Source organism: Heloderma suspectum, chromosome 3 (genome assembly GCF_057233095.1).
Source record: "Heloderma suspectum isolate Gila_16-S chromosome 3, 16-S_ref, whole genome shotgun sequence".
NCBI lineage: Eukaryota > Metazoa > Chordata > Lepidosauria > Squamata > Helodermatidae > Heloderma > Heloderma suspectum.
Window position 1 is genome coordinate 105,042,986 of NC_139460.1, and position 144,179 is coordinate 105,187,164.

Sequence of the window (144,179 nt, forward strand, 5' to 3'; positions counted from 1 at the left end):
GAGATTACAAGGTGAATGGAATTATTTCTGACCCCCCCCCCCCCGGAAAACTTCCCCTTGTGTTCTTGTGACAGAAAGTGCGTGTGGCAAGTCTTTAGGTATGGAGCGGCATCACAAATTCAGCCAAAGTGAATTAAAGATAGAGCTAGCTCTGTGATGTGTGAAATACTTGCCTCCTTAATATTGAAAGGCTATGAAACATGATGTGACTAGGCTCACAAGAGCTATTCCACTGCCTCAGAGGTTGGTTTTGTGAGATATTTAAAGGCCCTATTATTATTGTCATTATACTCTGCTCTCACTTCATGTCCATTGGAAGCTCTTTGCCTTGTAGAGTTCAATAACAAGCATTACTTTTCAAGAAATGCCTCCAAAATAGCTGTTTAAAGCAATTGTAGGTGGTTCACTTTCTGTCACAAGAACATGCGGGGAGGCTTTCCTGTATATTTATCTTCTGGAGACAAATCCAAGCTGCTTCGAGTAATAACAAATTAACAACATCACCACATATGCTGCATTTTCATTATTAGTAATGTCACAGCCTATGTGGTAATAGGCATCTGTGAATGAGAGGAAGGTCTGATTAAAACCATCCATGGTGTTTTCATCTCATGCCTATGGGGGCACTTGTTTGTATTTCAGATCTTACTCAGCTCTTTCTGTCAGAAATAAATCACAGTGAGGTTAGCCAGACCATCACTAGTGCTGGTCACCAAGAACTGGTGCTGTTCACCTTCTTAGATGAGAGAGGAAATGTTGACATTTGGGGGTATTTACTTTAGCAGGACTTTTTAGTGGGGTAGAAAGAGGAAAGGGGACAATGTACATCTGTGGCTCTTAAATCTCAAGGGGGAAAAACTAACCAGAACAATCACCATTTGTTTTTTGATGTACTTTATAAATGTGATATGTCCAGCAGCAAAGCCTTATTATATGTACATAATGTCTTCCATTGGAAGATAGGCAGAAGTTTTTGTTGCCACAGCTCAAACTTTGATAAGCAATTTTCAGCAACGACAAGAGTATGTTCAGCCATACAGGAAGTATTTTTAAACTTTTTTGGGGGGGGGCATGATTGGCTTCTTTTTTTAAATGAGTATTGACTGAATGCCAGACTATTTATGTGCCCAAGCTCCATGCAGAAGTAAATGAAGTACAATGGGAAATTCACTTACTTTACTCTCTTTATTTTATTGTTGCTTTAGCAAATCTTTGCATCACACACCCAACTGCAAGAATTGGGCTAAGATGTTTTTTAATAGTGCCAAGCTTTCCTTTGAGTATCCAGCAAATTTAAAATGGATAGAGGTAGCTGCGAAGTGGTTAAAATGAGATCAGGCCATTTGGTGCTTGGTGACCTATAACTTCACCTGATTTCACTTAGAGATGGGAACGGAGATGCTAACGGTATTAGACAAGAGATGTGAGTGGTGTATTGCCAATTATTTGGAAAAGGCACTCAAGTCTACTTATCTAGCAAGCCTTCCCATGCCTTTTTCCTCCCTAATTCCTAAGAGATGTGATATTTGGGTGAATTTTTCTGAATTGGCACAAGCCTGATCCATTGCATTCTCTCTTTCCAATGGGGCTTTTTTATTTTTTAGTGGGATTTTGGAAAAGAAGTTTAAACCTCCCCTACCTGTGCATGGTGGTCCCAATCTGGATCAGGGCTCCATATTCTTCCTTTAGAGTAAGATAGGGATAGCCCACTGTATGCTACTTATGTAACATGTTGTATAGTTTGATCCTAAAGATTCCTTTCTCCTTCCTGGACTGGCAAAGCAGTTCAGGCAGAGAAGGTGGAAAGATGTACTCACTTCCTAGCAGACATGTATAATTATTATTATGAATTATTAGTATCATTATGCTTCCCACTGCAAAAAGGAGTCTTGAACTCTCTCTCTCACACACATGCACGCACGCACACGCACACACACGCACACACACATCTATAATTAAAATAACAGAAAACCTCAAATCGCAACGATACAAATAAAAATAAACAATCTATAAACAAGACAATACAAAAAGTGTTCATCCGCAATGCACAAATCTCTCCCCCACCAGCCTAGAATGAACACAACAAAAGAACACCAAACAAATTGTAAATTGCCTTGGGGGAATTTTTCAGACTGAAAGGAGATTCATACCTTTATAAATACAACACACAAACAAACAAACAAACAAACAGCTGCCCACAACAAACCAGGCCATCACTAATGCCCAATTGCCTGGGAAAATAACTAAGTCTTTACCTGGCCCGGAAAGGTGACAGTGTAGATGCCAGGCAAGCTACCGACCACACCCCTCCACCGAATTTCTCTCAGAGCAGGTGGAGGCCCACAGAGAAGGGCCTCTGAAGCCAATCTCAGAGACCAGGCAGATTCAGATCCTGAGACTGTCTAACTCATAAATTGGTATCTTAAACCTGGAAAACTGTTAAGCATGCACCGAGTCCAACCTAAAGTGCATGGAATTCACGATACCCTATTTGGAACTGATGCATTTCAAATATAAACCCCAACTCAGCCCCTATACTCATTTTCAGGAAATATGTATAACAGGTAGCTAGGACAAAAGTCGGGTTCATTGGCCCCAGCAGTTATGAAGTTATCAGATGACTAAAGTCATCTGATATAAAGAACATCCTCCTCCTTTGGTTTGTGCCCACTTCTGGCAGAAATCAGCTGGCTTCGTTCCTCCCTCCTATTTTCATAAGAAATATGCCAGGACAGCAATGGCCAGGCTATCTCTACAGTAAAAATAAGCACTGTGAGAAAGAAGGGGAGAGAAATACTTGGAAGGCTCCCCAGGTTCTGAGGATAGCATCTATAGCTCGGAATAAACACAATAAAAAGCAGCACTGACTAAGTATTAAATACTACCCTGGACTGAAACTGCCAACTTTGGGGAAAGCTCTGATTTTGGTGACTTTTGAGGGTGAATGGAATTTCAGAAGTACTGGTAACCAGGATTGCTGAGAAAGTCTTTTTGTAAGGCCTTTGGTTTAAACTTATTATTCTGCTGTTTTGTCAGTTTTTTTGGTAACTGAGTAACTCCATTGAATACTGAGGCATCAGAATTATTTATTAGCAATATTTATATACCATTTCTCATTTGGAATGAAATTTGGAGCACGCATTCAGAGGCATCATTTTAGTTTCAGATTCAGGACTAGCTTGGCCCTCACACCTATTTTCAAGGGGACCAGAAAAGATGTAACCCACAATGCAGTAGCTCTGTTGGACACAGAGACATTGGAATGAACATTGGTGAGCACATTCAAGGATGCCACTCTGTGTTTCAACAGCAAACCCCCAATGTAGCCTCCACACCTATTTTCAAAGGGTGGATAAAAATGCAACATAGTGCACTCCTGCCCTTGAAGCTTGAAAAGTCAGAATGAAAGTTGGTGTACACATTGAGGATTACATGATGCTTTTCAAACAGTGGTGTAGTGGCCCCAGGACTCACAGGGATACAGTGCCACCACTTCTTTATTGGCAGGGACGCTGCTATCTTCTCTCCGCCCTTCCCCTGCATGCCCCATTCAGACTTCCCTCTTCCCTCTGAGGGTAGCTGCCATTCTCACAGGAGCTGGGGGGATAATTTTCCCAGTAACAATATATTGTTCCCTTTTGTAACGCAGATTACTTTGGGGTGGCTTGGTCTTGAATGGATAATTAAGATCCATTAATTTTCACAAAAAGACGTGCTCCTGGTGGAGATGAAAATGGATACAATTGGTTTGTTGATGTGGATCAACACAACTGCCTGCATGTTTGGACTCTCCTTGGGGCGTGGCTAGGAGGGCTGGCATGATGAGCACCTGTACTTCAAAATTTATCACTACACCACTGATTTCAAACCCGAAACCTCTTTTGAAGGGGGACAGAAGATGTAAAACCTGAGACATTGTGATGTTTCCTTGGAAGACTGGGGCATGCCAATATAAAGTAGCATGCAGATTCATGTATGTCAGGATTGAACCCTGGCTTGATTCCAATATCCCTTTTCAGAGAGGTCAGGAAACATGAAACACACAACGTAATGCAAAATTTCCTTTGGAAGCTAGTGTGCACATTCAGAACACCTGTCAGCATTTCAGGTATGAATCCCTGCTTGACCCCTGCACTCATTTTCAAATGAAACATTTAAGCAACATTGCAATGCAATATCTGAATTAAGACCTCTGAAACAGTGTGCTTTGCTCATGCGGAATGTTTTTTTTTTAGCACACATAAGGAATAATTGAGGAAGGTACTTGTAGCATACCTAAGAAATTGCAATGCAACATAGGAGGAGAAGAACAAGAAACTCAGCAGAACAATGTTCTTGCAAACATGGAGAAAAAGCATTTCATCTTTGTAGTTGTGTCTTAATATAGTCCATACAGTTTCCCAATCTGGGATACCTGAAACAGATGCAGTGGAAAGTCTTCTCAAAGAAGTCTTCACTTTTTGTGTTGTGACTGAACACGTCAGTGATGAAATTACCAGAACAGGTGTTTCTGCTATATGAAAATATATAAAAAAACAAGGTCTGGAAATATTTACCCAGCTCTTTTAATTTCTATTAGCAATGTTGTTTCTAAACACATGAAGAGAGGACTTTTTGCTTCTTAGATTAACCATAAGAAATACTGAGTCAAAATAGGGTCATTTCATCCTTCAACAAAGGTTTATCCTGGAATCATCACCTCCTTTGAATTGCAGTCCATAACATTCTCTTCAGCCAGGGAGCTTCCAGCAGGATGGAAGGGTTTGACTCCACTGTTAGCTCATTTCACAAGGCCACCAATAACAGTCTATCACAGACAATATCTCCTACACCATACCGTTTCCAGTTCAGTAATGGGCTGTGGGGCCTGAACTGTAACAGATTTTTAAAATAGTTTGTCACAGAGTGAGTTGGAAATAGACTTCAAAACAAAAGTTACCATTTCAAAGTGTTTCCCTGAGTTGACAGATTAGTGAAATAAAGTGTATTTTCATACAACTTTTTTTATGCTTTCCCAAGATTTATAAAAATTGGCATCACCATGGTGCTATAGTGCTGAGAGACTACCCTCCGATCAACTGGTGGCTTCCTAATAGTCAAGGATGGTCTGTTGATGTTCCATCAATAGGAGTTACTAACAGGAGGTATTCTTCTGATAGCTGGAAATCTCTCTCCAGCTTTTGGAATGTGAAACTCATCAAAGCCTGGGCACCCTTATAGCTAGGGGGAGGAGGAGGCAGAGAAACAATGTGAAGCCAGTTTGCATTTCAAATTTGAAGAGAAGCAGACAGAGGAGAGGGCTGGGAATTCTAGCTACGGTTAGTTGAAATGGGTGCAGGAATTCTTTGGGAACCTGATGCAGGATAGCAAGTGCACTGTCAGCTTATAGGAGTGTATTCGCCCCCACTACATTCTGCTTGCGTATCTATAAACAAAGTAACTTTTACAAAGGCACCCTGTCTCCAGTGGCTCTCTAGTGAAACAAAACCCTGTAGCTTTGCCCCTAGAACTTCCCTATGCTTGGGAAAATACTGCAGTACATTTTATTTCAGATAAATCATGTTACTTTTATCTGAAATAAAATGCACTAAAAACCCGACCACCTAGAACAAAAAAGCGGAAATAAAATGCTGTAAGAACCCGACCACCTAGAACAAAAAATATATAGAATATATAGAATTAAAAACATCAAAAAGCCTTATAAAAGGGAGCAGGAAAGTGATTATTATGCTACAATCCCCTTCCCCGACTTCTGCATGAACATCAGTATTCATAGTTCTCTGTTGTCCTTTTTCCCCTCAGTAACTGTGCAACTCTTCTGTTACCCCAGGAAAAGAAAAGGTGGGAAGATATCTTCAGTACCTCAAGGGAAGGTGGGAAAATAGCTTCAGTACCTCTAGAACCCGCCACAAGCGCTGACAGTTACGCTAAGCATGGTGCCACAGCCTCAGCAATTCCTTTCGCTTGTTGGGGATAATCATTCTTGGTTCCTTTGGTGCAGCTGAGCTGTGTTAGTCCCAAATCACTTCTGCTTGAGATCACGGATTCCTTGCCCCCTTTGGGGCTAACTGGCCTGCTTCTTCCTGTCATCAGTGACTTGTATGGCTTAATCACCCTACAAGGGTGAATACAATATGGAACACTTCATCTTGAATAGCTTCAGAAATACAATTTTTTTTGGCCCAGGGCCAAGCTATACATTATGTGGGAGATCTGTGTTCAGATCTCCTGTCTTAAAAAAAACACACACACCAAAACAGTTTTTAAAGTAGTTGCATGGCAGACATAAAGCCCCCCCCCCCATCATTTTCCCAATTTAAACCATACCCACCCAAAGCCAGTCAGGGAATGGGGGATACAATTACATCAAAAGCAGCCTCTTCGAGCTGAAGTAAAAACAAAAATATTAGAATATCCAATAATGGATCTTCCCCATAAAATACTTTGGCTTACAGGTGCTGAATGATTTTGACAAAGATCCTTCCTCCATTATCCCACGTGAGAGAACAGTGCTGGCGATGGCATCCCTGTAGACTGTATCCAGCATCTTCCATGAACATCTCTGCTCTTATTTCTCAGAGAGGTTCTTACTCGGACTGCACTCTGGGAAAGAAGTGTACCGGCCCTGGAGTCAACTTGTTAGATACTGAGATGTTTAGCGTTTCCCTTTGCATATTTTAAAAAAGTTAATATACATGTGTTTGGCTCTTGGAACAAATCATTTCTGGCTAAAGTACACTTCATTTCACTTCATTTTATTATTTGTTTTAGAGCAGTAATAATGTTGTGGTACAATCCCCCCTTCCAAATGTCCTAATGCCATTTCAATATTATAGATGACGTTGCGTATTTCTGTGGTCAACTGTCAGCAGAGGTCATATCTCACAGAATTTGTAAAAGAAAAAGGGAGCTGAACAGACACGTCAGTAGTGGGAACAATCCACTGAAGGTACCTACATTACAATGGTGCCTGCAGGATCTTGTGTTATGACAAAAGCCAGGTCATCTTAATGTAAGCTGTGTTCTCTTTTATCCTTCCCATGCTATCTACTATTTATTAAGTTCCCTTCCAGATCATTTGAACTGCAGCCTACCTGTAGGAGACTACCAGATTTTAGCCTGAATAATGAAAAGTAATTTTAGTCCAAAAACAGGCTGGGACTGGGACAGTCTGCCCGCCTATTTTCAAGTATTTCTGCAGTTTGTGTGTTTTCTGGGCGCAAGACTAGGAAGCCCCCCAGAATCATGAATAAAACAGTATATAGCCCAACTCTTGGAGAAAATCACTGTCTACCCTAGACTTGGAGAATGGTTTAACAAAACTTTGTGATTATAGCAATACCTTATTTATTATTTCATATATTTTAAGTTCACCAGATATACAACTTCCTACAGAGGTCTAGAAAATACTAGGGAGGAATAATTCAGTATTTTGTGATCTATGCCAACATCATTTATCCCCATGCTATCCCGTTCGTAACATTTGCACCACACCCTTTCTCCAAGGCCAGATCTACATGGAAACAGAATGAGAAGTGCTTTTCTGTTACATCCATATTTTAATGAAATTGCTGTGGTCCATCAGGGCCACACAAAGCAAGAAAAGTGGCGCACACCTACCGAAAAACCCACTTTCACAGCACTTGAAACCCCCATACTTCAGGATTGGGTGGGCAGAGTAGAACTGAACATCATCAACCTGGTTGGTGCTGCTCAGCAAATGAAGGAGGCTTGTTCCCTGCCCCTGTCCACGCCTCCCTGCTCAGGGGACGTTTACTGGAAGCACTGAGTTAAGACCTTGTAGTTTACCCCACAGCTCTCCCCTTTTATCCACCACTGTGATATTGTGGAAGATTAAAGATTAAAACTGGGCTTATATGAATGGGGGGAAAGGCTGCATTCTGTGAATCAGTAAAGCTGCTACTGCAGTATTCTGATTGACTGGAACAGCAAAACTGCGCTTTCAGGAATGGGGAAAACAGGGTGCATCTGTGAATGAGTAACACCACTACTGTGGTATTCTGACCAACTGGAACAGCGAAACTATGCTTTTTACTACATGCACTTATGAATGCTTTTGAATGGGAAGTAGTTCTGAGTGGGAAGAAGCCTGTGCCCAAAAGGCTACTGTGAATGTAAAGAAGCTGCTTCGCTATTCCGAATGATTGAAACAGCACTACTGCGATACTGTGAATGGGGAAAAGAGGCTATTCTGAATGACTGAAGCTGCCAAGAGGCGTTACTGTCCTTCACAGCTTCGTAAGAGCGGAGCTTTGAAGCAACAGGCTTGCCCACCCCTTATGCTTTTGAAGATCTCTCAACAATGACGGGAGGAAACTGCCAAAAGGCAAGGAGGCGAGGGGGGGGAGGGGAGGGTGTGTGGCATCCCCCCCCCCCCGCTGCCCAGCTGACTGCGGGGAATTATGAGCCACCTGTTGGGGACGAGGGTGGAAGGGGAGAGAACACAAGTCTTCCAATCCCCACCCTCTGGCCAGTGGTGTAAATGCTGGAAACAAACACCGGCAGGAGGTCTAAATGCTCCTAGGAGAGTCCTGGCTGTGCTCTTCCAAAGCAGCTGCTTCTGTGGCAGAGAACTGGGCAGCTGAAGAGAGGTGGAGGCGGCGGAAGACTTCTGTGCACATTTGCTGATCTGGAAATGTACATTTTCCCCACCCCCCTCTGCTCCTGTACTGAGCAAACTGCATTTGAAGGCAATGAGTTACTTCAGAGTAACCATAGCCTCGGGCCCACCCTTTCAAGATGTGAATGGGGAAAAACCTGTGTCCCAGAAGTGCGCTACTGCCAATGCCGGAAAATAAGGAAATGGGGGGGGCAGCTCCTCCCCTTGACCAAAGGTCACAGCCAGGCACAGACACACCTAGTCACACCCAGTATGCAGGATTTAATGTGGGTGAATGGGGCACACTGCAGCTGAAGCGCGCAGGAGCCTCATTTAAGGGAAAATATGCACTAAAACAACTTTCGCTAAGTGCACATTTTCAAGGAGGAAGCTGTGGGGTGGCGACATCATGTGTCGCAAATGACCCTGAAGTCCTCTCCCTCTGCACTAAATCACATGTGTGGATGACCCCCAAGAAACTCAGAGCAATGTCTCAGAACAACCCTGCCGGACTGACAGGCAATGAATCATGCAGTTGTTCAGTAAGCTTCATAGCAGAAGCTCACTGTGGATGATTTTGGCTGTTGTACATCCAACCCTAATAAATTAACCCACTCCATCTCACTGTCTTTGTTTTTTAAATATGAAAACAGTATTCCAAAGAGAATAGAAAGACAGCCAGATATGTCACAAACTGCTGTACAGCAAATTATAGAAAAACTTTTATCAGTTCTGTATGAGTCTCTAAATCATGTTCCCCAAATGCTTTCATTAAAAAGTCAATGTAACAAATTAAATGTGAGCGATAAAAGCTATCATCCACTTATGAAAAGTGGATTCATTACCATTTGCTTCCTACCACTGAAAAGCTGATGGTTTGAAACGCTACCAAGATAATTTAATTTAACAACCTATACTGTGTCCTATACATACTGCATTTGTCTGAGGCGTTTTCCAAATTACACAATATGTAAGACGAAAAAGGACTGCATATCTTGTTATTGGCATTCTATGATTTTAAGAATGTTTGCTGTCCTCAAATTTACAAGTCAAGGAGTTTTACAGACATTTCAGCAACTGAAGCACCGCAATTTACGACTAAGTAAGTCAAGTGTCAACAAAATCCTATTTATGCAAATAGACAACCAATATGATATGATACTTATTTTAAGATGTAAAGCTATTCATCATTACTTAGGTGATTTATGCTGAGTTGACTTTTCTGATTTGGCTGTCTGAAGGGCCTCAGGTGTGCATAATATTATTGGGAATAGAACCAACAAGGAGAGTATTTTTTTAATATTCATACTGTACATGCAGATAAAGAGCAGCAAAAAATATTTTCTTGCATAACGATGATAATTAGCCTAATCAGGCTCTTTGTAAGTCAAACGGATGCAAATCACAGTACAAATTTTGCCCAAAGTAGTTAATGCGCAGAAATAGTCGCAAGAATTCAAAAGGAACCACATTCGAGTAGGAAAGATTACAGGACAAAGCAAAATATGTAGATCATTTCATTGGTGTCATTTAACTGCTGTCCATAACTACCTGAACCAAGAACAGGTTATCTCAAAAGCAAACAGTAAATGTATTTCTAGTGATTTGCTCAGATTGTTGCCTGTCTTAATTGTCTAACACTATTACAGTGTTAGGCAATTGTCTAATGCTACTACAGGAATCAGGGGCTGCGGTGGCTTAGTGGTTAAGATGCTGAACTGAAGACTGGAAGGTCGACAGGACAGCAGTTCAAGACCTGAGTGCCGCGTGACCGAGTGAGCTCCCGTCTTCAGTCCCAGCTCCTGCCAACCTAGCAGTTCGAAAGCAAGAAATTGCAAGTAGGTAAATAGGTACCGCTTCGGCGGGAAAGGTGACAGCGTTCCGTGCACCTTGGTGTTCAGTCATGCCGGCCACATGACCACGGAAGCGTCTTCGGACAGCGCTGGCTCTTCGGCTTAGAAATGGAGATGAGCACCACACCCTAGAGTCGGACACGACTGGTTGGGGACACCTTTACCTTTTTTAATACAGGAATAGTATTAAAATGGATATTAGCCATTCTAATACTATTCCTTGAGAAGGCAATATATACAATGCTTGAATTATAAGGAAATGGTCATGAATGCAGCTGGGCTGTTCAATTTTAGAACAATTCTTCAGATGCAGAAATCAATAGCATATCTTTTAATATGTTATTAGAATCACAAAATCATAAATAGGGATGGAAGGGGCCTACAAGACCATCGAGACCAACCCCCTGCTCAGTGCAGGAATCCAAGTCAGAGCATCCTTGACAGATGGCTAACCAGCCTGATCTTGAATGCCTTCAGTGTGGGAGAGCCCACCACCTCCCAAGTAATTGGTTCCATTGTCGTATTGCTCTAACAGTCAGGAAGTTTCTCCTGATGTTCAGCTGGAATCTGGCTTCCTGTAACTTGAGCCCATTATTCTGTGTCCTGCATTCTGGGATGATCGAGAAGAGATCCTGGCCTTCCTCTCTGTGACAACCTTTCCAGTACTTGAAAAGCACTATCGTATCTCCCCTCAGTCTTCTCAAGGCTAAACATGCCCAGTTCTTTCAGTCTCTCCTCATAGGGCTTTGTTTCCAGTCCTCTGATCATCTTTGTTGCCCTCCTCTGAACCCTCTCCAGTTTGTCTGCATCCTTCTTAAAGTGTGGTGCCCAGAACTGGACACAGTACTCCAGATGAGGCCTAACCAGTGCTGAGTAGGAGGGAACTAGTACTTCCCGGGATTTGGAAGCTATGCTTCTATTAATGCAGCCCAAAAGAGCATTTGCATTTTTTGCAACCACATCACATTGTGGGCTCATATTCAGCTTGAGATCTACAACAATTTCAAGATCCTTCTCGCTTGTCGTGTTGTTGAGCCATGTATCCCCCATCTTGTGACCGTGCACTTGGTTTCTCTTTCCTATGTGCAGAACTTGGCATGTATCCCTATTAAATGCCATTCTGTTGTTTTCTGCCCAGCGCTCCAGTCTATCAAAATCACTTTGAATTTTGTTTTTGTCTTCCTGAGTATTGGCTATCCTGCCCAATTTTGTGTCATCTGCAAATCTGACAAGCATTCCCTGCACCACCTCCTCCAAGTCATTAATAAAAATGTTGCAGAGCACTCGCACAGGACTGAGCCCTGTGGTACCGTTCGTTACCTCTCCCCAGTTTGAGAAGGTCTCATTGATAAGCACTCTTTGAGTCCGATTCTGTAGCCAACTGTGGATCCACCAGATCGTTGTTTCATCTAGCCCACTTTGAGCTAGTTTGCTCATCAGAAGATCATGGGGCATTGTTGAAAGCTTTGCTGAAGTCGAGGTATATTATGTCCACAGCATTCCCACAGTCCACAAGGGAGGTTACTTGATCAAAAAATGAGATCAGATTCATCTGGCAGGATTCGTTCTTGACAAATCCATGTTGGCTTTGAGTAATCACTGCATTGTTTTCAAGGTGCTTACAGATGGCTTGCTTTATCATCTGCTCCAGAATTTTCCCAGGGATTGAAGTCAGACTGACTGGTCTGTAGTTCCCAGGTTCCTCCTTTTCACCCTTTTTGAAGATAGGGACAACATTAGCCCTTCTCCAGTCATCTGGCACTTCACCCATCCTCCATGATTGCTCAAAGAGAATAGACAGTGGTTCTGAGAGTTCTTCTGCCAGTTCCTTTGCTACTCTAGGATACAGTTCATCTGGCCCTGGAGATTTGAACTCATTCAAAGTAATGAGGTGTTCCTTGACCATATGCCTATCAATCTCAAGCTGCAATCCTGCCCCTTCAGCCTGTACTTCGCTTTTGTCAGGGGGCTCACAGACCCTCTTTTGGGAGAAGACTGAGCCAAAGTAGGAATTGAACACTTCTGCCTTTTCTTTGTTATCATTTGGTACACTGACTGAAATGAATTCAAGCATCGAGCCAGTGTGATAAAGTCCCCAACATGGCATGGGGTAGGTGTTTGTGTCCATTGCTTATCATGCCTAGTGATGTCACAAGCATCATGTAACCTCATGCAACCTCATTTCTCACAGCAGCAACAGATATACTTGCTTGGGTGAAGGAAAAAAGTGACCAAACTTTGCTATTTGAGTGACAGCAGGAAAATAAGATATCACTGGCAATGGAAGTGCTAACCCGGAGAAAAAGCTGTCCTGGCTTACGGGAACAAATGGGCATCTATTTTCATTTACTATGTAAGAATAATCTGGAATGATCCCACATTCTAATGCCTCTGAATCCATAGGACTGATATAGCTATAAACTGCCCCCGCACACTTTTTATTTATGGTTTAAGTTACATTGGCATTCAAGTTTTTAAAATAATCATAGGCTATCCTTAAAAGGACAATCAACCAGAAACAATTAGACCATTAATAATTTTAAAAATAATTCAGACCATATATCAATTTCACATGCTTTACAGCTCCCCCTCCGAATAAAAAATAACACACTTCAGGAAAACAAAAATGCTTCTCCATTCAAATCCAATCAAAACAAAAATAATTTAGACGTAAAAAAAACCCCACTAAACACTCATAGCAATTAACCTTCCTGAGGTTGAATTTATCATCCTTATTATTTCTTAACAGAAGTGCTTAATAAACATCCCATCAGAATATATTACCTTCTGTGTAGTTACATTTTAGCCTGATTTACAGTATCTGACAAAAGTCTAGCTATGTCTAATTAAGCTTGATTAATCTCATGGAAAATGAATTGTGCAGGAAAAGCGTTTTCAGATTTAGTTTTGCGTCCACAGACCTTTCAAAATTATTAGCCATAAACATTTTCTAAAAGTGAGCTTAATTTCCTTAACTAATCCTGTACAGTTTTAATTTTAAAAAACACAAACCTAAGATGTATTTATGACACATGCAGATAGTTAAATCACACTTTTAATGGTAGTTTCCAACACAAGAGAAGCGCACTTTTACAGGTGTGATTTCGACCATACACACGGTGTTATTTTTTTGACTACAGCTTTAACAGTCTTTAAAACTGTGGGTGATGCTGTATTTCAGCCTTCCCCAATCTGGTGTCTTCCAGTTGTTTTGGACAACTCCCAGCATTCCTGACCATTGGCCATGCCTGACTTGAGGAAGATGACATCTAAAACATCTGGAGGGAACAAGATTGGGGAAGGCTACTCTTTGGGGCACAGAGAGCCTTTGGGTTGAAAACTTATTAAAGTTTCCGAAGTCTGCATCAGTGCTCTCAGTTCCTGGCACAGAAGACTACTTCCTAGAACATCCCCCAGAGCATCCCAGGAAGCAGGCAGGAACCTTCAGGCACTGTTTCCTAGGACATTCTAGGAACAAGACTTCCATGATAGGAACCATAGAGCTTGTTCCTAGTGCATTAAAAAATTCTTGCAGCAGGAACAAAGACAGGACTTTGGGACCTCTGACTTACTGACCTTTTGCACCCCTGACTTACTGCATTCTGAGGATAATGAACTTACTTCAGGGCTGCTTCTGACAAGATGTTTGTACTGAAGTAGATACCCGAGTACAAAACACATCAGTCAAGAAGGGCGAATGCATATTTAAGTTGCAGTCCTTCTCTTTAATTTTTCAAGAGTCTACAGGAAAAGGAATAGACCCCCACTTGTACTTGAAAGGAAAAAGGCAGAATTTATACACCCATGCACCTTTCTTAACTGATGTCACATTCTTTGTACTTCAGTATTTGTATGCAGCTCTAAGATTTCTAGCAGCAGCTCTCATTTTATATAAGCATCATATATTTGTCCTAAAAACCCAAAGAGAAACATTGGATACCCTGGGGAAAATCATCCAATATTCTGAATTTAACACGCAGCTATCCAGTTGTCAGTAGAAGGATCAACCGCTCTGATCCTAAATGTTACCTTGGAAGTCCTGCTCTCAGTTGGATTTGCTTCAAGGCAAATATGCTTATTACTGTAGCCAAAAAAGTTCTACATAGGTGACAAATGATATCATTTTCATTTTTTTATTGCACAGGGAAGAGGGAAACCAGGGAAGCAGTGTTTACAATGAAAGAACATATGGTAAATCTGAAATTCTACCACAAGTTACAGGAAGATATTAAGAACCCATCTGTTTGGAACCCCTTGAAAAGCCAATTCTCTTCTTTCATACTCTGGCCACACAATCCGGTTCATATGAACTCCCCTTAGACACAGTCAGAACATGGTCCATTTAGCCCAGTACTATCTGTTCTGTCTGGAAGTGGTTTTCCAAGATCTTGAGCAGAAATCCCACCTGTGATCCCGGGCCCTACTACATGCGGTGCCTATGTGATGAGCCATGCTCGCTCTCTCTCTCTCTCTCTCTCTCTCTCTCAAGTTAAACCATTGCTAACAGCTTCTCAGGCTATTCTGTCTGAATAAATATGCAGCAAATTGTTTTTCTTCTCTAAATCCAATTCTAATTAAATTAAAACACCATTACATATTATGGAAATTTAAACGGATACGGTATGCAACAATCCTCAACTGAGTTTACTAGAAGGAAATGGTATTAAAGCCAACTGTCCCTTGGATGAAGTCCTACTCCAGAGTTAAGTGGTTTAAAAATAGAAGCCACAGCCCAATTTCTGTGGAATAAATAACCTACAAATCAAGGATGAGACCAGTTTCAGCTGAGAAGGCAGCGATGGAATGACATTTGAGATACCTTTAAGTCCTCGGTTCTGAAATGAGGGTGGGGGTAAAGAACACTGAGTGAGGCATGATGTTCTCAGAGAGAAAGTATGTGTGCCCAAGACCAGGTAAAAACCCTCCCTCCTCCACCAGCGAAGGTTTAGCACTGTAATAGTTGCTGTCTAGAATAAACAAAACAACTCAAGTAAGTCCTGCAGTTGAGGCTGTGTTGCAGCTACTGCCATCTCTGTTTTGGAGAGGTTTCCTTTCCTATGTGGAAAAGCTTTGTCTGTCCCAGACATGCTTCCAGGTGTAATATCTTTGCTCCTAGCGCCCACTGTGTATCCCTCCTCAGGTAACAACCTCCTCCCGAGTTCGTCCTATATGCCTGAGTTCAGGCAAAGGAGCTGCATGGTGTATCCACAGGCACCAGAAAAAACAACACAGTGGAGGGAAAGAAGTAGAACAAGCAGAAATTATGGGTGCATATTTTTGAGAGCTGGACCTGGATGACCCTGGATTAGTGGAGTGTTACTGCAGCTCAATTGTCTCATCATTGAGACAAAGGTAGTGTGCAGCTATTGTTATTTCTTCCTTAACTGATTTTCCACAGCAAAGACAGAAGAAGCTGTAGGAAAACATGGGAGGGTCACAAGTGGAAGATCAGTGTCTGGACTGCCTGTAAAATTCCATGAATGAGGTAAGAGCACTCTATATGTCCCAGTGACAGGGTCTTTTACACATCTGTGGCAACACCCAGTTTTGAAGTTGCTATCAAATTATTCTTAAATATTTGTCAAATAGTTCAGGAAAGAATAATATGCACAGGTGTGTGTCTAAATCCAGAGGTAATAGCTTCTTCTTTCCCAGAAAAGAGACAAATCCTCTCTATAAAGTCTCTTTATAGTCAATATATTCCAATACACTCCATAGTGAAGGTTAAGTCAGGGAAGACTGGAGTAGATTTTAGTACTTAAAAAGTGCTAATGAAATCATCAGTAATTCTGTGGCTTCTAGGAGGAGCATAAATGACAGTCAAGGGATACATTTCCTTCTTCAAAAACTTTAGGATTAGTGTCTTACACTGGCTTTCTCTAAAGAGACTTGTAAATTGTAAATTAGAAAACTGAAAATACCAAAGAGTGTTATTATTTGATCTTCAAAGGGTTTGCACTATTAGTAAGTAATCCCTTTGAGTTTAATGTGGTTTGATCCATGGCAACTCCTCCCCCCCTCAATGTTTTCTGAATATATTTACTAGTGACATCATGAAATTTGGCTCTCTTCTAATCTAGGTGTTGGTTTGTCATACGAGTCAATGGGACTTAATGGCCCAATATTATTCACTCACTCAATATTATTCATCAGCTCACTACAGCATAGAACTACATGCTAGCCTTTGGGGGCGGGAGGGGAGATCCAGTGTCTCACAGCTCTCCTGGGCCAAGAAGGGCTCCGGGCGTCATTTGGATGCATTATTTTGCTAATTTGTGTGCAACACTGGGAGGAAGGAGCTGATCCCATTACATGGGATCCAGAGGTCTTTAGATCCTGTAAGCAAGAGTCATGACACACCACTGTATTGGTTGTAGGTTTGACAGGAATAATTTGCCCAGAAATTAGCACTTTCATATAGCACTGTCTCACTTGTCAGGGATAAGACACAGTGGCAACAATGATGGTGCAAGTATTGCTTGAACTACAACAACTACATGGTCACAACGTTTACTGAAATAACGTACGTGAAGCATTGTGAACACTAGAAGTATACTGTATAAATGATAAGCATTATTAAAGTTTAGTGCTTTGCAGATACTTTTTGCAATACCTGACTCTTCCAAGTTTCTGAGAAAGATGTGCAACAGAGAGATCAGATACTGTCACTTTATAATGTTATCCTTGCTCTCCCTTTGGGTGGAATCAGACAGGGCTAACTAGATGTGACCAAGAATTCCATGTCTCTTTTCTGACTGAGATACTTCTTCTTTTTTTTATTAATGAAAAGCAGCCTTGGAAAGTTGTGATCAGGGGCAAAAGAGCAACAGGGATAGAACCCTATTCCCTCCTGTTGTTTGACTGCTAAAAATAACTCCGTCTAGCAGGGGAAAAGATGTAAGGAGAAAGGCAACAGGGGTGATTTTCAACGGACACAGCACAGGTTTAAAAGCTTTAAGCAATCTCTGCTCCTGTTTTTCTTTTGATCCCAAACACAGCTTTCCAATACTGCTTTTCATATGCATTAAAAAAAGACACAGAATTCTATGTTATGTCTAGTTTGGTCCCATGTTGTTCAGCAGTAAATATGATCACAACTTATCCAAATATTAAAATACTGCATTTACACTAAAACTGCACATGGGTTTATATAGACACAAAGTCAACAGTGATGAAACTACATCGTATAGGTATCAAACTGCAGCAGTGTAAACCTAACCCAAACCATACTGACGCACTGTCAATCAAGAGAATGTAATCTGCTCTTACCTAGACACCGCTTTCTACAGTTGCCAGTACTCACCACACTGAACAACTCGGCATCAATCTGGCACAGCCACATCTAAGACAGGCATACAACATTTAATCTAATTGTATCCATCAGCAAATTAAACTTTTTCTGAATGTACCTTCTATTGCCTGTATCATGCAATTTTCCATTCCTATCCCTTATAAGTGAAAAGCAAAGAAATGATCAATATATTATTGATGAAAAAACTATCTCTTGGTTAGAGTCAGCTGCCATAACATCCCTTCCCAATAAGAATGACAGACTTTACAACTAAGTAAATTAGGAGTTCTTGAAGTTGGTCACAGTTGTATATAGCTATTACATATTGTAGTTCTATCAGTTTGACCCATCATCCTAAAACTGATTTCTGTTTTAATTAAATTATGAATCACTGGAAGTATACATCGATCTCATATATATGCAGATTCGTTTTTCCCCAGAGTGCAAAGACCGAATATGTTGCTCAGAAAGACATATAGGTGCCAACACTGTAAACATTCATAAACATGATTAAAGTTCATGCATGTAATCTGAAAGGAGTGCAAAACAAATTGGTTTCAAAACAGTGCTTTTAGATGTCTCAGTTGGAACTGGGGAACTCAGATTTAATTGCTAATTAAACATTTTACTATGTTTGAATAAAGATTGATATAGACATTTAAGCCATCTATTTAAAAAATGTAAATCATAACTTTCTCATTTGCCTAGCAGACCAAAATATATTCAAATAGGAATTTTGTTCATAATCTCTTACTGTCGAAACAATATATATAAAAATACAATTTACAGCCACCAAGGAATGTGTTTTGGTGTTCTGGTGCCCTCACTCTGGAATCTAGCTTTGCTCCTGTTAAAAGGTGTAACTAGACCTTTTGCTTGACTGCTTTTCAAGTCATGCTCTCTTTAGAGCCATAACATCTGAGTCAGTGCTTGACTAAGATCCATTGAAAACATGTCTTCACCTTTCAGCTTGAGGCTGGTTTTTTCCCACTTACTTCAAAATTTTCCTTCTTGGAAGTAACAATTTTTTAGATAGCCATTTTTAACTCATGCCTCACTGAACGTAAGTGTTCCCAAGTTCTGAATATTTAGTTCAATAGTATTTTGTATTTTTTATGATCTTTCTACTAATTATTTCATTCTAATATTAAATGGGTTTGAAATGTCGAACATCTTAAAGTTAACCCACTTAAATTACTAGCTGGCTGGATCGTTGGTGGGTTTCCCTAAAGCAAAGACAATTTGATGTGATAAATCCCACACTCAGAATTAACTCTCCTCAAACAGCTGGAATTGTCTCAGGTATACAAAACTGATTACCTTGTTATTGTTCCTTATTAAATTTGGCTTGGTCAGAAAAACGTTTTGCAAAATTCATAATTATGTTGATTAATTTTTATAAAATCTACCAGGTTAGCTATTGCAAAGTAAAAGTTTCAATGCTTTCCAAGGAAGTTGGGTCAACATCGAAGAAATGAGCTTCTGGAATTGTGGAAAGAATCAATAACTTACATTTTAAAGCTCAACATTTTTTGAAGAACTAAGCATGTATACTGATGTTGGTGGCAAGATCAGAAAAGCCTCCATAGTGGTGTGTTTTTAATGTAAGAGATGAAACTGTGCCATATAAAAATGCAGCAACGTGAATTTTCTAAGCACACATTCAACCACACTAGAATTTATCTGTTACATTATATTGCGTGTGTAAGATACTACTGTCACATAAGGAATCAAAACTATTTTGCTGAATCTTACCTAGGACTAGAAACTGACCTTTAAAAAACAGTACCCTTTAACTATACAGTTGTATATAATCTAACTGCAGTCACAGTGCAACACCTTCTGGCATTTGTGATCAACTAACCAAGCATGTTTTGGCAACGTAGTTACAATAACACACACCAAAAATGCATCATATCAGTATTTTAAAGTCCCCTCTCTTCTTGCTATTTCAGTCCCATAAGAGGTCTTTCTAGAGAAATAATTGGCTACTGTACATTAGAAGATTTCAGAATTTGGACCAAAGCTGAGACTCATTTATGAATGCAGATGTCCCCAATCATGGTAGAAAAAGTTGGCGAGTTATCGATTTGCTTTATATTTGGAAGCATCCCTGGGCTCGCTGCTAGGGTTGCTCCAGTCATCAGCTTCTGGGGTGGTCTTGTAATGTCGCCAGGCTGATTTATTAAAAACTGGTAATCTTTCAAATGATTCACTGGAAAGAGCCTAAAGAAAGGAAGAAAATTTACAAGATCATGCTTCGGATCCCAACAACACACAACAATGAAAACAATTTACCGCAAAATCTTCTGCGGAGGACTGGAGGACCCTCCAGAGAAGATTTTGAGGGTGCATGGGCTGAGGAAGGAGGAGAAGACGGGGAGACTTGGGTGAGAAGTCTGCTCGCACAATGTTGGTTTATTTCTGACCCTCATTAAAGTGTGTGTGTATTTGATACTGTCCTGTGACCTCCTGACCAGGAAGGCATTAGTCTGACTCAAGATAGTACAATCCCATCAGAAAAGGCTTACAAGGAGGAGAAATCTGGAGTTTGGTTCAGGTATGCAACATCCCACTGTCTGTTAGCTGGGGAGATTGCTATCCTAGTGCTTTCATTTGAAAACATTTTCTACCTTCCTATCTACCTTCTAGTGAGTTACTAGAAAGATTAGACAGAGAAGAATTGAATAAAATAAAGGATGGTACTGAAAAAAAAAAAAGGTACTGAATATCCTGTCTCAAAGGTCTAACACTTATCTAAGAAAAGGTTCCAAGAATGTGAAGAAATCTTGAGCTTTATGACTTGCAGCATATCAAGGGCAACACCCATCTTTATCTTATATAGAACACTTAACACTGAATAGCGCAAGATCAATTATATTAAACTAAATCTCTATTCATGATGTCTAATACAAGTACATAGCATTAACACATTTGCACAGGTGCTGTGCAGTTACAAGGCTTTTACAGTCATGCACAGAAAGTAACTGCAGTCTTACTGATTCTGTTCCCTATAAAGGAGTCAAGGTATTACCTTCAAATAAATTACAGCATCAGTACCAACACCTTCCATTGAGTACAGTTTGAGATCTCCTTGAAAGTATCTAGCATAAAGACGAGAGATTGGCAGACCATACCCATATCCAGCCTAGAGAAGAAATCAATAATGTTACACAGACAGAATGCCTTCACCCAAGTGTTCTTTGCTGGGCTCTCATTCAGGAATGATACCCTGCTCTGGGTGCCATCAATCAAGTAGCGTATGGGGCAGGTTATCCCCAGTAGCCACCCCTATTTTTGCAGAACAGCTTTCCAAGAGAGGTCTCGCTAGTCTCCATTGCTCACTATGTTTCACTGGGGGATGAAGACCTTTTTATTTCCAAAAACATTTTCAGGCTGACCCAAGGGACATTTTTGATCTGTGCTGACTTGAAATATAATTATTTTATTCCTGCTTTGTCATTCTTTTGTAATTTTTAGATTTGATTTCATGGGGGTTTGCTTATTTTCTTACAAGATTTTTGGTAAGGTATTGAGCATTTTTATAGAAAGGAAACAGTAACAACAACAAAATACAGTAAAAGTTTAATTTTTAATGGTAGTCATTTTTTCCCTTTCACATTTTAGAGAGCCTATCAACATTAAGGGCTTCAGGCCATAGAAAATGATTTTGAATGTGGGAGAGAGAGAAAATTCACAACCACATAAAACCACTTTACAACATGCACAAATGAACAGCAAATCTGACTGTAGAGACTTTAGAATGATGTGGATTGTGTTGTGCTCCCAAGGATGCCGTTACATTAGCAGAACTGACAGTGATCCACAAGCCATCCAAACAAGTTGATAGCCTTTCAGGACTCTCCACAGTGGCAGTTAGTGCTGCAATATCCCAGTCACTGCTCAGTGGTGCTGAGATTCTGATGGTAGTTTATTACTTGGAATTGTTATTCACAGCAGTCTCTAAACACAGGAGATGTGAAAAAAGCAAGAGTTGGAACTGCATCCTTCAGTTAGTCTACTCTGCTAGATCAATTATTGTTGATAGCATGAAGCAATGAAAGAAAGAAGAAAGTTGTAGAGAAAATAAGACTTGCAATTTTGGCAACAGAAAAGAATTACAATGATATACAGAATGCTCACTATGCCGCAAGTATGCTTGGTAGACACAATGCGTTTCAAATAAGCAAAAATGTCTACCATATACTACTTGCAAAGGAACTAAAGCAATTAGATTCAAAGATCGTTTCCTCAAGCCAACTGGGACTGGCTGCCTTATGATCTAAGCATGTGTGATATGTTATAGAGATTAGCTTTCCCCCTAGATCTGAACTCACCAAAAGGGCTCATCTTCAGTAGTGGGCAATTGTTTATTCATTAGGTTCTTTCTAACATCCCTATGCTTGAAGTCAGATCTAATGAATAAAACATACGTTGATATAACTGTAGTCTATGGCATGGAGTTACTCATGAAACTGACAGGCATCTACCTTCTGACATGGCTCTGTCTTGCCTTTCACTACACAACAAAGAAGACTGTATCTTTTCTTACTTAGTCATATAAACTCCACAACAGTGGGCTAGTTCACACATCACGCTAAGGAACTCTGAGAATAAGCCATGTGGGTGGCTTGTCCATTACTCCTGACAGGCAATCTCACCAACTCAGTCCTGCTCATTTCTTCTGGCTGCTGCCAAGATGTATCCCAGGGGCCTTTGTGGCAGAAATTATCATTTCCTTGTTCCCTGTGTCACCACCCTTTCTCCACTTGGTCCACTGGGGGTTGCTGGCTCATGAGGGAAACTCCCCGCACCCCACTCACATCAAATTGCCAAAGAGATTTAAGTTTCTGTGCCCTTATGAACGTGGGAATGCATTCACAAACTATAAGAAAAATTATTTTACAGTCTTGGGTAAGTGTGCAGGACTGCAAGACTACCTGTCTGCTATGGAGCCCAGCAGAGCCATATCCCCCTCTTGTCAATGCTAGTGAACATCTTAAAAAAAAAAAAAAAGCTACTTCACATTGTACTGAAAAACACCCACCCCTAAAGCTCCTTCTCTTCTGCAGCCACCAGCTACTTTTGGCTCCCCCCTCCCACTTTGTGCTTGTTGCTTCCTTCCACTAGTCTCTGTTCCTAGCTGTCAGATGTACATGAGGGTTATAGCTTGCCTTTTCCTGGTGAGATTTGAACTCACAGAGTTACTTTCCTCCTGAAGGGTTGAGGGAGCCATTCGGATGGTCCACCTAAGGAGACTGATGGATGACCTTTATTGAGAGAGGGACAGGGGGAGTGCAGCCCTGTTAATTCTGCTTGATCTCTCATCGGCTTTGATATCATTGACCATGGTATCCTTCTGCATTGATTCCATGGGATAGGCGTTGGAGGCACTGTGTTACAGTGGTTCCTGTCCTACCTGTGGGGTTGATTTCAGAGAGTAACACTGGGTGACCATTCCTTGCCCCTTGGCAACTGAGCTATGGTACCATCTTGTCTCCAATGTTGTTCAACATCTATATTAAGCTTCTGGGAGCGGTCATTGTGGGATCTGGAGCCAAGTGCCATTGGTATGCTTATGACACACAGCTTTATCTCCCTGTGACATCTGAATCAGGAGAGGCTGTGCAAGTCCTGGATCAGTGCCTAAACTCAGAAATGGGCTGGATGAGGGCCAATAAACTGAAACGGAATCCTGGAAAAAATGTAAGCCCTGTGGGTGAGTGGTTCCTGAGTCTGAGAGACAGGCTCGTTGCCTGTTCTGGATGGGGTTGCACTCCCTTTGAAAGATCAGGTTTGTAATCTGGGGGTACTCCTGGATCTATCATTGTAGCTGGAGGACCAAGTGGCCATGGCAACTCTGAGTGCCTTTTACCAGCTTTGGCTGGTTCACCAGCTATGGCTTCTCCTGGACTGGGATAGCTTGGCCACAGTGGTACAGGCACTAGCAACCTCAAGACTGGATTACTGCAATGTGTTCTATGTGAGGCTGCCCTTAAGGCTGGTTCTCCCATACCCCCGATTTTTGAAAGACATCTGAGATGTTGGTCTAGATGCCCTTCTTGAGACTGATTCCAAGTGGCGCTTATTAGAGCCCTGCTGGTGCCAGTAGGAGTGAGGGTGATTCATGGGGGTGGAAGACGATTGGGACCCCACTCCCATTTTGTGGGTTGAGGTTTTCGTCTTTTGGATGTGGCCAACATTTTATCTCTGGAAGTGCTAAAGAGCCCCTCCCTATCAAACAGGGTTTCTTCCACTTTGGGTCTGGACTCTTGGTTGAATCCTGAGGTTCTCAGCCAAGCATGATGTCTCAATGATACAGCTCCTGCCATAGCCTTGGAGCTGCAGTCAGCCATGTGGCATGCTATATGGATCTGTTGTCTTGCCAGCCTGTGTGCTGTGGCCTGGAAGATCATTGCTAAGTTTTTGATGTCTTCAGGGAGACAATTGAACGAAGTGGCTGCTTTTTCCTACAGAAATTACTGGTAGGCAGCCATGCAGGCCTTGTAGTTTGCCACTTGGAGTGAAAGGATGGCCGTGGAATACATTTCACAGCCCATGGAGTCTCAATTTCCTTCCCTCTGAATCAGCTGGTGCTGAATGGGGCTTCTGTTGGCCTTTAGGCTGTGAGGTCTTGACGATTAGTGTCAAGAGATGGATGTTTGAAGAGAAAGGCGCATTTTTCCTTCTGAACTCTAGGTTCTCGTTCTTTCAAGATGTTGGTGGAGGGTTTAATCCATGACTCTTTGATTATGTGGAGGAGGGTGGGTAACATGGGTATAGCTACTGGTTGAGTTAGGTCAGACTGGACTCTTTTGAACACTGAGTACATAACTTGTACTGGAGGAGCCTTGATGTCCATGCCCACAGACTTTGCCATCCTAAGTACCTGTTTAGCCTTATGTTATCCATGGGGGAGAGAGGGCTCTGGTCCCCAACTGTTCCATCCAGAGAGAAGGTGAAAGCCACTGCAGACAAAGGGGAGGATGAGTCAGAACACCATTGTCTTGACCAGATCATTGGTCTTCCAAGCTGGATTTTTGTGCTGGCTTCGGGGGAGTTAGACGTTCTTGGTGTATGAAACACTGTCAAAGTAGTTGTCATGGGAGGTTGTGACACCATAGGCATCAATATGGGCAAATCCTCAGATGGTCATTGGGAGTTAGCAGTGGTCACATAGACAATGCTAGGCTAGTCATGTCTAGCATTAGAGCTTTAGGTGCGAGAGCAGCCATAGGGTGAGTTTGGGTGGGCTCTACTTCTAGAAGTCTTGCTAATGTGTGGCTCATATGGTGATGGTGAGGGGATCTACTTTTATAATGAGAAGAGTGGGATCAGCAATATCAGGAGTAATACCTTGAGGTGTCTCTCCCTCTATGGTCTGGGTGCCATTGGGGTTGGTGCTAATGTGGTAGTGACTAGTCATTGTACAAGTAGGGTTGGGGAGAGTGGGAGTAGCATGAACAATAACACTCATCCCACAGGTTGTGACATTGATGCAGGGAACTTTCTAAGGAGGCAGATAATGCTGGGGAGACTTCTTGGTACCGAGGAAATCGGTAGCAGTGTCTGTGCAGAGAAGGTGAAGGTGAGAGATGATGGGAGGAAGGCCGACATTCAGACTGACTAGTCATTGTACAAGTAGGGTTGGGGAGATTGGGAGTAGCATGAACAATAACACTCATCCCACAGGTTGTGACATTGATGCAGGGAACTTTCTAAGGAGGCAGATAATGCTGGGGAGACTTCTTGGTACCGAGGAAATCGGTAGCAGTGTCTGTGCAGAGAAGGTGAAGGTGAGAGATGATGGGAGGAAGGCCGACATTCAGACTGACTAGTCATTGTACAAGTAGGGTTGGGGAGATTGGGAGTAGCATGAACAATAACACTCATCCCACAGGTTGTGACATTGATGCAGGGAACTTCCTAAGGAGGCAGATAATGCTGGGGAGACTTCTTGGTACCGAGGAAATCGGTAGCAGTGTTTGTGCAGAGAAGGTGAAGGTGAGAGATGATGGGAGGAAGGCCGACATTCAGACTGTCGTGAGGATTTTCCCTTGTTTTCAACCTCCGATATTGAACCCATGCATTGGATCTCATTGGATGAACAATGACTGGGGCAGTAATTTCTCCAAAATGGGAGTAGGCAACCTCAGCTGAGCTGGCAGAACCTGAGGTGGTGGGATAGTTGACTCCAAGGCTATGGGAGCCAATGAAAATGAAGCCAAAGTTTCATCACTGGATTCGATCCTGCAGGTGCTCCTTTTGATTTTTGCTCCCGGCCTTGGAATTGCCATTGGTCATTTATTAGAGGACTGCTGGCTTGGCCCTGTCAGTCTTGATGACTGATATCGAGGCTTTGGGAGCGGGCTGGTCCCACAAGAGGGCACAAAGATGAGATGTTCAATTGTGTCTGGCCAGTCTTGTAAAGGCCTGGCAGTGTGAGCAGGAGTCAACCCGATGTCCTTCACCCAGACAAAGGAGGCACAAAGCGTGACCGTCTGTCAGTGGTATCTTTTCGCCACAGTGGGTACACTTCTTGAAGAACACCTTGGAGGCCATGTGTCCCAGAAGGGGAATGTTAGGACAAAAATAAAACAAAAAATTTGAGGATAAAATTAAAAGAAAAAGAAGGAACTCTGCCCAACAGAGTAGGAAGAACCGGGAGGTATGGGGAACATTCCAAACGCTGCTATCGCTGTGGCGGACAAAACAGAACACGAGGTGGGAGCTCCAGAATGCTCGACTCTAGAATGTTCCAAATGACTGTTCTGAGCAGGCACATAACCCACATGTGTGAGTCACAAGGACCACAAAGAAGAAGGGGAAAAAACACAGATGTGAGCACAGGGTAAAAATACTGGTGCTTGAAACAAAATATTAAATACTTCCCAAGACTTTCACCAGTGTTCTGTAATGTTCCCCAAACTCCCTCACGCCAGGGGTTTTCCCCCAGCACTTTTGTTCTCTGAACTCTATCTACCATCTATGTGTGTTTTCTTGATTGAATGTATTGTGAGCCACGTTGAGTGTCTTTTATGGACAGAAAGGCAAGATACATTTTTTTTTAACAAATAATAAAAATAGAAAATATATCACATGCCTGCAGCTAGGTTCTGCTCCATCTCCCCCTAACTACTTTGGTAAGGGAAGAATTCATAAAATGAGGGTTCCTTGGGCCATGTACAAACCAGAGTATCTAGAACAGCACTCCTGAAGATATGTAATGAAAGGCTTATCCGAACAGGCAATATAAGGCTAAGGTCCAGTCCAGATGTAATCTTCTCATTGGAAGTGTGCTGGGGTTCAAATGCTCTCCCCACCCACCATGTGAATATCCCAACCACCCTTCATGGTTTGCAGTTTAATCATAGTATAATTTTACATCTGCATATATCACTAACTGGATTGTCTTTGTAACCAGAGTAGGAAACCAATGATCGTAGCAGGTTTCCAAACTGTGATTAGGGCAATGCTGGTTAGCACTGACCATGGTTAGTGCTGATGCAGTTATTTATTTATTTATGGTGCAATCCCATGGCTGCTAGTCAGTGGCTAGATGGCCATAGGATAGGTTGGTTCCCTGAGAACTGACCTCCACCCCCTCCTGCACTGCCTCGTAGGCAGCGTGGATCGGCCCCACACTCCATGCTCATAAGAGGAGCACGGAGCAGCAAAAACAGGGCATTCCCAGGGGTGTGCTGGGGTGGGGAAGTAAAAAATTTGAAATTGTCTGTCTAGCTGCAAAAGCCAGGCAGGAGGAGTGAGGAGGAGATCTCCTCCTCGCCACTCCTCCAGCCCTGCACTGGATAGGCAGTTGCCCCCGGGCTAAGAGGCAACCGTTGATCAAGGCAGGATTGCTCCCTTAAAGTATCTTTATCTCACTCCTCAGCAATAAAGGCTCCAGGAGCAGCTTAAATACAATTGTTAAAAAAAAAGACAGTCCTTGTCCTCAGGCTTAGAATCTAAAATATGACACACAAATAAAAAGAGATGAGGAGGGAAGAGGAAAAAATTAAGTAGACTTTCAGCAGGGCTGGTGGAATGGCCCTGCTTCTACTCTCATCTGCCTCTGTTACAGTAGCCTACTGGAATGGCTGCTGGATCTGACAGCTACACAAAAGTTTCTGCACCCATTAAACAACTTAGCTAGGATTATTAGGAAAAACTATTCTCCACTAACAAAATTCACAATCAATTAATGTTGCCTGCGTATGAGAGATAACAATAAAAAAGCAATCATATCTTAAAATAATCATTTAACATTTTATAGAAGTGTCTAATAGCTGTCTTATTAACTAAACAGGCAAAATACATTTCCATTATGTAAACCACAGAAATGCTTCTTGCCCAGAAGAGAAGTTAATCTTATCTTGCATTACTTTGCTCACTGACTCTGAAGATTAAAAGGAAATTATTACCACATACATAAGATAATCAGTAAAATAAATACGAGAACACCTTCTATTTACTAATTATGAACAATTAAGTCCCATTGAAATGAATGGAACTTAAGTTAGTCATGACTAACGTAAGTCTCATTCATTTCAATGGGTCTACTCTAAGTAGGACTTTTGATTGGATTTTACCCTTTTTTTTTTTTAAATTAAGCCAACCAGAAGGCTGGACAGCTGAATCAGAACTAAGTTATCTAGCTTCTGTAAGATTCAGTGTGGCTGCTTCATCATATCCACTCTTACTGGATAACTATTTATTGTCCATATAATAGTGCTCTTTCAGGAATCTTATTTGAAATGTGCAGGGCTATTTCTCACTTTACATTTTGCTCTGTGATACAGATATTGAAGCACAGAATGCATGTGCTGCATATCATTCAAGAATGGTGTCATGTATTAAAAAAGGCAGTGCAATGCTTTTTAAAAAAATCAAACATATGGAAGTGGCAACTGGGAAAGGATCAGGCCCTTGTTTACGTGTAAGTGGGTACACGTGCAAGGCACATGTATTTTAAAGATGTATCCGATAAAGATATCTGATACTATAGAAAACTACAAAACATAAGGTTCGAAGGGGCCTTGCAGATCAGGTTTACAGGACTGCTATTACTAGGCTTACTCTTCTTAAACTACAGGTTACATTGTTCACAGTTTCGCTTAAACTGGCCACTTTGATTCTAAAGGAAAAACACCTGTGAAGCCCCATTCTGGAATGTGCTCCTGGTCCAGATTGCGGGACTGCGCTAGTTTCTTGCTGAAAATCTGCCTCCCAAGCTGCTGTTTATTGCATTTCATAAATGTTCTGCCCCCTATAGATCAAACTGTTTAACATTTTAATAATATTTTAATACTTTAAATAATATTATTCAATACAGATTCTACTAGAGATATATTGGCCCAGTTCAGACACACATTGGGGAACGATAGTTAGGTTAACCATGGTGCGTGGTGGTTACCGCTAACCACTGAGAGTGCTACTGCCACATGTGCAGGTAACCATGTTTCACAACATGGCTAGACTAACCTCCCTCCCACAGGAGCTCGCAGTCCTCCAGATGGGCAGCCATGCATCCCAGCGGCCTTTGCACTGTCAGCCATTTTGGTGATTGGCGGTTCAGCAGCCTGCTGCCTCCTGTGCTCACAGCATGGACTCACATGGTTTGAAACTTGTCTTTCCCATTCCGGAAGCCTATAATTCCTGCTCACCGCCATAATCTGCCCCCCACTGCCCCAATGCATAGTGAATTCAAGCACAGAACAAGCAAAGGGCTGGATGTGCCTGATCTCGTCTGATCTCTGAAGATAAGCAGGGTCAGCACTAGTTAGTACTTGGATGGGAGACTGCCTGGGAATAAATGGATATAGGCAGCATAAATAGACATGGGCGGCCATCAGAAATCAGCTTCCGTTGCTTCTCTTGACCATTTATGCCACTGCAGGCTCAGTGCCGGAGTCCATGCTGCCTCTACAGTCACATTGTAACAGGTGCCATCACACATGGCAGCGCCTGGCTGTGCCCATCGAGGCAGCAGGCCAGGGCACAAGCAGCCGTGAGCTGTAGCTCTACATTCGCTTCTCTGCTGGCATGCAGTGGGCTGCAACACGCAGGGGCGGCGTACTGGTGGGCTTGCGGCAGCCGCATCATTTGCTGCTAGGCAGATCTTGATCACAGAGATCTGCCACTCAGGCATGAGCAGCTACTCCTTCTTTGGCCACTCTTGCCGTGGAGCTCTATGGAAGATGTCAATTAACCACAGAGGCTGCTCAGATATCACGCTAAGCCATGGTAGAGCCCACGACCATCTTGCAGAAAGTGGTTAGTGAATATGGTTAGTCCGTGGTTAATAAACCATCATGGCTGAGACAGATGCCTGTTCAGACATCACGCTAAGTCAACATGGTTAGCTCAAATCTCTTAACCATCATGGCTTAGCATGATGACTGAACAGGGCCAATATGTCACCAATAATGAAAGAAAAGAGCTCATGTTGACATATTACAAACTGTTGTTTCTCGAGATAAGACAGACTGAAACAATGTAAACATTTGCTGCAAAACATTTTAGCTTGCAAAACAGAACTTACCAAAGGTACAGCTCTTGATGGCTCCAAACTAGGCCTTGGAGCAGTTGAATACATGTAGTTAAACAGGCGATCTATTTTCCTCAGAGGCACACCGCCACCTTTATCACTTATCTATAATACAGAAGCAAAATTTGATTTAAACAAAATGTCCTCCAAGGACCTGACACAGTTTATGTCACTAGGAATAAGAAGTATTATTTAAAACTTCCATAAATACTGAAGGAAAGAATGTCTGTGTACAAGCAGCATTCACCATGTGACCTATGGGCTGCATCAAAATTACTTCTAATCTACAGAATAGAATCCTAGGGCTTGAAGTAAACTTGGGATCTTAAGGTTTAGATCCTCCATGCCCTAAACTACATCAATATCAAGTCTCCATGGATTAATGAACTTTATCCTGATCATAGTGTGCTGTAAGCAGACAGCAGGAATGAACAAGATGGCCCACGTCAGAGGTACCCATTCAATTCATGGAGTAGCTAAAAGCTGTGATGGAAAACAAAAGATACTCAGAGCTTCTGGTCAGAAGGACTGTGGGGGAAGATTCCTCTCCAAGAGAAGGTTTTCTCCATCCTTTTGTATAATTTTACCTTACCCATCCCCATCTTCAATTCCAGTCATGGTAATCTCTGATACTGTCTACCTCTTTATATAAACTAGGCCATCAGCAAACTAGACCCCAAATCAGAAACACACACATATGTTTATATATGTTCTTACCCACATTCTACATATAAAACTGGTCTTTTAGGCTTACTACTAGAAACTCAAAACATTATTTAGCAGATTTACCTTTATTGATAGATCTTCTTTACCCAAGGTGACTAATGTTTTAATTGATGGATAGCCTTCACATTTACCTTCATGTAATTCCACCGTAGCTCGCATTGAATTCTGAAGATGGAAAATAAACGTTTTAACACATTAAGGTTTTAAACTTCTAATATTAACAATATCAGAGAATTTACAAATCTCTGGCCACAATCTTCTAACTTGATTTATTGTAAAAGATGACTGTATAAACCTAAAAATTGAGCATAAGAGTAGAATAGCATTAATTTTGTGAAATTGAGAAATGTTTTGATACTTAAGAGGTACTTCTGGGCAAAGGATTACCAGTACACATGTGAAGCTCCTGGTAAACACGGGCTTCTCTGATCAGTGCTTTGTCAACTGTTGGCCTGTGTACAAACAGAACTGCTCCAACATTGTGACTGGAGAAACCTAAATTGTGCATCAAAGTGTCCACAGGGCTCTGCAATGGCCTCATAATATATTCTTTAATTCAGTATTTTAATTTGAGCTCAATTTAAATAATGTAAAATGTATATGTTAACTATTTCTGTGATGTGACAAAAACTGGCTGTAAAACACTTTGTCCGATCCTATCATATCCTAAATTGCAATGAGGAAAAAAACACACATAAATTTTTAAAAACCTTCACTATAAACATATACATTAGAAGACTCACATGTTGCCAAAACTGTCATGTAATAATCCACTAGTTTAGCTTGACTTTTAATTAGAATACACAATTTGCCAAAGATGTGTGTAAATGTTCTATAAGTAATTTGTATTTTGTGTACTTGTTTATAGCACCATTTTCCAAAACCCTACCTTCTATATGAAAAAGAGGACAGACCCATCACGTACAACACAGAGTTACTTTATTTATTTATAAATTGTGACAAAGTCATAAGCTAACTATGAAAGCCAAACACTCTGTGGGAAAGTCAAAGGAAGAATGACATGTTCCTTTTCTAAACTGAGGCTATTTATACACCTCAAGGACCATGGGCAATATTTCACAGAAATGAGTAGACACAGCAATCTTCAAGTCTAAGCTTGATCACATTATTTTTTCCAGTGTACTCACTGAAGAGCCCAATAAAAGGAGTCTTCTTCCTATAAGATTATTCTATTTACCTTGAACAATTCAAAAAGCATATGAAACAGATGTGAAGGTACATAGACCACTTGAATAGGCTTGCCTGGTGCTTTAGCTAGAAAACAAACAAAACATTTAGTTAACTGAAAATTAAATTCAAGATTAAATTCCTTTTATGTTACTTCTCATATACTGGGGGGGGGACGGACGGATCCAGATTTAGGCATGTACAATTCGGCTGGTGGAAGTGGACTTCCCCACCTCCTCCTTCCGATTGCAGCCCCTCCAGCCCCCCAAAAATGCTACACAGAGGGACTCTGCTGAATGAGATGAGCCGTGGTGCGGGGGGAGGGGATCCAGACTGGCCAGGTTCATGTCCTCTGAGAGGAGCTCTTCTGCCAGTGGAAGGCAGATCCTTCATCCAACCTTGGAAATTTGTAACAAATAACAGGCAACTTCATAGATTTTTTTGGTCTTCTTTCCATTTCCAATGCCTAACAACATGAAAGCTTAGGTCAACAAAATATGGGACACACAGCTAAATCAAGTCAAGTGCAGACCAGGTAGTCAAGATGGACAATTTTCAAGAGGTCTAGCACAAATCAATAGAGGAAGGCTGCCTTATACAACAGCCTTTGCAAATGTGCTTGGCCCAGAGTCTCCATCTGTAAAACAGTTGTGTTGACATCATGCATAGCTAACTACATTGTATGGTCTGAGAAGAACTACTGACTCAACAGGGCCTCTACACGCTACATCTCAATGACCTGGATAACCACCACCAAAAATGCAGTGACTAGCTCCATACGTGCAAGGGGAGTTATGCCCTTGTGTTTTCTTAACTGCAGTTCCCCATGTGGCATTACAAACCTCTTTTGAAACAAAGGAAAGCCTGAAAAGCAATTTATGATATGGCAGAGGGAATTGTCACTCAGAAGGACAGTAAAGTATTCCATTGGGCACATCCAGCCCTTCGGATGCGAATAAAGTTTTTTAGATCTTGGCCCAAGAGATACCCAAAATGTCCACTGATATTTCCAAAGATTGCTGCTGGTGCAGATGTTTTATTAGTTAAATTCCTCATAAAAACCAGTTATTAGTTAACTGTGGCCAAAAGGGAAGGTTGAAAAGCAGTAATTGTGTATTCTGACCTATAACTTCAGCACAGCTCTCACCCAAAACAAATGTAGCTATTTACTTCTATAAAAATAAATATATCCCTGCACTTCACAAAGGCCCAGATAATTATAAGCAGTGCTAAAAAAGCAATGAACTTCATAGTTACCATTGAATTCTTCAATTTCCAGTTCAGGGGCTACCTGATAATACTGTTCACACAACATTTTAGCAGTCGCAAAGGCATCTGTGAGTGAAGAAAAGACAAATATATAGAACTATGCAATTGTGTAACAATATATTTGCTACCTCAAATACTCAGAAGGCTATAAATATTTCTTATTTTTAGACAATATCTATGAAGACCAAGCTCCCAGGTAATGTGGGAGATCCATGACTGGATCTCTTAGGGCACAATCCTATTCAGATAGGCAGCTGCCTCTGAACTTGGAGGTGACCGCCTATCCGTGACCGCCTATCCAATGCAGGGCAGGAGAAGCACAGAGGAGATTGTTCCCTCTGTGCTTCTTCTGCCCGGCATTTTTGGCTAGACAGACAATTGTGGCTGTCTAGCTGCAGAAGGGCTGAGCGGGGAAGGAGGCTGCTGTATGACACATAGGATGTGTCGTACAGGCATTTCCACCCTCCCCGCCCCGGAACATTCCCCCCCCCCCGGAACTCCCCTTTTTGGCTGCTCCGCACTCCTCTTGCAAGCGCGGAGGATAGGGCTGTTCCACGCTGCCTCAGAGGTAGAGCGGAAGTGAGCAGAAGTCAGTTCTCCGGGAACTGACCTTGGAGCGCGGGCTCTGAGGTTAGTTCCTGGAAAACCAGATATCCTATGGCTGTCTAGCCGCTGTCTAGCAGCCATAGGATTGCTCCCTCCATGTCTTTTTCTTTACTTTAAAGGAGCTAAAGGGGGTTCAAATTTTATTAGAAAAGTGAGAACTGAAGAAGAGGAAAAGTCTTTCTCCCACACTGTTTTCCAGATTCACACACACACACACACACACACACACACACACCCCTCGCTGCTGTTAGCTCCAACAGGCAGAAAAGGAATGCACCACTGCCCTTAAAAACACAATTTTCAAAAATAAAAAATAATAATTCTGTTTTGAACAGCAAAATGAAATTCGTCCCTGGTAAAAGTGGGACTAATTCTACTTTTGCTCTGCAGCTTTAATCCTTTGTTTAAAAAATATACATTTCATTTTGACAGTTTTGACAGTTTGGCATAAAAAGTAAATATCAAGTTCTATGTCTTAGATCAGGGTGGGCAGAAGGAAGATCTCCAGATGTTTTGAACTTCAAATCTCAGAGGCCCTACCACCATGGGCAATGATCAGGAATGCTAGGAGTTTTAAGTCTAAAACTTCTGGAGATCTACTTTCTGCCCATCCCTGTCTTATATAACAAAACAAAGCATATGATGTATTCTCTAGAATCCTATAGATTCTAGACTGTAATCCTATAGATACATACATAGCAGTAAGCCCCACTGAAATCAATGGGACTTACTTCTGAGTAGTTATGTATAGGATTGCACTGTTAAAGGAGTATTTTTTGGTTAACCATCTTGCACTCATTAACAAAAACATGTAATTATTACCCAGGCTACTAGATCGTTAGATACTGTGCACAAAATGTTTATTGGGGTATCTCTCAGAATCCGAAAGTACAGTTCAACGGATCATCTAATGAAGTTGTATAATATGAAGCATTTACCAGTACAACCTCAAATGTTAAGACATTTATTAGAACAAGCGAATGGTTGTACCATTGGGCTTGTTTCCAACACTCAATGATAATTTAGCAGCACTAAAAAGCCCAGTTTAGTTTCTTGAGTCCTATCTTTTCAGCACATTGGACAGATCTCTCTCTCTCTCCCTCCCTCCCTCCTTCCCTCCCTCAAAGTAACTTCAAGAATGTCTTGAAGATTATCTTTCCTGGTAAGTGAACTATGCTATACCTCCATCTAGTGACAAGAAACGTTAGCACAAGGCAGAATCACCTCTCTCCATATTAGTGGGGCTAAGTAAGCAATAAACAAACAAACAAACAAACCATTATTTTCTCCTCACCTGTGTTGGGACTTAATTCATTAAATCCTAGTATGAATAAAATGCAGCTTGTAAGGGTTTTGTGAAAAAGTAGCCAAAAGGATAACAAAAGTAGCCTGTAAAGGTATCCATGTCTGGAACTTATAAGTATTGAAAGAAGAACAGAAGGAGCACAATAAACTCAACAACTGGCAGAAATGGAAGGGAAGAGAAAATTACAGTCTCAAATTCAGGCTAGTGGTGATATCCTGTGCAGAAGTAGCACTGGCTCCTTGTAATCCATGGCTGGCAAATCAAGAGCCAGCCTTGGGGATGCATGCTCTCTCCCCCACACACTCTGGAGCCAGTTCTCCTCTTTCTCCCCTTGATGTAACCAAGATTTAGTGTCACATCTGCACCACCACTAGCCAGGATCCCCAACTTAACCACAATTTGAAGTGGGTTTGCAAATGAGGAAATTTGCTCTAGAAAGTGAAACCAATAGCTCCTGGCTTTATCTTTAGAAATAGTTCACACATACACAGTTCAAATGCAATCTTATGTTTATCCTTACCTTCTACCACATCAGCCACATTACAAGTAGGATCAATACTCCCAATATGTTTGGGATGAGCAGGATTAGTGACCCCGCCAAAAAGCAGTGCTATGGGGACAAAAAGGTAAATATTGATTAAAGTAACCTTACTTTTTAAACACTGAAGGATATGGGAATCTGGTTACAAGCATAGGCAAAACCTGGCTTCTCAAAATCCTTCTTTAAGGCTAAAGAATACTAGCGTGCTGAATTTTTGTGGTGAAAAATATGCTTTGGATGGGTGAGAAAAATCCTAGTGCAGAGTGCATCTGGGAGAACTGTTCTGGTCCCCTGTTCCACTGAAGTCAATGAGACTTGCTTCTGAGTAGACAATATAGGATTGTATTGTAAGCTACACACAGCCTGCGAGAGGGATATAAAATCTAAAGGAACTGTATAAACACTTCACTATACAAGTATCTGAAATTCAGGGCTGCAATGTATTTAAGACTAGAACAAATAGAACAATGTATTTAAGACTAGAACACTGGAATAGCAATATGTATAGCATTAGAAGAAAAACCACAAATCTCTAAGTGATGCTTCTGTCTCCATCATTCAACTCAAACAGGAAGTTATCTTAGTGCTTGAAGAATTAGGGCTGGCTTTATGCATTTCAGCGTTAATCCATCCCACCCTGCAAGATGCACCACTCTTGTCAGGCCTGCTGCACCAGGGTTCATCAATCCTCACCAGCTCTATGCTCCATTAATTGCTGCCTATCCCTCCCTCCTCAGTTTCTGCAAACTGGCTCTGTGGAATATTCTGACTAGCCAAGCACCCTGTAGATCAAACCTGTTCATGCCCTGCAAATCCTGCCTCTATTTTTGGCCTGCTTTTTCCTCATTTAGAAGCATGGGGATATTTCCACCATTACCTGAGCTCTGGGGATGGTGGTGTTTCAGAACTTGTCTCTGCCAGCCTGGATAAACTCAACCATACCTGCAATTCTCTCAGTTTCCTCAGAAGTATATTCATATTTATCAAGTATAAATAAAGTAAAAGAATTGGTAAGTTTCATGCTTGAACTGTGCATTGTGTGTGTATGGTGAGACTCACCATGATTCAACAAGGAACAGGTAAATTGCTTAGAGAATGTTTATAACAGTTAAATATCAGCAACAAAAACCTATTTGCCATTAACACAGCAAAACTGACAAGGGGGTCGATTTGCCCAGAATAATTTCAGCTGTCAAGGTCAAGTCTGTGATTCATTGGAACAAACTAATATTAAGTCAGCCACTTCTATAGCAGTAAAAAAAAAAAAGGTTCCTTCTGTGTGTTTGCTAAGTAGGCTGGTGAGAAAAACTGGTACAGTCACACTGGTAAAACAATGCAGACCAGATTTCCTTAACTAATGGACAGTGTGCAATTCATGTGGCTTGTTTTTTTCACAGCTTGCTGAGTATCAACTTGGTACTCTGCTCCTGCAGACACCCTGCATGGCATTGCTCTCTGCATGCACAGGCTGCAACAACTTCTTCATGCCAAACTAAGTACATCCATCCATTAAGTGTCCTTTTCTGACTTTGCCAAGCAACAGCTACTGAAACCCAAATGCAGCCTTCTATCATTTTAATCTATACCATCCCTTGCCCAGATATTTTCTGAGGAAACTGTTTTCAGACTCCTCCCTGCCCTTCACTCCCAGTCAGCTGAAAGACAAATATTTCAGAAAGCCTGTTTGCCACAGGATGTTTCTGTTTCTGCTGGTCTGCCACTGCCTTTCACCTTATGCCGAATAAAATACTAGATCGTTTTTCCCCATTAATCTTTCAGCCACTTTACACTGAGATCCCTTCAGCTCTAGTAGCAGGACAGTATGCAACACTGCAGAGGGCCAGGGAAATGACACAAATTGAGTAAAGTTATTTCAACTTCTGAGTCCAATTATTTTTTTGCATTGCGCTAGAATAAGGTCAGAATGGTATAAGATTGTTGGACCTGGCATAAAAGGTAAAGGTGTCCCCAACCAGTCGTGTCCGACTCTAGGGTGTGGTGCTCATCTCCATTTCTAAGCTGAAGAGCCAGTGCTGTCCGAAGACGCTTCCATGGTCATGTGGCCGGCATGACTGAACACCAAGGTGCACGGAACACTGTCACCTTTCCCGCCGAAGCGGTACCTATTTACCTACTTGCAATTTCTTGCTTTCGAACTGCTAGCTTGGCAGAAGCTGGGACTGAAGACGGGAACTCACTCCGTCACGCGGCACTCGGATCTCGAACTGCTGTCCTGCCGACCTTCCGGTCTGCAGTTCAGCATCTTAACCACCAAGCCACCGCAGCCCTTTATGTGATTTGTACCCCGCCCTTCTACCAAAAAATGGCACTCACGGTGGCTGACAGGAACAATTAAAATTGATTAAACAATAAAACAATACATTAAATACAATAAAAACATAATTACAGAATAAAAAGAGAAAAAAATAAAAAGGAGCATCCAACCCATCAGATCTACTTACAGGCCAAAGGCCTTCTTGAATAAAGTGGTTTTCGCCTGCCGGCAGGAAGGCAAAAAAACAGTTAACATACTTTCCCTTTGGAGGGAGTTCCACAGCCTGGGAACAGCCAGAGAAAAGGCCCTCTCTCGGGTTGACACCAAACACACCTCTGAAGGCAGTGGTCTTGAAAGAATGGTCTCTCCAGAAGATCTTATGAATTGGGCAGGCTCATATGGGAGAAGGCAGCCTTTCAGGCGGCCTGGTCCCAAGCCATGTAGGGCTTTACAGATCATAATCAGCACTTTGAATTCTGCCTGGAAACAAGACCAGTATCCAGTGAAACTGCTGTAACAAGGGAGTCACCTGTTCCCTGTAACCAGCCACAGTCAACAGTCTGTCCACAGCATTCTAGACCAGCTGAAGTTTCTGAACAGTTTTCCAAGGCAGCCCCACATAGAGTACATTACAATAGTCCAAACAGCATGTAACTAAGGCATGCGTGACTGTGGCCAAATCAGACATCTCTAAGATCGGGCGCACTAGCCGCAGCTTGTGCAAACACACCAGGCCACTGCTGATACCTGGGCATTCAGGTTCAGGGCCGAGTCCAAAGGTACACCCAAACTGCGAGCCTTAGTCTTTAGGGGGAGTGTAACCCCATCCAGCACAGGTTGAATCCCTATTCCCTGATCTGCCTTGCGATTGACCAAATGCACCTCTGTCTTGTCTTCAATTTGTTTGCCCTCATCCAGTCCATTACCAACATCAGGCACAGATTTAGAACCAGAACAGGTTCCCTGGATTTAGATGGAAAGGAGAGATAGAGTTGGGTGTTGTCAGCATACTGGTGGCACCAAACCCCCAAGAAGACAATCTCTCCCAGTGGTTTTATGTGTATGTTAAATAGTATGGGGGGTAAGATGGAACCCTATGGGACACCACAGGCTAACAGCCATGGCATTGAACAGGAATCCCTCAGCACCACCTTTTGAGATCACCCCTCTAAGAAGGACAGTGCCTTCCATTCCCCCTCAGACAGATGCTTCAGAAGAATACTAAGGTCAATGATACTGAAAGCTGCTGAAAGGTCCAGCAGAACTAACAGGGACAAACTCCCCCTGTCCAGTTTCCAAAGTAGATTGTCCACCCAGGCAACCAAAGCAGTCTCTGTCCTATAACCAGGCTTGAAGCCAGACTGAAATGGATACAGTCAATCTGTCTTGTTCAAATCCCTGGAGCTGAGAAGCCACCACATGCTACAGCACATTGCTCAAAAATGGAATATTAAGAGACTGGCCAGAAATTATCCAACACAGTGCGGTTCAAGGAGGGTTTTTTTTTAAACAAAGCTCTTACCATTGCCTCCTATAGGCAAGATGGAATCTCACCTGCCCATAAAGAGGCATTCGCACTCAGCCAGTCCCCCACTGGCTGCTTTTACAAGCCAGGAAGGTCGAGGGTCCAGCACACAAGACTGTTGAGAGCATAAAGGGTGGAGGGGATAAAGACAAACATGTTTGACTCCCTGAACTCTATGGAGGAAGGGTGGAATAATAATGTAATAAAAATTAAAGTAAGGGTTTGAGAATCAGTGATACAAACAGTTCAAAAAACCCTATTAAAATATGCCTTTTCACCATGCATATATTAGAACTAGTTACTGGTGTGGCAAAAACCAGATCACTGTAGCCTCCCTTTTGCTTTGTAAGCAAGAAGTCCAATTACCACTTCAAAAATAGAAACAGAAAGCAGTTACTTACTGTGCTGGTTAATAAGCATGCGGAACGAGATGCGGTTGGTGTAGAATCTATCTAGAAAATATTGGATGTTGCTGCTCACAAAAGGGTCAAAGCCATACTTTTCCTTGTATTCAATCACTCCTTGAGCCATGGTAGGAACAACATCATTGTGTCTGTTCCTGACTTTAATTAAGATATCTAAAAAGCTGGAGGGAGAAAAAAAAACCCAGAAACAAAGTGCTGTTGCTGTTATTACTGTTATTATTATTGTCATTAATACAATATTTATATAGCACCCTTTATTATCAAATTACAGAGAGGTGTAACAGTAGCTAATATTACAGTAACTAATAACTCTGTCATTTTAAAGCTGTCATTTAAGGTGACAGCTTTAAAATATTTATTCACAATACACAACTACTTCAGTACCATCATACTGTATTAAAAGGGAAAAACCCAGGCCTGTGGCTAAAGATTCGGCTGGCTATTTCAAATCATTATTTGAATGTTAGCCTTTTTCATCTCTAAAGTTCACAGCCACATGTCCCTCAGCCTCCTGCCCAGTCTCTCTTCAGTCTGCCTTTTCTTTTCAGATCTTCTTTTGCTTTCATATTCCTCTAAACTACTCCTTATTCAACATCCTTTCTTAGGCCCCTATATTTTTCTGGGATTGTTGCCTTCTCAGGCCCTTCTATCCCTTCTTCCCCAAGGCATTTTCATCTGCCTGCTTCTAAGATTTGAGCAGTTCAGCCAATGGATCCAGAGATTTTCTGCCTTCCACATCCCTCCATAACATTAGGGCAACTCAGCCAGTCACAACCAGAAGCTTCACCACTACCATCATCCCACCACTTCCGTTTGTGTATTACAATACAGATATGCCAGGAAGTTAACTGTATACCAAGAAAGCCAGTCTATATCGTGAAGGCCTAATTAGGGGCATGTGTACATATTTTAAAGTGGGCTGCTCTTGAATGCTTTTGCACAGGCAAGTCAGAACAGTCAATAAAGTATTTCTTCAAGCCTCAGACTTGGGGCACTAATACTCCTCACTTACAAACCACCCTGAAACCCATGGCTTGTTTTAGAGTTGCTGGGTTGTTTGCAAACCACCCCAGCCAGCCACCCTCACTGGGTTCGGACGTCATGACAACCTGCACCCGGTGAGAGTAATTATGCGAACTAGGCAGCTTGCAACTGGCACACACCGGAAGGGAAAATTAACCACTGTGGCTTATTTTCCCTCTGCGATCATGCAATACATCTGCTGTGTGAAGGGCTGGAAAAATGAGAGATGCCTCAAATTAGGCCGTTTGACCTGCCCTCCAGAACACAAAAGTGCTCTGAAAAGGAGCAACTGCACTTTGACAGTTTCTAAATTTGATACCCCCCACATGCAAGGAATGTATTATGATGACTTATTTAAGAGCAAGGCACATGTGAAATGTTTATTTTTCTTGTTATGCTACTGCAGTGGGGTTTTCGTCATTTCTTAGACAATCTTTGGAAATCAAGGAGTTTGCACTGGTGCAGAAATAATGCTACCTGATCAATGGTATCATTGATCTTCAACTGAAGGTCAGGACTCACAAGTGGATCACCCCTGATCTAAGATGGATTGTGTCAGGGGCACTACCACCATTATTTTAAGAGAAGAAAAAGAGAGAAATAAAAGGAAAAAGAAAGTGAAAAAAACACACAGAGGAAATTGCAAAGATGAGTATCTACATTAAACTGTGGCTCTCATGTTGCCCATTGGGGTCAAAGACCTGAAAAGGTTGAAGACTACTGTCTTATACCATAATGAAAGCTAGCGTTCTAAAGCTAGTCTTAGACCAGGTCAAAATGGATTTCGAACACCTGCTTAGTCATAAAGCTTACTTGGTGACCTTGGGATAGTCAGACATTATCTGTTTATCTAGCTCACTGACCTTCTAGATCTACCTTTCATTTTCAGAGATAACAATGGTTTCATTTTCAGAGCTAACCGTTTACCCCAGCAGTTTTTGCTAACCACTGTTATCTTGAACCATAGTTTGCAAATCCATTGCTAAATATGACTACAAACTGTGTTTTGAATCTAACTATAGTTAGTGAAAATGCTAGCTCAGACATAACCCATAGTTAGCTTTGAAAATGAAAGACAGAATAGAAAACAAATACAAAAAGAGAGGAGAGAGGCCTGCAGTTAGGAGATTGGGCAGTGTTACATCTGCACTGGATTTTTAGAGCTCTACTGTTGAATACTCAATAGATGGTTACTGTGAAATAAATAATACAGCCTACATAACTATTTATGCCATAAGAACAGATGCAAGCTTAAATATACTGCTTAACTATTAACTTCTGTTTATGTAAAACCCGAATACAATTATTTAGGCTGTGACCTGTTGAGCAGAACAGTTAAAAGCAAAAGGTCAGCTGATATTTAAAGTAAAGCATCACAAATCCACCTTTTCTTCCACTATTTTTATAATTGACCATACATTTATTTATTTAACATGAGAAATACAAGACTGAAAAGACTATTTCAAAGAGCAAGAGAAGAGGAAAGAGTTCTATTAGATTCCATCTATAAAACTAAGCAAACCTTTTTATAGGCAACATTAAAACAAGAACAGAAAGATTCTGTTTGATGTATTAAATTGATCAAAGTGTAACCTGCATGGAACATTTAGAAAAAAGCTAATACATAATACATTAGGAAGTCCATATAAAGACCGCAGACGATCAATTAATAAAAACCAGCACGGAGCTATTTCAAAGGAAGGGGGTTTGAAAACAGATTATGTTTCAAAGTACTACCAAAGGTGCTCAAAAACACTGAGTTACTGTGCATACAAGCACATTTTAACTGCTACCACCAATACTGCTGTCGCTTCTTGAAAGTCCATACAGACATACCTACAAATAGAAATAGGTGCAGATTTTTCTGCTTCCTCTCTACTGCTCATTCCTCAAAGGGCACATACATAATCTCTGAATCCAGTGCTCTTCCTCTTCATCCCTCACCACACACTTCAGGTGGGGCTGTCTGCTTTGTGAGGGATTTCCCCATCAAGCGCTTTCCATTTTTATGTGATTTGTTTGGCACTTGTTGTTATTTTAAGTTTAATACTCTTCAAACCCAGTTGTTTTACCCTTGAAAAAACTGCTCAGTAGGCAGGGGCTTTGTGACAAACACAAGGGCCAGCCAACCAGCATTGTGCATACACCTGCTCCAAGAAGAGGGGAAAAGGGCAGGCCAACCAGAGTTGTGCAAACTTATCCTCTGCTGAAAACCAGGTTTCTTCTGAACTCATTCCAGGGGGAGGTAACTATCTGACCAAAATGCGATGCATACAGTATAATAGACTCATCACTAACCCATCCTGTATATGTCTAACCCATCCTAACATTCATTTAGCTCCAATATTTTTAGCTGCTTTACAGCACATATTATATAACTGCTGAGAACTTGGCTGCCAATCTAATAATCTATAAATACAGTGAAGGGGGACAAGAGGACTTTGCATCAGTCCCTTTGGCATGGTCATATCATTGCCTGCTGAGGTTTAGACTTACAGTGGCTTTTCCCCTCTGCAAGAGTGGGGGACCTATTAAGATGGTCCGCCCCTGGAGGCTAATAGATCCAGATGGTTTCTAGAGGGCTCTAGGGGTTTTTCTGGCTGATATGGCTGGCGCTCCTGTAGAAACCCTGGTTGACCTGTGGAATGCAGAAATGATCCAGGTGGTTGACACGATCACTCCTGAGTGCCCTCTCCAGAGTAGAGCTTGTACGGCTCCGTGGAATACCTCAGAGCTGAAGACGATGAAACAAAATAGGAGACAGCTTGTGTGCAGGTGGAGAAAAACTCCTGGTGGATGCAATTGAAGTCTAGTGTGTGCCTCTGGCAAGGTATACTCAAAGGCAGTTAGAGTGGCAAGGAACAACATTTGACTGCCTCTGTTCAATCTTCCATATGCCATCCAGTGGAGCTTTTTAGGGCTGTAGTCCTATTACATTCTGGCCCTAAGGGCACTATGGAACCATCTGAGGCCTGCTGTATTGCACTGGCTAGGCACTTCCAAGGTAACATCTCTTGGATCTGCCAGGACTTAAGACTCCAGTTTTACTGCTGGTGAATCAGGTGAGGTGTCCAGGGCATAGCCTGATCCGGTTTCCTTGGATGAGTTTCGGTTGGTACAACTCAAGGATATAGACAAAGTGCTTGGACAGGTTCGTGCAACCACTTCCATATTGGAACCTTGCCCCTCTTGGCTAATACAAACCAGCAGGGAGAGAACAGCCAGCTAGGCTAGGGAGGTGATTAATGCCTTCTTGCGAGAGGCAGTGGCCCCAGGCCACCTGAAAGAGGTGGTGGTGAGACCATTCCTGAAGAAATCCTCCATAGACCCAGAACACCTTAATAATTATAAGCCAGTTGCAAATGTTCCATTCCTGGGCAAGGTCCTTGAGCAGGTGGATGCAAGCCAGGTCCTGAAACTCTTGGATGAGACCAATTATCTGGATCCATTTCAGTCAGGGTTCAGGCCTGGTTTTGGCATGGAAACATCCTTGGTCACCCTGTATGATGACCTATGTTGGGAGAAAGGCAGGAGGAGTGTGACCTTGTCGATCCTCCTTGACCTCTTGGCAGCTTTCGATACCATCAACCATGGTATCCTTCTGGGACAAGTGTCTGAGCTGGGAGTGGGAGGCACTGCACTGCAGTGTTTTCGCTCCTACTTGGGGGGTCGGCTCCAGAAGGTGGTGCTAGGGGAACACTGCTCGGCCCCGTGGATTCTCCAATATGGGGTTCCACAGGGGTCAGTTTTGTCCCCCATGCTGTTCAACACCTACATGAAACTGTTGAGTGCAGTCATCTGGAGTTTTGGAGTGCACTGGCAACAGTATGCTGATGACTCAAAGCTCTATTTCTCCTTTTCATCTTCTTCAGGTGAGGCTGTGGTTGTGCTGAATCAATGCCTGGCAGTGACAATGGACTGGATGAAAGCTAATAAACTGAAACTCAATCCAGACAAGGCTGGGATGCTGTTGGTGGGTGGTCCTGTTGACTGGATGGAGGGTGTTCAACCTGTTCTGGATGGGGTTGCTCTCCCTTGAAGGAGCAGGTCCATAGCTTGGGTGTCCTCCTGGAACCATCTTTGTCACTTGAGGCTCAGGTGGCCTCAGTGGAACCGAGTGCCTTCTATCAACTTCAGTTGGTGGCCCAGCTATGCCCCTATCTGGACAGGGATAACCTGGCTTCAGTTGTCTATGCTCTGGTAACCTCTAAGTTAGATTACTGCACTGCACTCTGTGTATGACTGCCTTTGAAGACAATTCAGAAGCTGCAGCTTGTGCAACATGCAGTGGCCAGATTGGTAACTGGGACTAGAAGGTTTGTATGTATAAGACAGACTCTGGTCTGCTTGCACTGGCTGCCTATATGCTTCCAAGCTCAATTCAAGGTGCTGGTTTTAACCTATAAAGCCCTACACAGCTTGGGATCACAATACCAGATTGCAAGCCTCTCCTGAAATGAACCTGCCCATACTCTATGTTCAACATCTAATGTCCTCCTGTGGGTGCCTCCTCCAAGGGTATCTCGGAAGGCGGCAACAAGGGAGAGGGCCTTCGCAGTGGTGGCCCCCCATCTGTGGAACGAGCACCCTAATGACATCTGCCTGGTGCCAACGTTATTATCTTTTCGGCGCCAGGTTAAGACTTATCTCTCTTCTTTGTCAAGAACAAGTCCTGCCAGACGAAACTGATCTCATTTTTTTATCAAGTCACCTCCCTTGTGGACCATGGGAATGCTGTAGATATAATATACCTCGACTTCAGCAAAGCTTTCAACAAAGTGCCCCATGACCTCCTGATGAGCAAACTAGCTCAAAGTGGGCTAGATGAAACAATGATCTGGTGGATCCACAGTTGGCTACAGAATCGGACTCAAAGAGTGCTTATCAATGGTACCTTCTCAAACTGGGGAGAGGTAACAAACAGGGTACCACAGGGCTCAGTCCTGGCCCAGTGCTCTTCAACATTTTTATTAATGACTTGGAGGAGGAGGTGCAGGGAATGCTGATCAAATTTGCAGATGACACAAAATTGGGCAGGTTAGCTAATACTTTGGAAAACAGAAACAAAAGTGATCTTGATAGACTGGAGCGCTGGGCAATGTCAGAAGCGCCCTAGCGGCCTCTTTCAGTAGACTCCAATAGCCAACTCAAGACACAGACGAAAGGATTCTTTTCAAGGCTTTAATCCTTTTACAACCTAATGACTCTTTCAGATGCTAATCAACAGCGACTAAGCAAGGAACAGCAGAGTAGCCTATGCTCCAAGTAGGCAGTTGATCCCCGTTTGAAGGAGAGTCACCTGAAGACCCTGAACTTTTGGGCTAGGGAGAGATCCTCCTTCTTTCCCTTGGGCCCACGGGAGGCAGCCGTTGCTTGCGCTCCAAACGGGTGCTACGCCTCCTTTCCGCGCCCTCCATCGCTCGTCACTCCCTGCATCTGTGTCGAGCGTCTAGCAAGCCCCATTCCCACACTTTCTCACTGCTAGGATCACTATCTATCTCAGGAATGCTGGCAGGAGGAATCTCTGCCAGTCGTTGTGCCTGTGAGGGATGAGCTGGCTCCTCTCCCACGGATTGCTGATCCTCCTCAGAATCAGAACTGCTCTGGGGTTCTATCGGCTCAGTTTCCACCCTGACAGGTAGAAAACAACAGAATGATATTTAATAGGGATAAATGCCAAGTTCTGCAGCTAAGAAAAAGAAACCAAATGCACAGTTACAAGATGGGGGATAGGTGGCTCAACAACACGACAAGCGAGAAGGATCTTGGAACTGTTGTTGATCACAAGCTGAATATGAGCCAACAATGTGATGTGGCTGCAAAAAAGGCCAATGCTCTTTTGGGCTGCATTAATAGAAGCATAGCTTCCAAATCCCAGGAAGTACTAGTTCCCCTCTACTCAGCACTGGTTAGGCCTCATCTGGAGTACTGTGTCCAGTTCTGAGCACCACATTTTAAGAAGGATGCAGACAAACTGGAGAGGATTCAGAGGAGGGCAACAAAGATGATCAGGGGACTGGAAACAAAGCCCTATGGAGAGAGACGGAATGAACTTGGCATGTTTAGCCTTGAGAAGAGAAGACTGAGGAGAGATAGGATAGTGCTCCTCAAGTACTTGAAAGGTTGTCACAGAGAAGAAGGCCAGCATCTCTTCTCGATCATCCCAGAATGCCGGACACAGAATAATGGGCTCAAGTGACAGGAAGCCAGATTCCGGCTGAACATCAGGAGAAACTTCCTGACTGTTAGAGCAGTACATCAATGGAACCAATGACCTAGGGAGGTGGTGGGCTCTCCCACACTGGAGGCGTTCAAGACGAGGCTGGACAGCCATCTGTCAGGGATGCTCTGACTTGGATTCCTGCATTGAGCAGGGGGTTGGACTCGATGGCCTTGTAGGCCCTTTCCAACCCTACTATTCTATGATTCTATGATTCCCAGGCATTTGGCAGCACATGATGAGTTTTAATCGGTCCTGGATATGTCTTTAGTAATGAATGACTATTCAAAGTTGTTTTTAGTTATATGTTGTTTGTGTATATTGTCTGTGTGCTTTTATGTAAATGGATTTTAAACTTTGTATATTGTATTTTAATGTTTTAATTTCTGTAAACCACCCAGAGAGCTTCGGCTTTGGGGTGGTATAGAAAATGTAATAAATAACAACAACAACAACAACATCAAGGATATAGTGATGGCAAAGTAGGTACAGTCAATTAGGAACCATACTTCACCAAATGCTTACCTGAGAGGCAGAATAGATAACCCTTTACTCACACCACACAATTTAGTACTGGCCCCAGCAATAAGAACTCATGAGAAGCTCAGCATTCATTTTCTTTTCAAGGCTGGGAAAATGGTTGGCCAGTGGTTCAGAGTTTCAGTGCGGCATAGTTCTGCCCAGCAGAAATAGAATGCTGCAAAAAGCTGTGCAAATTTGCTTTAATTCATATGATTTATATAGTTATAGCAAGAGTAGGCACTTTCTTTCACCCCTGCCAAGGTGCTATACACCACCTACTTTAGAAAAACAACAACACATTTTCTTAGCAGCCGCTGGGATTGCTGTGAAATACATTTCTGTTAGTGCTGAAAACTGTGGATTCAAAGGAGCTGTTTAGTGTGTTGGGGCTCAGACCCCATCTCTGTCTTGTACTCAGTATTTTGGGCAGGTTACTTCTTTTGCCATGCCTCCCGTGACAGCTTCTTAAATTGCTAAATGTGTCCATGGCCCAAAAAGGTTGCCGACCACTGGGTTATTTTTCTAAGCACAGAATGCATACAGCCCTGCCTCTCAACTGGAACTACGCATTTTCATTTCCAGGATCCAACATGGCAGCAATACCCCCCATTTCCAATATCTACAATTTTAAAACATTCAGACAAGAATGCTAAATAGTTGACACAAGGAGAAAAATTATGCTCAAGTTCACTGTCTTAGTTCCATTAAGAATGCACGCTCCCTCTACATCCTTATCAGTTTCATTCTCCATATATTGTGTTGGGAAGTTATTCTAGCCCAGAGGGTTGCTGAGATGTAAATATAGCCCTTTCTATCAAGTAATAAAATCATGTCCATTTTCCTTGCAGGTACTTTTCTAACATACATTTCTGATTGTGAAAGAGTGCTCCTCTTTCTAAGATATCTTACTTGCCATTTTCCTGTCTAATCAGCAATGCTTAAGTACCTTTGCAAATTCTTCATGCAGTTTTCAAATGATCCATTACTCTAAAAATAATAACTGAGAAAACTGAACAGTAACAACCTAATCCCAAACCTCAAAACCTTCAAATTGCACAAGGAGGGTTTTAACCTACTCACCTTCCTTGCTGATTGGACAAGGACTCCTTCTTGAAAATTATTTAATGCTTAAAAGCTTCAGCTAGATTAGATCGTGCTGATTCTATGAGAATCTGAGAGTTAAGGCCAAGACAAGTCCATTCATTCCTTTACTTTGGTGCTTCAAATGAAATATATATATATATATATTCCTTTTTTATGTGAGGAGATCCAAGTATCAAAGGGCATCCTATTTCTCTAACATACAGAGATATGGCAAATAGGGATATGATACATGGAAATAAAGTTGGGTTTCTTGATTTATCAGCTACCTTCAAAGGTAGGTGCTAAAACTACTTTTATGATAATCAAAGCTGATGCTTGATCACAGGTAAGAATATCTAAATACTTTCTAAATACTCTGTATGCATCTGCATGACATGCTATCATGATTTCTTCATTCCTCTACACAATCCAAAATATCATTAAACCTAATCCATTTCTCATATCCTTCCTGAGTGGACACTGCAAGATTGATCACTGCCACAACCAAACATAACTATTATGCAAAATTCAGATGCAATCAGTGCGGTGTTATCTTCATAAAGTTCCTAATTAATCCACCTTGCTACTAGCTAGTCTATGCCACACACCATAATATCAGTCAGTTCAGAACTGCCTCCTTTGAAAACTGGAAGTATTCACTGAATCCTGACTCAGAACCAGTTCTGCATCTTAAAACAAGAATGAACACATAATAAATCAGAAACACTCTGACTGTAAATCAAGCAGTCCTATTACAGAGCTGAAAAAAGGATGTAGGCTGCAATCTCAAAAACCTGCATATGTACATGCAGAAGAGCCACATGTGCATCTGGAGACATTTGAAGCTTCTTATGAAACTGCTAACACAATTGGACAGGAAATCTATTTTTTTGTTTTGTTTAAAGTCACTTTGCCTATTTAACTATGCAAATAACTACAGAAAAAAAACCCTTCCAAAACACAATAACACAGGTAGTGCATTTGCTTTCATAACAATGACAGCACTTTTCTACATTGTTGTTACTAAGGAGAGTTAAGATTTTGCACTTAACCCTCACTTTAAATAACTGAAAGTTGTGAGTAAAAGACATATAATCGATCAGCCCATTAGTATGTCCAGTAAAACATTATAAGGAATCTAACAATCTTTTCAATTTAGCCATTTATTTGTTCTAATAAAATAGTTACTTGTTCCAACAAAAATCAAAAGTGTTCCTTAAAACATAGTGTTTTGTGAACAAAAATTCTGACTGCAATTATATTATGGCAGAAAATGAATACATTGTTCCCACAGTGTTAACTTGCTTAAAATAACTATCACATCACTTACTTATCTAAAACATGTGGATCTTCAGGACTTTTATTTTCATATTCTAAAAGTTCAAGAAAGCTCTGCATATACCTGAAATATAGATGAATAGAAAAGTTAACATAAAACCACCTGGGGAAAAAGCTTGAAAATATATAGACTTACCTAAAGAGGCAAGTTAGGTTGGAAGCAAACTCCATTTAACTTAATGGTGCTTACTTCTGAGTAGACATGCATAGGACTGCATGCCTAATCTCTATACCAATAAGTGATTATCTGTCTATTAAAGAAATTGGTCCTGAAACACTGGAAGCCAGTAGAACCGACAAAAATTGTCAACTGAAGAATGTAGGTTCAAACACATTTTTGAAACATGGTGAATAGGCTGTAAATTTTGCCCATCAGTATCTGTTGCTATCCTATAATCTTAAGTAAAATAAAGTAAAAATAAATTACTATTTTTAAATTGACAGTCAAACCAGCTGATTCAGATTTCTTTTAATTAACTTTTAAAAAAACATTTCTATACTGCCCAATAGCTGAAGCTCTCTAATTCACCTGCATCAAATGGCAGCACAAATAAAAAAATGAAAAATTATTAAGATCTTTATAACCAATATTTTAGACTTTCTTGTTCTTATGTGTTGTGTAGAAAACAATTATTTATTACTATAATTGCAAATATGTTCATTGTCATAGTACAGGAAATTCCATAAGTAATTTACAGAGCAATACTCTGTAAGACAGTGCCTGGGAAGTCATAGGATGGTCCAGCCTTCTCTTCTGTGGCTGTAGAGAGAGCTACAAGCACAGAGGAGATCCAATTGTGGATTCCCTCCCACCCCTGGTCCCAGCCACCATGGAATGTGGCTTCTCTTCCAAGGTTGCAATCGCAACCTCGAAAGAGACGACGGAGAGGGAGAATTGGGGGTAGGATGGTGGGCGAGGAGGGAGAAGAGGCCTCAATGCTCTCAAATCCATGAGCTTCTCTGTTGCTGTCCCTGCCCACTCCCTGGTAAGCAAGCTAGATGGGCTAAGAGGCCCATATAGCTAAAAGGATTCTAAACAGAGGATAGTGAGCTGTAAAAGCTTCCAGCCTCATCCAGCCCTACCTGGCTTTTGCTAGTAGGGTTTTGGATAGACAGAGGGTTCTGGGATTGGAATCCTATGATTATCAAGTATGAATCCCTTACGCTTGTGCTCTTAAATGGTCTAAATCAGGGTCACCAACGCAACGCCTCTGGGCATAGTGCCGCATGCCAAGACCCCTGACAGCACCTGCCAAGACCCCTTCCTTACACCAGACAGTGACAGAAGGAGCAGAAGTGCAGAAGCCCTTCTCACCACCAAATTCCTGCTTCTTGGCTCTTTCCCAAGAAAGAGGAGGCAGTGGAGAAGCAAAGGCAGTAATACACAAGCAGGCAGGTGAGTGGCTGGCCAGCCAGTTGGTCAGAGCAAGAGTAATTGGCAAGGAGGAACAGAAGCAAGTTGCGAGGCAGATGGTCAGGCAGGTGGAACAGAAGCAGCCAGTGGGGAGGGCAGGAGGAGCAGAAGTGGCCACTGGGGCAGGCAGGCAGGAGGAGCAGAAGTGACCTGCAAGGATGAGCAGGAGCAGTTAGCGGAGTGGGTGGGAGGAGCAGAAGCAGAAGGCAGGCGGGGAGAAAACTGGAGGCGGCAGTGACCGGAAAAGAGGGGGAAGGGAGAAATGGCAGTAGGTGGCAGAAGGGGGAAGGGAGAGAAAGAAGAACTCTGTTGGAGGAAGGGGGGCAAGAACAGACAGAATCCCACCAAGAAGGGGACAAGAAAAGACAAAATCCCAACAAGGGGACAAGAAAAGACAGAATCTTGAAAATAAATGCATGTAGGCCCAAACAACCGCATGACAAATGTGACCTCAGGCTTTGAAAAAAATGACGTGGGCCCACAGACCCAAAAATGTTGCCTACCCCTGTTCTAAACCTAGGAAGGTCTGCCAAGCTTCCTCTCTCTCCTTTTAGATAGGCTATGAAAACATCTGTGAGACTTTTTCTGATTTTATTCTGCTGGATTCTTAAATGTTCATGCAGATAGGTCTTATTTTGCTTCTGATATTTGACTATTTTTATGGTTGTTATTTTTGACTTTGCAAGCCACTGTGGAGAAAAATATTTTTAAAGCAAATTATAAATGATTTAAATTTTAAAAACCCACCTAATTCTCATAACTAAACAGAACTAAATGTTCTGGAAATTTTTATTCATATTTATAGCATCCCTGCAAAACTTCAAATAGCACATGGGAAATGGAAAATGTCTAGCATCAAATAAAATGCTATAAACTTTTCAGCATGTCTTGTCCCTAACCAAAGGGAAGCTTAAATAGGTAAAATTGCATCTATTCACACTGATCCTGGTTACAGTTGCCTCTCCTATACTGCCTTCTCTCTATAGTTTTCCTCCATCACTATTATATGTAGCTTGTAAGCTCCTTGGCTACGACCTCCTCACCCTCCCCCCACCCCCCAGGCAGGAGTACATGTACATCGATGCTAGTTGTTTTTATGTAGTTTACTATTTGTAATTTACTCTAATCAGAGCTCTGATGAACACAGAGCTCTAACACAAGGAAGAGTTTCCCCACTAACTTCAAATGAGTGCGAGGGATAGTTCTATATGCACAATAGATACCAACAGTAAGAGGCATCCTCTATACTGAAGAGAACAGGGAAGCTCATTTATGAGTTGCAGGTGTGCAGTGAATCCCCTGCAGTCGCAAAGAGCTAGTTGACTGAGGCATAGTGATCTCTTTGCTTATATTATTTTCCAAAGAAGTTCTCACCATCCTTCTGATAAAGTACAGGGCACACAGACTGGTTAACCCACTCATAATAATCAGCTATAACTACTGATCAAAACATCAGCCAGTGTTTCCCTACTTTCTCTGGAAAAGAGAGAGGGATGTGTGCGATTATCTTTTCTTAAAGCATTTTCCTGTGGCTACATTCCAGGCCTATTCATACATCATGATAAGCTACCCTGAAAATAAGCTATGGTAGGTTGGCTGTTCGCTCGCTAACCCACATTACTCCTGACAATCAGGCGTTCTGCAGCTTGCTGTGACACTTAGTCCTCCCGCCCGCTCCAGGCACATATCCCATGGCCTTTGTGGCACAACCTCAGCAGCCTACTTCACTACTGAGTGCAAATGTGCTCATTAGCGGACTAGGGTTTATTGAGTAGAATTTTTTTTCATGGAGCTTTCCATATATTTAACATTATTTTTTTCAGCTTTGGGGAGATTTGCACAAATGTAACGTTATAAAGAAAGTTTGGGGAGATCTGCACAAATTCATAGTTACTTCGCTTTAGCGATTTTGTGCAAATCTCCCCAGAGGTTTTTTTTTAAGTTAAATTTCTGCAAATTCCCCGAAGGTGAAAAAAAAAGTGTTTTTTCAAAGGTGTTGCTATCTAGGGTAGTGATGAAGTGGAGGAGTAAACTGACTAGTGTCATTCCAAGATGTAGCAGGGAGGGGATACTGTTAGCAAGATTACAAGGACCAACCAGGCTTTTCACCACTCTTGCCAGGCAGCTCTTTAGACCTTTCTGACAAGCCCTGCATAAGCTACTCTGCTGGGTTCGCACATCACAACAAACTACTCTGAAAACAAGCCACCCAGAACAACCCAACAACAAGCCATAGGTTCTCAGGGCAGCTTGTGTGTGGTTAGCAAACCACGCTTAGGAAATTACGCTTGGTTCGGATGTCACAACAATCCACCTTGAAACAAACAAGGCTGACAACCCACCGTGGGTTGTCATGTCATGAGAATCAGGTCCAGAGACACAAAACAGCTAGAGCTTACTGTTCAACTGTCCGAATTTAGTCTGAAAAGCAAAGGAGACAGGCCACAAGCTGCTGCCAGATGATGATAGTTCATTTTTGAAGAAGGCCCAACACACTTTCACCACAGGCCTTCCTCATGAACAAATGGTCTTCACATGTCTTATTTTGGTACTAAAAAAACTACTGACACATGTATGTATAAATTTAAACTTATTCTTGATTTGTTTTTTGCTATACCAGGATAAAATTCATGAAATGGAGCTATAACACTGAGAAAGAGAAGAGGAGCTGGAGCATGCAGATGGGACCAGGGGGAGGAAGAGAAGAGAAACTAGAGTTTCTGGGTAAGGAAGGAGGCACTGGAATGTACATGGTAGAGGACAAGCCATGACAAGTATGGGGCAGAAGCCCAACTCCTTAATTTATTATATGCAAGGCTGCCACACTTGCCCACAGCTAGAGTATTCTTCCTTGCAAAATTCATAGCATTAGGTTTATGTAGAAGTCTTGCCTTTTATCTGTACCTACCAGCTCTGGACTAGCTTAACGGAAGGTCTATTCAGCAAGTTGTCAGGCAACAAATTGACTTCTCTCATGGTGTTAGCAAGCCGCACAGGAAGCTCTTTTCGCAGGAACATATATGATGTTTTCTCACATGCATTATCACGCCCTATGGAAAGAAAAGACAGAAAGTACAGCTGAACTGAAAGAGATTTCAGGTGTGTTTTTTCTTGTTCTTGAAACATGTTTAGAAAATATAAATAAAATGTAAAAAAAGAAATAAAGCACATTTACCAAGACTGGCCTTCTTGAGTGTAAGTTTCCTTCTTGTATACTAAATCTTAATTCAGTCCAATTGTTAGGAATTCCATTTTCAGCTTGCAGTGTATACTGAAACCAGTATACTGAAACCCACTGTAAAGTTGGCAACACCAACTGATTGCACTAATCAGAGTCCAGTTATTTGTGTCCATCTGCTAATTAATTACTACATTGTTAGCTGAACAGCTCCAAGCAAATATCTGTGACTGGCCACATCCCAAGTGGAACTCTGATGTTACTCTGTAACAAAGGATTTCATCCTTCACGGTGAGGGGCCATGCCACTCTTTCCATAAACAGCAGCTGTGTCCATGCCTAATGTATCCTCTCTTTCTGATTAGGATTCTCAATTCTTATCTTCCTTTTTCAAACTACCCAGGAGCAAGTTGAGGTCTTTAACAAGTATCTGCAAGCTACAGTTGAACGGAAAATTAAAATTAAACTGACAACTCGATCCTATGCATGTTTACTTGGAAATAATTCCCACTGTAGACAACAGAGCATAATTCCAAGTGTTTAAATCTGCAGCCTGAAGATGTAAGTGATGATGGGGGGGGGGGGGCTGTAATCTGGGGAGCCCACTGTCTATGGAGTGTTGCTATTTCTTAGAGAGGTCTGTAGTCTAATAGCATCTGTGTCTATGGCTAGAAGTGCTTTATACTAATGTCCTCTGTTACCCATTCGATGTCTTTTTGTAATGGATAAAAATCTGGCAACCGTCACCAACACCTCTATAATTTTAAGGGTCCAAGCTTGATGCCCTCTACATTAATACACCCTATTATTTATTTATTACATTTATATCCTGCCTTTTTTCCTCTTTAAGGAACCCAACCCCTTCATGGATCACTGCCTTGTTGTGGCGAAGGGGCCTGCTTAACTCAGTGAAGCCATAAGCTATGCCGTGCAGGGCCACCCAAGACGGACAGGTCATGGCAGAGAGTTCTGACAAAATGTGGTCCACTGGAGAAGGAAATGGCAACCCACTCCAGTATTCTTGCCAAGAAAACCCCATGGAACGTATCACAAGGCTAACAGACTGAAGGCAAAAGGAGAAGGGGACGGAAGAGGATGAAATGGCTAGATAGCATCACTGATGCAATGAATATGGACTTGAGCATGCTCCGGGAGAGAGCGCAGGACAGCAAGGCCTGGCGTGCTATGGTCCATGGGGTCACGAAGAGTCGGGCACGACTGAACGACTGAACAACAACAAAGGAACCCAAGGCGGCATACATAATCCTCCTCCTCTCCATTTTAGCCTCACAACAACAACCCTGTGAGGTAGGTTGGGCTGAGAGACTGTGACTGGCCCAGTCACCCAGTGAGCTTCCATGGCCGAGTGGGGACTAGAACCCAGATCTCCCAGGTCCCAGTGCAACACTCTAGCCACTACATCACACTGGCACCCTAGAATACACCTTGGCAACATCAGCTACGGCAAACTGCTATTCAGAAAGTTATTATTTTATTTTAGGGATTTATACCCTGCCCTTCAATAAAATTCCTATGGCCGCTGGAAGCAATAGTGGCCCAATGTTCTGAAGGAACTTCTATCATTAACAAACATTTTGAATGTTCTGATGATTTGCAACATACTATGATTAGCTACTGATGAAGACCTGAGGCTAGAAATGCATTCAGTATCATATATATCTTTTCAAATTACTGTACTAATTTGCATCTGTCACATGACTGAAGAGACTAACCAAATGGACCTGAGTGTTTTTGATGAATTTTCTTTTAAAGACAAGTAGCTAGTGGTTTTTAATGGTATAATACATCTGTAATGATTGTTTACTGTAAGATTTTGTCTCAACTCTTTTGGCATTTAAATTATTTCAGGAAGGGGGAGACATAACTACTTTTCTTCCCCTTTCCAGCCTGATGCTTTCCAGATTCTTTGGACTATAACTCCCAGCATTTCTGACCACTGGTCATTCTGGCTGGGACTGATGGAAGTTGAAGTCCAAAATATCTGGCAGGCATCAAGTTGGGGAAGGCTGCCCTTTTCTAATGCCACTGTTGGGCTAGTGCCACAACGCAGGCTGTATGCAAGGGCTGCTGCATGTTGGGCTCTGGAACGGATGTTTGGTACTGAGTTTGGGGAGAGGTGGGTGGGTAGTTCCAAGCTAAAATATTGGGCATATTTCTACGAAGTTTAGGTAAACCAGTTCCACAGAAATTAATGCAAATGACAGGTTTCAATGCGTGTTTCATTCTCAATGGAACATATGCCTGTCTTTCACCTCATTATACCCTTATGGCCCAATCTTATACATGTTTATTCAGAAAACAGTCCCACTGAATTCAGTGGGGCCTACTCCCATGTAAGTGGGTATAGGATTGCAGTCTTAGTCCATAATCAAATGAATTGAAATCTGGTAAAGGTTATTTATTGTTATTTTAAAGCAACTTGGATGTTCTAGACAGTACCCAACAGCCATACATCTAGGCTTCAGACTGGAGACCATACATATTTTCATTTCTCTCACCCCCTCCCTAAGAGCAGACAACTCCACAGTAATATTAAAAAAGGCCAGGTAAACTCACAGACCTGTGTTTTACCTGTAATGAGCTGTCAGTATTCCACTTTAGGCAAGAGAAAGATTGCAAATGTGTTAGTCATGGTCACAAAAGACAACCGCCTGCAAAATGAACAAGTGCTGCAAGGTACTGATTAAGTTATGTTCATGCAGCCCAGGAAATAATGTTAAAAGCATTGCTATGCATATAATAACTAAGATTTGCAATTTGAAAAATCCTTAAGTGTAGTGCAACTGGCACAATCAAGGTCACACTTTTTAAGGCAGTCCCATTATAATCAGTTCAACAGCACATCATTCAGCATCTGTTCACAGATAATGTACATTGGCAGGATAGAGCCCAATCAGCTTTTTTTTTTTTTAAGTACTTAGTTTTGCTCGTTCCTTTAAGGCATGCCTGACAATGGCTTGTTATAGCTTAGTAATTTTTTGTTTTAGATATTATCCCGCAACTATTTATTGATGTCTTTGCCTGTTCATCTGCATGCATGCATTTTTTTTTTTTTTGTCCAGAGGCTGTTTTTTTGGTCAAGGATTAGAAAATGGAAGCCCTACTGTCATATAATTAATCTGTAAAAAAGTATTTAAAACCCCCAGAACTGTCTGCAATCATCTAACTCTGTTTTTCTGGCACAGCTGACTTGAAACTCAACCAGTTATCCATCTGGTTGAGTAAGGCAGACCATTTCTGGCTACCACAAGGAGTCAAATTTTCATTACAGTTATCTGAACCATTATTACAGAGTACATCGGTCAGAAGATAATAACTCCTCTTCACTAGAACTTCAAGTTTCCCAAATTGCAAGAAGCACTCTGCCACCAGTAGGGGTAGAATCACTGGAGACAAATGAGACTGTGCACTGAAAAGCAAGGTTAGCTAGCTCAAAGACAGGAATTTACTCCTGAGAGGAAAAAGCATGAGAGGGAGAGTATGGGCTGGTTCGCATGACACAACAGCCCATCGTGGGTTATTTAACCCACAGTGAGACTGTGGCACGTGCAGCCACCATTTTGCATATCCGACCCTAAACAGACCATGAGTTATGCAAGGGTGGTTTAATTCTTGCATAACCCATGCTCGCTGGGTTCACATGACACAACAACCCCTTAGTGGAAGTTGGATATGCAAAGTGGCACCCATGGGCACCAGAGGTCATCGTGGGTTAAATAACCCATGACAAGCTGTGCCATGTCATGCAAACCAGGTCATTATCTCGGCAGTAGAGAACCTGTGACCCTACAACTCTCATTAAACCCAACCAGCATGGCCGCTGATGATGAAAATTATAGTCCAACATCTGAATGACAAGAGGGTTCCCACCTCTGGTGTATAGGATCCAACAGTTTACTCTTGATTTCTTAATTGTGGTTAAGGAATGCAAAGTGTTATGTCTGTAATAGCCCAATGTGATTAAGATAACACTAAAACATTGTACACTAAAAAAGGAACAAAATACTATTGAGTGAATGTATTCTAATTATAAAAGATTTTTTAAAAATGTCTGTTCAGTTTTTTCATTCCTTAATTTGTGCTGCACAAACAGTTGTGGGTACACTCCTTAGCAAAACCAATAATGTGAGGAACAGCTCTAAGGGCCAAACTACACGTTACCCAGGAGATCCATGACTGATCTCCCAATGTTTTTATTTTTACTTTTAAAAAGCCATAGGGGCAGGGTCCAAATTTGATCCGAGTACTAGCCCTGGAATAAGGGTGTTTACCCTTTCTCCCATGTTGTTTTCCTTATCTAAATTATCCCTTCCACTACTGATTAAAAAAAATTGAATTACCCCTGCCCCAATGAAGTCAGTAGCACTTTGGAGAAAGGCCAATACTTAAATCAGGGAAAAAGCACAGGAGACAGGGTTAAGCACTCCCCCAGTGCCATTGCTATGATTGAGTTCTGCCCCCACAGCACATTGGTAAATTTTACTTTGGAACTATGGGCGATGGAAAATTTCTCTTTAAAAGTAGTTCATAATTAAAAGCAGTGTAGCTTCCAGTATACTAAATTGTTTTCAGGTTTGGACATAATGCTAAACCAACAATTTGTCTTGTTAGTATGCCCAATAGAAACACTAATCCTGGCTTGTTAGCATGCCCAATCCAAACCTGTCCCAGTCGACTATGGTTTATTGGGTGCCAACAAACATGATCTGAAACCATGGTTTAAAATGGGCTTGTGAATCTGGCTTGTGCTGTTAAGTCCAAAATTGGTATTCTGGCTTAATCCTAGTTTGTTGCATCACTCCCTCCTCCCCTGACTACAGAGATGTAAGGGAAGAGTGGTTAAAAGGAACCACTCACACAAGCTGGTGCTTTCAAAAAGCTCTTGCTCCCTCCTCACTCAGCCTGGCAACAGACTCTTTCCCTGTCCACCTCCTTGTTGACAAGCTCTCCCTCTCCAGCCACAGCAACCTTGCAAGGGAAACAATGTTTTAAGGGACCACAGGCACTTTTGCCCACACCCAATGAAAATTATATGTTAAGAAGAACACACGTTTGCAGTTAAAAGCTATACCAATAGTTCAACAGACACAATTGCAGTTTGAACTAAGAGCTTCCCCCAATCACTACCCACTCACTTCCCACCGAACTGTTTAATCGATGCACCCCCTTTTGTATCCTAAGAACCCAAGTTATCGTAAAACCTGTTTTTCTACTTGAACACCACTAAGTTTTACTACTGAAAAAAAACTTCCTGTCCTTGTTGAAAGAATGGCCACAACTGGAAGGACTTTTGTTTGGGAAGAAAAGGGTTAATGAAGAGAAACATTCGGACTATTTTGCTCAGGGACTTGCTCAGAGAGAACAAAGATCTCAGAGGAGTTCATCTGATCTGTTTTCTACAGCTACCCAATGGCAAAAGAACTGCCAGTCCTTGGCTGCCACAAAGCCTTTTGGTATAGCAGGCAGGTATTCACAGAGAAGGTAGGAAGACAACAAACCAATACAGAAACTCAAAGAGAAACCATAATGTATTTGAGTATCTGCAAGCAGCATCCTGGCTTCTTCAATAAACCATGGTTAAAGTTACTCTTTATACAGCCTTTATTGGCTTTAAATTGGCTTTTGATCTTATCCCTCTGGACCGACTGGGAAAAATTTGAGGCCACCAATACTGATAGGCTTATCCACAGCCTGTATGACAATACTCAGCTGCAAGTAACCTGCGATCATGTAGGGCACCTTTCTGACCCTGTTCCAACTTTCAATGGAGTAAAACAAGGCTGTATTTAGCACCCATATTATTCCATTTTTACATTAATTCGATGGTTAAGAGTTTAGCTGATACCAGCTTCCATCCCCCTAAACTGGACACTAGAGCTCTGTCAATTCTTCTTTATGCTGATCATGTAGTGCTGTAATCTCAGGCAAGTACTGGCTTGAGACATTTACTAACAGCACTTGCCACTTACTGTAGCAATGAACTTCTAACCAGCAATTAGAACAAGACTAAATTATGTTTTTTACTAGGAGGGTTAAACATTGATGGCAGATTAATGGAAATCCAAAGGTAACAACCTACAGGTACTTAGTTTTTCACTCTTCCAGTTCCTCGAAAGGGCAAATAATTTTTTCCCCCATACTAAAGGAGGACACTACATTCCCTCAGCTATTCAAGTCTTTGTAGCCAAGGTTGTACCTCAGATATTGTATGGATCTCAGTTGTGTACCCATGATCATTATGGGTTTTTGAAGTCATTCAAACCAAATTGCTGAGAGTGGATTTTTGGAGTCCCATCTTGTGTTTCTAATGTGGCCTTGCACCTGGAGGCGGGCCTAATTTCTATGGAGGCCAGAAGCCTGTGCATGGATCTGCCTGATAATCACTGGGCTCAGACTTGGCTTTTTCCCCTACAGGATTGACCCCACTGATCCTAACAGACGCTTCTCAGTCAACATGGAGAAGGTTGTTGACAGACAAATTACTGACTTGTGGGTACAACTGGTAGTTTAATAGCCCTTGGATATTTTAAAGGTAAACTATTAAACAACAAATATGGGATACGCATCTACAAAACTATTTAAGTTCTCTCACAAAATATCACTTTTCTGGGAGTAAGATACGTGTGCCAGCAAATTATTTGACCAATTTACCTATCTCCAAATTTAGAAAAGCCTCTACATTAGCTCAATTTAATGTTTTACCATCTATGCTTTTAGAGGAAAGATACAGAAAGGTCCCATACCATGAACATACATGCCCCTCTGATGGAAGGTAAGTGAAAACTGTTGGGCATGTTTTATTATATTGTTCTTTTTATTGAGAATTTTGCTATTTTTTATTACACCTCTTTTACAAAAAATGCCAGGCAGATCAAATGAATTTTATCTTTCTGTTCTTCTTTCTGATCAGTATTTTCAGATTACAGATAAGGTGGCCAGGTTTTGTGCAGCTGCTAGTGCTTGCTGCAAACTTTTAGTAAAATAGACCGCGGTGGCTTAGTGGTTAAGACGCTGAATTGCAGACCGGAAGGTCAGCAGGACAGCAATTCGAGACCCGAGTGCTGCGTGACGGAGTGAGTTCCCGTCTTCAGTCCCAGCTTCTGCCAACCTAGCAGTTCGAAAGCAAGAAATTGCAAGTAGATAAAGAGGTACCGCTTTGGTGGGAAAGGTAACAGCGTTCCGTGCACCTCGGTGTTCAGTCATGCCGGCCACATGACCACAGAAGCGTCTTCGGACAGCGCTGGCTCTTCGGCTTAGAAATGGAGATGAGCACCACACCCTAGAGTCGGACACGACTGGTTGGGGACACCTTTACCTTTAATTCTACCAACCTGATACTCTGAGATCACGTTAGGTTTCTCTTTGAGTTTCTGTATAATTATGTACATTGTGTGTAAGTTGTGTACATGTAAGGTGGTGATCAATGATCGTAATAAAATTTATCTATATATGGTTAAAGTGAACTATCGCTTAGCATTACATCTGAGTGTAGCCTTTGTTTCATAACATACATTAGTTTAAACATATTACAGACCATGCGCACGAGCTGCAACTGTGTGCTGCCAATACCCTAAGAAAATCTTTTCTTCTCAAGCTACTAAAGTAGCAGTATTCTCAAACTACTAAAGTATGACTTCTCTAAATTATCACCACATTCTTGAAATAACTCAAATGCTAGAACAACTCACAGGGTTGTTGTTGTGAGGATAAAATGGAGAGGAGGAGGATAACGTAAAGCCACCTTGGATTCCTTGCAAGAGGAAAAAAGGTGGGATACAAATGCAATAGATAGATAGACAGACAGACAGACAGACGTCAAAACAAGAAATGGTTTTCTATGGATAAATGCAGATCGGAAAAGAGGTTAGTGTATATCTTCTACTGTGTAAATGCTACTGGAGTTGAGCAGATTTGTTTTTAACCAGGATTGTAAGAGAATGCTGTCGAAAAACATCCAACGTAAAAATAAAATTTCAGTGCTTACCTAAAAATCTAATATTTGCTTTGAGCAATTCTCACAAAGATGTTCATATAAGAGTAACATGGCAAGTGATGCTTACTATCTATATTAGAAGGGAGTACAGACAGGTCATTGTGGAAATGACTTGTTTCCTACTTACTCTCTTTTCTCACCACATTTTACTACAGGGAAGATGAGAGAGAAGGCAAAGTCCTTATTCCTCAAGACAACTTTCCCCAAGATGCTGCCCTCCAGATGTTTTGGCCTACAGCTCGCAGCGTTCCTGTGACCACTGTCCATGCTGGCTGAGGGTGATGGGAGTTGGAGTCTAAAACATCTGGATGGCACCAGCTTGGGGAATCATAGAATAGTAGGGTTGGAAGGGGCCTACAAGGCCATCAAGTCCAACCCCCTGCTCAATGCAGGAATCCAAGTCAGAGCATCCCTGACAGATGGCTGTCCAGCCTTGTCTTGAATGCTTCCGGTGTGGGAGAGCCCACTACCACCCTTGGTATGCTGTCTTAAGTTAATGGAATGGAAGAAAGTGTTGAAACTCTTCTCATTCCCACAGCTGGAGTTTTTTGAGTCATCTAACAGAATATTTACCAACACTCCCACTATTCTTAATGTATATGAACAGCATCCTTGATCTTTCTGGCTTTTCTCTGCGCTTAGGGAGATGTTAAATTCTGTGGCAAAATAAGCATGTACATACATGAGGAACCACCATATTTTACTCTATAGCCAAGATTAAAGCCATCACAGTGAAGTCAAAAGGAGAAGAGAAACATTTTTGTTCACACTTACTGCATTTAGTTGTCATGCAGCAAACATGTACCTACCTACAACAGTTATTTTCCCCCCAGAATTCATTCATTCATTTGACAAGGGTGTTCAAGGGAGAGATTACTGTCATATAAAACAAGGAACTCAGAGAAGTCACCACAGTAATGGGACGATCTAAACTATCAGTTTCATACTCAAATCCATTTAATATTTTTGGGTAAAATAAATGGGCTGTAACACAGTTTGACTTTCTTGTGAAACTGATTTTCCATAATTAATGTATCTAATCCAAAGTTACTAACTACAGAAAGACAAATACAGTCAGTGTTCTCTTACAACTATCTGCTCATTTTCACTTTCGTTTATAGTATGTCTGCTTTTCTCATCTTTAAGAAAAATCATACCCAGAGCTAGACAGCAGATCAGGCTTATCATAATTGATAATCAGTAAAGAGCAACAATTAGAAGCATAGCTACCAGCAGTGTGTAGAAGGATTATTTCTGCCCAGTCACTGAATTGCAACACTTGTCAAGGGCACAGGAAGAGGAACAAATGACAGTCAAAGAATATGTTTATACTCTATTTCAGAAGTAATGTGCAACTGTACTAGGAACAAGCTAAGAGTAGTTCTTCTGTGGAGTGACCTTAGTTGCTTCTGATTGGACCCAGTATATCAACATTACAATTGTGCATGCTAGACATGGCAAATGGCACGTTAATTCCTACATCTTAACGCAACTTGAAGAAGTTATACAGCAAAGATTCACACACCAATAGAATGGTCCTGCCTAGAGTTAAACATGCATTAACTCACTTATTTCAATGGTCTTAGAGATGCTTAGCTCTGGATAGGATTGTACCCCACCTATTTAGCATACTACCTCTCCATTTGCCGTTGCTGGCTCAATAACCTAATAACCTACTAAATCCCATTAAAAGCTATTGAAGCATTCTCAGAAGTAGTTATTCCTAGATTTACTGGTAGAAAATACAGAGAAAACATTCAGTGTAGAATGTCAGACAGAAACCAGCCTCCCAGATTTGGAGAGATAAATGTAAATTGAAACGAGTTTAGATATTTTATTTTTTGTTGTAAACCACTTTGAGCACCTATGCATGAAAAAATAGTATACACTTTTAAAATATAAATAAGTGTCTGCTTCTATGTGTCCAGTGATCCTGAATATTAACTAGCAAGTAAATAAGGGCCAATTCGTACAAGACATTTTAACTACTTCCATTAAAAAAAATTGCATGTATCCACATGACAACTGTATCTTTACAAATACATGATATATAAGCAGCACTAAGGGTATTACCCCTTCATGGATCACTGCCTTGTTGTGGCGAAGGGGCTTGCATAACTCAGTGAAGCCATAAGTTATGCCGTGCAGGGCCACCCAAGACGGACAGGTCATGGTGGAGAGTTCTGACAAAATGTGGTCCGCTGGAGAAGGAAATGGCAACCCACTCCAGTATTCTTGCCAAGAAAACCTCATGGAACGTATCACAAGGCTAAAAGAGATGACGCCGGAAGATGAGCCCCTCAGGTCGGAAGGTGTCCAATATACTACTGGGGAAGAGCAGAGGATATTTCCAAGTAGCGCCAGAAAGAGTGAAGCAGCTGGGCCAAAGCTGAAAGGACACTCAGCTGTGGATGTGTCTGGTGGTGAAAAGAAAATCCGATGCTGTAAAGAACAATATTGTTTAGGAACCTGGAATGTAAGATCAATGAATCAAGGCAAGCTGGAGGTGATCAAACATGAGATGGCAAGATTGAACATCGACATCTTGGGAATCAGCGAACTAAAATGGACAAGCATGGGCGAATTTAATTCAGCTGACCATCATATCTACTACTGTGGGCAAGAATCCCTTAGAAGAAATGGAGTAGCACTCATAGTCAACAAAAGGGTGGGAAAAGCAGTACTGGGGTACAATCTCAAAAACGATAGAATGATCTCAGTACGAATCCAAGGCAAACCATTCAACATCACAGTAATTCAAGTCTATGCCCCAACCACTGAGGCTGAAGAAGCTGAGGTTGATCAGTTCTATGAAGACCTACAACACCTTCTAGAACTAACACCAAAAAAAGATGTCCTCTTCATCACAGGGGATTGGAATGCTAAAGTAGGAAGTCAAGAAATCACCGGGATAGCAGGAAAGCATGGCCTTGGTGTACAACATGAAGCAGGACAAAGGCTAATAGAGTTTTGCCAAGAGAACACGCTGATCATAGCAAACACTCTTTTCCAACAGCACAAGAGGCGACTCTACACATGGACATCACCAGATGGTCAATATCGAAATCAGATTGATTATGTACTTTGCAGCCAAAGATGGAGAAGCTCTATACAGTCAGTAAAAACAAGACCTGGAGCTGACTGTGGCTCAGATCATGAGCTGCTTCTTGTTGCAAAATTTCAGCTTAAATTGAAGAATGTAGGGAAAACCACTAAACCATTCAGGTATGACCTAAATCATATCCCTTATGAATATACACTGGAGGTGAGGAATAGATTTCAGGGATTAGATCTGATAGACAGAGTGCCTGAGGAACTATGGACGGAGGTCCGTAACATGGTTCAGGAGGCAGCAACTCAATCCATCCCAGAGAAAAAGAAATGCAAGAAAGCAAAGTGGCTGTCTGATGAGGCTTTACAAGGAAAGAAGGGAAGCGAAAACCAAGGGAGAAAGGGGACGATATATCCAACTGAATGCAGAGTTCCAGAGAATAGCAGGGAGAGACAAGAAGGCCTTCTTAAATGAACAATGCAAAGAAATGGAGGAAAACAATAGAATGGGAAAGACTAGAGATCTCTTCAAGAAAATCGGAGATCTCAAGGGAACGTTTTGTGCAAAGACGGGCATGATCAAGGACAAAGAAGGCAGGGACCTAACAGCAGCAGATGAGATTAAGAAGAGGTGGAAAGAATACACAGAAGAACTATACAGGAAAGATCTGAATGTCCCTGATAGCCATGAGAGTGCAGTCACTGAACTTGAGCCAGACATTCTGGAGAGTGAAGTCAAGTGGGCCTATGGAAGCATTACTAACAACGAAACTAGAGGAGATGACAGTATTCCAGCTGAGCTATTTAAAATCCTAAAAGATGATGCTGTTAAAGTGCTGCACTCAATATGCCAACGAATTTGGAACACTCAACAGTGGACACAAGACTGGAAAAGGTCAGTTTACATCCCAATTCCAAAGAAGGGCAATGCCAAAGGGTGTTCAAACTACCGCACAATTGCGCTCATTTCACATGCCACCAAGGTTATGCTCAAAATCCTACAAGCTAGGCTTCAGCAGTATGCGAACCGAGAACTTCCGGAAGTACAAGCTGGGTTTCGAAGAGGCAGAGGAACTAGAGATCAAATCGCCAACATTCGCTGGAACATGGAGAAAGCAAGAGAATTCCAGAAAAACATCTATTTCTGCTTCATTGACTATGCTAAAGCCTTTGATTGTGTGGATCACAACAAACTGTGGCAAATTCTGAAAGAGATGGGGGTACCAGACCACCTTACCTGTCTCCTGAGAAACCTGTACGAGGGACAAGAAGCAACAGTAAGAACCAGACAAGGAACAACTGAGTGGTTCAAAATTGGGAAAGGAGTACGACAAGGCTGTATATTGTCGCCCTGCTTATTTAACTTATATGCAGAGTACATCATGAGAAACGCTGGGTTGGATGAATCACAGGTTGGAATTCAGATTGCCGGGAGAATTATCAACAACCTCAGATACGCAGATGATACCACCCTAATGGCAGAAAGTGAAGAGGATCTAAAGAGCCTCTTGTTGAGGGTGAAAGAGGAGGGTGCAAAAGCTGGTTTGAAACTCAACATTAAAAAAACGAAGATCCTGGCATCTGGCCCCATCACTTCCTGGCATATGGAAGGGGAAGAAATGGAAGCAGTGACAGATTTTATTATCTTGGGCTCCAAGATCACCGCAGACATTGACTGTAGTCATGAAATTAAAAGATGCTTGCTCCTTGGGAGGAAAGCTATGGCAAACCTAGACAACATAGTGAGAAGCAGAGACATCACCTTGCCGACAAAGGTCCGTCTAATCAAAGCTATGGTTTTCCCAGTAGTAACATATGGCGGTGAGAGCTGAACTATAAGGAAGGCTGAGCGCCGAAGAATCGATGCTTTCGAACTGTGGTGCTGGAGAAGACTCTTACGAGTCCCCTGGACTGTAAGGAGGTCAAATCAGTCAATCCTAAAGGAAATCAACCCTGACTGCACCTTGGAAGGACAGATACTGGAGCTGAAGCTCAAATATTTTGGCCACCTAATGCAAAGAGAAAACTCTCTGGAAATGACCTTGATGCTGGGAAAGACTGAAGGCAAAAGGCGAAGGGGACGGCGGAGGATGAGATGGCTAGATAGCATCACTGATGCAATGAATATGGACTTGAGCACACTCCGGGAGAGAGCGCAGGACAGAAGGCCTGGCGTGCTATGGTCCATGGGGTCAAGAAGAGTCGGACACGACTGAACGACTGAACAACAACAAAGGGTATTAAGGAAAAGTACCAGGGCTTTGACTTTAATGCAACCTTTCCCAACTTTGGGTTTCCAGATGTTGTTGGACTACAACTCCAATCATCACTGGCCATTAGCCATGCTAGCTGGGAATGATCAAAGTTGTAGTCCAGCAACATCTGGGGACCCAAGGTTGGGAAAGTAAAGGATTGTGTGCTGGTGTAACTTGCATATTCAATGCTCTCATGACAACAGCTTATGATTGACACAGCAGTTCTACTATGATATCTTAGTACACATCCAATGAAGTAACAAGATTTAACAGCAGACAGTAAGTCCAGAAATATGTTACTGAAATATCTTGTCATTAGCATGAAAAACTCTTCCAGGGAAGACAAGATATATACTGAGGATAAGTTTTCCAAATTGGTTGCTCATTAACATTTTAATCAAGCATTTGTACACACAACCAGATAATTTATGATGGATTTTATTATTCTTTACTATGGGTGATCAGGGGAACTACAAGCAGAAGGAAAATAGCCACTAGCGAACACTTCTACAAGACTTTTCACAGTTCATACAGTGCCATAACTAGAACTATAGCACTGCTCATGCTTCAGCAAAAGATTGTGCATGCTCTTGTGCAAAAAGAACATATTTGCATTTAGTTTCAATGTTCTCATGCAACGCTAGCACAAGGTATAAAACAGCCATTCCATAAGCAGAAGACACTTCCTCTTGCAGATGGGCGCTTTTGGATCCAACCCTGTATTTTGTATGTGGAATTTCACTTCTAACTGGTCTTAATAACTGTGAGAAGAGAAGAAGACTATTTTAAAAATTAGAACAAAAATGGCACTATATTTTATACTGCTTTTCCATTATTAAGCACAGACATTTCAGTTGAAATCCTCAGTCAACTCACTCTGAAATAGCCTGATTGGCTTTGGTTTAAGTACCTTGGAGCAGATTGATTAGATAGCATCAACAGGACTCCAAAAGGAAGATACACACAACAGGTAATTTCTTAATCATGCAGTTTCTACAAAAAAGACCCTCTCGACTGGTTTAACGCGTAGCAGATATTGACCACCAAAAACTTCTGTAAGGAAAATATCAAAGACACCATCAGCAATGAAGCATACGCTTCAATCAATCGATCGATCGATCAATCAATCAAAGTTTATTATGTAGTCACAGACCTGTTCAGTATATGTGATAAAACTGCAAGCAAAATATTTAAGAACAGTCGCAGACATACCTTATACAAATCTATGTTATTCCATAAGAACACTGGGCTGATTTTCTCAAATAGTTGGATAAGAAGGAAGTGAATGGAACTAAAGATAGCTAAATAGTTAGTGGGTTACAGCTGAAGTTGGCATACTGATGTTGATGAAGCAAATCTCAGATTTAGGGATGAACTAGAAGTGATGTTAAATGAAATGCAAATATCAGCTGTGCTGAGGGGAGTGACAATTATTGGAATTGCAGTAGGTATTTAACCCTTCCCTCCCCTGCTACAGACAGAACAAAAATATCTACTCCAGAGTTACAATTTGTATTGGTGCCCCACTGGCACCTGCAATCTACCAGGTATTGCTTCTGTGTGTCCTTAAATAATTTCATCTGAGCTTGTGACTGGGACTCTATGCAATACCTACTGAAATGCAATACCTCCAATACCTTGAAGGCCCGACTGGCACAGACACTGGTCTCGTTTCGGCACCAAGTAAAAACATGGCTTTTTACCAAAGCCTTTGAGGGCTAAATGTGTTCCCTAGCACATTGTTTTAACTGTTTTATTGTTTTAGATTTTAACTGGTATTAGTTTGTTTAATAGTTTAATATGTTTTTAGGTGTTAAATTATTTATTGCTTTATACTGTTTCAATCTGTATTTTACAGATTTTATCTGTACATCGCCCTGAGATCTTAACGATATAGGGCGGGATAGAAATGTTTTAAATAAATAAAATAAATAAATAAATAAATAAATAAGTTGCAAAGCAGCAGGCTAATAAGCTATACCAACTATAATTCTCTAACACCGTATAATGGTGTAAATCCCATTGACTTCAAACAGTTATGCAAGGGTAAGTGGTCACTGAAGTGGACCTACAGGATTCTGAAATCACCATCTCATGAGGTTTTTGCCAATACAGAAAGCAGCTTCACAGTTACTGACCATATCTGATGAAAAATTGTAATAACAGCTTTCTACTTTGACTTCTGATGTATTAAAAAGCGGATTTTAAGTCGAAAAAGGAAAAACAACCATCTCTCAATTACCTCGCTTGAAAACAAGAAACTGCATGAGAATGTGCACCTAATCTTACATGCATGCACTCTGCTCGGTGATCCAGAAAAAGGCCAAATCCCAGGCATCCCAGGCGACTAGCGACGGAGGAAATTACTTCCACCTCTCAAGGATGGACTGAATCCAACTGCTTGAATAAGAATCACCTCATGTAATTGTTGATTAAAAATAAAATTACTGTCATCTGAGACGTCTCTTAAAATCTGAATTTGTGTTAGGATATATTTAAGCTTGCTAGAAATGGTTAATGAACATAAATATATTTTGAAAGAAATGATGCATATCTTCTTCATCCAAACCCCATGGATTAGAAATAGGTCCTCCAACTCAATGGCCTGGTTTGCACGTAACAACAACCCAGAGTTTGGATTGTTGTTGTTGAATCATGGGTTGTTGTTGAATCATGGGGTTGTTGTTGAATCATGGGTTGTATGTGCAAACCCTGCACTATGGTTTAATTATGGATTGTTAACCATGAACAACCCAGGAAGAGGACCCATGGTTTGTTGTTGGGTTGTGAACTCTGGGTTGCTCATGGTCAACAACCTATAGTTACACCATAGTGCAAGGTTTGCATATAATGACAACCCACGATTCAACAACAACCCATACTCTGGGCTATCCTTACTTGCAAACCAGGTCAATATGTATCTGTACTATTTTTCAGTTTTAGACAGGGACCCCACATGCCACGTGGGAAGCTTGTGGGAACTGCAGGAGTGAGTAAGGAGCCACAGATAAGGAAAACAAGATAGGGAAGCCCAGGTAACAGGAGCTCTTGAATTCCACCCTTGCAGTTAAAATTCCTCCTTAATTGTTAATACATCATTAATAAAAAGGGGAGTTTAAAATCCTGAAGCTAAATCCCCACAAGACAAAGTTACTATGGGTGAGTAGTTCCCAGGTCTGGGAATCAGAGAAATTACCAGCTCTGGATTGCGTTGTAGTTCCCCTTGAAGGAACAAGTTCACAGCTTGGGGGTAATCCTAGATCCACTGCTGTCATTGGAGGCCCAAGTGATTTCCGTGGCTAGGATCACCTACTACAAGTTTAGGCTGGGATGCCAACTGCACCTGGGACTGGACAGGGATAGCCTGATACTGTGATCCACATATCTGTAACCTCAAGACTGGAATACTGTAATGTGCCCTATGTGAGGCTGCCCTTAAGGCTGGTTCAGAAGCTGCAGCTAACACAGAATGCAGCAGCTAGGTTACTGACTGGGGTGGCCTACCACACACGTATTATGCCTGCACTAAAGGATCTACGCTGGCTGCCAGTCTGCTACCAAGTTAGGTTTAAGGTATTAGTATACAAAGCCCTGTATAACTCAGGACCAGTTTACCTCAAGTAACATTTCCCCTTATACCAACCTCCCAGACCACTGCAGTCTTCAGAGGAGGCCCTGTTGTCCATGCCGCAGCCTATGGATTTCTGTTTGGAGACAGGCCTTATCTGCAGTGGCACCCACCCTGTCGAATGATCTGCCACCAGTGACCTGAATATTTTTCAGAAGAATTTTAAGATTATTTGGACAGGTTGGTTGGCTGGTTAATTTCTGATAGCAACTTTGAAGAGGTGGAATTCTTTCACATACATTTCAGTTTTGCTACTCTTATTAGACATTTTATGAGTGTTTTATCCAGCTTAAGCCCTATGGGTAGGATGTGCTAGAAGTCCAAACAAATAAGTTCTACCTTCTATTTTTATATTTTAATACTTGATTAAGTAAACATCACTGCCAATGTTAAATAAAACTTGTAATAATAATCAATATAGGTAGCTATTATTGACCTCTGGTGTTCAAGTAACCATCCAGCTAAACTTTATATTGAAAATATAAAATATTATACTCATACTAGGAAGTTACAGCTGCAGCCCTAGACTTGCGAGTAAGATCCATTTAATTAAATGGTACTTTTTTGAGTAGATACATATAGGATTCTGCTGTAGGTCACTAACCACATAAACCTATTAACTCCATGAAATCTATCATACTTTTTGCTAAGCCAAATCAATGTTAAGTTCTTTTACTATTTACATTTTTCAGATTGAAAGGTTACAGGTGTTTTTGCACCAATGTCAAGTACTTTATTTTATCTCAACATTTTAAATCCGTTTACGCATGTACAAGGGGATTCAGTGCAGATGACACTGCTGTAAACAATCTACTTCTCAATCTTTATAGTTAAGGAGCTCAAAAGGGTACATGGCAGGTTAATATTTAGTTAATCTAATCTTTACATTTAGATTGTGTTAGTGCTAGTTGATTGCTGGAGCCTTAAGCCTTTCCAAACAGTTTTCACTACTTTTGCTCGTAATTGCACTCAATTTAGATACTGAAAACAAACCACACTGTTTGACTTTCTGGTCAAGACAACGTTTTGGCCCATACAACACTATGTATTTTACGGTGGCTTTATCCATCCCTCATACCCATTTATACCAAACATAAAATCAAATGGAACTTTATTTTTTCTTTATCTAATCAACACATCCATCAAAATACCTTATAAATACAGACTTAAATTAGCATTCCTAGTGGACCATAAACATAGGTAAAAAGTTGCTGCAAATTATATAAACACAGATAAGCATCTTGATTCATATGTCATATATCAATACCTTAAATCATAGGAAGTGCATATGATCGATCATTATCTTGGATTTTTTCCTCCCAACATTTCAAGTAGCAACCATCACTCTATAAACCAATTCCAAATTGCATTTCCTTCACATCAGCTCTGCTCAGGCTTTCAAGAGAACACATAAATGCTCAAAGAGGGTACTGGAACGGGGCAGTACTGCCCCTGCCCACTACATCTCCATGTGTGCCTCCCCACTCCTCTTGAACTGGTAAGGTCTGAAAGGGAGTTCATTTGCTTGAACAGAACCCTGATAAGGCAAGGTCTGTGATCGCACAGAGAGTTCTACTTATTTTAAGCAAACGTGAGTAGAACTCCCTTTCAGACCTTGCCAGTTCAACACAGCAAAATCTGAATTTAGGGAGCAGGAGCAGCATGCCCACAGACATAGGGGGTGGGGCCTGCATTCACAGCCCCATCCCAGTACAAACTTTGAGCCCTCATGCATTCCCTTGAGGGAAATCATATCTACATTTTGTCAGCTACGTCCTAGATCATATTGCTGGGCAGAAATATATGAACACCTTGTCTTAGGGCTTCATCACCGGAGCTTTTATCCTGCGACTGAGATGGCTCCTTCACAGAAGTTTGTGGGCTCTTTACGTGACACCGTGACCCTGCCATGACCCTCCTGCACTAAATGCCCGTCATCGGTTTTTAAATAGATCACAAATAATGAGTTATCAAATTACCCCATTGTGTTCTGCTTCAGTTTCCTCTGTGAAAAGAGGAAAAGCGGCAAGAATAGGAGCGAGATCAATGAAAGATAATGGAAGACTCAGATACGGGGAGAAGGGAGGGAAGGAAGCGCATCTAAAGGGAGTCAGTGGTGATCCTGCATTTAAAACGGAAGCAGAAAGCCCCATTTTAAATGTAGGATTTTAGGCTGGTGTAGAAATGCCCTTAAAGATTTTACTCATTATCCGAAGAGACAATTTTCATAATCCAAAATTGTTCAATTTAGGGAGAAAAAGGGCCCACCGGGGGGAGGGATCCTGAATTTTGCCTAGTTTTTTCCAGGCCTTCACATCTCTAGATGAACCCACTCTGTCAGGATACCGGGGGTTGGGGGGTGGGGAGACTGAATAAAACAAAAATCAATGGACATTTTTGATGCTGACAAAAGATTCATAAGCAAGTCTAGGTCTGTATCGTCTATGGTATTCCTCCCCAACCTGGTGCCCTCCATATGTTTTGGGCCAATTCCCATCAGCCCTAGCCTCCATGGCCAATGGTCAGGAATTCTGGGAGTTGTAATCCAAAATATCTGGAGGGCACCAGGTTGGGAAAGGCTGATCTATGGTATCTTGCACATAACTCAGATGAATTTGCCAGAATGTTATATCCTGTCCTTTGTTCAATATACCTCAATATTACATTTCATAATGGGAAATATGCATAAGATCAACATGCAGGGCTTTACAACACCAGTGATAATCAGTATTGAAGTGAAATACTTTTCTGTTTTAGATATGAGGATAATAAATTTACTGGGGAATTATTCCACACCCAGTTCAATGCATCTTCAGAGACAGCCATTTCCAAATCACTTTCCCATTTTTCTGAGAATAGTTAATTCTCCTCATCCATACTGAGCAGTGTAAATACTTTCTGTCATCTAATTCTCTTCTACTGTCTTGAGCTTTAAAAGTTTTTTAGTGTCTGTTTTGATCAAATCCCCTCACATAACTAATTTGTTACTTGCTCAAATGATATTGAGCCATTTAATACCAAGTCTCTAAATTCAAACAGCTCCTTTTGCTCCGAGGTGAATGCACCTGCCAATACATCTCCTGGCATTAACCCATGAATCATAACAACATTACATCTGGGGGAATGGGGCAGTGAAGAGTCCTGAACTTAGGAATACTTTATGTTTTTTCCAATTCCCAAAAATTGTTTTTACCCAATTATAGCAAAATCCTTTTTACAATAACACCACTACGCTTCTCTCATGGAGAGGAAATGCCTTATTCTACCCAGATTCAATTCCTTAAACCATTCTTTAATCACTGCTAATCTAGTTATGTAGTAGTAACTATTACATGATGTTGAGGAATGTCATGACTTCTTCACTCACTGGTTTACATATGGTGAAAAATACTGTTCTAAATAATGTCTAGATCATTATTCTAGATAATTTTCATTTCCAATCAAACTCCATTTTCCCATCCCTGTCAAACTTAATACATAGATTTTTTTTTGTCATGCTTGCAAAGTCAGGTTTTTGACATGTAATGGAACATTCAGAAGTAAAAATAAGATATTTGGCAGAATGTTCATTTTATTAGTTTATTTATTTAACTTAAACCTGTCCTTCTGCCAAAAATGGCATTCATAGTTGCTCAACAGTTGCTACTGCATTACTAATTAACTTACACCAATGTTCTGATCTACATTGTTTTTCACTGACCAACAGATGTTTATGGTTACTATATTTTTAAAAACAAAGATCCATATTCCTAAATATTTCACTGACTAATTCAAGAGTATTTTACATATCTAGGAGAACTAATCTTTCAAAGCTTGATCCTAACTATTCTGTGATTATTCAGTTTGCTTCATAACCTGATACTCCACCAAACTGTTATAGAATGTCAATCACTTGTAATGTACTTTATTTTTTTTTTAGTTTATACTCCTTATATAAAGATGCAGGGCAATGTTCAAAACAATTCAGCACATCAGCTATAAAACAGGACCATCACATTTCATAGTACAACTAACATACAACTTATTTTCAAAAAGAGATTAAAACATTCTCTTACCCTTGGCCCACAAAGGCAAGTCCAAACAAAGAAGTATTACTTCACCTCAAAAAAATCTCCTTTGGCAAAAGCTCGAGCAGGCTGCCAAGAGAAGAAAGAAAATGGCAGTGCTTGGCATACAGAGTGTATCTTTTGGACCCAGTGCACATAACGCTGTCCGATTGCCACATTCAATCTTCAATGAGTCTGCTCAGACTTCAAGAAGTCCGCTTGCCAGAACTGTGTGGCGCTGCCCTCTGGTGAGCATGACTAGCAGCCAGCCTTCCTAACTTTGAAACGTTGAAACTGCAGAGTACAGCAGAGACTGCTCCAGGAGTTGCGCAGCGACCCCCATCACCCCCTAAGCTCCAAAGTTGGGCAGAAGGCTGGCGGTTGCTTTGCAGCTGCATGCCCAAAGCACCTGGAGAGCCTTGGCCAAGCAGAACCAAACTTGGCAAACCCCTCACCCACCAGCCTTTCCTGCTCTGAAGCAGGAGAGGGTTGGACACCATTGCTCTTCAAACAGCAGCGTCAACCCAGCATGCTCTCTTAGGAAAAGCCAGGGTCTATGCTGGGCACTGCTGCCAGAAGTCACGTGGGGTGCTTTCAAGAAGCAATACCAAACCTAGCATGTTCCCCACCAACTCTCCCCTCAAGAAAAGCTGGTGGAGGGCAGCTTGACAGGAGAGGAGGTGGACAGGGGGCTGCCATTTGGGGCTAGTTCGACAAGGCTGGCCAAAAATTGTAGATCCCTGGGCTATAGTTAGACCACTGGGAGCACCTAGAGGACCTGGACACTCCCCTCCCCTCCCCTCCCCTCCCCTGCAGACATTCCTTGTTCCCTTTCAGATCTACATTTCAGTTTATGTCCCAATTGGCATTTCTGCTAACTGTGGTTAGCACCAAACCACTATTCTCAACCATGATTAGAAGTGGATTTGCAAACTGTCGTTTGGCTTAACTATGGTTAGCAAAACATTGGCGTCAAAAAGGGAGGGAGGAACCCCTATACAGGAGGGAAGGAGCTAATGGGACACTCCGGATCACTGAACCCTAGTCAGTGAGGCAAAATTACAATGTTGTAGCTTCTCTGCAATTCTCAAGGATCCCTGGAACCTTTTTCTTTTCCATGTTTTAACATTACAAAGTCAGGCATTTTGTAACTGGTTATTCTTAATTGATAACTTAATGAAACAGTAGCATAGCAAGTGCTAAGTGAAAGGCAGGGATACAAAGAGAGTCTGAAATTCTTTCAAAATTCAGTTATATATATTTGCTATTTTGTTTAACAATGACTAATTCACATGTTAAATCAAGGTCTTTTCTTTAGATCTTAGGCACTGATTCACATGCTCTTGCTTTTCAGCTAACTGATAGTACAAATAGCCAGTAATTCCTTCAGGGGAGAAAAAAGTAAAACGTTTTAAAAAGTTACTGTGGATATTTCAGTAGAAGATGCTTCATTAAACATAATAAAGCAAGTATGAGACACATCCATTAACCAGATGCACCCAGCCCACATCCAGTAACCAACATTAACTGCCTGCACCCAGTAATCAGGTCCATGAAAGCATGTGCCATCATACATTTATTGGCCTTTAAGGTGCAACAAGACTCTTTGCTGTTTTAGGTCAATAAGCTCCATTATTTCCCCTTCCTCCACGTTAGAGAGCATAGTTTCCATACGGTTTTAAAAATAGATGTTTTCTATCAAGCTGCCCAGCTATAAGCTGCATTCTGCACAGCTAATATCTCACCCTTAGCACCTGTTACTTAAGGTCTTTCAGTAAGACTAGTAACATAATTCTGATACTGTACTTCTAGAAACTGTGTTCTGACAACATTATAACCTAAATTCCTGATTTCTTTGCCAGACTGGTATACAGATTGGTAGAACTTTTATTGTGTAGGACTTTATTATTGTTTACGTGGAGGACAGGGGATCTTTAAAAAGAAAAAGAAAACCGTGTCTCCCACAATTAACCACTTGTTGTTTTGTTCAATCAGCATATAAACACATGAGCAATATGCTATGAATATGCACTACCCCCACCTTGAAAGTACATCTACCAAATAGCTTGTGCTTTTGTGAAGCAAGCTAGCAAAAAATAAGTTGCGATTACTTTTAAATGCTAGGAAAAAGATGCATAAAGTCACTATCTGGAGTTATCCACATCATTGAGATGTTGAGAACCAGATGCACATTTAGTTGCAGGGCCTTGTTTTCTTAGGAGGAGACTCAATATATCCTATAGACAACCACTTTTCACTAGGCCAGTACAGAAACACAAGAAGATATGTGGTCTAGAAGAGCAACATTAGATTCCTGAAGTGTTCATGCCCTATCGCTTTCCAGAAATAATTTGTTTAACCCACAAACCCCTTAGTGACCACCTTCTACGTGTCCTTTTGACACACTGATTTCTCAGCCAAGCACAGTGTTTTGGTAATGCCTTGTATAAAAAAGCAAGTATCAACAGCTCATACCACTGCAGCCACTTCTTAAAGAAACAGCCTTCCCCAACCCATGCTGGCTGGAGATGATGGGAGTTGTAGTCCAACACATCTGGAGGGTACCAAGTTGGAGAAAGGAAAGAAAGGAAAGGTTCCTCCTGTGCAAGCACCGGGTCATTACTGACCCCTAGGGGGACGCTGCTTTTGCTGGCGTTTCCATGGCAGACTACAGCGGGGTGGTTTGCCATTGCCTTCCCCAACCATGACTACCTTTCCCCCAGCAAGCTGGGTACTCATTTTACTGACCTCGGAAGGATGGAAGGCTGAGTCGACCTGAGCCGGCTACCTGAGACCTGGCTTCCGCTGGGATCGAACTCAGGTCATGGGGAGAGTTTCGGTTGCAATACTGCCGCCTACCACTCTGCACCACACGAGGCAATACCAATTGGGGAAGCCTACCCTAAAGACTGGCCTCACCTCCTAGATTATGATAAACCCAAGCAACACAACAACCAGGGAAGCACCCCAACTTGAGGCTGTGGTATGAGATCTATGAAGTTCTCAGAAACGCAAGCACTGTATTTGCCTCAAAGCGATTGATATCTGCTCAAAGGGATTGTTATCCAGTGGGAATTTAATACATTCTTAGGTCTCCTGTATCTTTAGTAAGCCAAACTCCCTAGCAAAAGGCCAGTAACCATCACTGTTAGTGTTTGTTTTCATTCTTTGTAAAAAGATGTATATTGAAGCCTCAGTTCCTCCTCTTTCAAAGCATCATGTGGTTCTCCATACACAAAAACTGGTGTCTCTAGAATCTTTTTCAAATTATTCCAGTTTTGTATTATGTCTCCTCTTGACAGTGAGGTACAAATGGGTGAGCATAGGAACTTGTGTGCATCACCCACGCTAATAACAATTAGAACAAGTTGCACATCCAGACATTCTACAGAAAATTATGAACAGCAATATGTTTTAATGGATTTTAGATGCACCACAAGACAGAGTGTGGCAATATTGGTTAGAATAGGACCAAAGAGAATGACAAAATGCATTTTGAAGCCCAAGAGGTAATGCAAGGAGCTAACAGACAGGAAAGAAGAAATAAAAGAAAAAGTAAGAAAACAACAAGCTTGAGCCAATGTCACACAGAACGGCAGAGGAATTCATTTTAGGAAAAGATGCAATCAGAGAAACAGACTTTGTTTTCCCCACCCCGAATAGCACTATACAAAACACAGGCTCACTTTCTGCAGACAAAGTCAAAATCACATTGGAAACAGTGTGCGGTTCATACTGTTGCTAGGCTGGGTCTAAATTGGCTGTTGATGGGACTGTTCACTATGTTGCTTCACTTTAACAAATAACCCTTATGCCATGATAATTTTCCAGAGCCCCCAACATAAAGCACTCCCTTCTCCTGAGAATCTATACCCTTTCAGAAACTTCTCTAAAATATGGTGGGAAGAAGTCAGTGACTCAGTTCAAATGATCCCTCAAACCAGATCTGGAAATATTCCACAGGCGAACTTGTTCCTTTCTCAGTCATTGTTTCCTTCTCATGCTCCAGTTCCCTTTCTATTTGCAGGTTTCCTTGGTTTTCAACTGATGGGTCAGGACCCAATACTGGATCATGGTGTAAAGCTGGTGACAACACCAGCGCTACCACCATAAAAATGGCAAAATATTAATAACCGGGTCCTCACATGAATATTTGGGCTAAAGTGTGCCACAGGTCTGAGAAGGTTGAAGACTGCAAAACTATCTGAATTATCAAACTAGGAGTAGCACTAACCTCCAAACCATGGCTTACAGTCCTACTTAAACGTATGATTTCACAGTTAGTTTTAAATGGCCTGGATCGGACAACATGGAAAATTATAATTAGGGGAAATCCAAGAGGGTTGCTGCAGGAGAGGGAAAGGTGGAGGAGTGCAAGAGTCCTAGGCCTGTTCCCAACCATCCATGATTTGGAGAATTGGAACATAATGGCTGAACTGGCAGAGGGAATGGTTTATGGCTCAAGATCACCCGGACAGAACAGGAGACCCACAGGGAACTTGTCTCTTTAACAGCTTCATAACACATAGGAAGTAAACAGGAGGGCGCTTGCCTCATTCTCCTATGTCCGCGTTGGGGGAAGGCCCCATCAGCCGTTTCTGCCTACCCTGCAACCGGGCCCTAGTTAATCTCTAGCACACCCCTCACATACCTCCTCTAGTACATCCAACTAATCGTCTCCTTCTACCAGCTGTTCCTCGCTGACACTGTCCAGCCATGGCCCTTCAGGGAAACTCCGCAGAAGACGCCCCGCTCCTCCCCCCGCCTGCTCGCTTGACGCTCTCAAGGCTCGAAGGTTCCGACCCCGCCGTTTGCTTTGGCGCCTCGTCCCGGGCCCCTCCCGCACCCCGTCCCAGCGACGTCACACAGCCCACGCCGGGGGAGCATCGCACGGAGCTCCCCCCCCCCTCACGGGGGAGGGGAAGAGGACGTCTGTGTGCTTTGCGTCCCGCGCTGCGTGCAGGTGCCGCTTCGTCACTCACCGAAGTCGAGGAACTGCTTGATCGACAGCGGCGACGGGGAAAAGCGGGAGTAGTACTCGATCTGTTTGGGGATGGGGCTCTTCAGAAGCGCCCCGCAGAGCCGCATGGTTGGGCCGGGGGGCGGCGGCGGCGGCGGAGACGTGCGCGCGCGCGGACGCACCAAGCAACCCCCACCACCACGAGTGGCGGTGGCGGCGCCGACGGGCCCCTGCGCAAACCGGCCGAGCAGCCGTCTGGCGGCGCGCGCGGAGGCCCACGCGCTCAGACACCGCCGGGAGGGGGCGGGGAAGGCGCTCGCAACTGTCACAACGGCCAGCAGCTCCTCGCGGCCAGGCTGGGGGGGGGGGAGGCGGGGGCGTCAGCAGCAGCGACCGCCTCCACCACACTGCCGTCCCCTTCTCCTTCCCAGCGGCCGGGCGGGCACGTTGCGCGCCCCCGCTTCTCCCTCCTCCTCCCAGAGCAGCTCAGGCCGGCCCGTCTCCGCCGGCTACTGGGTGAGCGCCCGCCTTCTGGGCGTAAGCAGGTTTCTGACTGGGCAGCCAGCATCCCCGTGGCCACCCTCTTCCCTGAAGCACCGCCCGCCGTCACCATGACACCCCAAACGGCGCGCAGGCGCGATGGTCTCCGGTTGGGTTCCGGGCCTACAACTGGATTGGGAAGTGACGGGACCTACCTTCAGGAGGGCACGTGCGTCTTGCGAGCGCTTGTTCTCGTGCCGAGGGTCACTGCCGCAGGGCCCCTTCCCCCTTCCCTCTGTCTGTTTCCATGCACTCTCCAGAAGCCTGCCTTGCTTCTGAAGCAGGGGATGTTAGTAAACTGAGACTAAACATATCCTCTAAAAATGAAAGAAGTTTAATATAACTTTTAATCTCAAGATGGATCTGAGTGTACTTTCTGTGGAATATCTGCAACTCAAATATTTATTTTATTTATAAATAAATAATTGTACCACACTTTTCTACAAAGAAAAACGGCACTCAAGGTGGTTATGTTCAGCACAGTATTTATTATCGGAATAAGGAGTGATGACTGAGGTGATATTCTACTTTAAATCGTGTATTGTTTTGTAGTATGTTGTGAACCACTTCAGAGTTTTAAAATGGGAAGCGGCATATAAATATTCTAAAATAAATAATGGAGCAGAGCACTGGCATTTCATGTCCATGTACAGAATTTTAAGAAGGCTTCTCCCAAAAAAGACAAAATAGGGACAGTGATTTACTAGGTTAATCCATTTGGGGGAGAGAAGAGTTGAAGCACATGATCCCTTAACATCTAACACACACACATCAAATGTAAAAAGCAGAAAGGGAAGGTTCTAATTCTAATGTTCTATAATTTTATCTGAGCTTCAGCTTCACAGGGAGCACAGAAAACAACATGCTCAGGTTAGGTCACAATCACATGCATTTTCATAGTTTGATAGAAGACATTCTGCTACCTGCCTAGTCAAGACGTTGATGATACTGTTACTGAATGCACTTCTAGATGTCTGCACATTCTCAAGATACGCATTCATCCAAAGGACCTTCTAACATTGGCAATAGTATGTCTTTGGGAAAGAGGGTGAACTCAAATAGTAGGATTGGTGGGAGATTCAGGACAGGTAAAAGGAAGTACTTCTTCACACTACGCATAGTTAAAACTATAGAATTTGCTACCACAGCATGTGGTGATGGCCACCAATTTGGATGGCTTTAAAAGGGGGTTAGACAAATTCCTGGGAAAAAAAGTCTATCAATGGCTACAAGTCTTGATGACTATGTGCTACCTCCAGTACTAGAGGCAAATGAGCCTATATACACCAGTTGCTGGGGAATATGGGTGGGAAGGTGCTGTTGCAGTCTTGTTCTGTTTGTGGGCTCCTGGGCGACAGCTGGTTGGCTACTGTGTGAACAGAATGCTAGACTAGATGGACGCTTCATCTGATCTAGCATGGCTCTTCTTATGGGAGAGGTCTGCTGTGGGATGGGCTTGTCAGTGTGAGAGCTCAGAGCTCAAAGAAGGAAATAGGGAAATCAGGGTCCCTAACACTCTTGGGATCAGAAAAGAAAGGTTTGGAGTGAGTGTTGAAGAGCAGGGAGGAATGAAGGGTTTGGTTTGTCCTAAAATGAAAGCTTGTGTTCAGGCGAGTCCTGAGACACAGCCATGGTAACAAGTGAGGGGAGAACTCTTATCTACTTACAATGCATTTGTACTCTTTTTTTTCTACTTGCTTGTATCCCAGTACATATTTTCCACTGGGTATCTGGTGGGGGCTTCCCGGGAAGTGAGACCCCGGGTGGTCTGGGATACAAACAGTATAGGAAGCTTAGCTGCTATCCTTACTATTGGACCACCAGGGCAAGCTTCACCAAGTGGCTAAGGCCCCAGCCAAACAGGTTAAAGATTAGATCCTATTACACATGCATACCATAGAAAAGGGGGGTTGGAGGCCACAAATGAAGAACGACCTCCAAAGACAGGTGTGGGTTCAAATATACTTTTCCTTGGGTCTAATAACCTGGTCTGGATGTCTGTCCTGACTAAAACACACAAGTTGCAAGAAAACATGCAACTGTATTATTGCAGTTCCTGCCTGAAAACAAAAGGTTTGATCATCCTTCTGTCAGAGATGTGTGGTAGTTTCATAGGTAAAACCAAGGCAATAGGAAATGGGTAGTGTGAGTTTAAGTCCCTCTGCTGGGAGATGGTGATGTTAGTAGTGATGTATTATGTTTGGTGGCATCATAGGGACATTTGGTTGTGGCTGGAGTATAGTGATGGATGCTTTTTATACAAGGCTAATGGTGGGTGCATCATCAACAAGCTATGTTATGATTTGTGGGTGATGACTGAATTTCCAAGCATACTATTGGAGTGTCTGTTGGTATTGCTGTGTTAACTTGTTTCTATTGCTGTTGTTGAACTGCTGACTCTATGGCTATAAGATCATACCTATTATCCACTAGCATTAGCTATAGAGACAATCTGGCATAGTGGGACCATAGGATCACCTTGTTAGAAATGAAGTAGCAGAAGGAAAATCCATTGTTAAAAAGCTTTACTTGAAAGTACATCTCACCGATTTCAATTAGACTTATTTCCAAGTGAGCATCCCTAGGATTCGTAGTTTTCAAATAACTTCTTGTTATCAGTGAGTTAAAATGTGTGTGTATGTTATGGAGATTTCCAACATTTATTGTATCATTTTTGTGCTATATTTTTTCCATATCTGGCATTTCATAAATTTGCTAATTTATATACAATTTTTTGTTAGCTAGGCAAGATGTTTCTTGCAATGCATTTTTGTTTGTTTAATCAGGATTATTTAATTCTATTCTGAACCAACCATTCAGCTTGTCTGTCAGCTTGTTATCTGTAAGGTCTTAAGAAGACACATGTTTTCCTTCATAGTAAAGCATTTGATGCCCTTCCAAGGTAATAGTGGGCAGTTGATGTAATAAATTTCAAGTAATAAGTTTCAGGGGTATGTCACAGGAGTTACAATTGTAGGTTAAACTGCAATGCAATGAGAGAGTGCTGAATGTTTTGTGCTAGCTCTTATCAACCTTTTAGTAAGAACATCCTGAGAAAAAGGCTCTTAAATTATTGTAATTCTCCTTGAGCATCATCAAGTTCAGACTCTCAAGTATTGAGAATAGAAAATACATTTGAAAAGTTAACAACAGTAACCAATGACATGGGTGGGGGAGAAGAGGGGACAGAGTCAGACCAAGGAAAATGACAGTCTGAAATTGCATTTTGCAAAATTATACCAAAGAGCTAGAGAGACAAGATTCCAGAGAATTATACAGTTGCCCAACCTTTAGAAACATGGAGCATCTGTCCCTTACAAATTATATCTTCACGGTGTTCATTTTTCTCAACAATATTCTATAAAAAGCTGCTAGGAAAACTACAGTGCTTTTCAGGTGGGGTATAGCAGTAGATGGTCAAAGGGTATAAGAACCACCAGGAGATCACTTTTTGTGTGTTTTCAGAAGAGGAGACAATGTCATTATTCATGCTTCCTAACTTTAAAACCCATAACTGCTTTTAATCACTTATCCTTTTGTCTATGATGCTTGAAAGACTGGCTGGATGCTGTAAGAGGAAACTTCACCTTAAATAATAAATACACAGTAAAGCCTCTATATCATTTTCATTTTAGACATGACACATGCCTACCTGTAAGTCTATACACTCATACTTATTCAGATGTATGGCCTATCCCATACCATTCTAACGTGAAGATTTTTGTCCTGGACCACAAAACACCAAATTCAGAAGCAGAAGATCCACTGCTACACTCACATCTACCCATTTCTTTTTGCAAAGAAATCTAAATGGAGTTCTGCATACCTTGCTCTATCTATGCAAGGTTTATTTTCCACTATAGAGCAGACAGTTTCACCACAGCACCCCTCCATACATGCACACACACACTGTAGTTCCATGCTCAGAAACCTGTTTCTGTTCACATATTGCTTTGGCTGGATCAAGCGATGAATCTTTGCAATCATTTTAGTCTGAATTGGGATTGTAATGTTCTCTGTCATAAATAAGGAACTGGTCAGAGGAGATACCTGGTGAATTGCTCTAAATAAGGAAAGGAAAAAGGAAAGGTTCCTCCTGTGCAAGCACCGGGTCATTACTGATCCCTAGAGGGACGCTGCTTTTGCTGGCATTTTCATGGCAGACTATAGCGGGGTGGTTTGCCATTGCCTTCCCCAGTTGTGACAACCCTTCCCCCAGCAAGCTGGGTACTCCTTTACCGACCTCAGAAGGATTGAAGGCTGAGTCAACCTGAGCCGGCTACCTGAGACCCAGCTTCCGCTGGGATCGAACTCAGGTTGTGTAGGATGTCAGAGAATTCCACGACTGATCTCGGTGAGGCCGAATGCCAGTGCATTCGGCCCCCCAAAATCCATCACGGAATGAAGCCCCCGCCCCCCAACCCACGAAAGGCGCACGGGACGAAGTCCCCGTCGCCCCCAACCCACAAAAGGTGCGTGAAACAGAGCACTTACCTGCTCCCGTCCGCGCTGCTTTGCGAATGGCGGCCGTCTTGCGGCCGCCATTCGCTTCCTCCTCTTCATAGCCATGATAGACTACCTACATAAATACTTACGTAGCCTATCACGGCTAACGTAGGGATGCCATTTGTGTCCCTGTGGAGGCCATGATAGACTACGTAAGTATTTACGTAGCCTATCACGGCAGGGGGAAAAAAACCCAGCGTACGCAAATGACGGTAGCCGCCGCCATTTGCTTACGCTGGGGATTTTCCCCCTGCCGTGATAGGCTACATAAATACTTACGTAGCCTATCATGGCTAAATACAGGGACGCAAATGGCGGCGGCTGCAACAGCCGCCATTTGCGTTCCTGCAGGGCTGCCCAGTGGCTGGATGTCCGGCTGCGGGTGGCCAGAGCCAGCCGGCAGCTCTGCAGCTTGGCTGCGGAGTGGAGCCGGCCGGGCAGGATTCCGGGGGGGGGGGGGACCGGATCGCCTCCCCCTCGCATCGAGGACAGAGTGCCTCCCCCCCCCCCCGCGGAAACAGAACGGAGCGGAAGGTAAGTGTTCCGTCCATCCCTAGGGTCGTGGGGAGAGTTTCGGTTGCAATACTGCTGCCTATACAAAAGGTGTTCTCTCCTTGAATTACTTTCTCTTTCTGGAATCCTGCCCCGTCTCCTGGGCCTAACCTCCTATTCCAGCTAGGGGAAGAACCCTTAAAGGTATAATCACACATATCCTTACAGGGATCAGTTAAATAGATAAAAATACTATTAAAGGTCTAGTCCTTCACCTGGTCAAGTCCACCCTTGAAGGCAACCCAAATACAAAGATACAGCACTCATATAAAATGTCCAAGCTTACGCTGTGGTGAGATTTCAAGGGGTATGAGTTCCATATAACTGTCAGATGGCAATTGAGAACCATTCTAACGCCCCCCCCCCATGGCAACACACACACGAGTGTCAGTAAAGGAAATGAATGAAACACAAAGAATGCCAAAAGCTACCTACTAGCACATGGCTTTGGTGATGTGGTCATTACATTAGTTTCAGTCATGGTTACTATACTACCTGTGCTGATCCTGCTAGGCTGTCTGGACTATCACCAGTCAGCATAGGGATCAGCACAGTCCCCATGTAGATTGTGGGTATCAGACATGCTAACAAATGTCTGCATCAAAGTTATTTTTCTCAACCCGAGCACATTGTGGGACGCTTTTTCCTTTGGTTCTACTTTGTGGTCTATGTACATCACACATATAAATTCTGCACCTGCGCACAGCCTTCATTGGCATTTCTAGATCCAAAACGTTTGGCAGGAATCCTGTCCTACTCCCTCCAAACATGCCCTAAGGGCCTGGCTCCTATCTTTCCCCTTGGTTTCTCCAAGGGTGCTGCAGCAGCCCCAAACCAAGAGGAATGGTGAAAGTTACAGGTAAGCAACCTGTCCTTCCTTTCTATCTCAGTAACCTAAACAGAGGACTTGGGAATAAGCATTAATCTGCAGTAGAGTGGCCACTTGTGAATTGCCAGAAAAAGGACACTGAGTTGCATAACATTTTCCTATGCTAATTTATATGTATAGATGCAAATTTAGAAAGAGTTATTTTAATTTAAATAGAAATACAGAACGTCTCACCATAGAGTGGAAGACCGTGATGGGGGGGGGGGATCTTTATGACAATGGAATGAGAAGCAGGTTGGAGTATTACCTGGATTTTCATGAAATCGGCTTTGGTCCGTCAGGGACACATGAAGCAAGATAAGCCGAGTGTACCGTACCTTTAAAATCTAGTTTTCCACGCTTGAAAGGAACATACTTCCAGGTGGGGGGGAGTAGAACTGAACATTATCAAACTGTCAGGGGCTACTCAGCCAATGAGAGTGGCTTGTTTCCCGCTCTTGTCCAGGCTCTCCCTTCTACTACATTATTATGAATGGAGAGCAACTAATTTTCCCCATGTGTGCAGATTTCCCTGAAGGAGCCAAAATCCCCAGTTCTCCAGTGCAGCATCTGAAGGCTCCCCCTGATGGCTTCCCCCCACACCAATTTCACTGCATTCCAGCAATGTGCCACAGAGTTATTGCTCCCTCATTTTTCTGCATGTGTGCACTTTTGCCTATTGCTTCCACACACACCCTTCTCCCTTTCACCTTCTCCCTGCTCACAATGAGAAACTCCCGTAAACCTGAAAGATCTCATTACTCCAACAAAGCAGAGAAGGGATTTTACATAACAATGGAGAAAAGATTTTACATCAGAGAAAATACAGGACATCAAGGAAACACAACATTGCAATAGTGATTTAAGAGAGCAACAGAAAAGTGAAAGAGCACTTTTCAGTTGGTTCAGTTACTAAAGTTAGCCTTTAACCTTTTCACTGCAGGGGAGCAAGATTTATTTATTACTTTTGAGTAAACATGCACAGAAGAGGGGGGGATATGTTAAAGATTAAAAGCAGGCTGCCTAAGATGAATGAGTGTTCCCACTACTGTGTTACTGTAGGGAAGTAACTTCCTGTGAGGGAAGCTGCGCTCCTGGGGATTTTGTCAATGGGAAAAACTTCCCATTGGGGAAACAAGAGGGAATGGGGCATCTCACCCTCTTGACCACGTCACTGCCAGGTCACAGAGGCACACCCAGGATTGAATGTGTGTGTGTGTGGGGGGGGGCATGGCACACTGCAGTAAAACCGCCAAGGAGCTGCTTTCAGTAAAAAAGTTAGAGTAAAACAAGTTTAAGCAAATGCGGCTTTTCAAGAGCGAAGTGGCTGGCTAGCAGTGGATTGGTGATGTCATCTGTCATGAAGGAACTCAAACTACTTTAATTTCACACTAAACCACTTGTGAAGACATCCCCGAGTAACCTATGTGCCTTGCTTAGTCTGATGTCCAGGTGCTACTGCTGGGCAACTTCAAGGCCCAGCTCCTCCTTCTGATGGTTCTTTATCTTTCAACTGGACTTGGACTGGACAGCCCTTCAGAGAACACCTTCAAAACAGAGGACATCTGGCCACTCTACATTTTGCAATATATATGGAAAACAGGAGCATTGGGGAGAAACGAGATATAAAATTGTGGATGTTGCCTCTGGGAGTAATTAGTACTACAAAATAAATGATAGGTAAAGTCCTCCTGGCAAAACTCTCCTGTAACCAAAGTTTTATCAATCCAAACCTCTTCCTTCAAATCAATATGTAATATGCAGTAGTTGATGAACAGCATGATTCCATATGTACCTGTCCATAGATTAAGAACATGGAATCATAGCGTTAGAGGCGGGGCTGGCCTGCCGACGAGGCAGGATGGATCCTCCACCTCAGGCAGTAGATTGGGAGGAGCAGCAAAAGGTGCACCATCACCACCACCTCCCTGGCCAGGAGAGTCTGCCTCAGAGCCAGGCACTGTGGAAGGAGCATCGCCCAACAGTGGGAGCCAGGCATTGTGGAAGGAGCATCCCAGGAGATCGCCCACAGTACAGGTGATCTTCTGGGACACTGTTGTGGATCATTTATTTTCCTGAGGTTTTTAGGGTGCAATCCTATACCCACTTACCTACAAGTAAACTCCATTGAATTCAATGGAAGTTTGTTTGTTTGTTTCTACACCACCCAATAGCCGAGGCTCTGAGGTTTACATCTGAGTAGATGGGTGTAGGATTGCACGGTTAGTCATGCTTAGAATTGACCCATTGAAATCAGTGGGACTTATGTTAGTCATGACTAAATTAAGTGTCATTGATTTTAGTGGGTCTACTCTAAGCATGACTAAGTCTAGATCCAGCCCATAGTATTATAAACCACAGTGAAACATGCAGAAACAGATACGATGTTTTAAAAAAGATTAAAATGTTGTCTTTAACTTTTTCTGCTACCATGACTTTTAAATATACACTTGTACTATTTGCCGATACTCCATCATGGATCAGGGGCTTTCTGCCAAATTCGTATAGTCAGGAGCATAGAGCTCTTCTGGGATGTTGAGCAAAATACACTGAGGATAACTCTTAGGGCAACTATTTATTAAAGTGATTTCCTTGTATGTTTTGCTCCTTTGCTGACAGGCATGTACAGTACAAATATTAGTTCGCCTTGTAGCCAGAAGGAATAAAGAGTACCAAAGCTGAGTTGACATCCATAAATGTCAACTTACATAAATGCCTATGAGAACAGGCCTTATCCACTGTAGGAAACCATACTTGCCCTGTGTTACCTGTAGATCCCCCTTTTGGAATCCCATTGCTGAAGACAGTTTTACCATTCACTGTGCCATGAAAGCGTCCTCTGTCCACTTGTTTCCTATTTCAGATTCTTAACTAAAAAACATAATTTTGCTAAGTGATTTGCATTATTTCTATTTAAGAACTGAACTGATAGAAAAGGAAGAAGTCAGGAATATGAATGTTAGCAATACTGAGTGACAGAAGATCTGTAGACCCTTTAAGAAGTATAATTTAAATGCACCTCCTGCCATTTTTTCAGCGGTAACACAACATGGAAATGTTTTTTTAATCGCTGTGCTCCAGACTTCTGGCTGAAACATCCAGCTGACATGCAATTGACATACAGTTGTGCTTCCAAGACTACAGAAAGCTTGGGATTCTTTTTATTCCAAACAAAACAGAGGATTAAAGGTGATCAGAGATTATGTTTGCTTTGAAAATAAGAGGTCTGAAACAGCTTGAATGGGTGATGGTGTGTATTTATTTATAAACTTTCCAAAGTCATAGAAAATACCAAGTTTAGTATAATACTGAGGGAACTAAAGGAGATGCTGTCAGCTGTGCTGATGACTTCCTTGCAGGGAAACATGAAAAACAGAGCGAACACTGCAAAAGAACAGAAAAGGAGGCATACACAAATTATGGGGGCCAACATCAGGGCTTGGCATTGTTGGGCATCTGCTGAGGCCCATTCCCCATCAAGAGGGCCACTGCCAACCCTTGGAGCCCCCTGGCCCCACTATTGCTCTTCCTTGCTGTCCCTGCCTGTTCATTTGCCCTCTGTGAGCATACAAGCAGGGACCAGATTGAGGAGACGGAGCAGCAGCCTCCCTTTCCCTCTGGGAAGCTCTGCGGATTGTGCCCAGAGGGAGAGAGCAAGAAAATGGGCAGTGGTGACAGCAGTGAGGAGCTGGGCCTAATCAGGGAGGGAACCCACTGAAGGCATCTTGCCCAAGCATACACACTTCCTCCCTGCCCCAAACCTGAGGCTGGCGCTGCTGAGGAGGGAGACCACTCACACATTTTTTTCTGCCTACCATTCATGTGTGTGCAGAAGCAACACTCTTGTCTGGAAAGGCAACTAGGATAGTACTTTCCCCCTCCATGTGTACTGTGGTTTGGATCTAGAGGATAACTGCATCCTCCTCTGTCCGAACAAGCACATATATACACCTCACTTTTTATTGTACCAAAGTCTCTCTTTGATGGGGACATTGCCTCTTTTTCTGCCTTGCACACTATGTGTGATATGACACATTTCTTTGCAAAACAGATTATTTCTTGATTAAGATTGGAGCCACGTTAAGATAGGATCCTGACTAGGGGTTCCACCACCATAGGGGCATAAATATTTGCAAAGTTTTGAAGACACTGTGGCTGCACATTGCAGAGACAATTCAGTAGTGGTGGGCAAGCTGTCTTCCAGCTGTTCTTCTAACCCCTAAAAAGTTTGCAAGGAAGTCTGAGCTCCTTAGAAGATAGTTTGTAAGTACTGCTATATGACAGTATTTGATGGCTGGCATGCAATAACATTTAATATTAGACAGTATTTCCTCACTGAACGTAATGATATTTCTTTCTTATTACACTTGATAGACAATAATTGGGAGCAGTCATTAGGGGATTTGGAGCCAAGTGCCATCAGTATGCTGATGACACCCAGCTCTGTCTCTCTCTGACATCTGAATCAGGAGAGGCTGTGCAAGTCCTGGATCAGTGTGTAGAGGCAGTAATGGGCTGGATGAGGGACAATAAACTGAAATGAAATCCTGGCAAGATGGAAGCCCTGTGGGTGAGTGGCTCCCAAGTCTGGGAGATAGGCTCATTCAGTCAAATGGAATTGCACTCCCTCTGAAAGATCAGGTTCATAGTCTAGGGGTACTCCTAGATCAATCACTGTCACTGGTGGTCCAAGTGGCCATGACGGCTCAGAGTGCCTTTTACCAGCTTTGGCTGGTTCGCCAGCTATGGCCTTTCCTGGACAGGGAAAGCTTGGCCACAGTGGCACAGGCACCAGTAACCTCAAGACTGCATTACTGCAATGCATTCTATGTGGGGCTGCCCTTAAGGCTGCTCCGGAAGCTGGAGCTAGTGCAGAACGCAGCAGCTTGGATGTAACTCCTTTGCTGAGGGAACTGCACTGGCTGCCTATTCACTACTGGGCCAGGTTTAAGGTTTGGGTACTAGTGTACAAAGCCCTGAACACCTTGGGAACAGGATACCTGAGAGAGCACCTTCTCCCTTACCAACCTTGTGATCATGGAGGTCACCAGAGGGCATGCTCCTGGTGGCTCCACGTGGCGCTATTGGAGTCCACCGGGAAAAGAGCCTTCAGTGTGGTGGCCCCCCTTCTTTGGAACTCCCTGCCTCTGGAGGTCAGGCAGGCACCAACACTGGGTTGTTTTCGATGCCTCCTGAAAACAGTGCCTTGGTTAACCACCCTTGGTTTTATTGGCACACTGTTTTTTTAAAGAGTGATTTTAATATTATGTTTCAGTCTTCTTTTTATCTTTTGTTCATTTTATCTCTTGTTGTTCACTGCTCCAGAATCTGTTTAGTTGTGGAGTGGTATACAAATCTTGTAAATAAATAAATAAATAAATATGCAGTGATGTTTAGTATCCAACAATATTTGAAAGATAAAATGCAAAGGTAATTAGTGTTCGACAGTTGACAGCTTATGTAAGATTTTATATGATCTGGTGTGTATAACAGAGATGTGGCTAGATGAAGTAATGGGGCCTGCATCACTGCACAATCAATACGCAGTTGTTACTTTTAGGAACCTAATGACTTTCCACCAGCCAACACATTTATTGCAATGAAGTGTAAAAAAATGTTTTTAAAGGATCAGCGACTCTTAGGGTAGGAATACTCAGGCAGACCCTTAAATCCTAAGAAAAAGAACTGAAACACCAGTAAAAACAACTTCCTCTCCCACAAAAGGGCACCGTGGGGCAGTGCAGCTGGTGGAGAACTAGCAGAAATGGAACTGAAAGGAGAGAGGGAAGTCTCAAGTTGGTGCTTAACTGGTAAGTTTATTCCTTTTTCAGCCATGCCTCTGACTTTGTCATTTTGTCTGGCACTGCTCACACACTTTCAAGCCTATCTTCATGGCTAAATGAAATCTGAAATTATCAGAATACTGCACCCATTACCTAATTCTACACTTACCCTGTGCTTGCATAGACCGGTACAGTACACATAGCTATGCCCATCACGTGGCAAACCTCTTGGCTGGCTGCATCTGCACTGAGACTACATTGTTACATCATCTAGTGCACAGAAACACAGACACCACTTACATCCATCCATTTATCTTTATTTTCCGTTGTAGCTCACTTAATACTGAACAAACTCAGAAACACTATTATTGCCATTGTGAAACTGAAAATAAACAAGATTGAACATAAGATGAGCCATGCTTGGTCAGAATAAAGGCCTGTCTGATCCAGCATTCTATTCCTCGTGACCAACCAAGATGGCTGTGGGACGCCCACAAACAGGACATGAGTGCAGTAGAACCATCCTGTTCATGTTCCTCAGCAACTGATATTGAGAGACATACTGCCTCTGATGCTGGAGGTAACATGTAGCCATCATGACTAGTAGCTATTGATAGATAATAGTGATGGAATCAGAAACTGTGGGTGGATAAAAAGATAGTATGAACACAGCACAACCTTGTTTGGCTGGACAGCAGGCAAGCATCTTCTGTGCTCTGATGTCTTTCTTCTTCCTCAGCTTATGGGCTTGTTTCATGGTCAGCTCCTTGTACAGATTTTACAAACAAAAGTAGAAAACAAAGAAAACAGTAGAAAACAAAGGGAATCATCCCACTTTTATTTATTTCATTTCATTTCATTTCTATACAGCCCAATTGCCAAAGCTCTCTTTTCCTCCCAAATGAGTAAGGCTCTTGTTCCATTTGATTTTCTATGGCAAATGATGTTGGTTTGGGGCACATTGACCATGCACCTCTAATATCATGTAGAAATAAAATGACAACATGTTCCTTCACAAAAATATCAGCCTTGTATGTTGAACATTTCACAAGAGACCTAGCTTTTGCCTCAAAATGATTTAGGTTGCAATCCTATACTCACCTGTGAGTATGCCTCAGTGGAACTTAATTTTTATTAGACCGATATAGTCAGGCTATGCAATAGATATGTCCTCATATTTAACTTAACTGTTATGACCTTTTTAAAAGCATGTAGTTTTACATAAGAGCATAAGAAGAGCCATGTTGGATCAGATCAAGGGTCCATCTAGTCCAGCATTCTGTTCACACAGTGGCCGACCAGCTGTCAACAGGAAACCCACAAGCAGGACGTGCTGCAACAGCATCCTCCCACCCGTGTTCTTAAGCAACTAGTGTACATAGGCTTACTGCCTCTGATTACGGGAGGTACATATTTCATTCTGTAACTGAAATTACAGTTGATGGGGAAAGCATTCGTAGTCATGTTATAATAGTAGCTGTCTACTTTTAAAAAATTCACATTTTGTAATAGGAATTTGAATGGAGTTTGCCACAAATTTCTGTTGCTATTTGTTTCTGCTTTGCTCATTGTCACCTTAAGTCTGCCATGATTTTTTACGTACTAATTTTTGTTTTCAGGCAGAAAACAGAAGTAAATTAAGCAGTTAAGATGTTAATATTACCTTTTCTAAATCAACTTGAATTTTTCTAAGATGTTCATTATAATCCTGACATGATGCATTTTCATATTTGGCATGTATTATTTCAATTTGAAATAAGTTAAAGTTGTGAATTCCAAGTGTCTAGTATTCAGGTTACCATGTCTTCTCTGCAAAATGCCGATATGAAATGGGAAGGTTAGCACAAATTCTTTTAACATGACATATTCAAAACAAGCTTATTCTGGAAAAAAAAAAACAACAGATTACCATTTTTGCATTCTGTTTGAGCATACAGCTGTCTTTCTGTCAGTCCATAATGCTGAGTAAAATTTTGTTTTGATTTTTGCTCAAAGCTTGCAACTAAAAAAATAACAAAGAAGCTGAGCAGTAAAAATCCTCTTTTCAAAACAGTGTTCAACCATTCAGGGGTGTTGTTTTATTCTACACTGTACCTAAAGCAAGCCCCTTCATGGATCACTGCCTTGTTGTGTCGAAGGGGCTTGCGTAATTCAGTGAAGCCATAAGCTATGCCGTGCAGGGCCACCCAAGACGGACAGGTCATGGTGGAGAGTTCTGACAAAATGTGGTCCACTGGAGAAGGAAATGGCAACCCACTCCAGTATTCTTGCCAACAAAACCCCATGGAACGTATCACAAGGCTAAAAGATATGACGCCGGAAGATGAATCCCTCAGGTCGGAAGGTGTCCAATATACAACTGGGGAAGAGCAGAGGGCATTTCCAAGTAGCGCCAGAAAGAGTGAAGCGGCTGGGCCAAAGCCGAAAGGACACTCAGCTGTGGATGTGTCTGGTGGTGAAAAGAAAGTCTGATGCTGTAAAGAACAATATTGTTTAGGAACCTGGAATGTAAGTTCAATGAATCAAAGTAAGCTGGAGGTGGTCAAACATGAGATGGCAAGATTAAACATCGACATCTTGGGAATCAGCGAACTAAAATGGACAAGCATGGGCGAATTTAATTCAGGTGACCATTATATCTACTACTGTGGGCAAGAATCCCTTAGAAGAAATGGAGTAACATTCATAGTCAACAAAAGGGTGGGAAAAGCAGTACTGGGGTACAATCTGAAAAATGATAGAATGATCTCAGTACGAATCCAAGGCAAACCATTCGACACCACAGTAATTCAAGTCTATGCCCCAACCGCAGAGGCCGAAGAAGCTGAGGTTGATCGGTTCTATGAAGACCTACAACACCTTCTAGAACTAACACCAAAAAAAGACGTCCTCTTCATCATAGGGGATTGGAATGCAAAAGTAGGAAGTCAAGAAATCACCGGGATAACAGGCAAGCATGGCCTTGCTGTACAACATGAAGCAGGACAAAGGCGAATAGAGTTTTGCCAAGAGAACACGCTGATCATAGCAAACACTCTTTTCCAACAGCACAACAGGCAACTCTACACATGGACATCACCAGATGGTCAATATCGAAATCAGATTGATTATGTCCTTTGCAGCCAAGATGGAGAAGCTCCATACAGTCAGTAAAAACAAGACCTGGAGCTGACTGTGGCTCAGATCATGAGCTGCTTCTTGCAAAATTTCAGCTTAAATTGAAGAACGTAGGGAAAACCACTAAACCATTCAGGTATGACCTAAATCATATCCCTTATGAATATACACTGGAGGTGAGGAATAGATTTCAGGGATTAGACCTGATAGACAGAGTGCCTGAGGAACTATGGATGGAGGTCCGTAACATTGTTCAGGAGGCAGCAACTCAATCCATCCCAAAGAAAAAGAAATGCAAGAAAGCCAAGTGGCTGTCTGATGAGGCTTTACAAGTAGCTGAGGAAAGATGGGAAGCGAAAAGCAAGGGAGAAAGGGGACGATATATCCAACTGAATGCAGATTTCCAGAGAATAGCAAGGAGAGACAAGAAGGCCTTCTTAAATGAAAAATGCAAAGAAATCGAGGAAAACAATAGAATAGGAAAGACTAGAGATCTTTTCAAGAAAATTGGAGATGTCAAGGGAACGTTTTGTGCAAAGACGGGCATGATAAAGGAACAAGAAGGCAGGGACCTAACAGAAGCAGAGGAGATTAAGAAGAGGTGGAAAGGATACACAGAAGATCTATACAGGAAAGATCTTAATGTCCCTGATAGCCATGATAGTGCGGTCACTGAACTTGAGCCGGACATCCTAGAGAGTGAAGTCAAGTGGGCCTTAGGAAGCATTACTAACAACAAAGCTAGCGGAGATGACAGTATTGCAGCTGAGCTATTTAAAATCCTAAAAGATGCTGAAAAGATGCTGCTGCTAAAGTGCTGCACTCAATATGCCAACAAATTTGGAACACTCAACAGTGGCCACAAGACTGGAAAAGGTCAGTTTACATTCCAAAGAGTGTTCAAACTACCGTACAATTGCGTTCATTTCACATGCCAGCAAGGTTATGCTCAAAATCCTACAAGCTAGGCTTCAGCAGTATGTGAACCAAGAACTACTGGAAGCACAAGCTGGGTTTCGAAGAGGCAGAGGAACTAGAGATCAAATCGCCAACATTCGCTGCATCATGGAGAAAGCAAGAGAATTCCAGAAAAACATCTATTTCTGCTTCATTGACTATGCTAAAGCCTTTGATTGTGTGGATCACAACAAAGTGTGGCAAATTCTTAAAGAGATGGGAGTACCAGACCACCTTACCTGTCTCCTGAGAAACCTGTACGAGGGTCAAAAAGCAACAGTAAGAACCACACATGGAACAACCGATTGGTTCAAAACTGGGAAAGGAGTACGACAAGGCTGTATATTGTCGCCCTGCTTATTTTATATGCAGAGTACATCATGAGAAACACCGGTTGGATGAATCACAGGTCGGAATTAAGATTGCTGGGAGAATTATCAACAACCTCCGATATGCAGACGATACCAGCCTAATGGCAGAAAGCGAAGAGGATCTAAACAGCCTCTTGTTGAGAGTGAAAGTGGAGAGTGCAAAAGCTGGTTTGAAACTCAACATTAAAAAAACGAAGATCCTGGCATCTGGCCCCATCACTTCCTGGCATATGGAAGGGGAAGAAATGGAAGCAGTGACAGATTTTATTTTCTTGGGCTCCAAGATCCCCGCAGACAGTGACTGTAGCCATGAAAATAAAAGACGCTTGCTCCTTGGGAGGACAGCTATGGCAAACCTAGACAGCATAGTCAGAAGCAGAGACATCACCTTGCTGACAAAGATTCATATAATCAAAGCTATGGTTTTCCCAGTAACAACGTATGGCTGTGAGAGCTGGACTGTAAGGAAGGCTGAGCGCCGAAGAACTGATGCTTTTGAACTGTGGTGCTGGAGAAGACTCTTACGAGTCCCCTGGACTGCAAGGAGGTCAAATCAGTCTATCCTAAAGGAAATCAACCCTGACTGCTCATTGGAAGGACAGATACTGAAGCTGAAGCTCAAATATTTTGGCCACCTAATGCGAAGAGAAAACTCCCTGGAAAAGACCCTGATGCTGGGAAAGATTGAAGGCAAAAGGAGAACGGGACGGCAGAGGATGAGATGGCTAGACAGCATCACCGATGCAATGAATATGAATTTGAGCACACTCCGGGAAAGAGCGCAGGACAGGAAGGCCTGGCGTTCTATGGTCCACGGGGTCACGAGGAGTCAGACATGACTTAACGACTGAACAACAACAACCTAAAGCAAGTCACAAGGCTCCCAGATTATATCACTTACAGCAGTAGAAAGAGAAATAATTTGGACATGTCACTATTCAGAGAGGCCTCAGGCACAGTTACAAACTGTCCTACAATAAAATTAGCAACAAAATGAATTATTTAAAAATTTTCAGAGATGTAGTAGCTGATTTCCCACATCCAAAATTAGTAGAGCAGCTGTATTGATCAGAAACAATCAAGTGATCCATTAACCACAAATATTTAAGTCTGTAATGAGATTATGCCTATTAAGTTTGTTTCCCTTTCATATGCTAAGAAAGTTCACAAGGTGGAAACACTGAGCCTTTGGAAATAGCAAGAAATCTACAGTGGTGAATTTAGTGTGCCATCTAGTGTCCATTTATATTGCAACGGAGACCTCACAGATTTCTCATGTAGTTGAGGAAAGTTGTCTTGCTTTAAACCAGTGAAACTGTATGGAATGTGTCAGGTGAAATTACTAAAGGAAATATGTTTTCAATCTACTGGATGTCCTCTAATTAATCAGTAGTTGGTGACTTCATATATGAAATAATTACATTTCTTTCCTGCATGGAGGAAGAATTCAATAGCCATGATAGTGCGGTCACTGAACTGGAGCCGGACATCCTCGAGAGTGAAGTCAAGTGGGCCTATGGAAGCATTAGTAACAACAAAGCTAACGGAGATGATAGTATTCCAGCTGAGCTATTTAAAATCCTAAAAGATGATGCTGTTAAAGTGCTGCATTCAATATGCCAACAAATTTGGAACACTCAACAATGGCCACAAGACTGGAAAAGGTCAGTTTACATTCCAATTCCAGAGAAGGGCAACGCCAAAGAGTGTTCAAACTACCACACAATTGCGCTCATTTCACATGCCAGCAAGGTGATGCTCAAAATCCTACAAGCTAGGCTTCAGCAGTATGCGAACCGAGAACTACCGGAAGTACAAGCTGGGTTTCGAAGAGGCAGAGGAACTAGAGATCAAATCGCCAACGTTCGCTGGATCATGGAGAAAGCAAGAGAATTCCAGAAAAACATCTATTTCTGCTTCATTGACTATGCTAAAGCCTTTGATTGTGTGGATCACAACAAACTGTGGCAAATTCTTAAAGTGATGGGAGTACCAGACCACCTTACCTGTCTCCTGAGAAACCTGTACGAGGGTCAAGAAGCAACAGTAAGAACCACACATGGAACAACCGAGTGGTTCAAAATTGGGAAAGGAGTACGACAAGGCTGCATATTGTCGCCCTGCTTATTTAACTTATATGCAGAGTACATCATGAGAAACACCGGGTTGGATGAATCACAGGTCGGAATTAAGATTGCTGGGAGAATTATCAACAACCTCCGATATGCAGACGATACCACCCTAATGGCAGAAAGCGAAGAGGATCTCAAGAGCCTCTTGTTGAGGGTGAAAGAGGAGAGTGCAAAAACTGGTTTGAAACTCAACATTAAAAAAACGAAGATCATGGCATCTGGCCCCATCACTTCCTGGCATATAGAAGGGGAAGAAATGGAAGCAGTGACAGATTTTACTTTCTTGGGCTCCAAGATCACCGCAGACGGTGACTGTAGCCATGAAATTAAAAGACGCTTGCTCCTTGGGAGGAAAGCTATGGCAAACCTAGACAGCATAGTCAGAAGCAGAGACATCACCTTGCCGACAAAGGTCCGTCTAATCAAAGCTATGGTTTTCCCAGTAGTAATGTATGGCTGTGAGAGCTGGACTATAAGGAAGGCTGAGCGCCGAAGAATTGACGCTTTCGAACTGTGGTGCTGGAGAAGACTCTTACGAGTCCCCTGGACTGCAAGGAGGTCAAATCAGTCCATCCTAAAGGAAATCAACCCTGAGTGCTCATTGGAAGGACAGATACTGAAGCTGAAGCTCAAATATTTTGGCCACCTAATGCGATGAGAAAACTCTCTGGAAAAGACCCTGATGCTGGGAAAGACTGAAGGCAAAAGGAGAAGGGGACGACAGAGGATGAGATGGCTAGATAGCATCACCGATGCAATGAAGATGAACTTGAGCACACTCCGGGAGACAGCGCAGGACAGGAAGGCCTGGTGTGCTATGGTCCATGGGGTCACGAAGAGTCGGACATGACTGAATGACTGAACAACAACGACAAATGATGTCAGAATAGCAAATCCATGTTGATTTTGCTGGAATAACCAATGAACAATAACCAGCAGCAACCTGGAATCTTGTCACAGCCATAGATTTTGTCCTGCACAGTACATGTTCCTCCACTTTAAAAGAATATTGCCTCAGAATCTGAAGTATATATGTAAAATCTGTAACTTAAAGAGACCAGTGAAAAGGAATCTTGTTTAAAGACATCTATTTATATGAAAATAGATTGTGCTCTCTGGAACTGCTTTCATTTTTGTAAAAATCAGAAAAAGAAAGAAAAGAGGATATGAATTTTCTCCCCCAAAGAATGAAGGCTGAAAGCATATGCATATTTAGCTGGGAGATAGCACCACTGAATATAGCAGGACCTTTTCTGAGTAAACAGGCATAGGATTGGGCTGCATATGTGCAAACTGAATTTATATTTATTTGTATTTATTTGAAGGGAAGTTCTACTGAAATCAATGGAGATCCATGTAAACATGTTTAGAACCAGATGTTAGCTTGATTATATTGTAGATTTGTCTGTCATTTTTCATCCAAGGTGAAAAAGAAATAAACAGTTTAAATATTTGCCCCCCAGATTAGGCATGAACTAGGCATTAAAGCACTATGCAAGCTTTACTTGCAGTCTGTAAAGTGTGCAACAGGGAGGGAGCAATCCTATGGCCGCTAGACAGCAGCTAGACAGCCATAGGATATCCTGTTTTCCGGGAACCGACCTCGGAGCCTGTGCTCCAAGGTCAGTTCCCGGAGAACCGACCTCCCCCCACTTCCACACTTCAAGAGGAATGTGGAAGTGAAAAGGGGCATGTCTGGGGGCGTTCCGGGGCAGGGAGGGCAGAAATGCCCATATGACACATCTAATGTGTCGTATAGCAGCCTCCTTCCCCATTCCATCCTCCCACGGCTAGACAGCTGCAATTGGCTGTCTAGCTAAAAATGCAGGGCAGGAGAAGTGCAGAGGGAACGATCCCCTCTATGCTTCTCCTGCCCTGCTTTGGATAGGCGGTTGCCTCCAAGTTGTTTGAGGATTGCAGAACTTATTTGGTGCATCCCCATGCAAAAGATCAGAATGCTTTGAATGGTCAAGAAGATGACCTAAAAGCAAATTGTAATAGGATAGATACTTCTCTTTAGTTCTTTTTAGCTCTCAATGATTATTCTGGAATGAATAATCTCAATGATTATTCTGCTCTGAGAAGGCAGAACTGCAGCATAGACTGCAGTTGTAGTGACATGAAAATTGGTTCAACAGCAAATGGGTTGAACACATCACCTAACTTAATAACAGAACAGTGAATGATCTCTTGAAGACAATTATCAATTGTTTTTCTCACCTGCTGAGACCAAATCTTCCCCTCTGGATGAAAAAGAGTAATAAAAGCTTCCCCCGAAGAAAATTGTGTTGCAGCTCATTCATCTGTGAAGCTGACACATATTTGTAATTTGAGCTGTATACCCAGTACAGGGGTTTGTTGACGCTGGATGCTCCATTTAAAGCCAGAGAGAATGTTTACTCTTTTTTTAAAAAGTTGCAAAAAAAAGCACTTTAATTTATGGCTCGCAAGGACCTAATACATAGCAAACTGCCTGTATCCAGAGCAACCAAATCACATATGAAAGATTTCTATTGTACATAGTACCCGGGCAGAGGCTGCTACTGCCACCGACAACAGCAGGTAGGCTTATGGTAACAATGTAATAGACAAAAGATAATGGAACTGGAATGCTGAATCCAAGGACCAACAAACAATCCAGAGATAATGTGCCAGGGAAACTGAGGGTCATGAGAAATTGCAAGAGAATCTCCATGGCTATATAGGCTAGCTAAATGTTGCCGCTTCTATAGCACTATTGCTGCTTGATAGGCTTGTACACATAAGATTGGTTATTGTGTTTCCAATGATATTGATAGTCCATTTACATTCAACATGACAAAACCACCAAGGCCTAGCCTCACAGGCTTCTCATCTCTTTGTAGACACATACATTGAAGAAGAGAGGTAATAGCAATATGTCAATGATTGCAGATAGGTTTACTTTTACAATGGCAAGTACACGAGTGATTTGGAATGTCATGAATTTCCTGGGGAGAAAATTCTTAGCCAAGGTGCTGATCCTTTGGGGAGACCTTCATGATGTTCCCCACCCATGTGATTCTGGTTTTCCTGCTAACTGAAGCCACATGAAATAGCACCACAGAGAAGGGGCTCTGCATGTGAAGGATGCCTTCGCTTTGTATGGTTCCACAGCAGTCATTTGCACATGGTTTACGACTGTACTTGCAGAGACAATTTGACTGAGGGACCGAGCTAATGATACCTAGTGTACACAGCCACAGTACAAAGTGAAATTCTACAAGTAGAAACAGTCCCACACATTTTGTGTTGTACTGTTGCTAAATAATAGCATCCAACAAGGTAGGTGGCCCTGTACAAGTCAAATATATACATTCCCTGAGATATTTGTATCCCACCTCTGAACGCTATCATCAGATTGCAAATGATCAAGAATGATAGGGCAGATTTTAAGAAATGGGAGCAGTCCAAGGGGGTGTTTCCACCAGCGATTTACTCTGAGCCGGCTGCATGTTGAAGTCCTTAGGGATACATGACGCCGTGGCCATCTAGCAGCCACCCCAAAGCTTATCAGGGAAAAACTGGATTTCCTGAGACTGCTTAAAATCCAATTCTTTTCCTCAAGTCAAGTTCTCCCTGGTATGGTTCCTGTGTGCCCCAACCCCCGCATTGACCTCGGGTATGCTAGCCTTGCCCAGGGGTGTGCCTTTCACCATGACCCTGGTCAATGGGTGCTTCCTGTCTCCATTCCCTGTGTTTCCCAGCAGAAACCAATGAGTGTCTACTCAGAAGTAACACTGTGCTCATTGAGGCTTCTCTCCCAAATGCCCACATCAGAAGTAATTAATCACCCCCCATTACAGCGATCAAGCGCAGCAACAGTATAGAAAGATTGGGGCTTGTTAGGAGGCTTCTCTTGTGCACATTGGAAGTAACTACTTCTAATTTGCACCCTCGCTAGGGTGAAAGGGGGGAGAGACTGGAGGGGGGGAAGGCTCTCTTATTGGTTGAGCAGCTCCTGCCACTCAGATGATGTTCACTCCAACCCCCCACCCACCTGGAAGTATGTTAGGAGAAGCAACTTAAAATGGGGCGATGCACACCCCTGTGGAGCCCTGCCTGGTCCAAAAATGGGTCCTAGAAAAATGCGAGTGAGCCACTCTTTCCTTCTCCTTCTGTTGTTGTGGAAACAGGGCCCAAGACACAGTAGAAGGCAAGCCAGAATTAAAAAGAGCAAGAGGAACATCTAGGTGCAATTATATAAACCAAACTAAAAGAAAAAGAAAAAAGGTTGGAGACTGAGAAGGCTTGCACAAACCAGAAAAGATTGCACCTTAAAGCTCTTCTGAGAATACTTGGTACATAGAAAATACTTTCTCTGGGAATACTCCTGTGAATTATTTAGTGAAGAAAGCCCAGTCAGAAACAGGTCATAAGTGAATGTTGAACACTACTGGCTAAGTTAACACAATGTAAGTGTAACTGCTTGGGAAACTAGCTGCTTGTAACATCTGGCCAGGTGGTGAGAAGAACTGATTAACCAAGTAGTTAAATGCACACTGTGGTAATTTGCCACTAGCAAATGGCTGTCTGTACTCATTCACCCATTATTTGCCATGATCCTAAGATCCTTGGTCTGGAGCAATATTCATCATATATGCATTACCAAGGTCATTAAGGTTACTAGATCAACATGCTAAAAACAAGATACAATGCAAACCCCTGTTCTACAGAATAAGGGGTAGATCCACTGGGGTAGATCCAAAGGTTCTCTTCCATTGATGGAATGAGCCTTCTTTGCTCCTCCATCACCTTCCATCAGTGGAAAGAGTCCTTTAGTTGGAGAAAGCTCCTTCTATCAAAGGAAGAAAATCTTTAAGTTCAAACTATGTGTTTTACATAAATTTTTAAGAAACAATATTTTAACTTTATTTTGTTTTTATATTCCAAAATTCCCCTCCCCACCCAAAAATGTTGACATCTGTATCTTATCTCAAAATGTTAGACTGATCATTACTTTAAATATCATCTTGATGTTACATCATAAAATGCACTGTTTGTAATGTTTTATCATTATTTGATTTTTAAAAACCTGAAAATGTCCCTTCTACCACAGAGATTGTTTTGTATTTGTCTCAGCTTGCATATGCTAATTGGCAAGACTGGATGAAGAGCAAGATTTTCAAAAACGTGCTCCTTCTATTTCTGAAGTCTATCAGCTGTGCGCATCAGCTCTGTAGCTTTTGCATAAGTGTTGTGCCTTTCGGTACCCGTTGTACAATTGCAATGTGTTACTGTTGAGTAGAGCAAAACTTTTAAATGAAACCCTAATGTTGGCAACCTGACCATACATGCCATGTCTCATAAAGGACAACAAAAACTATTGCTATATTTAAATGTCTGAGGAAGTCAGTGATGATAATGCTCAAAACTTTGTTGAAGACTCATCCTTTCTTATGTCAAGATAACAATAGGAAGAACCACTGCTGGAGCTTTCAGTTATCCCCAAATGATTTCCCAGCTTCCCTCTATCCTTCAGTTTCTGGATGAATGCTCGGACCTTGAGGAGACAGCTTACCAGCATTGGTCCTTATAGGTGACAAAGCTATTGAATGTCTGCTGCTAGCTTACAACAAGATGGAAGTTGTTCAAGCCTAGCATCATAGAAAGTATCATAGAATCATAGGGTTGGAAGGGGCCTACAAGACCATTGAGTCCAATCCCCTGCTCAATGCAGGAAGCCTGATTCCCAGGCAATCTCCCATCCAAGTACTAACCAGGGATGATCCTGCTTAGCTTCCGAGATCAGGTGCATCCAGCCCTTTGCTCACATATCCCTCTAGTGCAGGGATGTTGAACCTCATTCACCTGAGGGCCGAGTTCCATTTTGGAGAAGCTCTGGGCCGCCATGTTCCAGCAGTTGTTGGGGCCAAAGGCAAAAGGAGCGAGGTCAATATACCAAAAAATACCTCCATGTTTTAGTTAAACAGTTAAAGCTGTTACTGGCAGTATCTAAGCCTTAGGAGAGGCATTTCAACATTTTAGAATGGGGAAAAAACCTGCACAAAAGCAAGGAAACAACCAAATGGTTAGTGGTTGAGGAAAAGGAGGTGGGGCCAGGGAAAGGGGGTGTTGTGATATGGGGAACTCCAGCGGGCTGGATTGGGACCCTGGCCCAAAGTTCTGCATCACTGCTCTATTACAGAGGTGGGCAACATGTAGGCCAAAACATCTGGAAGGCCACAGCTCCCATGATAACTTACCATTGGCTATACTGGCTAGGGCTGATGGAAATTAGAGGCCCAAACATCTGGAAGGCCAGAAGTTGCCCATCCCTGCTTTAATGTTTTAGAAAGGTGTTTTAATGAACATTACTTTAATGATGGGCTTACAGTTGTTTGTGTTTTTCCAGATACAACTTCTCTGCCTTAGCAGCTTCGTACTAGGGTGGCCATGTGCCCTACTTTACAGAGGACAGTCATGTATTTGAAGGTGTCCCCTATTAGAAGGACTGTCCAGTGTGAATCCAGTTTAAGATAAAGAATCATAAAAGAGAGGAGGGATCTTGAAGTTGCTGAGCAGCATCAAACAGAGCAGGCACACGGTCACCTGGTTCCCATTCCCCAGTATGGTGAGATGTGTCGTATGTCATTTAAACTATAGTTGTTATTTCTACATTTTCATCTATATATGTAAATTAGCACTTGCAAATGTTATGCACGTTTCTGCCCTCTTTTGTCCTCTGTTTTGGTGATGCATAAGTGACCACCCTGTGCATATAATAGAAATTGAACTGCTGTAAATTTTCTCAGCATTTGTTTATTTAAAATGTCTTTGCTACATTCTTTGGTAAGTATCCAAGGGCTTTTCTACATGAGGCTTTTAACCTGCCACTTTACTGGGGCTTCTGCTTCCGGATTCTTTGTGACAGTAAGATCAGTTCCTTTAGACGTGTTTTTTTCTGGGGCTTTTCTTTTTCTACCTTTTTATATGTTCCATTACACAACCGCTGGGTGGTGTTGTGATATAGTGGAATTGTGCAAATTCACCAGGGTTTAATGCCACCATTCACAAAAATACCAGACTTTCCACGTAAGCCCCCCCCCCCCTAAAATGGTTGCAGACAATGGGAGAGGCCCTGGACGATGATGACATCATGTAAAGCACCAGCAAACTACCATGAATGAGGAATCACACATGCACAATAAATGCCTTGTGTAGAAAGGCTCCAAGTCTGCCCGCATGTCCGTGGGACCCACCACTAGTGCAATGGAGAACTAGTAGTTTAAAAAGCAACTGGAAATAAGCAGAAACACTTGTTTCTGGAATGCAGCAGGTCAGTGAAGATTGCAGAATGAAGCTCTGCTGACCTGTCCCAATCAAGAAACAACCATTTCCTGGGTTGCTTTTTGAACTGCTAGCTTTCTGTTGTGTGAGCGGTGAGTCCAACTTGTGCAACATGGGAGCACAGTGGCAGTACTGGGTGCTGTCCTCTCAACCCAAGAAGAGCCCAGCTGGATCAGCCTGAAGGCCTATTTAGTCCAGCATCCTGTTTCCCACACTGGCCAACCAGACACAGTTGGGAAGCCCACAGGCAGTCCACAAAGGCAGTAGCCTTCCAGCAACTTGTAATCATGGCTAACAGCTCCTGACAGACTGTCCTCTACAAATGGGCCTATTCGCCCTTCAAACTATTAAAACTGATCACACCACATCACATGGCTGCTCCCAAAATGACACCCAGAGTTCATACTTCTGATTAGAATAAAAACAATTCAACAGCTAAACTAAAACCATCATGAAACTCGCTTAAACCCAGCCCAGCCAAAATTAGAAACAGCCATCAAAGAACTGGCAAACTCCTAGCAGAAAAAGTCAGTTCTGCAGCCACTAGCACAGATGTGCAGCGAGGAAGAAACCTGAAAAAACCTTCATCTTGTGAGCGTTTTCTATACACCTTTCTTGAGAAGACTGTAAATGGCATGCAGATAACCTCCAACATTTAACCTGCAGTTGTTTGCATTTCATGTCTACCTTGCCCTGGTTTGCATGAATAAAAACTAGGGTTGAGATTAAGAGCGAAATTAATATTTGCTTGCCTACAAAAGAAGAACATGCAGACTCATCTGTATTAGTGATATAAGGCAATTCTTCACATCCAGGTTTGGAATGAATGACAATATTGCAAAACTGCATAGCATCTAAACAGATCTGACTCACTTGAGCACTTCTTTAGCATTCCACCAATTTCTTGAATCATTTCTGGAATCAGAACAGAGCTAAAAGAATATGAGAACAGTCTCTGAAAGTTATCCAGTGTATGAAACGCTTACGTATTTATCTAATAAAAATCTATAGAGCAATGTAGATTACTTCAGCTTTTTTCTCCTCCCAAAGAAATGAACCCCTCTCTCATTAGCCTCCACATAGGTTCAGATGTTATACATTGTGGTAATTATTTCCAAATCACAAGTGCAAACACTCACCCTGATTGGAAAATTAGCAGATTTCAAACTCGGATAATTTGTTCTTAATGAGGAACTTGTTGAACTGAATTTAACAATTAGCTCACTCCCTTTGCTGGCTGAGTGTGGTGGAGTTATGTGGATGAGATCAAATAGTCATGTAAGTATTTTCAGCCAAAAAGAAAAGAAATCAAGGCTATAATTGAGTGCACACTTATGTGGGAGTAAGTCCCACTGTATATTGCTGAATATGCATGCATAGGATCAGACAGCACAAAAATTCTAGAAGTGGTATTTGATCCTTTCAGTGCTTTTCTGGAGCAGGCAATTCTGAGGTTGTGATTTATAGGGCATAGTTGATCATTCTTCAGAGACTAGTACAATACAGCTACAGTTTTCTGTGGATGCAGACACTCATTTATATTTTTGTTACACCATGCTATCTGATCAATAGCTTTTGCAAGTATTTTAAGCACTACAAAAACCTACAAAACCTGTTCATGGGGGAAGAGAGAAATATAATGTTTGAACCCACAGGCCACAATAGCTCTATCATACCACCATCAAGTCTCTGAAAAACTGTAATTTGTACTCAGCCAAAGAGCTGGCTAGTCATTTGATGCTAAGTCCAGCCCTATGCATTTTTAGTCTGAAGGAAGTCTCCTAGTTTTCAAAGGAGTAAATTCCCAAGGAAGAGTGCATATAATTTATTTGTAAGACTAATTTAAATGTGCAATCAGTGCTGTGCTAACTGCTTGAAAATGCAATGGTATGTGGCAAACTTTGGCCTCGTGCAGACTAACAATCGAAATCTAAACCATGATGTATTAGACCAAGAATAAGCATTTTGCCCACATGTGTTCCCTTCTTTCATTCCTTATCTTATGCTCCTAATGCAATATTTCCATGGTTTGTTAAACTACAATAACAGCTTAACCACAGATCCTTGTTTAATATCCTGTTTGTACTCAAGAGGTTAAACCAGTTTCCTGATTCAAAAGTAATAGGAAATTGTGGTTTAATAAACCGTGGACACCTTTCTAGAACCATGTGAGGTTCACACAGATCCCTTGCCTGAACATACATTTTCAAATAGCAACCTCACCATGGATTACATGTGTGAATCAGATCTTACCTCTTGAGCCCAGGAGTTAAATTACAACAAGGCACTTAAAATGCATATTTGCTGTGTTACTACCCTACATACAGAACCTGGAAAAACTAAGGAACACGGAACTAAGATGCATGTATATTTCTTTTATTATCATAGACCCAAGGAGCTAGTTACCAAATACAGTTCAATAAATTGGGCATTTATTGTAGGGGCTATTCCAGGTGGGAGCATGGACCACCCCTCCTTATCTCATCTGATCTCAGAAGCTAAGCAGGGTCAGCCCTGGTTAGTACTTGGAGAATGCCTGGGAATCAGGCTTCCTGCATTAGGCAGTGGGTTGGACTCGATGATCTTGTAGGCCCCTTTCAACCCTATGATTTTATTCAGCTCTTTGGCTGACTCTCTTCTTCCTTCTCACAGCATTGGTGGCACCTAAAAAGTAAATGCTCACTTCCTGTCAGGGTGGACACTAAGCCCATAGAATCCCAGAGTAGTTCTGATTTTGAGGAAGAGCAGCTGCTCCTGGGAGAGGAGCGCGCTCATCCTTCTCAGGGCTAACAGCTGGCAGGGATTCCTCCCACTGGCATTCCTAGCATAGATAGCAGTCCCGGGAGTGAGAGAGCGCCAGAAGCAGACTTGCTGGACGCACAACGCCGACGCAGGGAGCGGCGCCAAATGGAGAGCACGGAAAGGAGGCGTAGTGCCCGGTTGGCGCGCAAACAATGGTTGCGCCCAGAGGATCCAATTCAGGGTCTGCCAGTGATTGTCCTTCAAACGGGGACCAACTGTTCCAACTTAGGGCAAAGGTACTCTGCTGCTCATATATAGTTGCTAACAGTAGAGTTGTTAAGTTGTAAAAGAGGAATAAAGCTTTGAAAAGAATCCCTTTGTCTGTGTCTGGACTTGGCTACTGGATTAGACTGAGAGAGGCCTCCAAGGAGCCCTTGACACTTCCTTACCTCTTCTTTTTGCCTGCCCGTCACTGTCATATCCTAGTTCAGGTTCTGTACCCAACATAAGTCAGATGCCATTCTGTGTGCTACCACAGCTATGCATATCAATGGGAACAGTGTGCAAAATGTTTGATCAGCGTTATAGGGATAATCTGAATCATTGTACTTAGTGATCATAAAGGCAACTTAAAATATTTTTCTTTTTTGTTGTAATTCACCAGTTCACAACTTGGAATGAAGTTCTATAAAATGCAAAATTTTATGGCAAATAAGAGTACAACATTTTATGACAGATGTGTAAAAATTAACCCATGAGATTGGAAGATAAGTCAGTCTCCTGTCTAGTTATTGTTTTCTACATTTTAAGAGTCAATTGTTTTTCATCATTTCAGTAGGGATGTCAGAGAATTTCTCCACCAATTTTGGGGGGCCGAATGCAACGGTCCGCCCCCCCGCCCCCCCCCGGAATGGGACTTACCTTTCCCGAATGTCCCTGGCACTGGTGCTCCCGGCGGCAGTTCGACGGCGGCGGCGGCGGCCGGTCTTCCGATCGGCTGCTGCCACCGCCATTTCCAAGTGAAAAAAAAAAACAACACAAGCAAATGTGATAGGCTACGTAAAGATTTACTTAGCCTATCACAGCTAGATTTTCAAAAAACACCGTGATAGGCTACGTAAATCCTTACGTAGCCTATCATGGCTGACTTTGGGGGGGGAAGCGCATACGCAAATGGCGGCGCCCATGGGCACCACCATTTGTGTATGCGCTTTCCCCCCCACAAAGTCAGCCGTGATAGGCTATGTAAGGATTTATGTAGCCTATCACGGCTGATTGCAGGGACACAAACAGCGGTGGCTACGGCCACCGCCATTTGCGTCTCGGCCGGCCAGGAGGAGTCGTGACTGGAGGGACGGGCCGCCTCCCCCCTGGCCAGAATTTTGGCCAGAGGGACGGGGCACCTCCCACCTGGCCAGAATTTTGGCGGGGAGGGATGGGGCGCCTCCCCCCCTGCCCAAAATTTCAGGGGGAGGGACGGAGTGCCTCCCCCCCACCGCGAAGCAAGCTGCTGTCAGGGTGGACACTGAGCCCATAGAATCCCAGAGTAGTTCTGATGCTGAGGAAGAGCAGTCGCTCCTTCAGGAGAGGAGCGCGCTCCTTTTTTCCCAGGACCAACAGTTGACGGAGATTCCTCCCACCCACATTCCTAGTTTAGAAAGCAGTCCAGGGAGTGACTCAGCACAGATAGCAGACTGGGGGGGATGCACAGCGCAGATGCAGAGAGCGGCGCCAAATGGTTCGCGCTCAAAGAACGGTTGCGCCCAGGGGATCCAAGGGAAAAGGGGAAGGATTCTCCCTAGTCCTTATATTCAGGGGTCTGCCCGTAATTGCCTTTCAAACAGGGACCAACTGTTCCTACTTAGGGCATAGGGATGCTGCTGCTCAGATCTAGTTGCTACCTGTAGAGTTATTAAGTTGTAAAAGAAGAATAAAGCTTTGAAAAGAATCCCTTTGTCTGTGTCTGGACTTCGCTAATGGATTAGACTGAGAGAGCCCTCCAAGGAGCCCTTGACAGCTGCGGGATGAGGTAAGGGACTTTCATCCATCCCTACATTTCAGTATCTACACCTAACACAAACTAAATTTGCCATCCCAAAGACACCACCAGGCAAATAAGCAAAAGATGGCTGAAGTTGGCACTGGTGATCTCTCCTTCTAATAGTTCTATCAATCATAGTTACATCAAAGTGGAGTATTACATCACCCGAAGGTTCCTTTTAGCCACTGTGCCATTGTATCAGTTTAGTCCCTCTTTAGTTCTGAATGTCTAGTTAATGTGAATTGATTCTAGGTGTACCAATATTGTTCTTTGTGCTGCCATGCTACAGAAGTACTCTGCAAGTACAGCAAATGGGTTGGTCAGAATGCAGACAGAGTAAGAGGCAATATCCCAGCTAATATATGGTCAATATCGAAATGGCTGGTGCTTCTTTTTCAAAAATGTTGGCTCCCACACTGATCTTGCTGTTTTGTGCTTTTTGTTGCCTGGTCTGAATCCCATGGAAGTTCCAGGTCGTCATATCTTTTCCTGTAGATAACTCGGGAGATCAGAGTTATGAGAAACATTTCCATAATGAGCAGCTGTTGGTTCATATCTGGGAAATGAAAAAAGGAACAGGTTTAAGGACTGGTAATGAAGTATAATGAGCTCAGACTTGTTCTTGCTAAATTGTTGGAATGTGCAATGTTTGCAGTCCTCAAGTATAGTTGGATTTTTATGGTGGACCTGCAGGGATGGAGTTCAGTGATACTGTCTAGACAAGGTGAGTTAGAAATAGAAATGTATCCTTAGGTAGCTTCATGGGGCATAAATAAATGTAGTAAACATAATCTAGACATGCTGAATAGCCTCCAAAGAGTATATAAAGGAAATTCTGAACATGCAACTCTGGGAGCTATCCTTTAGGATCAGCTATCCCCAACTTGTTTCTAGTAGACAGGCCTGGTAAGCCAAAAACTAACATTTTTTTTTCCTCTATTTGAAGCCTTGACTTAAGCTGATTAGGGAGCAATCCTATGTCCCCTAGGCAGCGTCTGACGGACATAGGATATTTCAGTTTTGTGTCTCTGAGGTCGGAAACAGGCCTCCCCCTCGTAGCCAGCGCAGAGAGAACTACCTCTCTACACTCAGAAAACAGGGGACATTCCCAGGGGCAGGAAGGGGAAGGGACCAGTGCAGCAGCCATATGACATATCCTATGGCCGCCCCAGCCTCCTTCCCTCCCCTGCCCACCCCACGCCTAGCTTAAATGTAGAGAGGGGCACAATGTACCTCCCGCTCTGCATTGGATATGCGTAAGCCTCCGAGTTTGGAGACTTACAAGAACCCAGAGTGAATCCAATAGGATTGTGCCCATCATAAGAGTATCATGTGTTTGAATCTATGCAAGTATTTAGTATTGCTATGCTGCTACTTTTATAGTAAGGAAGCAAAAGACCGATCTTGTCTGAGAGAGTGATTTTTGGGAAATAGAAAACTCTGTATGTCCTATATCTAGAGTGAAGAATTAATCTTATTCTAAGATGGTGTCTTGTTGTGTGAGGGAACCAAATGCACTGAGTAAACAGGTAGCCTGGGGTTGCCTACATACTGATAACATATTTTGAGAGAACCTCTGAACAAGGGCATATGCCACACCATTTGTTTCAGCATGGGAATTCCTTCCAAATAAATATTCTTAAGATTGCAACCTGAGAGTGTTTTCATACATGAAACTTAAAATTGTCTTCCAGTTTCTCTCAAGCTACTTATGTGAACCTTTGATTGCCATTAAGATGATTTAGAAAAGTGAAACAGAGGCATTTGTAATTAGAGATGTACAGTTTGTGTAAAATCCATTCTGTCTGTGTTTCACAGATTGTCAGGCACCTTTCATACCATCATTCACCCATCAACAGAATAGTTTTTGTTGTTGCTGAATTTGCACAAATTCGCGTGTGCAAAAATGCTCATTTTTTACCCCCAAATGCACATTTTCACACTTTAGCCTATAGGGGAAATGTACATTTTTGGCTGCATTTTTTAAAAAATCACATTTTTCTATGAGAAAATTTGCACAAAATTCAGGAAAGTTAGAAAACCATTCCACAAGTCTGTGGAGTCCACCCAACAGGGGAAAATCCAGTCCACCATGGAATCCGTTGGTTGGATTCATGAAAATCTGAATTCATTTGGTTCCTTTGCAAATTTCTCTGACATCCCTGTTTCTAATTCAAATGAGCCCTCTGGCTAATGGAGGTCTTGCATTCACCATACAAACTAACTAAAGCAAACCAGCTAAAACAAGAACCACTTTAAGCCTGTGAAAACACCCTCACAGCATGATCCTATGCACGTTTACGGGAAAATAAATTGCACTGAGTTCAGTGGGATGGATGTCCTAGTAATGTATGAGTGGGCAGCCTTTTTGGCTCCAGTGCAATGCCGGGTAGTCAGTCGGGGGACGCATATGCATGCACATACATGCACACAGGTGCACACATCTCTTTGTAATGGTACAAATAGACTAGACAATCAGAGAACAGTGACTGGGTCTTTTGCATTTTTTTTCCAAAGGAAAAATGCAGCTGCATTGTTGGGTGGGGGATTTAGATCAGGATCACAAAACAACAAGGGATAGGGTTTAACTCTTTCTCCTTCGGCCAGTTTTCTGATCTGACCATCTCTCCCCACCCATGTTCCAAGCTGTTATTGCAATTCAGATTGGAAAAAGGGCACAAGGAGAAGCCCTTCCTCCCACAGTGGAATGTTCTGGATCTGAATTGGGAGTTCATTTGCTCTTTCAGCCCACCCCCCAGGAGATCCAATAATGGATCTCTCACTGTCACATATAGCTTGACTTTTACAGTACAATTCTGTACATGTGTACTCAGAAGTAAGTCCCATTGAGTTCAGTGACACTGACTCCAAGGTAAGTGGTATAGTAAGAGTGTCCAACCTCTTTAAGCCTAAGGGCCAAATTCAATTTTGGAGAGGCTCTTAGGGCTGCATTCCAGCGGTGGGTAGAAGCAAAGGGGGTGGGGCCAAAACAGTAGCATACTTTAGCTTGCAGTTCTTCTTGCCAGTAACTAAGCCACAGGAGAGGCATTTCAACCTTTTAGAATGGGGAAGAAATTGCACAATGATTTGGGAGACCACCAAACAACAGGCAGTTCCAGGAGGAGGATGTGGGGAATCCTGAAGGGCCAGATTTGGCCCATAGGCCTGAGGTTCAACACCCATGGGGTGTAGTATGGCAGGCTTAGCATGCTTTAGGTTGCAGTCAGCCAGTAAAAATTCAGAGAAACAATTATGAGCTTCTTCACACAGAGCTTTTATCCTGCTTTTGAGATTGCTCACTCATGGAAGTTTGCAGGTCCTTTTCACTATGTCGTCAACCTCCAGGGCACATCCAGAGGTGTTTTCTGGTTATTCCATGTTAAATAGGTTCAGAAATAATGAAGTATTAAAATACAATGGATTGCTGCGCTATTAAAACAGCCACTAGATGGAGCTGTTTCATGGAATTTTATGGAACCTTGAAAATTAAAAACTTCCCCTCTCAGCAATCATGTGGTCACCATCTAAATGCTGAAAGGCTCCACAATGGGAGGACTGAGGAATTTTGCTTTAATGTAAAGGCAGTCTATAACTCCCCCCACTTTTTCTTTTTTAGTCTTTACACTACTTAGCATGGAGAATTCCATCCAATATAAGAGAATCTAGAGAGGAATCCACTTCAGCCTGTCAAAGCAACTCAAGTCCAAGTGACTTACAAGCTCCTCTTGCTAAAGATGAAAGTGGAGGTACACAAGCAATTGTCCCTTCCATAGCCCATATGTTGACGATGGTTGCTTGGAACTGACTTAGAATAAGGACAAACTGCAAAAAGGCAAAAAGAACAAGAGAATAATACATAAATACATACATTTTGTTTCAGAGTGGCTGTGCTTTAATGAAAAAAGAAAAGCATTTTTCACCTTAGATTAAAATAAAGAGATAAATCCAGCTGAAGGGGATGATGCCAACAAGCGCCATCCCTTTGGGTTCACCCCTTCAGAGATGGCACAAGGGTGAGGGTGCTAACCTGGTTGGCTCATGTTGAGAGAGGAACTGGTGCTGTATACTTTTGGGCCCTCATGGTGAGAGAAGGAAGTGCCCATAGAGAAGAAAGCTCAGCTGCCAGTCATTGACCTGGTTTGCACAATCAAAACAGCCCACTGTGCAGCAGGTGCTGGAGTGTGTGGGCAGCCATTTTGAATATTCAATACCTGGCCACGACTTCTTGTGTCATGCAAACCTGGAGGCCATGGGTTATGTGAGGGTTAAACAACAACAGACCATGGGTTATGGAAGGGTTTTTTAATGCTCGCATAACCCATGGCCCCTGGGTTCACATGGCATGACAAGCTGCAGCCAGGCATTGAATATCTAAAATGGCTGCCAGCATGCACCACAGCTCACCATGGCTTAAATAAGCCATGTTGGGCTGTTTGATCATGCAAACCTACCCATTGTATGTGTGTGAGTGTTTTGTAACTCCCTCAGCATGGACTAATCGGGTGGTAAGAGAACTGAAGATTTTAGTATATTTTCTGCTATCTCCATCTGGGTGGGTACTAATGTCCTTGCATTTTATTTTATTTTAATGCTGCTGTATTGGTAGAGAATTTGTTGGACTGGATCGATTCAAATGTTAACATAGTTTTATAGAGATGTTTTCCCTTGCTGCTGCCCTATGTTTTTTGTTTTGTTTTGATATATCTAGTGATATGAATCAGTTAGTGACATGCTGGCATTTTGAGGTTGTTGTTTTTTTATTGTTTTTGGTTGTTTTAATATTTTTAGGGGAATGAATGAATGATTTCACAATTTTGTTAGTTAAATGTGGATATTATGTTTTTATAATTATGGGTTTCATCCAACATTGTGTGAGCGGACTTCTTCTCATGAAACAGGACTTCCCCTTTCTCTTCTCCCCCTTCACCCCCCTGCGTTTCCCCAGATCTGCCTTGGAAGGTACCACAGCCCTGTGGAGCAGTTTTTGGTGGCTGGCCAGGGGTGTGTGTGCAGAGGGGGGGGGGTCCATTCTTTCAACAGTGTCCATTTTGTTGGCAGATGGACCCCGCTGGATTTCACCCATATCTATTTATTTATGAAATGTCTGATATTATGAATGCGGTATGTTTACAGTGCAGTCCTGTCTGGATGCCTATCAGCCTCTGCGTTTGGGGGCTGATGGGCATCCTATGCAGGGTGGGAGGAACATAGAGGCAATTATAGTCTCCACACTCCTCTCACCCTGCATTTTTGCTAGATAGGCAATTTTGCCCATCTAGTTGAGGCTCTGCAGACCAGGAGGGAAGGAGGCTGGGGTGGCAGAAGGATTCTTCGTAAGCTGGCCACCCTGGTCTCCTCCCCTTGCTGCCCACAGAATGCACTCTTTCCCTCCTCTCTGAGCTTGCATTTGCAAGCTCATAGAGACAGCCAGCACAGTTCTCTCCATACCAGCTGCAAGGGGAAAAGGAACTCAGACTCCTCGGTCCAAGGTCAGAGCCCTGTCTCCAGCCTTGGATCCAGAAATACAAAGTATCCTATGGCCTCCCAGACTCTGTCTAGGGGCCATAGCAGGGGCATCGTTATGAAAGGGCCCACCAGGGCATGGGACCCGGATCTTTTGAGCTGGATCCCAGATCTTCTGAGCTGTCCTAACTGCTTTTTTTTTTTTTTTTTTTTTTACATTTTCTCATTGACTTACATTGGAAAACAAAAACGGCCATATATTTTTACGTTTGTAAGATAAATGCATGAGATTTGGAGGCTTGGCAGCCCCCATGGAGATGATTGAATATGCCACATTTCATGCAGTTAGGTCCAGTGGTTTTTGTGCTAGTCACAAGTAAAATTTGTTATTTTCAAGAAAATCTTTCAAAGCAAAGAGCTGTAATTTCTTTTACCCCTTCATGGATCACTGCCTGGTTGTGGCGAAGGGGCTTGTGTAACTCAGTGAAGCCATAAGCTATGCCGTGCAGGGCCACCCAAGATGGACAGGTCATGGTGGAGAGTTCTGACAAAATGTGGTCCACTGGAGAAGGAAATGGCAACCCACTCCAGTACTCTTGCCAACAAAACCCCATGGAATGTATCACAAGGCTAAAAGAGATGACGCCGGAAGACGATTCCCTCAGGTCGGAAGGTGTCCAATATACTACTGGGGAAGAGCAGAGGGAATTTCCAAGTAGCGCCAGAAAGAGTGAAGCGGCTGGGCCAAAGCTGAAAGGACACTCAGCTGTGGATGTGTCTGGTGGTGAAAAGAAAGTCCGATGCTGTAAAGAACAATATTGTTTAGGAACCTGGAATGTAAGTTCAATGAATCAAAGTAAGCTGGAGGTGGTCAAACATGAGATGGCAAGATTAAACATCGACATCTTGGGAATCAGCGAACTAAAATGGACAAGCATGGGCGAATTTAATTCAGGTGACCATTGTATCTACTACTGTGGGCAAGAATCCCTTAGAAGAAATGGAGTAGCACTCATAGTCAACAAAAGGGTGGGAAAAGCAGTACTGGGGTACAATCTGAAAAATGATAGAATGATCTCAGTATGAATCCAAGGCAAACCATTCAACATCACAGTAATTCAAGTCTATGCCCCAACCACTGAGGCCGAAGAAGCTGAGGTTGATTGGTTCTATGAAGACCTACAACACCTTCTAGAACTAACACCAAAAAAAGATGTCCTCTTCATCATAGGGGATTGGAATGCTAAAGTAGGAAATCAAGAAATCACCGGGATAACAGGCAAGCATGGTCTTGGTGTACAACATGAAGCAGGACAAAGGCTAAAAAGAGAACACGCTGATCATAGCAAACACTCTTTTCCAACAGCACAAGAGGTAACTCTACACATGGACATCACCAGATGGTCAATATCGAAACCAGATTGATTATGTACTTTGCAGCCAAAAATGGAGAAGCTCCATACAATCAGTAAAAACAAGACCTGGAGCTGACTGTGGCTCAGTCAGATCATGAGCTGCTTCTTGCAAAATTTTGGCTTAAATTGAAGAATGTAGGGAAAACCGCTAAACCATTCAGGTATGACCTAAATCATATCCCTTATGAATATATAGTGGAGGTGACGAATAGATTTCAGGGATTAGACCTGATAGACAGAGTGCCTGAGGAACTATGGACGGAGGTCCGTAACATTGTTCAGGAGGCAGCAACTCAGTCCATCCCAAAGAAGAAGAAATGCAAGAAAGCAAAGTGGCTGTCTGATGAGGCTTTACAAGTAGCTGAGGAAAGAAGGGAAGTGAAAAGCAAGGGAGAAAGGGGACGATATATCCAACTGAATGCAGAGTTTCCGAGAATAGCAAGGAGAGACAAGAAGGCCTTCTTAAATGAACAATGCAAAGAAATCGAGGAAAACAACAGAATGGGAAAGACTAGAGATCTCTTCAAGAAAATTGGAGATGTCAAGGGAACGTTTTGTGCAAAGACGGGCATGATCAAGGACAAAGAAGGCAGGGACCTAACAGAAGCAGTTGAGATTAAGAAGAGGTGGAAAGAATACACAGAAGAACTATATAGGAAAGATCTTAATGTCCCTGATAGCCATGATAGTGCGCTCACTGAACTTGAGCCGGACATCCTAGAGAGTGAAGTCAAGTGGGCCTATGGAAGCATTACTAACAACAAAGCTAGCGGAGATGACAGTACTGCAGCTGAGCTATTTAAAATCCTAAAAGATGATGCTGTTAAAGTGCTGCACCCAATATGCCAACAAAGTTGGAACACTCAACAGTGGCCACAAGACTGGAATTGGAATGTATACTGACCTTTTGCAAAGAAGGGCAATGCCAAAGAGTGTTCAAACTACCGCACAATTGCGCTCATTTCACATGCCAGCAAGGTTATGCTCAAAATCCTACAAGCTAGGCTTCAGCAGCATGTGAACCAAGAACTACCGGAAGTACAAGCTGGGTTTCGAAGAGGCAGAGGAACTAGAGATCAAATCGCCAACATTCGCTGCATCATGGAGAAAGCAAGAGAATTCCAGAAAAACATCTATTTCTGCTTCATTGACTATGCTAAAGCCTTTGATTGTGTGGATCACAACAAAGTGTGGCAAATTCTTAAAGAGATGGGAGTACCAGACCACCTTACCTGTCTCCTGAGAAACCTGTACGAGGGTCAAGAAGCAACAGTAAGAACCAGACATGGAACAACTGATTGGTTCAAAATTGGGAAAGGAGTACGACAAGGCTGTATATTGTCGCCCTGCTTATTTAACTTATATGCAGAGTACATTATGATAAACACCGGGTTGGATGAATCACAGGTCGGAATTAAGATTGCCGGGAGAATTATCAACAACCTCAGATACGCAGTCGATACCACCTTAATGGCAGAAAGCGAAGAGGATCTCGAGAGCCTCTTGTTGAGGGTGAAAGTGGAGAGTGCAAAAGCTGGTTTGAAACTCAACATTAAAAAAACTAAGATCATGGCATCTGGCCCCATCACTTCCTGGCATATAGAAGGGGAAGAAATGGAAGCAGTGACAGATTTTACTTTCTTGGGCTCCAAGATCACCGCAGACGGTGACTGTAGCCATGAAATTAAAAGATGCTTGCTCCTTGGGAGGACAGCTATGGCAAACCTAGACAGCATAGTCAGAAGCAGAGACATCACCTTGCCGACAAAGATTCGTATAATCAAAACTATGGTTTTCCCATTAGCAATGTATGGCTGTGAGAGCTGGACTATAAGGAAGGCTGAGCGCCGAAGAATTGATGCCTTCGAACTGTGGTGCTGGAGAAGACTCTTACGAGTCCCCTGGACTGCAAGGAGGTCAAATCAGTCTATCCTAAAGGAAATCAACCCTGAGTGCTCATTGGAAGGACAGATACTGAAGCTGAAGCTCAAATATTTTGGCCACCTAATGCGAAGAGAAAACTCCATGGAGAAGACCCTGATGCTGGGAAAGATTGAAGGCAAAAGGAGAAGGGAATGGCAGAGGATGGGATGGCTAGATAGCATCACCAATGCAATGAATATGAATTTGAGCATACTCTGGGAAAGAGCGCAGGACAGGAAGGCCTGGCGTGCTATGGTCCATGGGGTCACGAAGAGTCAGACACGACTTAACGACTGAACAGCAAATAATTTCTTTGTGCTTCCACATACATGCATGAAATTTGGGGATCTGGCAGCCCCCTTAGAGATGACTGAGCCTGCCAAATTTCAGAAAGTTAGGCCTAGTGGCTTTTGTGATAGCCACAAGTAAAATCTGCTTTTTTCAAGAAAATGTGTCAAAGCAAAGAGCTATAATTTCTTTGTTCTTCCACATAACTGTATGGAATTTGGAAACCTGGCAGACCCCATGGAGCTAATGGATCCTGCCACAGTTCAGAAAGTTAGGCCTAGTGGCTTTTGTGCTAGCCACAGGTAAAATCTGCTTTTTTCAAGAAAATGTGTCAAAGCAAAGAGCTATAATTTCTTTGTTCTTCCACATAACTGTATGGGATTTGGAGACCTAGCAGGCCCTATGGAGCTAATGGATCCTGCCACAGTTCAGGCAGTTAGTTCCAGTGGCTTTTGCGCTAGCCATGCGCAAAAAAGTTTCCATTTCTCAAAGTCTAAAACAAAAAGTAAAAACTGTCAAGTCACCGAAGGGATTAGAGATCCTAATCAGAAGGTGTTCAAGGTGACCATTAGGCAGTCACTATCCCTAATCTCTGGTGTAGGTTTTTTTGAGATGCAAAAAACCTCTTTCTCCACTCCTTTTATTTTCTGCTCTTAAATGCCCACTGTTGGGAGCTTGCCAGCAATGAAATTTTGAAGAAGGAGAAGGAAGGGAAGTAAGAGCTCCATGTGAAATACTGGTATTTCACATGGCATCTGATTTTATGGTCCCCAACTGGAAACTTTGGATTCTGCAGAAGTTTAGTAGCTTCAGTACAGCAAAGGATCCAATCAGCATCCACAAACTTCTTTCTCATCTGCCACTTTAATTTCTCCTAAATAGCTGTTTGTTGTTTATTCTGTCAGTCGCTTCTGACTCTTCGTGACTTCATGGACCAGCCCACGCCAGAGCTTCCTGTCGGCTGTCACCACCCCCAAGGTCGAGTCCATCACCTCCAGAATATCATCCATCCATCTTGCCTTTGGTCGGCCCCTCTTCCTTTTGCCTTCCACTTTCCCTAGCATCAGCATCTTCTCCAGGGTATCCTGTCTTCTCATTATGTGGCCAAAGTACTTCAGTTTTGCCTTTAATATCATTCCCTCAAGTGAGTAGTCTGGCTTTATTTCCTGGAGTATGGACTGGTTTGATCTTCTGGCAGTCCAAGGCACTCTCAGAAATTTCCTCCAGCACCACAGTTCAAAAGCATCTATCTTCCTTCGCTCAGCCTTCCTTATGGTCCAGCTCTCGCAGCCATAGGTTACTACGGGGAATACAATCGCTTTAACTATGCGGACCTTTGTTGTCAGTGTGATGTCTCTGCTCTTAAGTATTTTATCAAGATTTGTCATTGCTGTCCTCCCAAGAAGTAAACGTCTTCTGATTTCCTGGCTGCAGTCAGCATCTGCAGTAATCTTTGCGCCTAGAAAGACAAAGTCTGTCACTGCCTCCACGTTTTCTCCCTCTATTTGCCAGTTATCAATCAAGCTGGTTGCCATAATCTTGGTTTTTTTGAGGTTGAACTGCAACCCAGCTTTTGCACTTTCTTCTTTCACCTTCATCATAAGGTTCCTCAGCTCCTCCTCCCTTTCAGCCATCAAAGTGGTATCATCTGCATATCTGAGATTGTTAATATTTCTCCCAGCGATTTTAACTCCAGCCTTGGCTTCATCAAGCCCAGCACGTTGCATGATGTGTTCTGCGTACAGGTTGAATAGGTAGGGTGAGAGTATACAACCCTGCTGTACTCTTTTCCCAATCTTAAACCAGTCCATTGTTCCGTGGTCTGTTCTTACCGTTGCTACTTGGTCATTATACAGATTCCTCAGGAGGCAGACAAGATGACTTGGTATCCCCATACCATCAAGAACTTGCCACAATTTGTTATGATCCACACAGTCAAAGGCTTTAGAATAGTCAATAAAACAGAAATAGATTTTTTCTGAAACTCCCTGGCTTTCTCCATTATCCAGCAGATATTGGCAATTTGGTCTCTAGTTCCTCTGCCTTTTCGAAACCCAGCTTGTACACCTGGCAATTCTCGCTCCATGAATTGCTGGAGTCTACCTTGCAAGATCTTGAGCATTACCTTACTGGCATGTGAAATAAGTGCCACTGTTCAATAGTTTGAACATTCTTTGGTGCTTCCCTTTTTTGGTATGGGGATATAAGTTGATTTTTTCCAATCTGTTGGCCATTCCTGTGTTTTCCAAATTTGCTGGCATATGGCATGCATCACCTTGACAGCATCATCTTGCAAGATTTTAAACAGTTCAGCTGGGATACCGTCGTCTCCTGCTGCCTTGTTATTAGCAATGCTTCTTAAGGCCCATTCATCCTCATTCTTCAGGATGTCTGGCTCTAGCTCACTGACCACACCGTCAGATCTATCCCCGATATTATTATCCTTCCTATACAGATCTTCCGTATATTCTTGCCACCTTTTCTTGATCTCTTCTGCTTCTGTTAAGTCCTTGCCATCTTTGTTTTTGATCATACCCATTTTTGCCTGGAATTTACCTCCTATATTTCTAATTTTCTGGAAGAGGTCTCTTGTCCTTCCTATTCTATTATCTTCTTCGGCTTCCGCGCATTGCTTGTTTAAAAATAATTCCTTATCTCTTCTGGCTAACCTCTGGAATTTTGCATTTAATTGGGCATATCTCCCCCTATCACTGTTGCCTTTTGCTTTCCTTCTTTCTTGGGCTGCTTCCAGTGTCTCAGCAGACAGCCATCTTGCCTTCTTGGTTTTCTTTTTCTTTGGGACGTTTGTTGTTGCCCCCTCCTGAACAATGTTGCGAACTTCCGTCCATAGTTCTTCCGGGACCCTATCTACTAAATCTAGTCCCTTAAATCTATTCTTCACCTCCACTGCATATTTATTAGGAATATTCGTGAGCTCATATCTAACTGATCTGTGGGTCTTCCCTATTCTCTTTAGTCTGATTCTAAATTGTGCAATAAGAAGTTCATGATCTGAACTACAATCAGCTCCAGGTCTTGTTTTTACCAACTGCATAGATGTCCGCCACCTTTGGCTACAAAGGATGTAGTCAATCTGATTTCAGTGTCAACCGTCTGGTGAAGTCCATGTACAAAGTCGTCTCTTAGGTTGTTGGAAGAGAATGTTTGTTATGCACACTGAGTTGTCTTGGCAAAATCTATCAGCCTATGTCCTGCTTCATTTTGTTCTCCCAGACCATGCTTGCCTGTAATTCCAGGTGTCGTTTGACTACCCACCTTAGCATTCCAGTCTCCTGTAATGAAAATAAAATCTTTTTTTGGTGTACTATCCAGTAGGTGCTGCAGATCCTCATAGAATTGATCTACTTCTGCTTCTTCAGCATCTGTGGTTGGGGCGTATATTTGGATCACTGTGATGTTAAATGGCTTACCCTGAATTCGAATTGAGATCATTCTGTCATTTTTTGGATTGTATCCAAGCACTGCTTTAGCCACTTTATTATTAATTATGAAGGCTACTCCATTTCTTCTGTGGTCCTCTTGTCCACAGTAGTAGATCTGGTGGTCATTTGATGTGAAGTGGCCCATTCCAGTCCATTTCAGTTCACTGACACCCAAAATGTCTATATTTAATCTTGACATCTCCCCAATAACCACATCCAATTTGCCCTGGCACATAGATCTTACATTCCAGGTTCCTATGGTGTGTTGATCTTTAGAACATCGGATTTGTCGTTCACCACCAGCACCATCGGCTGCTAGCCATCCTTTTGGCTTTGAGCTAGCTGCGTCATCACATCTGGGGCTAGTTGAACTTATCCTCTGTTCCTAGGGATGTCAGAGAATTTCTCCACGAATCTCAGGGAGGCCGAATGCCAGCGCATTCGGCCCCCCGAAATTAGTGGAGAAACATTCTGCCCCCCGCCCCCCCCCGGGACGGGACTTACCTTGTGCGAATGTCCCTGGAGGCGGCAGCTCCGGTGGCGGTTCGGTGGCGGTTCGGTGGTGGTTTGGTGGCAGCGGCTGCGGCAGCCAGTCTTCCGACCAGCTGCCGCCGCCGCCATTTCCAAGTAAAAAAAACAACAACAAAACAAACATGATAGGCTACGTAAAGATTTACGTAGCCTATCACGGCTAGATTTCTAAAAAACACCGTGATAGGCTACATAAATCTTTACCTAGCCTATCACGGCTGACTTTGAAAGAAAAAAAAAAGCGCGTATGCAAATGGCGGCGCCCATGGGCACCGCCATTTGCGTTCCTTATTTTGGCACGTGTAGACTACGTAAACATCTACGTAGACTACGGCGAAAATAAGAGGAACGCAAATAGCGTTCCCCTTATTTTCGCCGTAGTCTACATAAATGTTTACGTAGACTACACGTGTCAAAATAAGGAACGCAAATGACGGCGCCCATGGGCGCCGCCATTTGCGTACGCACGGTTTCCCCCCCCCACTCAGCCATGATAGGCTACGTAAACATTTACGTAGCCTATCACGGCTGACTGCAGGGACGCAAACGGCGGCGGCTACGGCTGCTGCCATTTGCATCCCGGCAGAACAGGAGGATTCGCAGCCGGAGGGACGGGGCGCCTCCCCCCCGGCCAGAATTTTGGGGGGGAGGGATGGGGCACCTCCCCCCCTGGCCAGAATTTCAGGGGGAGGGACGGAGCACTTCCCCCCCACCGCGAATCAAGCTTCGGGATCAGGTAAAGGACTTTGGTACATCCCTCCTCCCCAGTAGCATTTTGACCATCTTCCGACCTGGGAGTCCCATCTTCTGATGGCATACCGACATATCTCTGGTTGTACTGATCCATTTCGTTTTCATGGCAAGAATACTGGGGTGGGTTGCCGTTTCCTTCCCCAGGGATCGTATTTAGTCTGACCTCTCTGCCATGACCTTCCCATCTTGGGTGTCTCTTCTCTTCACGGTTTAGCTCATGACGTCATTGAGGTGCTCACGCTCCAGCACCCCAACAAGGTAACAATCTCCTTTGCTGGAGAATAGCTGTAGGATTCAAATAATCCCAAAGGGAGGGTTGGGACTATGTGGCGTCATGATCAAGAAACTGCTGGGGCTTTTAAATAGGTTCTGCAGTTTTAAAAAAAGCTAGAAAAAGCCCTCAGCCACCTCACCTCATAAAGTTCATCTAAGTATGTGTAATCCTTGCAAACCCTGTACAGCCTCCTAAATTCCTCTGAAGTACTACCTCTCTGAAAGGAGCCACTTGGCTTAGGGAATTCTCTCTGCCCCCCACTCCCACGCGCATTTCCAATCACCATTCTTCTTCTTCCCTCCCCTATCCTGTTCTATCTTTCTCTTCTTTACTCCACCCAGAGCATATCTTGGGGAATTCTTGAAAAGAATTCTCTTCGGTGGGCAAGAGAAGTTCTGAACTGTATTTGACTTTATTCAAACAGATAAGAGGGTTGGTTTTTCTCCTTCTCACTTAAGCCTTTGAGAAGAGCGGGTTCACATGGTTGCAGAGAAACAAATCTGAGGCTGCTATGTTTGTCAGTTGCCATTATCCAGCAATAGAAAGGGCTGCAGCTCAGTGGTAGAGCACATGCTTGGCATGCATAAGGTCCCAGGTTCAATCCCCAGCATCTCCAGGTAGGGCTACAAAAGAATCCTGCCCAAAACTCCGGAGAGCTACTGTGCCTGTCAGTGTCAACAATACTGGGCTAGATGGACCCAGGGCCTGACCCAGTACAAGGCAGCTTCCTTGTGTTCCTATGAACAGAAATCCTTAATAAAAAATAAATAGGAGTTTTTGGTTTGTTTTTTAAGTGGAGGGGAGATAAATATTGCTAATTTATGCAATCCTACATATGCCTACTGAGAAGTCCCATTATGTTTAATTAGGCTCACCCTCAGAAAGTATGCATAGGATTCCAGCACAAGTTACTTTTGCAGGGAGGTTTGCACATTGATGTTCTGCATGTTTTTGTTGTTGTTGTTGTTCAGTCGTTCAGTCGCGTCCGACTCTTCGTGACCCCATGGACCATAGCACGCCAGGCCCTCCTGTCCTGCGCTCTCTCCCGGAGCGTGCTCAAGTTCATATTCATTGCATCCGTGATGCTATCTAGCCATCTCATCCTCTGCCGTCCCCTTCTCCTTTTGCCTTCAGTCTTTCCCAGCATCAGGGTCTTTTCCAGGGAGTTTTCTCTTCGCATTAGGTGGCCAAAATATTGGAGCTTCAGCTTCAGTATCTGGCCTTCCAATGAGCACTCAGGGTTGATTTCCTTTAGGATGGACGGATTTGACCTCCTTGCAGTCCAGGGGACTCGTAAGAGTCTTCTCCAGCACCACAGTTCGAAAGCATCAATTCTTCGGCGCTCAGCCTTCCTTATAGTCCAGCTCTCACAGCCATACATTACTACTGGGAAAACCATAGCTTTGATTAGACGGACCTTTGTCGGCAAGGTGATGTCTCTGCTTCTTACTATGCTGTCTAGGTTTGCCATAGCTTTCCTCCCAAGGAGCAAGCGTCTTTTAATTTCATGGCTACAGTCACCGTCTGCGGTGATCTTGGAGCCCAAGAAAGTAAAATCTGTCACTGCTTCCATTTCTTCCCCTTCTATATGCCAGGAAGTGATGGGGCCAGATGACATGATCTTAGTTTTTTTAATGTTGAGTTTCAAACCAGCTTTTGCACTGTTCTCTTTCACCCTCAACAAGAGGCTCTTGAGATCCTCTTCGCTTTCTGCCATTAGGGTGGTATCGTCTGCATATCGGAGGTTATTGATAATTCTCCCGGCAATCTTAATTCCGACCTCTGATTCATCCAACCCGGCATTTCTCATGATGTACTCTGCATATAAGTTAAATAAGCAGGGTGACAATATGCAGCCTTGTCGTACTCCTTTCCCAATTTTGAACCACTCGGTTGTTCCATGTCTGGTTCTTACTGTTGCTTCTTGACCCTCGTACAGGTTTCTCAGGAGACAGGTCAGGTGGTCTGGTACTCCCATCACTTTAAGAATTTGCCACAGTTTGTTGTGATCCACACAATCAAAGGCTTTAGCGTAGTCAATGAAGCAGAAATAGACATTTTTCTGGAATTCTCTTGCTTTCTCCATGATGCAGCGAATGTTGGCGATTTGATCTCTAGTTCCTCTGCCTCTTCGAAACCCAGCTTGTACTTCCGGTAGTTCTCGGTTCACATACTGCTGAAGCCTAGCTTGTAGGATTTTGAGCATCACCTTGCTGGCATGTGAAATGAGCGCAATGGTGCGGTAGTTTGAACACTCTTTGGCGTTGCCCTTCTTTGGAATTGGAATGTAAACTGACCTTTTCCAGTCTTGTGGCCACTGTTGAGTGTTCCAGATTTGTTGGCATATTGAATGCAGCACTTTAAAAGCATCATCTTTTAGGATTTTAAATAGCTCGGCTGGAATACTGTCATCTCCGCTAGCTTTGTTGTTACTAATGCTTCCTAAGGCCCACTTGACTTCACTCTCGAGGATGTCCGGCTCAAGTTCAGTGACCGCACTATCATGGCTATCAGGGACATTCAGATCTTTCCTGTATAGTTCTTCTGTGTATTCTTGCCACCTCTTCTTAATCTCATCTGCTTCTGTTAGGTCCCTGCCTTCTTTGTCCTTTATCATGCCCGTCTTTGCACAAAACGTTCCCTTGAGATCTCCAATTTTCTTGAAGAGATCTCTAGTCTTTCCCATTCTGTTGTTTTCCTCGATTTCTTTGCATTGTTCATTTAAGAAGGCCTTCTTGTCTCTCCTTGCTATTCTCTGGAACTCTGCATTCAGTTGGGTATATCTTCCCCTTTCTCCCTTGCTTTTCGCTTCCCTTCTTTCCTCAGCTCCTTGTAAAGCCTCATCAGACAGCCACTTGGCTTTCTTGCATTTCTTTTTCTTTGGGACGGATTTCGTTGCTGCCTCCTGAACAATGTTACGGACCTCCGTCCATAGTTCCTCAGGCACTCTGTCTATCAGGTCTAATCCCTGAAATCTATTCCTCACCTCCACTGTATATTCATCAGGGATATGATTTAGGTCATACCTGAAAGGTTTAGTGGTTTTCCCTACGTTCTTCAATTTAAGCCGAAATTTTGCAAGAAGCAGCTCATGATCTGAGCCACAGTCAGCTCCAGGTCTTGTTTTTACTGACTGTATGGAGCTTCTCCATCTTTGGCTGCAAAGGACATAATCAATCTGATTTCGATATTGACCATCTGGTGACGTCCATGTGTAGAGTCGCCTCTTGTGCTGTTGGAAAAGAGTGTTTGCTATGATCAGCATGTTCTCTTGGCAAAACTCTATTAGCTTTTGTCCTGCTTCATTTTGTACACCAAGGCCATGCCTGCCTGTTATCCCGGTGATTTCTTGACTTCCTACTTTAGCATTCCAATCCCCTATGATGAAGAGGACATCTTTTTTTGGTGTTAGTTCTAGAAGGTGTTGTAGGTCTTCATAGAACCGATCAACCTCAGCTTCTTCAGCCTCAGTGGTTGGGGCATAGACTTGAATTACTGTGATGTTGAATGGTTTGCCTTGGATTCGTACTGAGATCATTCTATCGTTTTTCAGATTGTACCCCAGTACTGCTTTTCCCACCCTTTTGTTGACTGAATGTTACTCCATTTCTTCTAAGGGATTCTTGCCCACAATAGTAGATATGATGGTCACCTGAATTAAATTTGCCCATGCCTGTCCATTTTAGTTCGCTGATTCCCAAGATGTCAATGTTCAATCTTGCCATCTCATGTTTGACCACCTCCAGCTTACCTTGATTCATTGATCTGACATTCCAGGTTCCTAAACAATATTGTTCTTTACAGCATCGGATTTTCTTTTCACCGCCAGACACATCCACAGCTGAGTGTCCTTTCGGGTTTGGCCCAGCCGCTTCACTCTTTCTGGCGCTACTTGGAAATACCCTCTGCTCATCCCCAGTAGCATATTGGACACCTTCCGACCTGAGGGGCTCATCTTCTGGCATCATATCTTTTAGCCTTGTGATACGTTCCATGGGGTTTTCTTGGCAAGAATACTGGAGTGGGTTGCCATTTCCTTCTCCAGTGGACCACATTTTGTCAGAACTCTCTGCCATGACCTGTCCGTCTTGGGTGGCCCTGCACGGCATAGCTTATGGCTTCACTGAGTTACGCAAGCCCCTTCGCCACAACAAGGCAGTGATCCATGAAGGGGTCTGCATGTTTACTCAGAAATAAGTCCTGAGTTGTGAGCATGGCACTGCAAGCTTAATACAGTGCCTACCCAATTCCGTCTAATGAACTGACTACCCTTTCAGCTCAGTCCTATGCATGTTTTGTCATTTGTGGGCTTGGGTGTTTTGTTTTGTTTTTGCATGAACTCTAGCTTCAGTGGTGAGGGAAAAGCACTTAGTACATGCTCAGAGTTTCTCCGTAACTTAGCCCTAGTTTTAAAAACTGACTCATTGGCTGAATCCTGGTGAAGTCTTGGCACAAATTAAGTTATGGGGAGGAAGATACAATGAGAGCTTGTGCATAACAAGGAGGAGGGAGAGAGGAGGTACACAAAACAAGACATCTCTTTTGATGAAGAGTTGCTGGAGGATGGTAGGATGAGGAGGGATGGTTGCATGGATGGAAACAGAATTGGTAGGGGGAGAATGTAAGTGCTCAATGGTGAAAGAAAAACATTCTGCACATGCTCAGAGGTACTCTCTATTTAAGAACATAAGAAGAGCCGTGCTGCATCAGACCAAGGTCCATCTAGTCCAGCATTCTGTTCACACAGTGGCCAACCAGATGTCCATAGGAAACCCACAAGCAGGACATGAGTGCAATAGCACCTTCCCACCCATGTTCCCCTGCGGCTAACATTGGTGAAATGTAAATACATTCTAGTAATTCTAAATTTGCATGCATGTATATCCTTCAGAAACTTTGCAGGTTTCTTCCCTGGGGGACACCACTAATGACATGTGCATTTTCATACAAATTTACCCAAAAACTATTGGGGAAGGGGTGAATGGAAGGGAAAGCAAGTCTCTCCCTCCCCCAAATTGGAGAACTCCCCTTCCACATGAACTGCTGCACCTATCCTTCTGAAACTTCGCTGGTTTCTTACTTAGGGACAACTCTAGGCTGTCGGTAATTTTCAGAACAATGGTCCACAAGGAACATAGGGAGATAAGTATGTCCTCTTTTGGAGACCTCAAAATGTCAAGGCCACCCTCGCACAAAAACTGTTGTGGCTAGCATTCTGAAATTTGGCAGATATGGTCTCCTCTGATGGGGCAATGAATCCTGAAATTTTTATCCAATTCTTCCAAGGAATTAAAATGTTATTGGCAGTTCGCTTTAAAAGAAAATCAAAATATAAACCCTGCACCTATTTTTCTGACAATGGGCAGGTGTCCTTCTAGGTTTGGTGCCGAGCTGAAGTGGTCTGACTACAAATTGGCCTGAGCAGAAGCGGGATGTTTTCCAAAATGCTGAATCAGGGTCTGAGCTGAAGTGGGGTGGGGGATCAGTGCACACTTCTTATGTATTTATGTAATCTATATACACACGCAAGCACACTGCATGTTTTATTGGCCCCAGGAGCATAGCCAAGTCATTTGTAGTGTTAGAGGGGCCTAGAGATCCATAATGCTTGCTTAAGTTCCTTATTGTTGCAATTCCCTTGCTAGTAAGCCTCTGAGCATGTGAAGTTGATTCAAAAGGCTGATAATAGCCTTCTCAGCGCATTCCCTACTAATGAGTAGAAAGCCTTATCAGGCCGTGCCTGAGGAGTGAAGCTATGTGTTTATGCTGAGCTGCAGGTGGCTGTGCTGAGAACCAAGTGCTGCTAGTCTATGCTGGGAATGAATGCTATGGGCGCTTGCTAGTGTCATGCTGCCTCATTGCTGACATGTATGGTATAAAACCCATCGTACTCAGTGGCTCGGGGTTCAGAGAAGCTGTCTGATCCAACCATTGGGCACGCCTGTGTGCTGTAAGTTACCTGATAAAGTCTCCTTGTAAGTAAACCTTTGAGTCTGATTTATCACTGTCTTGGCACCTCTAACCTAAGAGTTCAACGCCCACGGCTGGGGCAACACACATGCACACACCACACACACACATTAGATGTGTGCTTAGACTCATATAGATATATAGATACCTCCGATATGCAGATGATACCACCCTAATGGCAGAAAGCGAAGAGGATCTAAACAGCCTCTTGTTGAGGGTGAAAGAGGAGAGTGCAAAAGCTGGTTTGAAACTCAACATTAAAAAAACTAAATCATGGCATCTGGCCCTATCACTTCCTGGCATATAGAAGAGGAAGAAATGGAAGCAGTGACAGATTTTACTTTCTTGAGCTCCAAGATCACTGCAGACGGTGACTGTAGCCATGAAATTAAAAGACGCTTGCTCCTTGGGAGGAAAGCTATGGCAAACCTAGACAGCATAGTAAGAAGCAGAGACATCACCTTGCCGACAAAGGCCCTCTAATCAAAGCTATGGTTTTCCCAGTAGTAATGTATGGCTGTGAGAGCTGGACTATAAGGAAGGCTGAGCACCGAAGAATCGATGCTTTCAAACTGTGGTGCTGGAGAAGACTCTTACGAGTCCCCTGGACTGCAAGGAGGTCCAATCAGTCCATCCTAAAGGAAATCAACCCTGAGTGCTCATTGGAAGGACAGATACTGAAGCTGAAGCTCAAATATTTTGGCCACCTAATGCGATGAGAAAACTCTCTGGAAAAGACCCTGATGCTGGGAAAGACTGAAGGCAAAAGGAGAAGGGGACAGCAGAGGATGAGATGGCTAGATAGCATCACCGATGCAATGAATATGAACTTGAGCACGCTCCGGGAGAGAGCGCAGGACAGGAAGGCCTGGCGTGCTATGGTCCATGGGGTCACGAAGAGTCGGACACGACTGAACGACTGAACAACAACAACAACAAAAGATATAGAGATAGAGATAGAGATAGAGATATATGCAAATGTGTGTTATGGGCCTGTGCCCCACATCTTTTAAGAACCTAGCAACACCCCTGGGCCATAGAATTGCTCTCCCTGTACATTTATATATTATTTGAAATATTTATACTGTTATTGTTATATATTTGTAATGACTACCAGTTTGGTTTGATTGCTATTGTGAACTGCTTTGAGCCTAAGTTTTTGTAGAAAGGCAGGACAGAAATAAACAATAGTGATGACGATGATAATTTTTTTAGCCCTTGCTTTACAGTTTATTTGTATCCATGTATTTATCCAGAACAATGGTACTGCCATGGAAAAGATAACATTATTCTTACAAGAAAAAGAATCAATAGATGAAATTCTGTTTATCATATGGGGGCTACAGAGTTACAGAGATTGTAGTAAGATTACCCTGTTGAAAAAAATAACATTAGTATAATGCTAAATGCATGTAAACTAGTATAGCTTTTTAAAAAACACACCACAGACTAACCATTGTTCTTGGAATTAATAGGGCTTAAGTTATTAATTAACTTTCCCCAATGATTTCAATGGGATGAAGTTTGTTTGTGTATTATACCAACAACAACAATTCCCATCCTTCCTCCAAGATGTTTAGGACAGTTGCTCAGGGCTTTTCCTCTGCCCACTGTAAGCCAACAGCAACCTTATGAGGTAGGTTAGGATGAGAGAGATTGGCTGCCCCATGGTCACTCAGAAAGCTTCATAGAGGAGTGGTGATTTGAACTCAGGACTCCTCACTCCTAATCCACCACAACACAATGGCTCTATCATTTTTAGACAGGGGCCAAGGTTTTTCAAAAACACCAAAAGTTGGATTCAGACTACATTAGCTGAACTGACATCCCACTGAAATCAATGGGACAAATGAAGTACATAAGAAGACCCTTGCTAGGTCAGACCAAATGCTTATTGAGTCCAGCATTCTGTCCCCACAGTAGCCAACCAGCATTATCCTCCATGAATGTGTCTTATAGCCTTTTAAAACTGTCGAAGTTGGTGGCCATCACCACATCTTGAGGAAAAGGAGGAAGTTAGTTATAACTTAACTTACATCCCATTGCTTTCAATGGATTGCAAACTAATTTCAACTAAGTTACAGTGTGATCCTCTACACACTAACCTCAAGGTTAGTCCAATTGAACTCAATAGGATTTACTTCTAAGTAGAGATTGCACTGTTACCCTGTGGAGTGGCCCAGAAAAAAAAACTAGCATAAAATAAATTGAAGTCTACTGAAACAATTTAAACAACCCCAAGTTGATCAATACCTATCATACCTTTTTGAAGTACACCCAGGAATTTTAATATTGTACTGAAGGAGATATATATATATATATATATATATGTATGTGTATATATATATATATATATATATATATATATAATAGAAATTTCGATTGTAATATGTCTGTTACCCCATAATTTTATAAGCTAGGCTATGTCTATTCTACCTCTGTGTGAAATTGTCATGCCAGACAAAGACATAGTGCCTTATCAGAGACTCAGGAATGCCAGGAATGTATTTACGTTAGAGTACAAGGCTACTTCTCTGCACATGCCTAGATATGTAAAAGGCACTGCCTGTTTCCTGTTTCCCTCTCAGCTAGACAAAGAGATTAGTACAGCGCAAGCGTAAGACAGCCCCCAAAGGTCTTGCCTATATAAACTTTTGGATCACATCACTTGATTGTGACCTTTGTTGGAGCGTTAGCCCCAAGGGTTGCCTTATTCTGCAGAATAAAATCGTGTTGGACCAGATCTCTGCCTCCTCTCGTTCTTGGTAAACAAATTGGAAAGTCTACCAGGGAAAAGAACACAATTTTTGTAACAATTTCTGGCAACTCTGGTGGGACTCCCTGTGTGACCTGGGAGCTGGGCAAACGCTGGATCAACCCAAGCGGAGGGCGCCCTGGACCTTGTTTGGTTCAGTGTGAGGTTTGAGGCAGCTGTTGCCTGGCAACCCGGCTAGCAAAGGACTCCTGAAGAGACGAGGCGAGTGGCGGTCTTTGGAGGACAGGACGAAACTCTGTCTGACTTCGGGGTCGTTTGGAGGCTGAGCTACGAGGTAAGTCGGATCGCACTGTCTGGGCCGTCTGGGGAGTGTAAATCTCCCAGTCTTGTCCAACTGGGCCTTGCTCAAGTAGCAGCAGTTGAATAAGAAAAAAATAAAATAAAATAAAAAGGGCCGACAGGATGGGATCGAAACTTTCCATAGGAGAATATAGCCAAGACCCACTGGGATGCATGCTTAAGAATTTTAAGTTGTTTAAGTTGGATTATAGTGTCAAGATGACAAAAGATGAGCTCATAAAGTTTTGTAATGGGGAGTGGGTGACATTTGGTGTTGGCTGGCCAACTGGGGGAAGCTGGGAAAAAATGTTGTGTCCAAGGTATATAATAAAGTGACTGTTGATAACCATGGGGATCAGCTCCCTTATATTGATGCTTGGCAAATGTGGATATTGAAAAATCCTGACTGGATAAGAAAATGTAAAGGTCAATATTGTAAAGCCATGATGGTACGCTCTGAGGTGAAATCCAAGGTTCCTCTTCTCCCCGATTCAGGTCATACGGAAGGAGACCCTGCCCAAGGTGTGCTGAGTTTTCCCCATCCTATTCGGCCTGTTATGTTGGGAGGGGAGATTGCTGGGGGAGGGAGGCCCCCCCCATGGAGAACTCACCTGTTACATTTCTGCATCTCGCTCCCTCTGTGCTGGAAAGTCCTCCACCATATTCAGGTTTGGTAGAGGAAGCAAGAACAGATGAAAAGGTTGTAAATCCTGAGGAAAGAGATTTATTTGAAGCCTTAAAGATTGTGGCAGAATCAGGAAGTAGAGAGGATATTTTGAATGTTGTGGAAAAAGTTGCAGATGTATATTCGCCTCCTCTTTTGAGATCTACAGCCAGAAAGGGCTCATATGAGTGTGCAAGATGACAAAGGTGGGAAGACAGCTCCCCCTGCGGGAAGTAGTTGGCCCTAACAAATGGGCTGTTGTTTATGTGCCATTCACTACATCCGACCTGTTTAACTGGAGGAATCAGAACCCTTCCTTAAGGGAGGATCCTCAGAAGATGTACAGGCTGTTTGAATCTATTTTCTGAAGTCATAATCCTACCTGGGGAGATGTGCAAACCATGTTAAACGAACTTTTAACTCCAGATGAAAAGCGGATGGTAGAAACACAAGCCTTAAGGCAAGCCCAGACTGAGAACGGAGCTGGTGGACCACTCCCAGCCCAGGCATTGCCAGATCAGGACCCGGGTTGGCAGCCTGGGTCAGAGGAGCTGATCCACTACAGGCAGCTCATTTTACATGGAGTTCAAACTGCAGTCCCCAAGACTACAAATTTAAGCAAATTATATGAAGTCCAGCAGGGACTGACTGAGGACTCTAGTGCATACCTTCAGAGGTTGTTTGATGCATTCCGTCAGTATAGTGATATTAACCCTGACGCTCAAGAGAATTTAAGGATGGTTAACATGTTTATTGCTCAACAGACATTAAGAGAAAGTTGCAGAAGACTGATGGGGCAGCGGCGATGCCTCTGCCTCAGTTGATGGAGATTGCTTATAAGGTGTTTGTGAATCGTGAGAAAGTAGAGAAGAAGGAAGCAGATAAGAAGGGCAGACAGAACGCAGCTTTGATTGCAATGGCGATCACAGGGCAAGTCCCTGATTGGGCAAATAAAGGTTTGAAGAAGGATTTTGGGACTCTGAGAAAGCCGCGTTTGGGGAGAGATGAATGTGTTTACTGTAAAGAGAGTACAAAAAGAGTACATTGGCAAAAAGACTGCCCAAAGTGAAAGGGGGAGAAGAGGGGGGCAATGGTGGCCATGGAAGGAGAAGGATCAGATTGACGGGGACCAGGGTCCAAGACCTCCACCCTGAAGAGCTGTCTGGCTCTAAAGGACCCTCTGGTTACAATAAGGATGGAGGGAAGAGAAATAATGGGACTTATTGACACAGGAGCAACTTATTCCATGCTGCCAAAAGCACTAAAGCCACAAATTAATAAAGATAGAACTGTAATAATTGAAGGGATCGAAGGCCAACCCACTAAGGTCCGTTATACCTTTCCCCTTCTCACAAATGTTGGAAATTGTCATTTGGAGCAAGAATTTGTTGTGTTTGAAAGGTGCCCAGGTGCACTTCTTGGACGGGACTTGTTGACAAAGTTACAAGCAGAAATTTTCTTTCAAGATGACAAGATGGTTGTTAGGTTGCCAAAGCAACAAGGATCTAACTATCAAATGGGTTTGCAAGCTTATGTGGATGAGAACATGCGACGTACAGCAGATCCCTACCAGGCAGCCGATGTGGCAAAAAGGGCCCCAGAAGATGTGTGGGCAGGGAAGGCACCTGCAAGGGCAAAGTTTGTTAATCCTGTGCAGATCAGCCTTAAGCCTGGAGCTCAACCAGTAAAGATTAGACAATACCCCTTGTCACTAGAAACCAGAAGGGGACTGAAACCTTTGATTGAAAAGTTTAAACGATATGGCTGGTTGAAAGAAGGAACTTCACCCTTTAATACTCCTATAATTGGAGTGAAGAATCCCCCCAAACCTGGAAAGGGGATTGAGTCCTGCTTAGTCCAAGACTTAAGGTCCGTCAACAATATTATTAGTGCGGATCATCCTGTGGTTCCAAGCCCACACACCATTATAACCCAAATTCCCAAAGAGGCCAGATGGTTTTCAGTACTGGACTTAAAAGATGCATTCTTTTCAATCCCTTTACATGAGGACAGTCAGAAAATATTTGCATTTGAATGGGAAGATCCTGATACCCATATTAAGTTTCAGCTCTTATGGGCCGTCCTTCCGCAGGGACTGACCATGAGTCCAACAATCTTCACGGGTGCATTGCAAAATGACCTGAGGTAATGGAAAGAGGACCGGCCATGGGTGTCCTTGCTTCAATATTCAGATGACCTTCTTCTGGCCACCAGACAGAGGACTCATGTGCTGAAGCTACTATCTCCCTCCTGCAAGAATTGAACTTGAAAGGCTATAAAGTGTCAAGAGAAAAGGCTCAGATTTGCCAGACCCATGTCACCTTCTTGGGCTACCTGATTCGAAAGGGAACCAGAGACCTGAGCACTGCTCAGTTGGACGTCATACAGAAGACACCAAGGCCTAAAGACCCTCGAGAGTTGCGAGTCTTCCTTGGACTCACTGGATTTTGTAGAATCTGGATACCTGATTATGGGGGGAAGGCGAAGCCCCTGTATGAAGCTTTGACAAAGGAAAATCTCATCCACTGGAAATGGACAAATGAAATGGAAAAGGCTTTCCTTGAGCTGAAGCAAGCCTTGGTGTCACCACCCGCTCTGGCCTTACCAGATCCCAACAAACCGTACCGGCTTTATGTACATGAAAATAAAGGAGTGGCATCGGGTTTTAACCCAAAGGACAGGTCCTTCCTGGAGACCTGTAGGATACTACTCCAAGACTCTGGATCCAACCGCAAAGGGATGGCCTGCTTGCTTGAGGGCTGTGGCAGCAACTGCGCTTTTAGTGGAAGAAGATTGCAATGGAAGCAGATATAGAGGTGCATACTCCTCATGGCGTACCTCAGATCCTGGGAAGCAATGGAGATAAGTTTTTGAATCCATCACGCCAGTCACGCTATGAGATCTCCCTGCTTTCAAGCCCAGGCCTCATATATAAGAAGAGCAATCTTTTGAATCCTGCCACCTTGCTCCCTAAGCCTGATCTAAATTGTCACGACTGTTTAGAGATTTTGAATCATATGACTCTGATCAGGCCTGACCTCACTGATTCCTTGTTACCAAAGTCAGACCTTGAGGTGTTTGTAGATGGCTCCAGCTGTGTGATAGATGGAAAAAGATACACAGGATGTGCAGTAGTTACTCTCGAGAAGGCGTTATGGAAAGAGCGTTGATTGTAATATGTCTGTTATCCCATAATTTTATAAGCTAGGCTATGTCTATTCTACCTTTATGTGAAATTGTCATGCCAGACAAAGACATAGTGCCTTATCAGAGACTCAGGAATGCCAGGAATGTATTTACGTTAGAGTACAAGGCTACTTCTCTGCACATGCCTAGATATGTAAAAGGCGTTGCCTGTTTTCTGTTTCCCTCTCAGCTAGACAAAGAGATTAGTACAGCGCAAGTGTAAGACAGCCCCCAAAGGTCTTGCCTATATAAACTTTTGGATCACATCACTTGATTGTGACCTTTGTTGGAGCGTTAGCCCCAAGGGTTGCCTTATTCTGCAGAATAAAATTGTGTTGGACCAGATCTCTGCCTCCTCTCATTCTTGGTAAACAAATTGGAAAGTCTACCAGGGAAAAGAACACAATTTTTGTAATATATATATATATATATATATATATATACACACACACACACACACACACACACGCACACACACACATGCATATTTCCACAAAACCTTCTCCATGCAGAGGAACAGGAACTCAGCATGCGCTATGCTTCCCAAAGACTTCAGAAAATACAGAAAGTAGAGGAAGGAACTAGAGGATTGGCTATCCTTGACTTGATCCTAACCAAGGGAGATGACTTAGTGGGTAAAGTAGCAGTTACAGGAACTCTGGGGGAAAGCAACCATGTTATACTTGAGTTTTGGTTCTAAGGGAAGCAAAAGCTGAGTGTAGCCAAACGCGTACCCTGGATTTTAGGAAAGCAGATTTTAATAAACTCAGAACAATTATCAGTAAGGTCCCATGGCAAGCGACTCTAATGAGAAAGGGAGTCCAAGATGGGTGGGAGCTTTTAAAACAGGAAATTCTCAAGGCACAGTTACAAACAATTCCAACAAGAAAAAAAGGCGGAAGACAACAGAAGAAGCCAAAGTGGCTTCACAAAAAGCTTAGGGATGACCTGTAAACAAAAAAGGACACATATAGGAAGTGGAAGGAAGGCCAAGCAACAAAGAAAGAGTACAGACAGGTAGCACAGAATTGCAGAGATGGCATCGGGAAGGCTAAAGCTGAGAACGAGCTGAGGTTAGCGAGGGATGCTAAAAGCAACAAAAAAGCTTTCTTCAGCTACGTGCATAGTAACGCTTGATCTACACTTACCGCCTTTTTTCGCTTCCAATGAGGTTTCACCGCCCGCCTTTCACGCTACACAGTAGCCACCTCGAATTGGAACCAGAATTTCCCACTTCCGTGCTCCCACTTTCAATACCCTAATATCCCAGTATTTCCCCTTAATGTGCTCTGATTTTCCGCCTTCACTACAATATCCAGTCGTAGTCCCCTCCCCCGCCTGTCCATATGCGGCAGTGTTTGTATTTCCCTCCAGTCCAATCACAGCTCTCGATGGCCCCATGTCTTCTTCCGCCTACCAATCACATAGCTTCCTCAGCAGCCCCTGTTTCCTCAGCAACAAGCAAAGGCTGGACATGTGCGCACTTGTCTGATCACAGAAGCTAAGCAGGGTCAGTCCCAGTCAGTGCTTGGATGGGAGACCGCCTGATTCCTGCACTGAGCAGGGGGTTGTTGTATCCCTTCAAATGAGATTAAGTTTTACTCCCTCCTATCCCCCGCTCTGGATGTGTGTGTGTTTTTAATTCAGGCGTTATCCTCGCAGAATCAGGGCTTCTCCGGGATGTTTTTTTTCCTAATTCAGGCATGATCTTCAAAGCTTCCAAGTTGTGAGCTTCACAACTTCGAAGCTTTGAAGATCATGCCTCAATTAGAAAAAAAAAATCCCGGAGAAGCCCCGATTCTGCGACGATAATGCCTGAATTTTTAAAAAAAACACCCAGAGCGGGGGATGGGAGGGGGTAAAACTTAATCTCATTTGAAGGGATACAACAGTCCCCTGCTCAGTGCAGGAAGCCTGATTCCCAGGCATTCTCCCATCCAAGCACTGACCGGGACCGACCCTGCTTAGCTTCCGAGATCAGACAAGCATGCACAGGGAAACAGCAGGAAAACAGCACAGCGCTCGAGTGTGAACTGAGCTTGCGCATTCGATGAAGGACTGCAACGGGGAAAATGGGTGAGTGTGAATAATCACGTTTTAATATGAGAGCGTTTAACCCGACGGGACCTTGAATTCATTGTGATGGCAGGCGCAATTTAGATCGGCCCTAAAAGACAGAGGAAAGAAATGGTGGCTCAGCTATTAAATAAGGATGGCAAAATGATAACAGCTGACAAAGAAAAGGCAGGAATGCTCAATTCCTACTTTGGCTCAGTCTTCTCCCAAAAGAGGGTCTATGACCCCACTGGCAAAGGCAAAGTACAGGCTGAAAGGGCAGGATTGCAGCTTGAGATCGATAGTCATATGGTCCAGGAACACCTAATTACTTCAAATGAGTTCAGATCTCCAGGGCCAGATGAACTGCATCCTAGAGTAATAAAGGAACTGGCAGAAGAACTCTCAGAACCACTGTCTATTCTCTTTGAGAAATCATGGAGGATGGGTGAAGTGCCAGATGACTGGAGGAGGGCTAATGTTGTTCCTATCTTCAAAAAGGGTAAAAAGGAGGAACCTGGGAACTACAGACCTGTCAGTTTGACATCAATCCTTGGGAAAATTCTGGAGCAGATGATAAAGCAATCCATCTGTAAGCACCTTGAAAACAATGCAGTGATTACTCAAAGCCAACATAGATTTGTCAAGAACAAATCCTGCCAGACTAATCTGATCTCATTTTTTGATCAAGTAACCTCCCTTGTGGACTGTGGGAATGCTGTAGACATAATATACCTCGACTTCAGCAAAGCTTTCGACAAAGTGGCCCATGATCTCCTGATGAGCAAACTAGCTCAAAGTGGGCTAGATGAAACAACGATCTGGTGGATCCACAGTTGGCTACAGAATCGGACTCAAAGAGTGCTTATCAATGGGATCTTCTCAAACTGGGGAGAGGTAATGAGCAGGGTACTGCAGCACTCGGTCCTGGGCCCAGTGCTCTTCAACATTTGTATTAATGACTTGGAGGAGGAGGTGCAGGGAATGCTGATCAAATTTGCAGATGACACAAAATTGGGCGGGATAGCTAATACTTTAGAAGACAGAAACAAAATTCAAAGTGATTTTGATAGACTGGAGCGCTGGGCAGAAAACAACAGAATGACATTTAATAGGGATAAATGCCAAGTTCTGCAGCTAGGAAAAAGAAACCAAATGCACAGTTACAAGATGGGGGATACGTGGCTCAACAACACGACAAGCGAGAAGGATCTTGGAATTGTTGTCGATCACAAGCTGAATATGAGCCAACAATGTGATGTGGCTGCAAAAAAGGCCAATGCTATTTTGGGCTGCATTACTAGACGTATAGCTTCCAAATCCCGGGAAGTACTAGTTCCCCTCTACTCAGCACTGGTTAGGCCTCATCTGGAGTACTGTGTCCAGTTCTGGGCACCGCACTTTAAGAAGGATGGAGAGGACAAGCTGGAGAGGATTCAGAGGAGGGCAACAAAGATGATCAGGGGACTGGAAACAAAGCCCTATGAAGAGAGACTGAAAGAACTGGACATGTTTAGCCTTGAGAAGAGAAGACTGAGGGGAGATATGAGAGCGCTCTTCAAGTACTTGAAAGGTTGTCACAGAGAGGAACGCCAGGATCTCTTCTTGATCATCCCAGAGTGCAGGACACGGAATAATGGGCTCAAGTGACAGGAAGCCAGATTCCGGCTGAACATCAGGAGAAACGTCCTGACTGTTAGAGCAATACGACAATGGAACCAATTAGGTAGGGAGGTGGTGGGCTCTCCTACACTGGAGGCGTTCAAGACGAGGCTGGACAGCCATGTGTCAGGGATGCTGTGACTTGGATTCCTGCATTGAGCAGGGGGTTGGACTCGATGGCCTTGTAGGCCCCTTCCAACCCTACTATTCTATAATTCCATGATTCACGAACTGTAAATATTTTTGTTCTCCATTGTTACCAAAAACTTAGAATGAGGTTATCGTAAAACAGGAATGAGCTACAGAGATAACATTTTAGACTTTAAAAGTACAGCGTTAAGTAATCAAACTTTTTTTAAAAAAAATAGGTATTTGATCCCTGGGCTACACTGAATCCCGTGTGAGCAGATTTTCACTCCTGCAATGTCACTTCCCCTTCCTGTTCTCTACCTTGCACCCCTCGCAAATTTACTCCAGAAGAGCCCCCAGATCTGCTCCAGGGGGCCCCCAAACCCTCCGGAACAGACTTGGGGGCCATGCAGGGAGCTGCAGGTGGGAGAAAGAACTTGTTCCATTTGCAGTGTCCATTCTGCTGATGAACAGAGACCATTGGATCCAGTGCTCTGATTCCTCTTTTCATTTGCCAGATTTGACTAGAACTGTTTTCATGGGGCATCTCTACGCCAGCCTAAACTCTTGCATTTAAAACAGGGCTTTCTGCTTCCATTTTAAATGCAGGATCACAATGGCTCCCTTTTTCACATGCTTCCTTTCCCCCCTCCCCCTCTCCCCTCCTTCTCCCCATATCTGAGTCTTCCATCATCTTTCACTGATCTCGCTCCTCTTCTTGCTGCTTTTCCTCTTTTCAAGGAGGAAACTCAAGTGGAACACAACAGGGTACTTCGATAGCTCATTATCTGTGATCTATTTAAAAATGGAACAAAAGGCATTTAGTGCAAGAGATGCCTTGGAGGTTAACGGCCATGTAAAGAGGCTGCAGACTTCTGTGAAGAATCACTCAATTGCAGGATAAAAGCTCCAAGTGAAGAAAGCCAAGGAGAAGCAAAATTAAGGCCTGCAACAAAGTATCACCTTTCTCACTTGATAAAGTGCAAATTTAGGAGTCATCTTGCAGTGAAGGAGAACTCGAACTTACTGAAACATAATTCCAATTGTCCACAGGGCAATGATTATCAGGACACCTATGAAGCAGTTAATCCATATGGCAGTTCCACCGAGAGACAACTGAAAGGCAAATTGACCGGATGCATAGATTATACACCACGGCCTGTCATCTTCTGCTCTCAAGCAATGATTATTCATACAAGAATTCATCACATCTGTGTTTCCTTCTAAACTTAAATAACTTTCAGCCCCACTGGAAATATTCCACGTCAGGCTCTATGTGAAGATTGTTAACCAAAGTCACAAGAAGAGACATCTCTGGGCCAATCTGGCAAGGTAACTGCTGATAATTACAAGAATGTCTGATGTTACAGAGTAGTGACCTCTTCCACAGTGGCAGAGGGTGTTATCTGGCTGGGGAATCTTTGAAGCAGTTAATTTACATAATTCACTGATTTGATAGCAGGGCTGAATTTATATAGATTCTTCCAGCGTTCTACCCTCCTTGTAGCACATACTGGCAATTCCATCTTGCAAAGTACCCTGCTCCTC

General features: G+C 42.8%; 2 protein-coding genes across 9 annotated transcripts in view; both read right to left on the reverse strand.

Moving 5' to 3' along the window:
- Nucleotides 1-14,611: 14,611 nt before the first annotated feature.
- Nucleotides 14,612-81,407, reverse strand: PDK3 (pyruvate dehydrogenase kinase 3). 8 transcript variants are annotated; one of them, XM_084843999.1, is made up of 13 exons: nt 80,926-81,407; nt 75,953-76,033; nt 69,180-69,322; nt 54,681-54,822; nt 50,351-50,422; nt 40,149-40,333; nt 35,927-36,016; nt 33,483-33,560; nt 32,236-32,312; nt 31,101-31,202; nt 30,306-30,416; nt 20,799-20,912; nt 14,612-19,990 (listed from the first exon to the last, which is right to left on the reverse strand). In XM_084843999.1, exons 4-13 carry the CDS (start codon nt 54,788-54,790, stop codon nt 19,847-19,849), a joined length of 1,083 nt encoding a protein of 360 aa, XP_084700125.1. In that variant the 5' UTR covers nt 54,791-54,822; nt 69,180-69,322; nt 75,953-76,033; nt 80,926-81,407; the 3' UTR covers nt 14,612-19,846. The 8 variants fall into 8 exon arrangements, 7 of the variants coding, with proteins under 7 accessions (XP_084700125.1, XP_084700126.1, XP_084700123.1 ...); XM_084844000.1 differs by lacking the exon at nt 80,926-81,407 and adding an exon at nt 80,595-80,820; XM_084843997.1 differs by lacking the exon at nt 69,180-69,322.
- Nucleotides 81,408-112,215: 30,808 nt separating this feature from the next.
- LOC146350017 (organic solute transporter subunit alpha-like) overlaps nt 112,216-144,179 on the reverse strand; it is a 35,359-nt gene continuing 3,395 nt past the window's right edge. Inside the window, 3 exon segments of the mRNA XM_084845511.1 lie at nt 112,216-112,376; nt 115,537-115,642; nt 143,604-143,747. Of these exon segments, the coding sequence (XP_084701637.1) occupies nt 112,216-112,376; nt 115,537-115,642; nt 143,604-143,747 (411 nt within the window).

Bases quoted from the DNA above. Each gene is read 5' to 3' on its own strand.
- PDK3 (XM_084843995.1), bottom strand. From the start codon at position 81,031: ATGCGGCTCTGCGGGGCGCTTCTGAAGAGCCCCATCCCCAAACAGATC. The intron at 50,423-54,680 runs GTAGGTACAGAT...TCTATATTTCAG, and splicing joins GTTAAGCTAGTCCAGAGCTG to GTATATGCAGAGCTTTCTTG. The intron at 33,561-35,926 runs GTAAGGATAAAC...CTTCACTCACAG, and splicing joins TGTGGCTGATGTGGTAGAAG to ATGCCTTTGCGACTGCTAAA.